We start from the raw sequence: 127965 nt of genomic DNA, 5'->3' as shown, positions 1-127965 counted from the left end.
GGAGAGTCTGTCAGAACTATATCAATTCTGCACCGTCCGATCTCTGCTTCGAGTTTGAGGCCACACGTTGTAAAACAGAGTTACAAAGTAGCGAAGTACAGAACAAAAGAAAATCGGTCGAGTGTATCAATAATATCATCATCACATATATGTTATTTGACGTTGAGATATTGTTACATTATAACCACAAGTTGCAAAATAGGCCTGTCCTCGAAGGTCCAATTACAAGCCCAAGTTATAATTACCTTCAATCATGGAAATAACTACTGCATAATAGCGGCTGGCCCTGTGAAAATATATAAGCATTTCTTATAGGGTGATCATCTTAAAGTATTAAGTTCGAATGCTCTCAAGCTTCATTTTTGAACAATTATCTTTTTTACAAGGTATCAAATTCTTTTGTGCTTCCGGTCCATTTTTTTGGGCTTTCTCAGGACCAGGGCCTGTACTGCATGACGACGATTCAAACAATTAACAAATGGTATGATCCTTTTTGTTTCACAGAATATACATCTTTCTCTCATAGCCAGTATATAAGTATGTGAAATTCCATATCTAGAAGAGATGATAACGTGTTTGAAGCTAGAACAAGAATTTACCGTCCAAAACTTCTGCTGAGCTTTGCCCATGCAAATCGTCTAGTGATGGCATCTGAGTCGCTGACTATATACAAAGTTTATGAAATATTCAAAATAATAAAATAAGGCAAGTGAAGAACTATGAATGACAACCAACACCTGACCCAATCCTTGCATAGAAGATTACCTGTGAGCTGTTGTTGCTATTTACTTGTTGTGCCAAGTAGTTGCTGTTGATGTTGAGGCAACTACATTAATTTTAAACTTGGCTGTTGTTACTGAGGATAGCATCAGATGGAGATGCGCTGAACGTCCCATAATTTGTGTTCCAGAAACCTAAAAACACTCAAAAGACATGAACTTCTGTAGACTAGGATTGTAACAAAACAAAAAGGGACCATACCACTGAGAAATTTTTAATTTTGATGATGTTAGTAGAACATAAAAAAATTTAAAATGGAGACTAAGCAAGGCAAGGAGCTGCTGCTAGAACCAAACTTGCATCAGAGCCGGCCCTGGGCCCTGGGCCCAAGCTAAAGAAGCATGGGCTTCCGGCCGCCAAATAATATCAATATAACCGGCCACAAATTCCCATAAGTGTGTCTTTAGTGTAGTGGTTTAATAGCCACAGTTCATTAACTCCCTACCTACATTATTTTATTTTCGGCCACTTTTTCTTTTTGGGCTTCTAGCCTTAAAAATTCTAGGCCCTGCTCTGCCTTGCATGATTGTTGTTGTTTATGTAAGCAGAAGATGGCCACGTAAAGGTGCTTCAAAGAATCCATTCATATGAGAGTCTCTGTGGTTCATTGGAAAGTTATAAACCGGAGGAGGAGTGTGAATATTAGTAAACGTGTTGATCTTATTCATGACTTTACAAAGGTATTTATACAAAGTGTCGATAGCTGACTTATAGGACGTCAAGCTTATCACAACTGAATCCATATTTATCTCTAACATATATCCTAGATAAATACTATCTTTATCTAATACTCCCCCTCAAGTTGGAAGTGTGAAGATTTCGAACACCCAACTTGAACAATAGATTCTCAAACTGAACTCTCCCAAATGCTTTGGTTAGTACATCCGCTAGCTGCTCATTGGTGCGAACATGAACTGTAGAGATTAGGCCAGCCTTTATCGCATTCCTGATGTTATGACAATCAGATTCAAAGTGTTTGGTTCGCTCATGGAACACCGGATTAGCTGCTATATATATGGCGGATTTGCTGTCACAATACAGCTTAACAGCTCCTTTAGGTTCAAAACCCAAGTCTTTTGCCAACCTTACAAGCCATTTGATCTCTCTCGTTGCCTCAGACATGGATCTATATTCGGATTCGGCTGAAGAATGCGACACCACATCTTGTTTTTCAGTCTTCCAAGAGATAGGAGACCCTCCAACAAGAGTAACAAAAGAACTTACTGATCTGCGGCTAGTAGGACACGAGTTCCAGTCAGCATCGCAATACACCGAGATGCTGAAATCAGAACTAGAACTCAGCAGAATTCCTTGACCAACCGTCCCTTTTAAGTATCGAACCACTCGCAAAGCAGCCTCCCACTGATTCTCTCTCGGCGTCTGCATGAACTGCGACAAGATATGGACAGCATAGGTAAGATCTGGTCTTGTCACAGTCAAGTATATCAAGCGTCCTACCAAACGTCTATACTTCCTTGCATCTTTCAGAAATGCACTTTTGTCAGTCCCCAACTGATGTCTTTGTTTCATTGGTGTAGCTGCTGGTTTGGCACCAAGTAGACCCGTCTCTTCAATAATATCAAGTACATATTTACGCTGTGTAAGCATAAAACCTTCCTCTCCTCTTCCAACTTCAATCCCTAGGAAATACTTGAGCTTCCCTAGATCCTTCATATGAAAGCAACGTCCAAGATACTCTTTAAATTTAGTAACCAACTCCATATCATTGCCACACACAATAAGGTCGTCGACATATATCAGAACCTTCAACTCCAAACCATTCTTCTCATACGTAAACAATGAATAGTCTGAATAAGAATGATGAAACCCATACTTCTTAAGCGCATTTGTCAGCTTTGCAAACCAACATCTAGGTGCTTGTTTCAGACCATAAACAGCCTTATGTAATCTACAAACCTTCCGTGGATCAGGATGATGAAAACCCTGGGGTAACTTTATATAGACTTCTTCATGCAGATCTCCATGAAGAAAAGCATTATGTACATCCATTTGATGCACTATCCAGCCTTTCCCGGCAACAACATGCAACAATCCTCGTATTGTAGTCATCTTGGCTACTGGGGCAAAGGTTTCATCATAGTCTTCACCCTCAACCTGTCGATTACCCAATGCTACCAACCGTGACTTAGGTCTCTCGACAGTTCCGTCTGCATTGTATTTATATTTAAAGATCCACATATTCCCAATGGCAGTCTTCCCAGGCGGCAAATCCACAATGCTGTAGGTCTTATTTATTTCAAATGCTTTGATCTCACTTTTCATTGAATTCCTCCAAATTTCATACTGAACTGCCTCCTTGAAGTTCCTTGGTTCGACTTCTTTTGTCACTGCTGCTAAGAAAGCTTGATGCGCAGGTGAGAAGTTTAAGTCAGATACAAAATTATCAAGTGGATATGGCGTACCTTGGACCGTACTAGACTCGTTGGAAGCCGCGATGAGTGTGTCAAAGGTATTTATACAAAGTGTCGATAGCTGACTTATAGGACGTCAAGCTTATCACAACTGAATCCATATTTATCTCTAACATATATCCTAGATAAATACTATCTTTATCTAATAAGGAGGCAACGTGTGGTGATTACTCCAGACCATTCTGCACATTTGGATTGTATATGGAAATGCTATTGTTACAGAACTGCTGCTGCGAGTTTGTTTGCGGTTTCATAGCTCCGTTGCTAGTGGTTAATTCATCAAATAAGCTTGTTTCGTGTACCACAACATTGAAGGTTTGCCACCAGGAGAGAACATAAGAAGAAGAAGGTTTCTTGACCCAAAATAGTAATCTCTGAGCTATCTTCGTGTACCACAACATTGAAGGTTTGCCACTAGGAGAGAACATAAGAAGAAGAAGATCAATGTCACAAAGAATAGATAACTCATGAGCCTTTTTCAATATCCCGTTTTTCCTTTTTCCAAACGTAGCTTGGCGTCCTTTTGTGTTATCTAACTTCTTTATCTTCAATTTTACCCTTTCAATCCTGTTACCTTAAATATTCATAAACCCTACAGTAGGATCCAATGGTTCTTTTATTCTTCTTTGTAAAAGAAACTAATTTATCACACAACCAGATCATCATGATTCCATTTACATCACTTTGAGTTTCAAAAAAAAAAACGATCTTTATGAAGGATTCTTGTAAACCCTAATCGTTAACTTGTTGGTGAAGGAAAATGAAAGAGAGATGAAATGGGAAACTTTTACTTACCCAAAGAAGCAAATTCAAACGCTAAGCGGATACTAACCATGAGGGAGATCTAATAAAGGATCTCGAGAGAGAGAGAGGAAGAAGAAGAAGAAAGAAAACTTGGTAGCTACAATCAAAACCAGAGGCAGAGAGGAGAATAGGGATATCACCATTGGATAAGAAGAAAGTTAACGCGTTACAACGACGTCGTCGTGTCTGAAGGAGCTGAAACGTTTTCCTCAGTACTTCTCTTTTAACTTGGAAAGGAAGATAAAGGGCAAGGTATAGGCCGTTGCTTAAGGAACACGGGACTCTTTTTGTTTGGGTTCAAATATCTTTTTAACCTAAATCATGCTTTTAGTATTTTTGTTTAAAATAAACCATAATAAATAAATAAGCTACAGATTAATCCATAAATACTAAGCATAATGAAATCAAATTCCATAAAAGTTTATTACAGCATAAATTATATTTAACGAAACCGATCTTCATCAAGAAAAGATCGGCTCAATTCAATACATTAAGAAATTACAAAAACAGATAATTAAAAAGAAGGGAATTCAATCTGGGCTCCACATTTTCCATGAGGGAAAACCGGGCATTCGATTAAACCGGAAGCAGACCGGTCAACACATAGATAGACTTGGTACAATTGGCTATTCCCAGACCCATCTCTGTTACACTCAATCCAAGGAGTGAAGCCCGTTGACGCTTTGATCGAGCCTCTTATGCTCTCTAAACTGTACGAGTTCCCATCCGGATTAATCCCTATACGTAATAAACCAGTATTAATTAGATCATTGGACCGGGAAGAACCGAATCAATCAATAAAGAGGGGGAGTAGATTAAAAGCGTACCGGCTTTAGTAAGAGCTCCAAGAAGATTGGTTTTCTGCTTAAGGCCAAGAGAGGTTTGGAAATACTCATGCTGGTTGATAACCGATTGGGAGCAAGTACCGTGCTTCTCCCATTCGTGTTCCCAGAACGCCTCTCCTGAGCCGCTTGGGCAAGCAAGTGTAGGCCAGTTCCGCTTCATTGAGCTGATTAGATCCGATATCTGTACCAAACATAACCAAAACAACCGGTTATGTTTCTATTTTGAGGTTAATAACCGGTTTTATCTAAATCCGAACCGGGTTACTTAGATCAAGCTAGTCCAAAAATAAAACAACAGAAAAGTTGCATGTAATTACCGTTGATGAATCGAATGGTTTAGTGGCGTCACAGTTAGATGGATAAGTTCCATCTTTGTAGTTAGGCCAAAGACCATGAATACCAAAATCAGCTGCTGGCTTGCCTGAAGTTGGATAACAACAACTCTTCTGTGTGTCGCAGTATGATCCTGGCCACTTTGAATCCATACATAAAAAATAATATATTAGAATAATAATGTGTTAAAACATTATTTGAGGATAATAAATAAACTGGTAATGGTTTAGTTACTTGTTGGACGAAGTAGAAGAAATCAAAATCTTCAGAGGAAGAAGCAGCGAAGACCGAAGGCAAAACAAGAATAAGACTTATCAAACACACTGTTACTTGAAGAAGCTTCATCTTTTGAAGATTGTAGTTGTGGAGATTTGAAGTTATAGGATTGAGATGGTGATTTTGTTTATATATATAGGGAAACAAAATCAGAGAGATGTGAACAGAGACCTCTCTTTCACATTTTGTGTACTAGTTTAATGACAGATACATCAAACGAATCTGGGAGTTTAATGGTATATACCTTTTATATGAAGTGTATCTGTAGATGTATAGTTACGAGTTTTTTTTTTAAACTCAAGACATGAGATTGCGTGTGGACATGGTGTGTGACTGTGTTTTTAAAAGCTTTGAAGTCGTAACGTTCCCACTTGTTGGTTTAGATAGAAGGTTCGGTTTGTATCCTCGTAACTGATCGATGATTTTTTGAAATCCAGTTATTTACATTTTATACTTTATCTAATCTAATAATTTATTAATTTCTAACATGATTTTATGCTTTTGTATAAAAATGAAAGAGGAGTTCCATGCGATGATAATAGAGAGGAAAACAAGGAAGCACGTTTTATGGGTTGAATCACGTTTTCGATGATTGTATTCTTATGATATTAAATATTGTAAACGCATATAATTATTTGCTAGCATTTTTTTTTTTTTGTAAACTAGCATGTTATTTTGTTTCATATAAAGTTCAGTTTATCAGATAAATTGTCATTTTCGTCATACGAACAAACAAACTCTATATTATTATTCAATGTTTTAAACTTTGGTATATCCATCCCCTTATAAAAGCACAAAATTACGTTCATGTCAAAGTTTACGAAGTACTAACCCATCCTAGTAACCCCATTAATCGTGCTCTAATTACAAAACACATTGTTACTTACTTACCTAAAATTCTAAATTTATCTAGCCTATTTTCCAAAATAAAACAACTCAGTTTGAAAAATAATACTCCCTTTGTTTCATAATAGATGAAGTTTTAGTACTTTACACACATATTAAGACATTATTATTTTTAAACAAAAAATGATTAAAATATAATTTAAAACTAATTTATTTAATTATAAACACAATTAGTTAAAATTTGATTGGCTACACAGTTTTTGAGAAAGTTAAAATTACATAGATATGTAAAAACATCATTTATTGTGAAACAAAAACAATCACCTAAAACATCATCTATATTGAAACGGAGGGAGTACAACTTAGCTTCACACACAGTATATTATTGGTCCCGGGTCGTTGCCGACATATTTGAAACTCCCCATGTCACTAGTAATGTATATGATTCCTTGTTGTTATTGATGTGATGTGTTAAGTTGATGACTTGTAGTCACTAAGTCAACGAATTGTTTACTTTCATTACTTCTATAAACAAATGAAAAGGAAAATAATTTAAAGTTGCACTATATAGAGAAAATGATTTAACAAAACTAGCATCTTTTTTTTTTTTTGTTCAAAATACAAAACTAGCATCTATTCACACACACAAGAAGAGGGACATTGAGGCTATAGGTGATGTAAGTAGTGGAAGAGTGATCAATAAAAAGATGATGATGATTGATAACAACCACAAAAATTGCCGAAGTCTTTTGATGCATGTCAAAATTCTCTCAATATAAAAGTTGTAGAAGTTTTTGGTCTAGTGGTTAAAGGTTCAAATATTTTTACACCAATTCCAGAATTTTTTCGCATGAGTATGCTATTTTTTTGTGTGTAGATTATAAGGGATGTAAAAGCTTATAAATTTTTTTACAATGCGCAAAGCCGTTTGTTATGATAGTGTACTAATGAGAGAGAATGTCCAATGAAGTCATATATGTAGAACCGTGACCGTCAATCCAACTGTACCCTTATATTGTTAAAAAAAAGATAGTGTTGAGTATATATATTGTACTATAATACTTCCACATAAATATGATGACTTACTAACTTGCTATTACAAAGCATAAAAGTCCAAAAAGTAACTCGAACACTTCCACCATTCCTTGTACATTAGATTTAAAAATACATGTTACAAACAACAAGAATTGTACATTCTGTTTGTTTCTGCGTATGGGCATCACCAAAAATCACCACAAGAACATTTACCATCTTCAAAATGATGAAACCTCTGAACATCTCTAAGAACAACTCTCCTACCAAACACAACAGAGATTAACTTAGCTGCATTGTGGCAATCTCTACACACCCTCAGATTCTTAACAACCCGAATCGTTGTCCCTGGAGGAGTATTCAACACTCCAAACGCAATCGCAAGCTTTTCGCTGTGATACCTAAGCGTAATCTCCTTCTCATAGTCATCCATATCCGCATGAACCACCACTGATGTATCAGGAACATACCCTGCAAGCTTTAGCTCTTTCACCATCTCATCTAGTGCTCTGTGAAGCTTTGTGTGTGTATTAGACTTCACACCATCCCCTGAGAAAAACTCATGAACCACGTTCTTCACCTCTAAGGAGCTGCACCCTGGGACTTTCACCGCTCTTCGATCTTTCATCACCTTTCTCAAAGATTCCACATCTTCCCATTTCTTGTTTCTCGCGTATAGGTTTGATAAGATCACGTAATCACCACCGTGTGAGTCATCCATCTCAAAGATCCTTTCGCTAACCTTCTCAGCTAGCTTCAAATCGTTATGGCTGCTACAAGACGACAAGAGAATCCTCCATAACAATGGCGTTGGGCTTATCGGAAGTGTATCAATGAATCTATACGCATCATCTAAATGTCCAGCTCTACCGAGAAGATCCACCATAGAACCGTAATGTTTAATACTCGGAACAATCCTGAACTCGTTAACCATCCTTGAGAAGTACTCACGCCCTTCTTCAACTAAACCTCTGTGACTGCAAGCGTTTAACAGACCGAGAAATGTGATCTCGTCAGGCTGAACACTCTCAGATCTCATCCTCTCAAACATCAACATAGACTTCTCCGCTTCCCCGTGATTCGCGTAAGCTACAATCATCGCCGACCAAGCTGGTGTATCCTTATCCCTCATCTTCTCAAACAGAGACACGGCATCATCCAAGCTACCGCATTTAGCAAACATATCGATCAAAGCCGTGTTTACTTTCACATACTCACAGAACCCGTGTTTCTTCGCATACTCATGTATCCACTTCCCTAAACCTAACGACCCCAAAAGCGAGCAAGAAGACAGAACACTCAAAAGGGTGATCTCATTCACCTTCAAGCTCTTACCTTGCATCTCACGGAACAAGGATAACGCCTCGTTCGGTCTGTTCCTCCTCGCGTAGCCAGTTATCATCGCGTTGTAAGAGACAACGCACGGTTCAAGGATCCGATCAAACACGCGTCTAGCAGCGTCCACGTCTTCACACTCGGTGTACATATTGATAAGCGAAGGGCAAACATAGACATCATCATCAATCCCTAGCTTCATCGAAAGACAATGCAACTGTCTACCTTCTTCAACCCCTTTTGCAGCTGCGCAAGCTTTGAGAAGAGACGGGAACGTGTAGTGATCAGGCAACATCCCACCTTCTAAGACGTCAACGAAGAGAGCGAAAGACACAAGAGGATTCAACGAACGAGAATACCCACGAGCAATGGAGTTAAATCTAACGATGTCTGGTTCAGGCATTACGTCGAACAGGTGGCGTGCGTAAGCCATCGAAGACGTCGTGGGAGTTTCAGTGCAGAAATTTATCAGCTTTGTGATAAAGGAATGATCTTTCTGGTTGTAGAGGTGAGATTTGATGGCGTAAGCGTGTATCTGCATCAGCTCTCTTAGGGAAGTGCATTTGGAGATTTGAAGAATCGGGTTTGGTGGATTCGAAGTGTCGGGTTTTAAAGGGTTAGAGATGGTTTCTCTGTGAGGGAATGATGATACCAACGAAGGTGAAGATATCGCCATTAAAGCTCTGAATGTGAGCTTCTCATTGGGATTAAAGGAGACGATAACGATAAGCCTGACTCGTGATGTTGCAAAACTTATACCGAACCGGATTAAACTAAATCACGGGTATTGACTTAACAGAACCGTATTAAACCGGAAGCTGCAGCTTTGGGTACGCATTTTGCATTGGTGGGTCAACGGTCAACCTATAACATTTACACAAGTTCTACATCTACACAACAATAATATGAAGAAGAACTCGTCTGATTCTTCTTGCTTATAAGTATACAAGGTACATGGTTTTGGGTATTCCATCTTTTAAAAAAAAATGAAAAGGCTAAAAGAGAATTTGAAGAATTTACGAAGGTTACTTTAGAATATTTTTCCTTCTCAATGTTATTTGAGATTAATGTTTACATAGAAGAGAGATGTGACATAACAAGTATACCCAAAACCATGTGACATAACAAGTATCACTAATGTCTTAGACCTTTTATCATAAAACATGTCCGTTAGAGTAACATTAACAATTAGAGACCCAAAAAATATCTTATAACAGCTTCTATTGGTATTTAATTATATACTAGATCTCGATCCGCGCAACCACAAAGGTTTTTATTTTCATTTATTGTTATATAAACATTTTGTTTTCAATTTTAAATTGGTATATATTATAATATATATGTGTCTATCAACTTTTAAAATATAATAAGTTTACAGTATATTTTTTAATTGAATAGATTATTTCAAACTTTCACATGTATTTGTATCTTCTTCTATATATATATTTTCGGATTATTATTTTATTATTAAAATCGTAACTATATATATAAAGATTAGTAAAATATTGTTTTATTGTCATATTCAAAGATAATGTAACATTTCACAAATTTAGAAAGTTTTTAAAAAATTAAACTTTTCGCTTCATAGATTTATATTATCTAGCAAATAATTAAACATTTAGTTTTTGTTTAGTTTTTAAAATAAACTATATAGTTTTAAATTTGTTTTCATTGGTTTAAGATAGTAAATATTAATCATTGTTAGATAATATGATTTTTGTTATTTCAAAAAATATTTATAATCTTAAAAGTTAACATCAACAAATATTTAAATGATTAACATATGGAGGTATAATATTACAACATTAAATTATATCTATTTAATTTATACTATCTATAAATCCAATAGATCATCTATTGTTTAAATCCAATTATTGATAGCCCAATAAAAATTTCTGTTAGACCCAAAATTTAAATGATAAGATTAGAGATTAAATGTAACAAGATTTTCTAGGAACAGATCTATTAGGTTCATTTAAAAAAAAAAAATCACACATGAATCAAGGTTGTGACTTGTGTTTTAATATATAAGATTTACTAGGAATAAGTCTATTAGATCCATTTTTTTAAAAAAAATCGCACATGAATCAAAGTTGTGACTTTTGTTTTAATATATAAGATATATAGGTTTTTTGACTAAATTATATATATATATATATATATAGTTTTAAACAATAAAGTAAAATTTAACAAATAGCAAGAAAACAATATTTAAATGAGTATCTTTACTATTAAAACAGAAGTCACGACTTAATTCATGTGTAATTTTTTTATTTTGGACCACGTTTAGAAAATTATTTAAATTACTATTTTCTTATAAACATTTGAATTAATCAAATTATTCTAAGACAAACAAATTAAATAGATATTTCTGTATTTTCTCTAAAATTGTATCTGAATAAAATATTTTCATATCTTTTTATTTAAAATATAAATATATTTTTTATTTTTATTTAAATAAATATTTTAAATATATTTTTCATTATCCAGAGTAATTGTGGGTTGACTTGAGACATTTGTTTGTAGTGGTTGATTGTTTAAACAATTTGTAAACAAATGAGATTAATTCTTTTTCTTGAATAGTATCAAAGATTTTTTTTTTTTTTGTAAATTATTGTGGTGGATGTTACATTCCAAACATTTAAAATATCTAACTCGATTGTGTGACGACTATTACATATTGCTCGTACTTATAGTTAACATATGTGATCAGAATACTAAAACTACATGCGATTTTCGATATCCTTATAGCGATTTCAAAATTTCATTAAGATGAACTTAAACACAATACTAATCCAGACATAAAACAATATTATATCTTCCAGTTAAAAATACTATTTTTTCACACTGAAAATTTTCCCTTTTAACCTTGAAAAAATACATTTGAAATACAAATCTGACAGTACAAAGAGATGGCTCCAATAATATTTCCGGCGAAAATAAAAGTTTTATGAAAGATAAAGTTTTCCCAAAAACAAAAGTTTTAAGTTTTAACAAAGAGAAACACAACACCTAAACATAAACAAGTGGAAGTTAGAACCTAAACTAAGGCCTATAAACGCGATTCGACAGAGAAAAAGGTCATACTGAGCTTCAAAGTAAGCAAACACCATTTTACCAAAAAGAAAAAGTAAACAAACACCTTGTGAACTCATTTGATAGAAAGTCACCAAAAATTTGATGATGACGGACTCTTTCTATAGTGAATAATACAAGCAAAATGCAGAGGTCAGAACTTCAATAACCGGCAAGAAAGACCAAAAAAGCGATGTTGATCTAGAAACGACAATACTTTAAAAAATGATATATAAACTCCTTCTGGATTTAAATATAAAATGTTTAAGGTTTTACACATATATTAAAAATAATAAATACATTATTTTAATTGTTACTTTTTGATTATATCAATAAAGTTTCATCACTTATAATTTTACTTTTTAATTTATATTTAAAATTTTAAAATAAATGCATTAATTATATCTCAAAACATCTTATATTGTATCCGGAGGGAGTAGTATTTTTGTCGGAATGGAGAGAAGTAGCTTGTCTTTGAGGATGAGAATCAAACACGTAAACTGTGGGGCCAAGCTTAACATTTCTACCATTTATAATACAACTCTAGCATATTTTATAAATTAGTACATAACACAGTTTCCATGATTGGCAATTTATTAAAATCTGATATCGTAATGTTCTGAAGAAAATTACACTTTAATACATTTATTTATAGTTATCTGGTATTTAGAATCTTACAAGATATGATCCAAATGAATTTTCTAATATACAATATTACACAAAAATTATTGAGCGTATATTATAATTTAAGAAAACCCAACTCGATGGTCTTTGTCAATATCTCCCCCATGCAACAAAATACACACATCCCTCGTGCTTCTTGTTTTGTATTTTTGTTCCTCTTAAGTGAATTTCAACCACTAGCATAATCTTTTAATTTAATATATTTTAGTTTTCTTAAACGAAAACCTAAAAACTAAATCCAAGTTAATCTAGATTCGCTTTTCAACTCAATCCCCTAACATGTGTGTCCGAAATCTTGTCAGCCTAACATGTATATAGAGTTCGAAAGATGCGTAAAAGTATATCGTGGTTATCAGGCAGGTCCAGTCGTTAATTATGGTTATATATAGTTAAACTGCGTTTGGAGTATAGCCGTCCATTATGTTGTGTCGGCTGGGTCAATATTATACGTCAAAGATGTCTGTCTGCTGAGTTACGATACATGCATCCATTTTAGATAATTACGCAGGAGACTAGTAGTCGACATGGATGGATATATCGTCACTCTTTGTAAAATGTAAAATGTAAAGTGTAATTTTCTAAAAAAAATCTAATGATTTTATTTTTCAGGATAAACGTTAGTAATAATGTTTTTTTGTAAAAATGATCTTATTATAAGTCACTTTTAGTCATTTTCAAATTAATTCCGTAGTTATTATAATAATATATCATTTATTTAGCGGTCACGGTATTACACTATCGTTATAGTATTTAATATAATTGACAGACATTTATCCAAGAACAGTATTTTTCTATTCAGTTCACATACAAACAACTGGCCAGTGTCTCAAAGTGGAACCCAGTCACAGTGATCATTAACACTTAAGCTTCATAGAAACCAGCTTTCAACACTTTGTCATGTTTCCTTATTTATACTCTAATCTAATTCACACACCAGCAAAGAGAAAAGAAGAAGATAATCAAAGCAACCCTATTAAAAAAAATGGTGACCTTAATATCATCATCTGCTTCAACACCAAAGATATCTTTTGATTTCACCAAGGACAACAACTATCCCAGCCTCAATGTCCCTGTCTCTTCTTCTCCTTCTTCTTCTTGCTTGAGAAGCAAGGAAGAAGCTGTTGTCACAACCAAGACGCTCATGGAACCGTGCAAACCCCTAATCATTAACAACAATCCTGAAGATGATCACGAGCTTGGAGATGAGAAGAAGGTGGTTAAGAAAGCTCCTGAAGAACCAGAGATTGGTGTGTTTGGAGCTGAGAAGTACTTCAGTGGAGACATGGACTCAGACCAGAGTTCTAGTGTTCTGTCTCTGACAAAACCCGAAGTTGAGCGGTTTGTCGTTGAAATGAAGCAGACAGAGAAGAAATCTACTGGAACGGCGAGTGTCTGTACTGAATCAAGCTGGAATAGTCAGAGCTTGTTGCTTAAGAACAAACTGGTGAATAGCTGCAACGGTTCCTTGCAAGACAAGAAGACTAATAGTGGTCAGATTCAAAAGGTGAACAACAATAAGAAGAGCTTTCTCTCAAACCTTAGGTGTAAATGCTGTTCTGATGTGGATGATAAGATCTCGGTTAAGAGAAGCTCTGATCAAGATATCTCTGCTTCCACTAGGAGCAAGATCGAGAATCAGTTGAGTTCTTCAGTGAATCTGAGCACAGAACCGATCAAGATTCAGAAGCAAGAAGAGTTGGTACATAGGAAGTCTCCTGAAGTGTTTGGATCTCCTGTAAATATCGAGAAGAAACACACAATTCCTCCATGGGAATCAAGAAGTGAAGGGAGTGATTCTAGCTCGGATCTGTTCGAGATAGACAATCTTACAGGTAAACCAAAGCCTTTTCTTACAAGGCAAGTAAGTGATTATGCTCCGAGCGAAGTAAGCATAGAGTGGAGCGTAGTGACGGAAAGTGCAGCAGGTTTCTCGGTTATGTCAGAATGTGCAACAAGCCCTGTAAGAAGAAACCGCTCTTCTCATATTCCTCGGGTCCCTACCAAAAATGCACCGCAGATTCGGAAAACGAATAGCGGCAGCAGAAGTGGTGGTTTCTTGTTGAGCTGCAAGGGTTATAAGTCTGTTATGGTGTCTGGTGATTCAGAGAGAAGAAGTAGCATGAACAAGAACAAGAACAAGACATCCCCAAGTTATGTTCCAAGATTCCCAATGGAGACTACTAAACCTAAGAGTTTGGAAACACGAAGAAAATTTTCAGTAAAATTGTAAAACTTATGTAATGTCTTGTCGTGTTCTTGATCACAAAAGAAAACTCAAAAAGTGGAATTTGGTTAGAAAGTCAAAAAAACAGCATTTTAATCAAGTTAAAAACACAGATCCGGAATGCAGCAAAAATGATTAGACAATTATAAAACATTGGCTCCACCACGTTTTGTTATATTTTTTAGAGAGAAAAAAGTTTTGTCAATTAGCTTCAAAGGGTTATAAATCAAACGTTTGTCAGAAAGAGCTATTAATGAGGAAACTTAAATAATGAAAGTGTCATTTTACCTAATATATCCAAAGATCATGACCCTAAAGGCCATTGTTTGTCTGTGATAAAGGCAAAGCAGACAAAAACCCATAACTGTTTCTTTGAATATAGGTATGAAGTGATGTGAGTGAAACTTAAGAACCAAAGGGCCTTGCTAAGAGAATAAATGCAAAGAAGATGTATGTCTTTGTAGCCAACTCATTATGGGAAAGACTGAAATTAACCCAAAGTGATCTTATCCACACTCCATTAAACCTTCTCTAGAGGTAAGTGTTGATTCTGAAAATGATTTAAATTTCAGTCCACCAGTAAAAGACCAATATTCCTTTTAAGATTAAGGAAAAAAAAAGCATTTTTAGCTGATTTTCTAAAAAGAAAATAAATATCTGGTTTTGAAGTTGAATAAATATGTGTCTAAAAGATTGTAAATTATTCATTGACATAATCAACTTACAAACTCTAAAATTGGTATTTGCCCCAATCCTGTTTACTTTCTAGATGTTCCTGCTTTCTTCGGTACCTGATTCGGTTTTATTCAAAACAGTAAGATTTCAAGAAACATCATGGATAAAAAAAAAACAAGACATCAAAGCTAATACAGTATGGGTAATTTGATCAAAAAATTTATGCAGATGTTGATGAAGATAAGCATTGTATCCTTCTCAAGGAAAATAATTGAGGCTATAAAATATTAAAGTAAATTTTAGAATCACATTATGACCTAACTACTCAGTCTCCATATGTGGAGAAGAAAAGAACAGCAAAAGCAAGAAGACGTTTTGTACTCATTTTTATTGATTGGTTGGCCATGCTTTAAAGCGCCCACCTACTTTTATAAGGCAAGTGGGTACGGAAAATTGGATCCCACATGACAGAGAATGTCTGAGAGAAGTTCTTATCTTACTTCCTTCAGAGTTTTGTGGTGAAACATTCACTTTCTGGAGGTGAACTGAAAGCTGTTCCCATAGAGACACATGAGAAGCAGAAGACTCTTGCGTATAGACTATAGAGAGAAGAGTCTTGTGTGGTCGCTAACTAGTGTGATTGACAACAATTGTTTTTCCTTACCTAATTGATACTAATCTCTGTAATTACATTAGTAGATTCATCGGTGTATGCATATATATGCTTGTAAGAACTAAAGGATGAACAACGATTTGATTTTCTTTTGTTATTATCAATGCATATCTGAATGTTGCATGCTGTATGTTTTGTATATGGCAACTTTGTACCAATCCATTTAGTTTACAAAATGCTATTATAGTTGTTTCTCCGAGGATTAGCTTTAGTTTTGGGAGTTATATGAGCTTTAGTTTTAAAGTAATTAGCCTAATCCAAGCTTTAAAGTAACGAGCTTGGTCCAACATTAATACAATTTATTTTCACAGATTATAGTTTATGTAAAAATTTGCGTATTACATAAACTAATGATAATAAGATCATAGAATCTAATATAAGAGAAATTGAACATCAAAATCTCTCCATCACAATTATTAGAATCTCTGATATACAAATAATGCTTCAAATATTCACAGTGGGCCCAGCATATATGATATTCTGAAATTGGCATCTCTGATGCCTTATAACAGGGACATCTGATATGCAATCGGTATCTCCAGACATTTAAAACACGTAACGTATGGAACCAAATGTGCAATGTTATCTCTCGGTCTAGATTTTGATTACAGTACTGAGTCTCAAAAGGAAGTTTCATAATTAATTTCTGATTAAACTAATGATTAAAGGAAAAGTTGGACTTTCACAAATTCAAGTGCATAGACGACTCTTAAATTGATTCCAGAGATTAAACTGATTATAATCTTAGCCAAAAGAGGCCCAGTAAGCTAAACATCATTTAGGCCCAACTACACCATTATAAGATAACATACCAGTTAGCCCAACTCGATTAGTTAACCACTTACATGAGAAAAAAGTACAATCCGATTACCGGGTTACAAATTAATTTCTTAAAAGATGAGGGACCCAAAATTAAACTAGAGAATTGGCGGGATGAGCCAGGCCCGTGCAATAGTGCAACGCAGGGGCGACTCGTGAAGACCCAGATAGCAAGCTATCTTAACGGGCTTTCTCCCTAAAAAAATAGAGTTAATATCGTGTGGGCCGATGGCCCACATATCAGATATTAAACTGATAAGAACAGATACTACACTTGATCTTAGCCAAAAGGCCGAGAAAGGTATGATTTGCCTAGTCCATCAAGCTTCTCTTATATACACACGCCTTGAGAATGAACTAGTCATGCTCTACCGATGTGGGACAAATAACAAGACCTCTTCGAAGATATTATTAATCAATTTAATAAGTTAATTAACCTATTTTTCAACAATTGGACATTAACTGTAATAAAAGAACAATTAATACACACTCTCAGCGTCTTCCCATGGCGGTGAGCTAGAGAGATCTTCGATTCAGGTAATAGCTTTTCCTCTTCTCTCTTTCGAATCTGGTCTTTGCTTCTCGAAAAGTTTTTTTGATTTTGTGCGAGAGAGATTCTTACAAATCTGAATCTTGGATCTTGTCTGAAAATTCATGTCGCATTGTGTTCTGTGCGTTTCTTGTTCTTGTCTGAGTAATCAAGAACGGATAAATCACATGTTTTTGGAATGGATTTGGTTTCTTGCATCTCTAGCTCAGACATGTTAAATTCTTGATTGGTATGAATCTTCTTCAGGTGATAATGTTACCGGAGAGAAGAAGCACGGTTGCTTCTTCTTCTTCTTACCAGAACCCTTCTGGTCAGAATGATAATTCATTTCTACTTCTTAGAAGAGGAAAAAAGTTTGGCGGTAGGATAGGGAAGTTGAAGCTCTCACACTTGTTCTTCTTCTTCGTATCGCTTTTCTTCTTCTCTTGCGTCTTCTCTGGCCATAAACTTCTCTTTCATGGTAAAGCTTTAATGTTTAAGAGAACAAGTTTGATAAGAGTATTTCATTAATTAACTAAACACTCTTTTATTGGTATGGATTTGGTGTTTAGGTTCTGAGTTGTTACCTCATTCCGAGCGAAACCGTAAGCAAACTATTTTCTTGTGTTATGGATTTGTGCTAAAAAGCTATTATGTTAAACTGGATTTTGATTCAAATGTAGATCACTTGAAAACGCATCTCTTCACGTCATCGGAGCGTGATATGGGATTAAACTCATCCCACATCCAAAAACCACCAGGAAGCAAGAAGAGAAACAAACGTATATATAGATCTTTTTGAATCTCTACTTAGTTTCAGTTTTGTTTCTTGATGTAAGCTTATATGTTTGCAGATTTGCCTTGTGAAGTTCCACTTGCTGAGTCTGTTAATCACATACTTGAGCCTCAGGAGTATTTAGATTCCAAGCCCTTTTCCTTAGGCTTTGTAGAGACAGAGACATGTGATAAGCCTAGGTTTGGAGGACACCAAACACTCAAGGAAAGAGAGAGGTCTTACTCTGCGATAAACCAGACAATTCACTGTGGTTTTGTCAAAGGAACTAATGGATTACATCAACGTGCTGGATTTGATTTGAGCGAAAAGGATAGAGCTTATATGAAGAACTGTGTAGTGTCTGTGTCTTCTTGCATTTTTGGAAGCTCTGATTTTCTAAGAAGACCTGCAACCAAAAAGGTTTCAACTTTATCCTTTTAGTAACACATAGTAGGGCTGGGATTTTTAACCGAACCTGCCAAAAAATGAACCGAACCAAAATTTATGTTAATTCGGTGACAAGTTTGGTTCGATTCGGCAGGTTTATAAAAAAACTTTGGTTTTCTGTTCGGTTCCAAAATTGGTTAGTTTGTTTTTTCAAAAAAAAAAGAAACAAATTTGTTAACCAATTTTGGACCGAACTAATTGAATTAACCAAAATTTTGAACCAAACTAACCAAAATTATCCGTACTTAACAAACTGTACCTAAATTTTTCACCAAAATATAATCGAAACCAAAATCTTCGGTTAGTTTTGGTAAAAATTTTAAAACTGAATACCCAACCAGACCGAACTTTTTTGGTTCACTTTGGCGAGATTTTAGTCAAGCTCTCATGCCTATCATATAGTATTCATGTAGAGCTCTCATTTGCTTTGTTTGTTCTCTTCAGATCAGTGAGTTCTCAAAGCAAAATGTTTGTTTTGTGATGTTTCTTGATGAGCAAACACTATCAAAACTGGCTAGTGAAGGGCATGTTCCTGACAAGCAAGGCTTTGTTGGTTTGTGGAAAACTGTAGTAGTCAGCAACTTGCCTTACACTGACATGAGAAAGACAGGGAAAGTTCCAAAGTTTCTGTCACACCGCCTTTTTCCTTCTTCTAGGTGAGGTTAGTTTACTAGTACTCAAAGCTACTGAAACGCTTTGAATCAGTGAGCCAATCTTCATTACCTGTGCTTTTCTTTCAGGTATTCGATTTGGATAGACAGTAAGATGAGACTTACTACAGATCCTCTGCTGATAATTGACTTCTTCTTGTGGAGAACAAAGTCAGAGTTCGCTATCTCAAACCATTATGACAGACATTGTGTTTGGGATGAGGTGGTACAGAACAAACGGCTGAACAAGTATAATCACACTGCCATTGATGAACAGTTTATGTTCTACCGATCAGATGGACTCAAGAAGTTTGACCCTTCAGATCCTAACTCTCCTCTTCCAAGTTGTGAGTTAATCAATCATTCATTCATTCATTCACTTCTCTCTTACCAATCACGTTAACCCTTTTTGTGTGTGTTTGTTAGATGTGCCTGAAGGTTCGTTTATAGTAAGGGCTCATACACCAATGTCAAACCTCTTCTCGTGTCTTTGGTTCAATGAAGTTGACCGGTTTACATCACGAGATCAGTTGAGTTTTGCATACACGTACCTTAAACTTCAGAGACTCAATCCAGATAGACCGTTACGCCTAAACATGTTCAAGGTAAAAACATAAATAGAGATTGTATCATCTGTTTCAATTTCATGAGCAAGTAAACGTTGAAGAGATTGTTGAACTTGGTTTTCGTTTCAGGATTGTGAGCGTCGAGCATTGACAAAACTATTCCACCACCGCGTAGACTCATCACCTCATTCACCTCCTGCTTGATTGATTTAAGTAAAGATAGGTTTCTACATATGTTTGTGTCCATAAACTATTCGGAGTACCAATATTTGTTTTTACTTTTAGCCTCTTTTCTACTTCTAGTCTAGCTTTGAAGGAGATGAAACATGGAATTGCAATTGTGAATGAGTCAAGGCAGAATCTTGTTGATTTTACTAACAATTCATTCAGCTATGACTGAACCAGTTGCCACTTATGGTTTAGGACCCATCCTGGGGGGTTTGTGTTATTCTGTGAACTGCCCATAACTAAGGCCTATATCTTTATACATTTGTGATTACTGTTTTCCTTAATGGTAATCACAGCACTTCAACTTTAGGAATAAATTTAAGGGAAAATTGGAAAAATGGGACACTTTGAACTTTTATTTGTCACAATAGGATTTCTGATATTTTGGACAATTCTGGACATATTTTACCCTTTTTTAATAGAAAAAATAGTAAACTGAATTTTAAAAATGTTAAAAAATATCAAAACTATTGGAAACATAAGTATGACAATATATATGTTTAAATTGTTTTTTTTTAAAATGAATCATATTTTATTTCATCTTCTAGCTACAGTTATAATATTCATTCTGGTCATCTACTTAGTCTAGAATTCGGCTACTAATGTTTATACATAGATATATCTTTGGTATACAACGTAACCTATCTTTTCTTATATATTCTAACCAAAGCTAGGTTACGTTACGTTATAATCAAGAAAGATGTCTTTCTTATACCTTTAGCTTGATAACGACATGTAGCCACATGCGTTGATATACCCTATCTATATTTGGAGCCATGATATGGTCTGTCTTTTACCTTATGTGGCGCGTAGGGAAGAATATGTTTCACATCTACTCTACTGTGTTCTGACTTACATAGGTTATACATTCTACATGAAATCCGAAAAATATGGAAACTTCCATAATCGGTTAAAGATGTTTCCTAAATCTAAACTAAATCTTCCCTAAATATCTCCAAGAATATTTTCTCCCACGTTTTTCTCCTTCTCCCACGATCTTTTGTCGTCATTCTTTGTGTTTCTCTCTTCTTCATCGACATAATCATCTCTCTTTTCTCTATCAATACAACATGGTTCTAATCTATGTCAAATCGGGTGAATGGATGTGTAGTCGCGGTGATGACTGGAGTTTCGTGGTAGACAAAGAAAGGCGTGGTCGAATGGTAACATTAGCAACTACTACTACGTTGAAGCAGCTCAAGATAATGGTGTGTGAGGATTATGGGGTGGACCATAATGCCATTAATGCCGAGTTCAGTTATTCGTTGTTGAATCAAAAAGGAAATCCTCCTATTATTATCACCAATGATCGGCAAGCGTCTAATTTTGTGGGCTATGCAAAGAGGGAATCGTCTACTACCTTGTGTGTGATGTTCTCTGTTTCTGGTGTAAATCAAAAGGAACGAGTCAATATCGATTTGAATAAGGAGCCTTGTGATTCAAGTAATGTTGAGGATGAAGAAGTTTCTGAGATAAATCGAGCATAGTTTGTCAAGCCGTCAAAGGAGTCTTTTGTTAAAAGAACGAATCATGTCGCTGCAGATGGTTGCGGTCCTTTAAGGAGTGAAAACATTGAACTTTGTCAAAACAATGGAGACAGTGATAAGGATGGTCGAGCTTGGAGAGGAGACTTCGTGAAGAAGGATCAAATTTTCACAAGTAAAGGGGTTCTGAAGGCAACAATGGAAATTTTGGCGATGAAGAATAATTTCGATTACACTGTTATCAAATCCACGAGAAAATGGTGGTATATTCGATGTAAGAATGCATTGTGCAACTGGACTGTGCGTGCAGAAGGAATAGATGGGTCTACATATTTCATGATCAACCAATGTGATGGAAGACATTCATGTGCTCCTTCAAAGAAAAGAAAATTCGGAAAAACAGCATCAGCAAGAACAATTGGGACTCTGATACAACATCGATTTGATGATGCAAACGATGGCCCAAAACCGAATGACATCATTCAATTTATGAGAATGGAGCATAGTTGTGAGATTACTTATTGGCACGCTTGGGAAGCTCGTGAGTTTGCTATTGCAGCTGCTAGAGGTATACCAGATCGCAGTTACTCTAAAATACCAGCATATTTGCATATGATTAAAGAAGCAAATCCTGGTACGCATACTCACTATGAAACTAATGAGAAGGGAAGATTCATGTATCTATTTATGTCATTTGGGCAATCAGTTAGAGGATTCTACAATGCAATGCGAAGGTTGATTGTCGTTGACGGAACTTTTCTGAAAAATAAATACAAAGGGACACTTCTTGTTTCTATTGCTGTAGATGGTAACTCTAATTTGTATCCGATTGCATTTGGGGTTGTTGATTCAGAGAATGACGATTCATGGGGGTGGTTCTTCAGACAGTTGAAAGTGGTTATTGCTGATTGTCAAGACCTAGCTTTTGTCTCAGATAGAAATGCGTCTATTTCTAAAGCTATTGGGACTGTCTACCCTCGATCAGCACATGGAATTTGCATTCATCACTTATTGACCAATGTGGTCTCATTTTTCAAGACAAAAGGATTGACTGCGTTGGTGGAAAAGGCTTCACGGGCATATAGATACACTGAATTTCAAGAACGTATCACCGAAATTTTTGATATGAGTCCTGAGCTTGGAAGATATCTACGGGAGGCTGATGTGCGCAAATGGGCTCGTTCTCTCTTCCCTGGCTCCAGGTATGACATTAGGACCACGAACCCTGCAGAGTCTATAAATTCAGTTCTTAGAATACCTAGAGAATATCCGGTTATTCCTTTGCTTGATAGTATAAGAGAACTGTTGACTCGATGGTTCTATGAGCGTCGCTTGTTAAGCTCAAAGCATCTAAATCCTTTAACCGCTAAGGTGGAGAGAAAGATTGATAGGAGAATTGTGAAGGCAAAAGGATTCCAGGTTTACAAGGTTGACAACTTCAGATCGGTAAGCCTCTTTTTACCCCGATCACGATCGGGAAGCCTCTTTTTACCCCTCTTTGATCTAGAACCAACGTTTTTTGATCCTTTCGGAGTCTGAAAGTCGTCATCACTCTCGGCTGCTTCAACATTCACGCTTGCTTCATCATTCACAGCTGATTCGTCATCGAGAGATAAAGAAATCACTTCATTTTCTTCAGTTTCCCAAACATGCTCACTAAAATCATGCCCCTTCTTTATCATCTCCATCAGAACCTTGATTCTGTCATCCTCCACATCATCATCTCTGTGAAACGCCTGAGCTTTGACAACATCATAATTTCCTGTCCATGAGATGTATGGGTAGATGTCATCCTACACAAGAAAGGGAAATACATTTAGATACTAACTACTCATTTCAAACCGGAAAGAGTCGTCATAAATAGATAAAATTACCGTGGGTGTAATAATCTCCTCCAAGCGAATGATCTCCTCATATGACACCTTCGCAGCTCCCATCCAGTTTATGCATCTAGGACCGTCCTTGAAACCCTTATCCAGCTTTTTTCCACAAAGCTTCCCGATTTTTGGCACCGCTTCCATTGCCCAAATCTGCAAGGCGTATGAGAAGCCATCCAAGACATATCTAGTGGTCTTTTCCTTCAGTTGGGAACAATTTTTGGCTATGGATTTGCAGAGAAGGTCATAAGCAGCAACTCTCCAAGGATACCTTCGAACTCTGTCAAGATCCATGACCACCGCGATGTACTTTAGGGGGATATTAGCCTTCTCATCTCTCGCCAATACCACACAAAGAATGATCGCCAAGTAGATAAGACGTATGCGATCTGCATTCCTCCATTTCTTTACAGCTTCCTTGTCCTTAGTCCACAGGTTGAAGAGTGTAATTGTTCCATCTTTTCTCCTCAAAACCTTGCTCCAGAAACCACCATCATATTTCCACTCTTCAAACTCCTCAAGCGAGATATGAGTATCGCATTCAAACCCGGTAACGGCGTGGAACTCTTGCAATGAGAATCGAAGCGGTCTCCTCGCAAAGACAAACCATAGCTCGTGCTGTAAGAAAGTCACCAGCTCCCTACACAAGAAGATGTGTATCACCCTCGCAGAGTATCCAAGACCATTCTCATGGAGCTTAAAAATCTGATGAAAAACCGGGTCTTTCTTCACGACATCCAACTCCTTTGGCAGCCACGCTTGGAACTTTCGGATTATGTAGTCGATCCTGCAGTTGTTGTTGATCTGAGTAACTCGGGGCTCCTCGCCCTCCTTAAAAAGCCTCTTCGGTAGCTCCTCAGACATAGCTACAAACCGTGACAAAATTATTAGTTCAACATGTAAAGGTTTCAATATCATCACACAAATAATAATGTATAAGATGTTTAACCAATCCGTGAAACAAAATTAGTTTAAGAAACACGCCAAATCATTTTAAAAAAAATCAAGCTTTAATGGAAGAACACTTCGATTTCGTTTAATATGAGAATCTATAGATGTAATCCAATACCTTCTGTGAATAATTGTGAGATTGAGAGGCGGAATTGATGGAAGAACACTTCGAAAATCGATTTGACCCGACGAAGAGGAAGAACGATTCGCAGCCGTTGTGTCTTCAGTGAGATCGAAAAGGATGGTGACGGAGACGAGAGTAGAGACCACGGGCTGATGAAACACCGACGAAGAACAGAGCTTCTCACCGTTGAACCCTAAATCGCCGTGGGAGAGCGACGAGTCTACGACGGAGAAGACAAGGAGAAAGGGGAATTAGGTTTGCGGCATCCCGCGTCTCCTTTTTTCCCATTTAGTGTTTTTTTTTATTTTTTAATTTTTATAGATTTTAATTTTAACATTAAAATTTATTACGAAAATTATTATAATTTATAATTTAAATTCAACATAATTGGTAAATTAAGGGTACTTTAGTATTTTACAAGATCTAAAATCCTATTTTCCTAAAATATCTTCTAGAAATCTTAATGTGACAAATCCAAGTTCAAAGTGTCTTATTTATCTAATTTTCCCTAAATTTAATCAGCCTAATTGAACTTGTAGTTTTTAAACCGGGGCTTCTACCTCTAGTGGTAAAGGGCTTACAGCTGTGAGTACCGCTACCTGGGTTCGAATCTCGACCACTAGAGAATTAACATTTCGGCTTCGCCAGGAATAGAGGACCGACACGTGGCAACACGTAACTAGTCTGGATCACTTCTGTGAGGCCAGGATACCTCTGTATAATTCAAAAAAAAAAAAACTTGTAGTTTTCTTGAATTGTTTATTTCTTGTATAAAATTAAATCAAATATCGAAAATCTTCTTATCTAATCAAAACTGAAACGTATTCGTTCAATTATGTTGCGAAAAATTCATATAATCAAAAGTTCGCTCAACGTTAACAGAGATGAAAAAGCTCCCCAAGTTTTGCTTAGGTAAGCGTATTTTCTTTAGGAGTTTTTAGTTATTTTTAATAAACAGTTGCAATAACAAAAGTAAATGGGGATGTAGCTCAGATGGTAGAGCGCTCGCTTAGCATGCGAGAGGTACGGGGATCGATACCCCGCATCTCCATTCTTTTTTCACAATTTTATCTATGGTTTGATTGGCTTGTTGGCTGGATTTCAACTCTCGCTTATTTATGTTTTTTTCCAATATTTTTCTTTTCAAATTGACTAATGCTGTTTGAGCAACTATCTTAGATAACTTAGATCGTACATTTTCAGGTGCTAAAAAAAAATGAAACTTAGATCATACATATAAAATAACTATAACTCTTCAGTTCACAACATCAGATTCATATCTGCAAACTAAGGATCTAAAGCGTATTGTCTTTAACGTGACATAATGTGTAGATCCCTGTAAACAATCTCACAACATTGTGACACTTATAGAACCACTGTCATTTGTCATTCACTCCTCCTTAAGTCTCACAAATCTCTGTTCGACCGACGCTTGAAGGTACTGAGACTGCCACTTTCTTCCTTAAAGGGTTGAGTCGACACATCGGACAAAGCAGGGAGCCTAGAAACACTACCTTTGCCTTTTCTAGCATTTGGACCAATCACTTCGATCATATATCTCCACCCATCAATTGGTCTCCTCCTGCTGAATATGTGTTGCTTTATAAAACTAGCTATCTGCACACATCAAAGATACACATATCAATTAACGTCGAATAACATATGTTGCAGTGGTATGATAACATGTTTGATGGATCAAATTAAGGATTTTTTTAGCGGGTGGTACCTGAAATTTGCAGAAGGAAATGCGGCGATCAAATTCTTGGAGAAGAATGTCTTCCTCTCTTTGTGACATTTCCCAGAGATTTCCATCTTGTTCCTTTGTTGTTGATTCCCAACCATCAGGCTTGTTTTTTAATTCAGACCCACTTGAGACTTCCAATTTGTCGAAATCATGGTCTACCGAGTCGAAAATCCTGAGTATTTCAAAGATCAAAACATCACCAAGAAGCACACTGATCTTCAAAAACATTCAAATTCATATAAACATAACAAGCAAGTGAGGATATTAGAAATTCCAAAAACAATCTCTGCAATGTTTTTGAGTTAAACCCAATGCAGTAGATGATCGTGAGCATATCACAATCTTCTTTAAGGATTTAGCTAAACCCTAAACCAACACGACACGATTCCTCCTCAGAGCAATCTATGTATGCTAGACGAACATGATTCACATTGTGCACAAGAAAGTCACAATCTTATCCAGAGCTAAACCTGAATCACCACGACTCGAATCCTCAGAGCAATCTATGCATGTAAAAATCTCAACTAAATCACAGAATGGTTTCGTGAATTAGCTAAATCACAGACCTAATAACTGAAGATGATTCAAGACAAACAAATCATAGTAACGCGTTATCTTCACTGCACTTACTAGGTCTGTGACTTATCTAATTCATGAAACAACACTATGCTTTGTTTGAGATTCAACATACAGGAGCTTTACCTTTAACTAAACCTATAAATACCAGGACTCGATTCCTTGAAGCAATCTACTAAATAAACATGCTTCACAAGATCACAATCTTGTTCAGGGATTTAGCTAAAACTAAATCACCAGGATTCAAATCCTCATTGCAATATCTGTATACTAGATGGACAAGCAAATCACAATCTTGTTCATATCGTTAGATAAACCTAAATCACCAGACTCGAATCCACAATAAACAATCTCTATATAAAGATGCTCTTCACATTGTGCAATCACCAGAAGTCAATCCTCAGAGCAATCTCTGTATCTTGAATCTCAACCACATCACAGACCTAGTAAGTAAACATTAGCGCGCAAAAAGAAGAATCCATACTCAGAGCAGCTATCAAGAAGCCTATCGATATCATCAGCACCACCACCAGCAGATCCAGAATCATCCCCCAACTTAGCTTCCTCCATCTTCTCAATCTCCTTAACCCACAAGGACGCGTGAACTCTCTGCTTCTTCAACCTATAATCCTTCTTCATCGTCTCCACGCTATACAGCGACTCTCCTCCTCCTCCGACCTCTCTCCTCTCTTTCTTCTTCTCCTCCTTCCCGCTCTTCCCTCTCCTCTCGTCCCAGTGCTCGTTCATATCCTCCACGAACGCCTTCGCCTCCACGTCGATCTCCCCCTCCGTGGAAGGGAAGTTCACGTCCGTCTCCCACGGCGCTCGGGTCTTGTCGGTGAGGTCGTCGGGGAGCCAAGCTGATTCCCACGCGTCGTTCCATTTGTCGTCGTCGTCGTTTCGGGGCGTTGTGGACATGAAGTCGGCGAGGATCGAAGGGAGGGTGTGCGGAACCCTGGAGGAGATTGGGTGCGTGATCGTTGCTCTGGTGATCGATCCTACGATACGGTGAAGAGAGTTCATCTTCTCCGGTTTGAAAATTCGAGATGCGAATTAGAAAACGAAAATGGTATCGTTCATCAGATATTTCTTTTGCTGAATAGGAAGAAGAAGAAGAAGAAGAGAGGAGCTTAAACCCTTGCGGGATTTAGAAGATGGGCCTTAACTTTATTGGGCTGATTTAATAAATGGGCTTTTCTTGAGACATGTTAACTGAATGCAGACTACTAGCTTTGTGCTGCTTGTTAAGTTTGGATTTTGGATTTGAAAGATAATTTGAGACACCTTTTGTCTAGCTTTGCCTTCTTGTTATACTAATTTAAGCAACTTGAAAAGTTGGTTAACTTTTTTGCTAACTTCAGTAATAATTTTAAAAATCCAATTGAACAAAACATGAAATCAACTTCTAAGGGTATTTTCATCACCACTCCATTTTTTTCCTCTAAAATAGAGTAAAATTGAATATAGAGTAAGGAATGTTCCAACCCAACTCTATATCTCACTCTATAATGAAATTTATTTCATAAATAGAGTAATCTATTTTTTGTTTATTCATCACTCAATTATGGAGTGAGAAATATAGTAGGATTAAAGCAATTTTATTCCATTTTGGAAGAAAAAATGAAGTTTTACATTGAAGATGCTCTAAAAATTTAAAGGAAAAAACAATGTTAGTTTGTATAAAATAATATTCTTCTGTACTTTTAGAGGAATACTACATTGGAGTGAAATCTATTTTTCGCTTCTTGAAAAAGAATTATAGAGGTGTGAGTTGAGAAAGAGTATTCACTAAATCTTATCCAAAAGAGTAAGAGAAATGCAAATTGTAACTACTTTAAAGTTTCAATATCCGTATATGATTGTTAGTATTTCTATTTGGTTATAAGATTTTGCGTGTCTAAAATTTGAATAGGAACTATATTTTTAATACGTTGTATCGTTGTATCATAATCTCGGTTCAAGTCTGATAATGTGTGTGTGAGAGTTGTAACCGATAAAACAAAAAATTAAAAATCGTCGCATTGTCTTCTACAGCAAAACACGACAATTTTAAACAGCCTAAAAGCTACATGACCTAAACGAAGAGTCCAAAAACATTCTTAACAAAACTGCAACTTGCAAGCAACACGTTGAAATATCTTAAAGGACACGTCCATCAAGCCTTCCTTTCCTTACCCCAGCAAAAACAAAACAAAAGTGACACTTATCTTTTGTCCTCATAAACATGACAAACACTTCGGGTGTGACTGGTAACCAAAGGAATGAAGAGGAACACTATGTTCCTTAATATTCCTTAAACATTTTACCATTCATGAGGAATAAGTTTTCCTTTTTATTCCTCTCCATTCCTTAATTTGTAGAGAATTATAGAACAAATCAATTCCTTATCAAAATGATAAGGAACAATCATTCCTTATCATTCCTAAAAATTTATTCCTATTCATTCCTTTCCTATCCGTTCCTATTGTTCATAAGATGGTTACCAGTCACACCCTTCAAACAAATGCTGTAAAGTGAATCCAACGATTGTACTTGCAGAAACAAAAAAACTAAAAACTCAAAAAGCAAAAACTATATGAACAAAGACCAAAAGATGGTGTTACAAAAACATAAGAAGATTCAAAAGTAGATTATTATAAAACAAATAGATTAAAACACATACAACAATGTTAACCACATCTGGCAACCTCTAAAAAAGCTTCAACCTTTTAACCAACTTATTATAACCTGTTTCAGTTTCTTTCCTCTTTTGAGACTTGTCTCTAACAATACAGAGATGGTTGTATTCAAATCGAATTTTTTTTGTAAGAAAAACAAAATATGGAACAAGAATAAGAAGTAGCATAAAGGTTGGAGCTTGGAACCTTCAATGGAGTCTTTTCAAATGGAGAGAGTAATATTATCAAATGTGTGTTGTTTCAGCAACCCATCACTGCGCAATTGTACACAAAGTTAGGAGAATGTTTCCTATCAAGCAACGTCCACTGCGGTGGACCACCACCGTCACTCGGTATCCAAGAGTTCAGCTCTATAAACCCACCTCCCGAGTTCCTCGGCCCACCTATAACGATCAACCTCTCCCCGCACGCTCTAAAAGCAAGCCCCCATCCGTTAACTGAGCCAGCTCTCTCGGGCAATCTCCCAACAGTCAACCACCTCTTCTTCTCCTTATCATACTTCCTCACTTCCATATCCGCGTGATCAGCAGCGTACAGCTGGTTATTCACAACAGCAACAAGAGGAGGCGCGTCGTTGGCTGATGACACATCAGCGCGGCTCCTCGGAGGAGACAAGTCAGGGATATGAGTCCATTTCTTGGTGTCCAAGTCATACTCTTCGCCGCAAGTCAAGAGTTTGGAATCGGCACCCCCGATGCCGCCGATCACATAGAACTTCCCGTCCATGAAGACGCCTGAACACATCTTCCTAGGCTTGTTCATCCTAGGAAGAGTCGTCCAGGTTTGAAGCTCGGAGTTATACATCTCAGCGGAGTCAAGAATCTTCCTCTGAGAATCAATCCCACCTGCAAATATAGCAATCTCACCGAGGCTGGCGGAACCAAACAAGCATCTAGGAGAGTTCATCTCCATACCGGAAGACCAAGAGTTGGTTAGAAGGCTGTATCTATATATAACATACGAGGAGAAACCAGCTTGCCCTAAGACGAGCAGATCCGTCCCCACAGCTAGAGACTCTTTATCTGCACCCATGAAGGTGACACTAGAAGGCATTGTAGGCAGCTGCATCCACCTCCTCTCGACGGGGTCGAACGCGACCCATTCCAAGGGCTGGCAAGAGAAGTAAACCCAATGCTCCACGAACCCGTTCTGTCTCCTTAGTCTATAGATCTCTCCACTCTTCACCAAAGAACGAAAATTTCGACTTAAGGAAGCAATGGAGCCGTAGTCAGACCGTGAGCAGCGGATCAGACAGTCTATGGAGTTGTCACGACCAATCTCGTTGAACAGAGAATGAGAATCTGTGGAATCACCACCGTTGTTGTTAGAATCAGACTCTTGACTGGTCCCTGAATAGTCAGAAGAATCGCTATCGTACTGAATCGAGAACCCCATTAGTTTGAGTGACTTGGTGGGTCTGATCTCGCTAGCAACCTCCAAAGCTCGTTTGCCATTGCTGAGCTTATCATCATGATCTGGAAACATGAAAGAGTTGGACCAGGATGATTCAGAGATGCGAGAGGTTGAGAAGAGCCTTGAACTCAAACACGAATCTGGTGATCGTTCTTCCAACATGTCTTTCGAAAAAGCTTTGGAATCGGATTAAAGTCTTCGACTTTGGGAATCTAAACCAAAAACCCAGATGAGAAATGGATTCAGATTGCAGATTAGACCAATACACTAATCAGATTAGTCATCAAGAACACGAAAAGTTGCCAGCTTTTCAAGATCTAGATCTCCAATTTCAAAGAAGAGGGGAGAAAGAATCGAACCCGGAAACTCAAAACAGCGAAATCTTCGATCTCGATTTGTTCATAGTTCCATCTGCTCAAGAAAGAGATTAAAAATGGTTCTTTTAAGACGAAACAAAAGGGTGTTTGGTTGGTAATTAACTGATTATTATAATGATAATCACTAAAAGAATCGGTAATGGAGGAAAGAACTTACGAGATTGGATTAAGGAGAGAAGATAAATAAAATTTACAAGCCCTCGGAGCTGTGTTCTGTTCTTCGGGTTTTATCTATGTAGTCTCTTGGATTCGCTTTGCGAATCAGAGTGAAGCTTTGGTTTCTCAGAGGCTCAAGTTTAAAAAATAAAAAAATTTGGAGGAACAATTCTATTTCTCTCTCTCTCTCTTGTTTATTCCTTTTTTTTGTTAACTTTTTGAAAATTATAATATGCAAAATTTAGTGCGGTCAAATAAAAATTAAAACGGCTTAAGATTTTTTTACTGAAAAAAATCGTTTATTTATTGAGACCAACACAAAACTATCTCAACTGACCCAAAATATTATAATTTTTCCACTTTTAAAATTTTGAATAAGTAATTAGCCACCTTTAAATTCTTAAAAAGTACATAATTTGTTATCTCAGCTAAAAATATACTATACGGAGAATGTTCAGAAAAAATGATTTTTCATAGTTTGTGATAAAAACCAGGAAGAAAAAGAAATATACTTTTCAGCGTTGAATGCAGATGTTCAGAGTACTTCAGCTGTTCATTTTTAGTTGTCAAAAGGAATTTAATTACTTGCAGATCAAAAAGGTGTTTCATCGAAACTCAATATTCTTTTTTTCTTTTAATTCTCAGCATCCTCTATATTATGTTTTTTTTTTCTGTCAAATATATATATTATGCTTTGGTAACATCATATCCTATGCATTATGAAAGTACACTGTAATGAGATTTATAGATATATGGATCATAAATGATATTATGTTTGTGTTTCAAAAAATGATATTATGTACAAAATGTCAGACTATAGTCACACCATTTTTTTGAAGAATTAAGCCAAAATTTGTACATCTCGTTATAACTAAGTGTATTATTTTTATTTTTAAGTAATTAATTATATTGAGTTGTGTTATCTCCTACTCCTTCTACCTCTCTGTCCATGACTTTCTCTTTTGTGTTTTTTTTTTCATTGGACGGTCTAGGCTTGTTTCTCTGGGTGTGGGGTCTTTAAAGATTGGTGTTTGGCCCTCGTCTTTGGATTCGAAGTCATCTTAAGAGGTTTTATGTTGGAACTTCTTCAGTTTTGCTTTTCTTCTTGTTGTGGTTCGTGTGAAAGGTGAGCTTTGACACTTGCTTTTTCTTTTGTACCCGACTCTTTAGCTTCTTGGTTTAAGGCTCTGAAATGTATCTTTTGCAATTCAGCAAAGAATAATTATCATTTGTATCCTTTTCTTTGTATCTTGATAACGACGAGCTTAATAAGAATTGTTTTGTGTGTGTTGTATCTCTCTTAATGCAAAAGTTGGTAAAAAAACAAGATATGTGAAAAAAATTGACTATAAAAAATTCTAGAAGCAATGCGATGTATTTGTTGGGGTAAAACAAAATGTTTGTTTTTTGTTGCTTTTAAAATCTTTCACTTTTAAAATGATTTAATGAAGTGAGTGGATAGAAGAGTTTGTAAGAAAAGCAGTCTCCACGTGACGTGATTCTTTTTAATTTCTTCACGTTCTTCCCACATTTCTACATCTATCTTACGTTCACATTCTTTATTAACATCATAAGATAATTCAAACTGTGATTTTATTTTATCAACTTAATAGACATATTTTTTTAGATTCCATACATGCCCAATACAAAAATACCAATCAAATCATACGATAGAGCAATATACTCTGGCGTCAGCTTTTGACGCGTTCGCTCTTATGGAGATGACGTGCCAAATTACGGTACACATGGTTTCTCTCTCTATATGGGCGTCAAATGCCGCGTTCAACACGTGCGTAAAATAGTTATATAATTAGGAGAACTTGTTAGTTAACTATTTTGAGAACTTGTTAATTAGTTATATGATTAAGTTAATTAGTTATATAATTTATCAACTTAATTGCCAGTTGAAACAACTATCCACATATATTAGGAACATAAGTTTATCTGCACTGTATGCGAATATCGCGTGATCGGCACTCGGTAGTATCCGAATTATTACTGCTCTGAGTTTTCTGTAAATCTTTTTGTGGAAAACACTGAGTTTTCTGTAAATCTTTTTATGGAAAACATGTGTTTTATATACAAACCTGAATAATTCAAGTTTGTGAAATTACAAACTGAGATTGACTACGTAATGCAAGAATATTGTGAGAGTTTGAATTAAAAACGTTTAATAAGATCGTTAATGAACTGGAAAAATATGCAGTGTTAAAAATTTATAGTTCGAGTGGTCGCTGAAACAAGTTTTAATATTACATGATATAATTTCACATATAGAGTACAGGGGAGTATAGGGGAGAGAGATTACGACTCCGGCTCGTAAACCTCCTGATATTAAAAAAAGTGTTAAGAGAAAATTGATTTAAATGAGTTTTGATTATGTGGACGCTGGAGACGATCAACCGGTCAAACATAGAAAAGTTTTTGAATGGAATAATAGCAAAAATCTGAAATCTAGTACCATTATGCAAAGATGCAACTAGGTGAACCTGATCTTGTTTTCGATTCGATATAATCGTGTATAAGTTTTTACTATTTAGACAGAGAAATAATACTTTAGTTAGTTGTTAGTTTTTGAAAATAATTCCAAAGAGGAAATTAAATCGAGCTATCAACTTGAAACTCGAAAAGTATTTTCAATGTATCTAGTCGAGCAAATGGGGTCTTAGAAATGACAAGAACAAACGAATGTGAATATTGAAAAGCATGTATGGTAAAGTTTGACCCAGCACGCTTGAGAAGACCTCAAAGAAAAAACCAGACACGCCTAAGATACAATTATAAGATGTTTGCTAAAAGCCTAAAACGAAAAAGAAATGCAATAAGTCTCTAATGGCGTTGAACATTACTATCGGATATTGGAAACGGAACCGTAAGAAGAAGAAAAAAACTACATAGAGATTGCAGAGTGAAAATAATAAGTTTTTTTTTTCATTACTTCCAAAATATTTAAACAAGTTATTAATTTAAATTTTAACCTAACATTTCCCATAAATTTTTCTGTCCGTCTCCGTTTGTATTCATCATAGCTTTAACACAAGAAACTAATAGTATATATATATATCCAAATATGAATGGAACGTACAATAACATTTATTTATGGTCATTTTATATTTATGAAAATGGAACACCTCAACAGCTAAACAGACCTCAAACTTATAGGGTTAATGACAGTGAAAAGGATTGGTTGTGAACTTCTGATAGAACATAGAAGTGCATTTGACATAAAGAAAATAAATTGGGCAAAAGAGGTCATGCACACCTGGAGAAGAGAGCGACAAGGAGAGGTGGAGAAAGAAAGACGTAAGTATTGTGTCTATAGCTTTCATTTTCACAATAATATTCGTTGCATTTTTTTTCCAATACATCATACATTTGTTAGGCACACGTCTCTGTCTTTTTCCCTTGTGTAGTTTTCTTTCATTCGTACGTATTCTATCCATCACGTTCACACACATATTCATGATATGCATACTATATTATGTTATACAAACATGTTTACCGTTTTAATCCCCAAAAACATGTTTACAGTAGTTGAAAATAAAATATTTTAAATAGTGACATTTGGTAAAATAAAATACACTTTAAAATAGCCTAAATAGCGTAAATATAGTATTTGTAATATTGTCATCATCGGTAACCAAATGGTGGTAGCCTAATTACTATCTCTGGAGGCTTAGTATATATTCATATCAGTCATGAGTTCCATTTCTCCTAAAAACTAAATTATCATTATTTGACCCAAATGGTTTACATGGTTGATTATAACGGATGATCGGTTCACTTTATGGCATTAGTCAAAAGATATTCTAAATTTGGATCAGACAGTATGGTAGACAATCCATTCTGTAACACTAAGTGCATTCTTCTCGAGGTCCGGATGGATCATCCGATAGGATTTATCAAAAAAAAAATATTATTATCTATTTTTGTTCATCTATCCCAAAAATACATTTTCTTGCTTGCCAGCAAGCTGTAAACTATCATCGGCTTTAATGGGCTTAATAGTTGAATTTGGTCTACCTACCTACCTACACAGTTAGATATTTTAAAATAAACAGCGGCTGAGCTTACGGGAATTACAGGGCCCAAGGCCCATTAACTAAACGACAGCGTTTCCTTTCTAAAACTGGACTTATATTCTGTGTCGGTGACGGCGAGTTTCGTCCGCTTTTTCTTCAACAGAAGCAAACGCTTTAGAACCGTACAAATCAAATCAACGGTGGCGATTACGCTAATCCCAAAACGAGGAAGTTTGACTACGACCGGTTGATACTAAACGACGAATAGATAAAATCTCCGCCGTCCATTTACAGATCAACGGTCTCTATGAAACGAATCTTCTTTTGCAACTCCGCGTAATCAGAAAAACCGATCAAATCGATTCCACAAAAGATTCACCCGCTCGAAATAGACCGTTGCGCGTTGCTTAGATCTCGAGTCGTCGTCTCAGATTCTTTCTCCCCTACGAGCTAGATCTTCGTGATTTGGCTTTATCTTTTGCGGTGAATGTGAGATCTATCTCTGTAGTTTCGGTACGGCGAAGCTATGGCGGGGAAGAGTGGTGAATCGGTGTCGATCTCGGTGCCGTATAGGAATCTGAGGAAGGATGTTGAGGTTGAGATGGTGTCGGCGAAGCATCAAAACGAAAGCGCGTCTTCTTCTCCTTTGAATCGTTCTGATGGTGCAGCCGTGGCTAAGGATTGTAGCTTGGTGACGTTGGTGCTTAGCTGTACGGTTGCGGCTGGTGTTCAATTTGGTTGGGCGTTGCAGCTTTCTCTTCTCACGCCTTACATTCAGGTGATGAGAATGACTCTTATATGGTTTCTGTAGCGAAGTCTAATTTGGCTTCTTTTATTGACTCTTATATGAATTGGATTGAATTGAAATAGTGGTTACGTGTTAATGGAACTATATGGTATCAACGGCGTATATAAACAGCTTTATTTGACATCCGACTTTGGCTACATTGTCGTATATTCACAATGTTTATGACTAGCTGAATTGTATTCGATTGGTCATTTATGCATCAGGTGGGGTAGGTATGGTTTTAGGTAGACATGGAACTTGTTGTTACTGATGAACCCTTTTTGAGTTTTTTCTTTACCTAACAGTGTTGCATAGTTGGTGCAGACCCTTGGAATATCGCACGCTTTTTCTTCTTTTATTTGGCTCTGCGGCCCTATTACAGGCCTTGTGGTAAGTTTGCAATCTTTTTTTTTATTTTCTTTTAAAATTTTAGCAAGTGTGTTCAGTGATGATCTGCACTTTTGGCCCTCTCTGGATTTGAAAATGTGAATAATATATGATCAGAAACAAGTTTTCTTATCTAGGCATACATTTTTTTTTCTGTTTCATGTTGGTAATTATTTGTTTGTTGGTTTATAGGTCCAGCCTTGTGTTGGTATTTGGAGTGATAAATGTACTTCAAAGTATGGAAGAAGACGACCGTTTATTCTCGTGGGATCACTCATGATCTCAATAGCAGTAAGGGGCAATATAAGATATGAGTTTGGGTTTTTGTTTTTATTTTAGATAATGCTACGTTGTGTTCCACAGAAGCTAAACAAACAATTGCAATTTAGGTGATAATAATCGGCTTTTCTGCAGACATTGGGTATCTTTTAGGAGATACAAAGGAACATTGCAGGTTGCTCTCCTACTCCCTTGCCCTATGGCATGTTTTGTAAGGAATTGCTTAAAACTAAAGTGATTGATGATTTGTTTTGTATCTGGACATGCAGTACTTTCAAAGGCACACGGACCAGGGCGGCTTTTGTCTTTATCATTGGGTTTTGGCTGCTGGACCTAGCAAACAACACAGTGCAGGTTCAGATCTAATCTACTAGGTTGAATGGTGTACTGTTAGTCATTACCTAAAATATCCAGGAATGATGTTTTCTGCTTTTGTTTCAGGGACCTGCTCGTGCTCTCTTAGCTGACCTATCAGGTATTGATAAAATTCCTCCATACACTTAGCATATCATAATTTGTATTGAAAATTATAGAACTAGATTGAATTTGATGTGCTTCTAGTTCTGTAGATAAACACTTATGCCATGTCTCTCGCTTTCCTTAGGTCCTGATCAGCGGAATACTGCAAATGCTGTGTTCTGCTTGTGGATGGCTATTGGGAATATCCTTGGGTTTTCTGCTGGTGCTAGCGGACGATGGCAAGAGTAATCCTCGAGATCTTCATTCTAAAAAACTTGTATACTTTTCCGCATTTGCAATTTCGCATTTTTCATCAGCTGTTAAATGATCCTAGCAATTTTACTGAGCAGATGGTTCCCATTCCTAACCAGTACAGCATGTTGCGCTGCATGTGGAAATCTCAAAGCAGCTTTTCTTCTTGCAGTTGTAAGCATTGTTTATTTTTCTAACACATCTAAGCTTTCTACAAATGCAATGGGATCGTCTGGTCTTTATCAAACCCTGTCATTTTTTTTTTACTTTTGGGGATCATTAGTTACAATAGAATGTCTGCATGATTTTTGAGGTGATTTTGAAATTAAAATTTAATCCATTTTAATCCCACCCAGTGGCTTCTGTTATTTTTTTTTTGCAATCTGAACATCTTGTTGTATATTTTTTTATAAGATCTATCATTTTTCTTTCCAGGTCTTTCTCACTATATGCACTCTTGTCACAATCTATTTCGCTGAAGAGATTCCGTTGGCAAGCACCCGCACATCAGGGCTTGAGCACTCAAAATCTAATGGTACTGCCAATGGGATCAAGTACGAAAGAGTGGAACGTGATACCGATGTACAGCTTGGAAAGTCAAACAATGAGCATCAAGACGAGACCTATATAGATAGCCCTGGATCTGTTTTAGTAAATTTGCTAACCAGTTTAAGGCAGTTGCCTCCTGATATGCACTCAGTTCTTATAGTCATGGCTCTGACATGGGTGAGTACCAAAGAACGCATTACGACTATTTATCACCTTTGCGATACTGTCTCCCGTTCTTAGATCCTTTTATATTTTGATTGTTGCTCTCTTCCTTGCAGTTATCGTGGTTCCCCTTCTTTCTGTTTGATACAGATTGGATGGGAAGAGAAGTTTACCATGGGAATCCTACGGGAGATAGTTTGCTCGTGAAACTTTACGGTCAAGGTGTCCGGGAAGGTGCATTTGGCTTGCTACTAAACTCCGTAAGAATTGATATACTAATACATGTTTATTAACAGATTCTAAACTGCTCTGCGCACTTCAGTCACTTGCTCGCTATTGAATATTATTTTTTCTGGGTTCCGTAGGTTGTTCTTGGGTTCAGCTCATTCTTGATTGAGCCAATGTGTCAGCGGATGGGTGCACGAGCTGTATGGGCTCTGAGCAACTTTACTGTATTTGCCTGCATGGCAGGAACAGCTGTAATTAGCTTGATGTCTCTCAGGGATAACTCTGAAGGAAACGAACACATATTACCTAACGAAACAACGAGAACCGCAGCCGTAATCGTCTTTGCACTCCTTGGTTTCCCTCTTGCTGTAAGTTTTGTCTAAACCAAACCCTCTTCTTTTTTTTTTCTTGCTGCAACATTTCTATGTGATGATAAAACCATATTTTTTTATGTTGTGCAGATCACATACAGTGTCCCTTTCTCTGTCACTGCAGAAGTCACTGCTGATTCTGGTGGCGGTCAAGGTCTGTGAAAAAATTTCAATAATTCTTATCTTTGTGCTTAAATGTTAGATTGCAGAATCCCAAATGGTTTCATCACTTTAATTTTTGTTCTCAATGTAGGTTTGGCTATAGGAGTGTTGAATCTTGCAATTGTTATTCCCCAGGCAAGTTCTCAAATCTAAACTACACTCAAATCCATTATCTCTGCATAATGCTGCTCAAGTCCTGTAATAAGTGACTGAGTAATGGTTTTGGTATGTAAACAGATGATAGTATCGATTGGAGCGGGTCCATGGGATGCATTGTTTGGAGGAGGAAACTTACCGGCATTTGTTTTGGCGTCTGTTGCTGCTTTTGCTGCTGGAGTTATTGCTTTGCGTAGCCTTCCTACACTATCTAGTTCGTTCAAGTCTACAGGTTTCCATATCGGGTAATATCTAAACCGAGTCACAGTCTTTTTCAGGCGATATAGTCTTAAAATTCAGGTTTAGTTCCATTCGATTCTTTTTTTTGGCCATGTTATCCTCCCTCGGCGTATAGACGTTTTGTACATATATATGGTTGTGTTATAGTGTAAAGACAACAATGTGACTCTAAATCTACAAACACCTTTCTCCTATCACTTGAAAGGTTCAAATATATTACTACGTTGTCTTGAATTACTTCAAAAGAGAGTTTCCCTTCCTCTAATATTAAAATAAAAATTTAAACGCAACATATTCCAATCTCCAGAGTCCAGCCTCTAAATCAATATATGTTGTACTGTATACGTTGTTTACCAAACATCAACTAGTTGATCTTTTTTTTGTTATTTTTTTCATATACAAAGATTATAAAACAAGCAATATATACTACTAGTATAGCCACTCTAATGTCTCCGTGTTGACATTGTACACAAGTTCGTAGTTTAGTTTGATATAATATAAAACAAAACATTTTAAAAAGAAATAACCCAAAAAATCAAAACTAGTTTCACCTACATGTATGTACTATAGTCATAACCAAAAAAAACATCTCCGATAGTGAAACAAAAATAAACCAAACAAAAGATACTTTGGTTTTTGGTCTATACACTATAATCAATTTACGTAGACAATGTGTCCAGAAAATAATAAATGACCATATAGCGTGGGTTGTTGTGACACCCACTTCAATAAAACAAACAAAACATTGAATGCCTTAGTTTCATCTTCTTTAAAACCCCTTGCCCATCTTCGCTTCAATTCACCCTCATTCATCATCTACAATCTTTTTCTCTCTCTTTCTCTAAAGATGGCCAAGGGAAGAGGCAGTGCATCATGGTCCGCTCAAGCCATAGTCGCTTTGATGTTGGTCTCAGTGTTGGTTCTTCAAGCTGACTACGTTCAAGCTGCGACTTACACAGTCGGCGAATCCAACGGCTGGGCCTTCAACGCTGTGGGTTGGCCTTCAGGCAAACATTTTAAAGCTGGTGACGTTTTAGGTATACATACTTCACATCTTATACTTAAACTTCCACAAGATTCTATCATATTGTTACAAATATAGGTCACAAGCACCTAAAGTTTTTATAATCTTTATATCCACCACTGCTGCCAGATCTAGATATGTGTAAGTGTGTTTTTGTGCAAGATATGCGACAAATAATTTTCACCAATTTTTTCCGTTTATTTATATATCATAGTTTGCTTGACTATGTCGTGCATACCTTTTCAAGTTTAACCCAGTAGCTATTAACTACTGGAAATGTTGGATGCAATGGAAATGTTTTACAAAAGTAACTAGGATTTTGGTTTAACCTTGAGTGGATGAGTTGAAAATGTTTTCACCTGAAGAAATATTTCAATCAACTTGCAGATTTACATATATACCATTAGTTAAAAGTTAATCTGTTTATTATTATCAGTGCTTAACGTACAGTTAAGAGTTGTACGTAATCTTTATATATTTAAATTCACATATCAAACCCATTTACACAAGTAAATTCTTAGGAATTAGGTCAATACTATCCCCACGCACAAACGAAATCGTGTTTTGGCGTAATTTTTTTTTTCTTTATTGAAGTTTTAATGGTAATTAATTTTGTAATAAAAAATCCTAATAGCTTTTGGACACTAAAGTTCCGATATATGGAAGAGCCATAGAGTAAGCAATAAATTTAAATAATAAACTCACTATTTCAAAATTTTGTTGCAGTGTTTAACTATAATCCGAGAATCCACAACGTAGTGGCGGTAGATAGTGGAGGGTACAACAATTGCAAAACGCCGGCACGTGCGAGAACATACACTTCAGGGAAAGATCGTATAACTTTGTCTAAAGGACAAAACTTCTTCATCTGCAACTTTCCGGGCCACTGTGAAGCCGCTATGAAAATAGCAGTCACGGCCGTTTGATCGATCATGCAATCAAAATAGTACTATGATCTTCACTTTGTTATGTTCTAAAAAATTGTTTAAGTATCCAAGAAAGTTTACATCTTAATTGTTGTTGTGTTCCCGTTTGTTTCTTTGGTGTTGTTGTGTGTTTCGTTTTCTATGTTGTTTTTCTGTTACTAGATTTTCTTTATAAATTAAGTCAACACCAAAATAGGGTAATAAATATTAATATATTAACCAAAAAAAAGTTTGCATATTAAAATAATTAACCTGCAATACATATGATGTTTTCTTGTATCTGCAAGGAACCATAGTTGGCTTGATAGTTTGGAGGATGTAAATTCAAATAGACTTCTTTCATATATGTGAAACATGGAAATAAACAAGAGAACAATGATAAACTGAATGATTCTTTTCTTAGTTTTTTTTTTTGTCAACCGATTCTTTTCTTAGTTATTTCTACATGAATACAAGAAGTCCTTAAATAAAAAGAGAAAAAAAAGATCTAGATCCTAATTGGATAAGAACAAAGAAAGAATGATCAAGAAGATTCTGGATCATTTACACGTGCAAATATCAAATGACTTCGTGCTAATAACTTCTAATGATATGAGCTAGAGAAGCTGGATATATTCTTTTTTAGCTGGATATGTTTCATATCGAATATATTCCGATATTTATATATTTTCAGAAAATATACATCTAAAGGTGCTACATAAACCAAAGAAAATTAAATATGAAAAAACTGCAAACAAACAAAAGGTGTTTTGCAAACCATCTCTGTTTTTTCGATAAGCTATCAATCAATGTTTCACTTCCTCGAAGGCTTTTCCAAAACGACCTTATCGAAATGAAGTGTTCTTGAACTGAAGGAAGTTAGGATTATTCCATAAAAAAAAAATAGATTGTCCATGGATGGAGGAACCAGTCAGGATGGATTTTTGTTTTGATAACCTGATCAAATGGTATCATTTTTCAAACTAAGAAGCTTTGAACATTCGAAACTGCCCACTTTTGTCTTGCACTGTCACATTGTAAGAGGATATGGTTCTACTGTCACCTCTTAATTATCACATATCATACATCGATCGTAAATCTTCATTCCTTGTCTTTTGGTACGGTTTTGAGTTTCCAAATGTTTACAAAAAATCGGCTGCAGCGACGTTAAAGGTTCAACTTCTCGGATTATATACTAATCACAAAAAAAGTATGAAATTATACTAGGTGTCTTCCTGCACCATGTGCAGTAAACAAGTTTAAAATATTTTTTTAAGAGATAAATGTAAATTATATTTTAAAATAAAATTTTATTAATATTGAAAATTTTCTTTTTTTGCATCAATATTTTAATATAAATTTGATTTAATTAAACATAAAAAATTATATTTAAGAATATGCATGTATATATTGAAATTATTATCTTAGATAGATTTTTCTATCTATTTATTTTAATTAAATATATTAAATAAATTTGTAAAAGTTGCATGATTACCAAAAATTAAAATTAAACAATATTTATAAAATTTGTAGATATATAAGAAAATAATAATTTTACGATTAAATTTTTATAATTTTCTAAAAAAATTGTATACATTTTTGAAAATTTTAGTAATAAAATTTTATAATTTAAAATATATAATTAAATTATATTTCAAAATTTATAATGTTTGAATATATTTATTTTAATGATGATTTATGAGTTATTCTCATATTCTAAAAAAAATTCCAAAAATATAAATTGATATTAAATGTAATATATGAGTTATTATCATAGTTTAAAAAGTTTAGCAAAAATATAAATTAACATTAAATGCAATTGTCCATGTCGTATGCTATAAAACATGTCATTAGTTTTAGTAGCTATGCCATAGTTTTGTGAAATTAATTGTAGAAATAATATGCGACAAAATCACTTCGTAAATATAGTCTAATATAGTCTAACGGATAGTCTATTAGCAACTAACTTTTCTACGCCCAATAATCATAAAATCGAAACTTGTTTTTGATGGCATAAGCCCACAGTTAGGAATAGTTTACTGGCCCATTAACTTAGCTAATGTATTATATTATTTTGAGGTTTTTTTTTGCTAAATATTATTTTGAGGTTTTTGTTTTATTAAAAAGTTAAGATGTCTCATTTTTGTTAGATCGTTTTTACATTAATTGCATTGTGAAATAAAAACTCTTGCTGTAAATCAGTAAATATAGAGTGAATTATTTTTATATGAAACATGCCTGCGAGAGTCTGCAGCTAATGATCTTGTCGTATATGATTATAACCAGACAATAATGTGACAGCCAAAATTTAAAGATAGTATAATTTTCAGAAAAAAATCTATTACTATAATTTATGTTGCTGTTTGGTCCTACTCCAACAGGACCAACACACCCTTCAAGCTTTGGGGTCATGCCCTCTGCATATTAAATGAGTGCCACCTCACATTATATATTAATTTATTCGTTTCAAAATAGATGATATTTTAAAGAATTTCGATATTTCAAAATAGAGGATGTTTTCATATTTCAATATATTTTTTTAACTTTATCAAAAATTATGTAACTAATCATATTTTATAATCTGTTTTGTAATTGGTTAAGTATTTTTTAATTTATATTTTAACGATATTTTTATAAATAAAAGACAAGTTTCTTAATAATTATATTTCATCCTAAAATTTTATATATTTTGAAATAGAATGAGTAAAATATTATCTATATTCCACAATCTCTTAGCTAGGTCATATAAGAACAGATTAAAATGGTTAAACTAACCGGATGAAACATTATCTATATGAAACCACAATCCAAACTTCTTTCTATATTGACTTAAGCAATCATAATCGAAACTAAAAAATCGTCGTTCGAAATCGAAGCTAGTCTACGCGTTATGTCTTGCATGTTTACCATGTCTTTTAAGTTTTTTTTTTTGGAAAGCTTAATGAGACTTTAACTATGTCTACATCTAGTGTCTTTTAAGTTTTACTCCCTTCGTTTTTTTATATATATTATTTTGGAGAAATTTTTATGTAAAATTTATTAACACTTAATGATATATGACCAATGATAATTTACATTTTATTTTATTATTGATTGATTTGTTGTTAGGTAAATAATTAATGATATTTTTATTTAGAAAATATAAAAGATTAACAATTTCTTAATCTATGTGCACAATTCTAAAACGATTTATATTAAAAAACGAGGGAGTACCATATAAAGATGAAATAAAACGTCCATTGAATTCCAAATTTAATCTGGATCTATGGATAGAGTTGTTAAATGAGAATAGAAGTAATTAAGTAGATAGGTCTATATAAACTAGAGTTTGTTTGTGAGCCTTTTCTTTGATGCCTGGCACATTCTCACCAAATCTGAGGCAGTCTTCTCCATTTCCATTGACCATTCTTCTTTTCTTTACAATATTATTTGATTATAATACATATGTGTCATTTGTCTTTGCGTAATGAACTCTATTTCATTTTGTGCATACATATACTTACGTTTATAGAAACACATAAATTTCATTATTTTCATTTTTTATACTATCTGACTTCACTGAACCACATTAACTAGTAATGAAAGTGATTACAAGTGGTGAGACTTGCAATACAAAGAGCTTCAAGAAGCTAATTTGGTTGTACAAGCTGCAAAAAAAGTTAAAAAAGCTTGTAGAACTTAATAGGACTAATCTAGTGAACTAGATTAATGCTAAAACTAAAGATGTGTTACTTTGCACTAGACACTTGAAGAGAAAATGACTGAGCCCACCTTAAGCTGGAACCTGCAAAAGGAATCAATAGGCATCAAACTAATCATCTCTAATACAAAAACTTAACACATACACACACACACATACACGCGCGCGCGCGCGAACACACATATATATATGCCTGATTGATGAAGTCTTATATATCAGTTTACCATTAATTCATTCGCGTAATGAGATAAAGGGAGAGAAAATAAAGGGTCATCTCAACTTTCGATAAAGACAGAAATATTTGCAGATTTATCAAGGTTTAAAGCTTCAAGTCACATGCATATATGGCCACATTGCGTACGTATTACAATTACTTAATTTATTACATATACCCTTTTTATACATAAATATCTACATATGTCCATGCCGCCATGTACACATTCGTACATCTTGGGCAATGTGGATAAAGTTGACGTCAATTTTGATATATTTTTCTATGCAGAAAAAAAGAATCTGAACAATATTTTTTTTAATAATATTTATTCATAGCAAAAGATAAATTTGATAATGGATATTGGATACCATAGTGTTTACCTTTGATTCGACATTTAACTAGCGGCGCAACTCTTTGGCCAAACGGTCTAAACCGACAAGTGACAACTAACCTTAAACTATGCACTTATGTCGTATAAATAATCCTACTTTTTTGTCTTTTTAATCCATTAAGATGTTTACATTTGAAATTATAAAAATAATAGTATGAAAGAAACTTTGAACTCAATGTTAATTTTTCCTTATGATTTTCAAATTATGTTATACTCAGTATATGTTATTGAAAACATTAAATTAATTGATGGTATTTTAGTGAATTTATCATATATTAATTTTCGCTAGACATGCTTTTATTGATCACTGATAATTTAAATTACACGACAGCTAGTGTTCTACATGTAGTCTGATTTTGGTCCAAAACCTATATCATTTTTATATTATCCCCTATATATTATTTGAGAAACATTGCAACATTTTTTTGTAGCCACGTGTCATCACTAGAATGATTCTTAAAATCCTTAGAAAATAAGTTGGTCCATCTAAATATATAATAAGCTTTTTATTAAACCCCAATAAATACATTATTAATGTGCTTCATTATTTCCTTAAATAAGATTACGGAATTGCCTAATGTGGCTAAAGTATATATGACAAATAATGATTTTGAATAATAAAGATTTGATAAAAATGAGTGTGTATTATAATTATATTTATTTAATTTTAAGCTATTAAAATAAATTAAACAATCATAGTAACCATATAATAAAAATTAAAAAAATTATTTATATATTATATTTTGAATTTTTAAAAGCGAGTATAAATTACTAAAACTGTTAAAAATTTCACATTCAAATTTTGTGATCTATAATTTAAAACTTTTGTTATGACATGATACAAATAATTAAAAAATAATGTAAGTTGAAAGTCTCATTTAATAAGTATCAAAAATAAAAGATATATAAATATATGTATCATTTTAAATTAAACTATATGCCATACAAAAATACATAAATATCTTAATTTTGAAATTTACTTTGAATATTTTTTTGATAAAAATTTGAAAAAATATTGACAACTGAATTTCTTAAAATATTATAAATTACTTAAACCATTAATTCCACAGTGAAAATTTTGTTATCACTAATTTAGACTTTTGGTATAACAGATACAAATGATAAAAAACAAATATGAGCAAAAAGCATCATCTAATAAATATTAATATTAAAATATATCATATATATGTTACTATCATTTAAATTTAATTATATATCATATCAAATAGAAAAAATATTTTTTCGATTTATAAGATTTATTTATATGTTAACACCAATTTAATTATATAAGTAGTAGATAATGACTTTTTAATTATTCAATATATATTTATTATTTCATAATATGTTATAAACATATAATATATAAAATAATTTATATATAATGTTCATCCCGCGCAAAGCGCGGATCTTAACCTAGTATATATATATATATTAAAACATATAGAAGACACTCACTTAGTTATTTGGATCATAGCTAAACATATAGTTGGATCTATAATTATGATTATTAAGGCCCAAGTAACAGAAATTTAATCAAGCAATGCTAAGATTAAGATAGGCATCGGATACCTATAAGCTTGTGGACATAGGGAGAGCGTGCACGAAAGAGTACAATAAAAAAAGCCATATAGGTAAAAAAAGATTAGAAAACAAATGAAAGAAAGAAACAAAAAAAGTTAGGGTTTTACAAAAGTCGGGTTCAAGTTTCTAAAGTGAGGTGCCCACACGGTTGTAGGAATCCCAAGCAATTCAACAACATCTCCAAATCATTTTCACATCTCTAATTCAGATTTTAGAATGATCAAGTTCTTTTCTTTGCACACGTGGGACAGATCATTTATGAATTTTCGATTTATCTTCTTATCTTTTCATGGTACAATATTGTTAGCATGTTATAAAAGTTCATTTAATTTTTCTTGTGAATAGTTATTATATAATTATAATTAAATAAAAGGATTACTTTCCTAATATCTAGATCATAGTTACAGGATTTTCTTTTCAATTTCGTCTTTTTTTTTTGGGTTAACTTTGTATGATGAAGGGGTTTTGGAAAATAAAAGACAAACTCATGATGATGAGGGAGCGGCCTAATACCCAAAATCAATAGCATAACATTCTGCAGTAGACAAAAGTGTATACAAAATTCTTTTTGATATTTTTGGTCAAAAGATATCAAATTTTATTAGAAAATACGATCAAAAACATTATTTTGGTTAGTTTCTTCTAGAAAACCATTTTGCTTTAACATTTATCCATAAGCATCGTCTTGTCTACATATCTATATGTGTATTCCACTCCAACTCCGAGGTAATTGTTTTGTTAATAGAAGTTTTTGGTTTAACAAAATTTTCTAAAATCGTGATTCATAATATTTATTCATTTGTCTTAACTCAATATTACATTGCTGGAAGAAAAAAAACTAACTTACGACAATTGAATTTAACGGACAATATAATACAAATTGAACACATTACTATATGTTTTGGTTTTATCCAATAACAATGTCAAAATTATGTATATCAAACACAGAGATCCTAGTATATATAGTAATTAATGGGATATGATTATAATATTTAGCCACCTTCTTATTGTATCATAGGAAAGTTTCTGAACTTCTTATAAAGTTTCACGTTTCTCACGATATAGGTGATCATTTGGGCTACATAATATGATAATCGTAATTACAAGTGGAAACTCATAATCATCCAATACCACATGCTTTCAATATATGATTCGCCGTATTGTGATTGGTTTCCATTAAACCATTATGTGACCCCATATTCAAAAGACATATAAAGATAATTTTTACGTCCTGTTTTTTTTTTGCTAAATTTTTTTTACGTCCTGTTATAAAAAGAAAGAAAGATAATTGTCACGTCGTTACATATAAATTAATGGTTTGTGTGTGTTATTAAAGGTTTAATTAGCATCTCAATTCCTATATGATAAATGTATATTTTAAACAAAAAAGAATTGGTTGCACACAAAAAAAAAATGAATTGTACGTAAAGATTTTAATATTAGAAACCTCAGATCATAAGAAAAATAAGATTTGAACAAAAAAAAAGATATGTATTGATTAATCAACTTTTGCAAATTTATGTTAAACTGCAATATTTTATTGTTTATATTTTTAACTTAATACTTGTGCAAGGTCGCGAGAGTTCGAGTGGGAATACATTAGAGCAAGTCGAATAAAGTATTATTTACATATACATACATATATGTATTTTAAAAGTTTCAAGAGAGGAACTTCTCATTGGGAATGTCCTTATAACACGACGAAAAGTGGTTGGAATTGATTGGAGGCAGAGGCCGCTCTACTTGGCATGATGAAATTATGTAAAGAGGAGGAAAGTAGGACAAGATACACACCTCTCACTCTATTCATATAACAAATGAATAAACTATAAATCTCTTTGGGAAATTGGGCCATTCATCCAACAACAAAACCCATTAATTGCCACTTAACAATAGCTCTGTTACATAACTAATCATTTCCATCTCTGGATTAGACTTTTTAACAGTTTTAAAATAAGAGTTTTTTACACCTAGAGACACTTTCTCACTTTACAATTACACATCAAGACACATATCACTTGAGACACACTTTTTCTTGTATAAAAGACTCTTATGACCTTAAACTAAAAAGAATAGATTGTCATACGCTTTTTTCTCATCACAAGAATCTCTACTCTTCTTATTTTACTTTATTGTTTTTCTTATTCCACCAATGTTTTCAATTACTTTTATCTCAAATTCTAAAATATATTAAATAAAAATAATTATCATAATAAGTTATTTATAAAATTCTCTATCTTTTAAGATCCATATTCATATATATATATATTATATATATATCATCATATAAACAAAATTAAATGTGGACGTGGATACCAAAGCGTGGATATTAAAATTACAGATTACTTGTGGACATGGACATCTTGGTTGATACCTTTAATTTTTTTTTCTTTGGCATAGTCTCTCATAAGGAAAAACCCACAAAACCACATTTCCACCGTTATTCCATCGTCACCGGGCACCGCTGCCGTCACCACCACTCCAATCCGTTGTGGTTCTTCTTTTTCTTCATTGTGGCGAACTTGAGATTTCAAGCTTCGTCGTTGTTTATTCAAACTTATCAAGACTTCGTGATTTCACATCGTTTATACATAAAATTATTAAATTTTAAATTGAAGAACATTAATGATTAACAGATGAAACATCATCCACAAAATTTTGTTCACGTTATGGAAAAATAGTGTCCACGTGAACTTGTATTCATATGTATACCATCCACGTTTTTGTATCCCCGTTTTCATTTAACCCACATTTTTTATTTTTCATTTTGTTATTCATCCACATATTTTGTATACATGTTAAAAAAAAATTGTGAAAAGTGAGATTCTTTAAGCATAAGTGGACACTAAAGAAGAAGAAGCTTTTATAACTAGAGTATTTAAACATGAAACTGAAAAATGGCTTTACATACTTGTAGACTTTGAGTACTACTTATACGTGTGTTCATTTTCACACCTACTAACTTTCTTGGGTCAATGTCTGTCCCTCCTTGTTTACATATAGCCGTCCACAAATGTTCATCCATACATCATACGTCCACGTATATTCCGTCCATAAATCATCCATCCACACATCACCCATCCACACATCACCCATCTACAATTATCATTTCTATTAAGGGTAAAATTGTCCAAAATCCGTAGCTGGCCCATAACAAAGTGTGTCACATGTAAGAAGTGTCTCTATGTGTAAGAAAAAGTCAAAAAGTGTCCCTGAATGTAATCAACTCTTAAAATAATCGGTTTTACACGATTCATTTCGTCACCATCGCCACTTCCTCTTTCAAACCAATAGAATAGTAGAAAGTGGTTATTCGAAGATATTTCAATATCTGAGAGCTAACGTTCTAATGAAATAATAAACAATGGTTATCTCCAACAAAACACCAAAATATTAAATTTAGCGTGATTTAATCTCCAACAAGACATCAAATTTGACACCATCCTACCAAATTTGGTGTAATATAAATAGTGTTACACCAAATTTGGTGTAACACAATTCATCACACCAAATCTTTAAATACATATTTTAATATGTTTCATTTAAAAATATAAATATATTGTATTATTTTTGTTTTAAATTTATTTTCACATTTGGTGTGATAATATTCATCACACAAAATTTCTAAAATACATTTTAATATGTTTTATTTAATAATATAGATCAATTACTATCAAATTTGTAATTAAACATAAATAATAGTATATTATTTGTATTTTTAAGTTATTTTCATATAATTAAAATTATTATTTTTATTTTATTATTATATTCAAAATAAATTAATAAATAACTATTATTATTTATCACTTATAAATAATTAAAATATAAATATAATCCAGATAAGGATGAAGGTGTCCGGGGTTTAAGGACATCACTAATTTCAACACAACGATGCTTGGTAAACAGTTATGGCGTCTAATAGAGAAACCAAACACATTATTCTCTCGAGTTTTCAAATGTCGGTATTACAAGAATGCTTCACCTCTGAAACCGATTCGTTCATATTCTCTGTCATATGGCTGGCGGAGTATCGTCTATGCTAGATCTCTGGTAAGCAAAGGACTAATCAAAAGGGTGGGATCAGGTTCTTCCATATCTGTATGAAATGATCCATGGCTCCCAACCATCGCCTAAGACCAGCAAATAAAAATCAATACAATTTATACCCGGATCTTACAGTGGAGTCTCTCATTGACTCTACCTCACGTACTTGGAACTTACAGACAATTCGGTTATTGGTGGATCCACAGGATGCGAAACTTATAGAAAGTTTACCACTGAGCAGGATTCAGAGGGTAGACAGAGATGGGTGGCACTTCACAAAAAATGGGAAATACACGGTCAAATCGGGTTATCAGGTAGAACAGATTTATCTAGATAGGGAGAGACCACCATTGATGATTGGCCCCACAGTGAATGTTCTGAAGGCGTTCTGTTGGAAGATAAGGTGTCCACCAAAGTTAAAACATTTTCTATGGCAATTGGTGACATGATGTATAGCAGTAAGGAAGAATTTACAAGCAAGGGGGATTCAAGGGGATCTTTGTTGTGCAATATGTGGAGCCCATGAGGAATGAATAAACCATGTGTTTTTTGAATGTCCTCCGGCACTCCAGGTCTGGGCTCTCTCGAAGATACCATCAAATCCAGATATTTTCCCAACAAGTTCTCTCTTCACAAACATGAATCATCTATTTTTGGAGAGTTTTTCCGCAGCTGAAAGATCATCAGTTTGCATGGATACTATGGTACATCTGGAAAGCTAGGAATAATAAAGTCTTCAGTAATTTGGATATGGATCCCATGGATACATTTAAATTAGCGGAAACAGAATCAACACTGTGGGCTGAAGCACAAATATTGAATGAACAGAAGATAATACCACAACAAGTGGATACGACATTGCCGTCAATTCCAGGAAGATGGTGTTTCACAGATGGTTCATAGAAAGAGGGGGATATTTTTAGAGGACAAGGTTGGCTCAGCACCTTAGAAGGATTTGAGGGATTGTTGGGAGCAAGGAATGTGAGGGCTAGTATCTCTCCTCTTCATGCGGAGATGGAAGCGCTTCTTTGGGCAATGGAATGTATGAGGAATTTACGTCAGTTTTAGGCTACGTTTGCAACGGATTGTTCTCAATTGGTGAAGATGGTTTCGGAACCAGATGAATGGCCAGCTTTTGCAAATTACTTGGAGGATGTCAAGACCCTAAAAGAGAGCTTCACCAGATCAGAGATCATCTATATACCAAGGACGCAAAATACAATGGCGGATAGACTAGCACGCATTGCCAGAAAGCAACCGTCTTTTGTCGTTCACATGGATGCAGATCACCCGGTTTGGTTTACAGAGTCAGTATGAATCTGTAATAGTTGACGACAAAAAAAAAATATAATCTAGATATAACAAAATTATTATTTATCAATTACAAATAATAGAAATATAAAAGTTTTAAAACTGAAAACATCAAATAATATATAATGTTGTTTTTGGTGTAAGATTTGATGTTATTGTTGGAGATGACAAAAACAAATTGACACAAAAACATCAAATTTTGTGTAATTTCAACACCAAATTTGGTGTCATTGTTGGAGATACCCCAAAACAATATATCTTATAAACTTTATGTGTGTATATACCACTGCAAATAATTATTTCCATACTCTTTAAAAGAAATATAAACCACGGGTTACAATGTATTTATAATCTAATGATTTTAGTGAGAAATTTTGCATATAATTAAAGAAAATATATATATATATATATATATATATATATATATATATATGATGTGTAAATTTTATAATGATTTTCTAAGTATCAAAATTATGACGTTTATTCTTGTCGCAAATAATAAAAAAGGTTATGTGCTCTATTTTTCATTTTCAAAATATTATGATTATATATATATATATACATATATATAAAGATTATATAAATATCAATAAAATGTGGACTCAACGTTCATTCTTTTCCTTCCTTTTACTTTGATAAGCATGCTAAGTAGTAGACCATACATAAACAGTGTTGCTTTTTTAATGGGGATGAGAATGGAACTCTTTAGAAATCAGCTATAGATGTCCGACCCTAATTAGTATTTGTAGAGATATGTAATGTGTGGGGATGAATAAAGGCAATAGTGTCAAGGTTTAGTTAGTCAAAACTTATTTGCTGCAAAGTCCATAAGAGTTGGCCATCACCTTGGAAAAAAAAAACAATCGATCTCTTTCCATATTTATCTTCGCATCTTCTGTCATCAGTTGAAATCCATTGCAATCATAATATGTGATAGATATATTTATATTGAGGATGATACGTTTCATTGCCAATTTATTTTTGTAAGATTCTTAGCTTGTATTCCAATTTTTTTTACCATGCTGCTAAACTACATGCATTTATATATATATACATATATATATATATATATATATATTAATTTAGTATATGAGTCAATATCATGTAGTTGTTGTAAAGTCGTATTCTGGTGGAACATGTGGTAAAAAATTTATAAGTTAGACGACGAGTTTTATGGCATGCAAACAATATTAATGTAGTTAATGTAATTCTTAACAGGGATGTATTTATTTAAGTCAAGAAAAAAAATCCCCAATTACTTGATATGAAAATATAACAAAAGAAAAGGAGACTGTTTATGTATGTGGTGTTGAAGTTGCATTATAGGTTTAGGAAGTAGCCAGATAGGAAGCTGCAAATTATTGATCTCGTGAGAATATTATGTACAAGTGATGGGAGATAAATGTTCACTCTCTTTCAAAGTAGAGCCCAAAAGTCACAATATGACAAAACTTTTGTGGCATAAAGAATTGAGAACGACCCATGTTATGGAGGGAATCTTTTTTTTTTTTTCTGCCAAGTTTTTTTTTTTATTAATACAGGAAAACTGAGCCTAACAACAAAAAACAGGCCAAAGCCCAAAAGACTATTACACTTAAAGCCCATCACGTGAGGGCATACCCAGACCAACTAAACGGACCTACAGCCCAAACCGAAACTACCCCACTACGCGGACCGGACGCATCCTTGCTGACCCACGCGTCAAGGAGGCTGGACATGCGTTAAGATCTCATCATCCGCGCGACACGCGTCACCTATGCTTCGACTTGACCATCGCCGCATCGGAGCACCGCCGGAGCACCACCACCATACACCTCAATTCGTCGGAGCTCAAGTACCGAGAGCCTCCACCAAAACCAAACTTTCCTTCAACGCTTAACCATTCTGCGGAGAGCTTCATCGAACTCTTCGAGATCTCATCCGCCAGAAGGAAACCCCGAACCACTGAAACCGCACCAACAAGATCCACAACTCAACTTCACACACCACAAACTAGTAGCCACAACCCACAAGACAACGGGTCTCATAACCAACAGGGCATAGCTTTGAAAGCTTCCACCCTCCGGAGCCAAGAGCCGGCGAAGACGGAGCTGAGTAAGTCTCCTTTTCTCGGGAACTGAAGCCGGCATCGGTGGATCTGAGAAAACCTCCACCTCCCGGAGAAAAGCCGGCGACGACGGAACTAGAGTAGCTTCCATCTCCCGGAATCAACACCACGAAACTACGAACCAAATTACTCACACCAGCACCTAACCCGACCGCATCTTTCCTCCAAACGCTAAGCCACCGTTGAAAGGTGGAATCAGATCCAGAGCTCAGACAAGACGATCATTGAGGGGCGGTGAAGAAAAAAGAAAATAAAGGAGCTTGATGGAAGAAGACGGGCTCCGGCGACGGCACGGACGCTCACGCGCCGTCCGAACACCGAACCTTCAAACAAGATCTACTTTCTCTCTTTCTCTCTCTCGCGCCGTGTTTCTGATTTGGAGAGAATCATTTTTCTCTCCATCTTTTTTTTCTACTATTTAATATATGTTAAATAATAAACATATAATTGAAATTGACAAATTGATTGGTTTTATAAGTTAGGTTTTACAAAAAAAATCTTATTTTTGTTATGCATTTTCTATATTCAAATATCAAAAACAGAAAATCCAAATAATTTGTTTACAAGAAAAAAAAGAAAAAGAAGAATTAAACTAACTAATCTTTGATTAGCATACAATATATATAGGCTAAATATATATCACACTCATCTGCTAAATTTGAACACATAGTAGAGTAGAAGTGATCCACATTTCTACCTGTCAAATTGATGTTTTGTAGATTGATTATGGATTGGTAGGTGGACATGGATAAATCATATGAGAGGATCGAAGATTTTGGACTAGTGGAGCTAAAGTGTGTAAACAAAGCTTGTCAACGTGTCATGCAGAAATAGATGAACTCTTTTGGACTGTATATATATCATTTCTACGCGATTTAATATTACACTAGATTTATTTTGAGATATAAGATGATTGAAAATCCTCTCGATTAGTCTTCATTTAGCTAAGAATTAGAAGAATAACAACTTTCTATTTGTACGCTTATCCATTTAATCATTTGTACTAAGAGCATCTCCAACCCCACTCTATTTTTCACTCTAAAATAGAGTTTAGAGTAAAAAATGTTCCAATAGTACTCTATTTCTCACTTTATAATAAAGTGAAAAATAGGTTTACTCCAAAAATAGAGTAATTTGTTTTTTTTTGTTCATCATTTTATTTTCTACTCTAAAATAGAGTACCATTGGAACAAACTCAAACTGCCATTTGAGATGGTCTAATACAATAGCAAAACCAATATCCGATTTTTAATCACGTGAAACTATATTCTTTTATATAAAAGTTTTAAGTATAAAAGAAACTATTTTAAAAGGGAGCGAATATTATAAAGACTACAACTTTTTTGGCAGATAGAAAATAAAGAAAAAACGAAAACTTTAGTGTATAAAATTGTGACAAAACGAGAGGAGAAAGTTTTACAAAAAAAAAAACGAGAGGAGAAAGGAGTGTACTTTTGCATTGGGTTCCATTATTTATCATAGAGTCGGCCTTCTTCTGGCTGCTTGTGGCCTTGTGGGCCTTTCTAATTGCACCGACCTTTTTACTTCCATTGCATCTATCTGTTTTTTCGATTTAACATTTTAATCATATGTTAAAAATGTTGCATTAGAACTTAAACTATTGTCACAATAGTGATCAGTGGTATATTATTTATTTATGTTTAAAAAAAATACGATTCTCATTTTCTACACACTAATACTTTAAGAAATTACTAGAAATACTATAAATTAGCTATCACTTTTCAAAAATACATGCAATCAAAAATACTTTTAACATTTGGGTTTAAAGTTTAGTGATTATTATTTAGGATTTAGCATTTAAAGGGTGAGATTAAATTTATAAATTTCTATTGATGTTTTATAATTAAACATTTATAAATGTTAATTAGTTTAGTCTTTTTCATCACAAAGATATTTATGAAAATAGTTATTTTGAAGGTAAATTTGGAAAATGATATCAATTTTGTGGTAAAATTGAAATTATTATTTTTATTTTATTTTCAACTAGTAGGATGTTATAAATTAATCTATTCTTATAGTTTAATCAACCGGTCAAAAAATATATTAACCATACTACTGTTTCTTAATTTTTATCCCTATTCAGGAGTTCTACTGACCTGAGAACTATGTGATCACAAAGAAAAAGATCCCATAGTCGAGTAATACTGAAAACGAAGAAAAGTTTTAAACCTACTTTTATTCCTGATTTAAAGAGATTATTACGAAGAACTAAATTATTTGATTACACATCTATTTTCATTTCATCTATTTAACAAACGTAGTACGTTGTCTTTCCAGACATAACATATTTCGTATATTTCTATCAAAATTTTGACATATGAAAATTAATAAATCATTTTATTTTAAAATAATATAAATGAACTAAACAATTATAATCACTAAACCATAAACTCAAGTGTTAAGGTATTTGAAAAGTGGTAACTAACTTATGGTATTTCTAGCAATTTCACAAATAAAAATAAGAAAATGTAAATAGAATATTTATCTTATAAATGCATATAAATACATATCAAATGGTTAAAAATGAATTAAAAAATGATGAATTTGTGAAAATGCAATAAATATAAGAAAGTAAAAGTTCTATATATAACGAGTTATAAACTAATGCTTCTATATAAAAATAATAATAATCAGAAAACAGATATATGAAGTATTAGTCTCAAATAATCTGAACAAATAATAATATCTACCTATACACATAAGTTTGAAGAAGAAACTTAATATTGTTTTTTCTTGTCAAAGATTGTCTTTAACTTTGGTTACTAGATTTTGATCCGCGCTTAGAAAGCGCGGATTTTGTTTGTTTCTCATTTATTAATCGAAAACTGATTTTACAAAATACTATTATTTTTGTTTCGAACCATAACAATTGAGTTTTTAGGTTTTTTCTCTTTAAAATATGGTATTTGTTCGAAATATGGTAGTTGTTCTATAATAATGTTTGAGTTTTAAGATTTGTTTTCATATCCGACTTAGATTCATGGTTGAACCTATAGACCCGATACATTGTATGTAATCCGGTTCAGATTTAATAAAAATTAGATAATTAAAAATCCAATATAACCAGGTAAAAAACCCAAAAACTCACTATTAGTCTGCGATCTGATACCATTGATCCGATAAAACACAAAGTATCTGATAGTATTTAAAAAAAAATTGATTAAATTACTCATATTTTTTAATATTACATAAATTAGTGATTCCTTAGAATTTGATGAAATTTTATTATGTTATCCAAATAAAAAATGATAATATAAAAAATCTTATTGATATGACAATATTAGTTTATTTTCGTTATTAATAACCTATTATATGTTTGTGTCTTTATTATAGATTTAAAATTTGATTTTAAGATAGTTTTTAAAATATTGTTGAACACTCGTAATTGTCATATCAATATTATGTATACAATAACATTATACATGGAAAAATGATATTCAAATATGTATATGATATATGGTATATGATATATGATTTTGGTTTGTATTGAAAATCTGTATAATATTCAAATGATCTATTTTGAATATTGATATTTATATTTAAGAAAATAAATATAATATTTTCATGTTCGTTAATTTATTTATAGTTTATAATATATTTATACTTATATTAAATTTAAAGTTAGTATATCTTTTATATATATATATATATACTCATTATTTATAGATCCATTTAGGTGTATATGTAGGCCCAAAACCAAAAGACTTAAATGCCGTTAATGAATTTTATTAATTTCTTGTAAAAGTAAGGGTGTTTTTGAGAAAAATACAATTTTCATTAAGGATATAATTTGAGAATGATCATGTTTTAATGGTATTAATATGAGTCTAGAGTCTTTTTGTAATTTTTGTAGTTCTTTTTAAGTGTAACCTGTTGTTTAGGTTTAAGTCACCCCTTGTTTGGGTTCATGTCTCCTTGTTATGGGTTCTAGGATCTCACCCTTGTATGTTCTACAAGTTTTATTAATCAAAATCAGATGGAAAAGAAAAGTTTGAAGAAGAAACAAACACATATGTACGCGTGCTTCATATACATATAGCCTATATGATATAGGACGACAAGTTTGTTCAATATGTCCCACGTTACATGCATCATCATCCCACCACCATTTAAATGAATTTATATCTACCATTTTCTAGTAGAATACAAAAATAGAATGGAATATAAGATAATTAAACTATAAAATATGATTGATTATAAAGTGTCTCTCATATGGTACATGAGATCAGTTTTTTTCCCTTTTTTCTATGTCAAATAGATTAGAAAGGCTTTATAACCCTGTCCTAAAATTCATATAACATATAATGTTATAATCCTAATTTGTACGTCAAATTGTAGTTTCTTTACAGACAAAATCTTAAAACACAACCTAAATTTGTACTGTCAACCTACAAACACACTTCCGACAAGAAGTGTATAGACAATATATAGTATATTAGTATAGGCAGAATTATAGTATAGGCAGAATTATAGTAATTCAGATATAATTTTATTTTTTTTGATCAAGTAATTAAGATATAATTTAAAAGCATTAATCATATTTACTTTGCAAAACTAAAGTAAGTGATTTGTCAGAGACTCAGAGTGCTTCGCTGTTTATAAATAAGCCGTTGGTTTCCAAACATGACGCGCTAAGGTCTCACGCGTACCTGAACCCTTATGGTCAAAGTTTGAACTAACTGATCCCAACTAATTATTTAGTTTTAACTTTTACGTCTTAGCTAAAAGTGAGATTAGTTTATCTTATGACATGTGATTACCCATAGGAAAGTATATATAAGTCCGATTCAAGAAAATATATTTACATTTCATTCTTTTGAACTGTTTTACGTAACAACGGTTAGTTGTCAAAAAAAAAAGTAACACCGGTTTGAAGTGACGTATAAAAGCAACTAGGTGTTTTTCTACACCATATGCAGTAATTTTTTTTTAAATCTAACTTATATTTACTCAAAAATTTTATTAAATATTATAGATTTTACTATTTTCTTACTAATATTTAATAGAGATTTGATATATATTAAATCATTTTGTATAAAACTAATAAAAATGATATAAAATTATATAATTATCAAAAATTTAGCCTAAACGATATTTATAAAATTTGTAGATATATAAGAAACTAATAATCTTACGATTAGATATTTAAATTTTTAAAAACTATAGAAATTTTTGAAAACTTTAGTAATACAAATTGTATAATTATACAAAAATAATAATATTTCGAAATTTAAAATGTTATATATGAATATATTTATTTTATAGATGATGTATGAGTTATTACTATATTTTAAAAAAGTTTGCCAAAAAGAAAAATCAATATTGAATGTAATATATGAATTATTACCATATTCTAATAAGTTTGCCAAAAATATAAATCAACATTAAATGAAATTATTCATCTTATATTTTTCTGTAAGCCATGTCATCAATTTCAGTAGCCATGTCATATTTGTTTTGTGAAATTGATTGTAGAGAGGACATGTGGCAAAATCACTTCGCAAATATAGTCTAGGAGATTCTAACCCTTTTGGATTTTTTTTTTCCAAACATCATTTTAGAGTAAAATTTTTTCCAACTTAATTCTATTTTCAACTCTAAAATATAATAATGGTTAGGATTACTCCATCTCTATTTATGAGTATTTTTTAAATTTTAAATATTTTTATTTCATACTTTTTTCTCATTCTATTTAATATTTAATATTTAAAATAATACAATACATGAAAATATGATTTAAGAAAATATTTAATAATTTTAAATAAAAATACATAAACTAATAAAAATACCAAAAATAAACATAAAAATATAAAATAAATAAAATAAATGATTTAATAATCTAGTAAATCATTTTTGGAACCATCAAAATCAGCGAAATATTGTCCAAGCGATAAAAATGACAGATTCAAAAAGATATTTTGCTCAATTTTGGAATTCAAAGATAAAAAAAACTCATTATTCATTATAAAATGTATTAGTTGACATGTTCATTATTGAACCAAAATATGCTATCTTATATATATTTATGATTATTGTACTTTTTAATAATAAATGTTTAATTTAAATAAATTATATTTTATGGAAGTTTTGTAAACATAAATTAGTTGGGGTTGATTGATAATTTTTTATAAGTATAAGATATTACTAACAATTATTAATTAAACAAAAATATAATTATTTTGAAATATTTTTTACAGTAAAAATGAAGTAATACATTAGAGTAAACCCCAATTCTATTTTAGTGTTACACCATTTTAAAGTAAAAAAAATGAAGTAATACATTGGAGATGCTCCAAGTCCAAGTAATAATTACCAAAAAGGAGGGTTTAAGTTCGGTTAATTGAATTGAAGCAGCTCTTTTGCATGATCTTTTTTTTTTAAGTTACAGCTAGAGGAAACAAATTTAATTAAGTCTTACAAAGAATTTGAAAGCCAAAACCAACGGTTGCTAGTTGTGTCACGTAAAATTGTCCTCTACTCACTGCTTTTTCTTCTTCTTTTTTTTGGTTCACCGTTCTATACTCTTTTAACAAAACAACAAGAACAACATGGTCAATCTCCTTGCAATAATTGTTCAATTTTTTTTGTTAAAAAATAATTGTTCAATATTGCCTCACAAATCTTAGGACATTCGGCTAGAAGTAATTTCGTATTTTTTAAATCTTCTTTTAGAAAACAAAAACAAAACCCAAACCAAATCACCATCTAAGAGAATCATGAAATAAACACAAGTTTAATCTTCTTTAAAAAATATATATTTCATTAATATTAATCAACTCTAATAAAGAGGATCATAAGTTCATAACAGTTTTTACATAGTAGTCCATATGGTCCAATGGACTGTAGAAGCCAAAGCTTCACCTCCAACGAACACTAGCAGCGACCAAATCAAATGTTTCCGTGACTTCTCTAAGTCGCGATGTCATGACCAGCCCTTCGATTTGTGCACGGTAAACTATTAGTGATAACTGATAAGCCACATCCCCACAGAGTAGTCTCGCGTTCTCAAACACTGACACCAACAAAGAACCAACTCTCAAAAATCTAGCTCTGTATACTACAAGCATTTCGCTGTCGATCAAATCCTGAAGCCCACACACATCTCCATTTCAATCCAGTCAAGAGGAGCTACAATTCAGAGAGGGAGAGTAGAATTGGTAACCGTCTCCCCAAAGAGTTATATCGTCGTCGAAACCACCTCACAACATTCAGTCCAAGCACCTAACCTTGATGACTGACTTGCGGAGTCTCTGGAAACCTCACCACCGTCCTCAAGCAGCGACGACACTCTCCTATAGATCCATGGCGTTAGAAAATTTATCTGAAGTTCAAAAAGAAAAAGACACACTGCCGCTAAATCCTACAAACCACAACTATTTATGTTCGATATCAAAAAAAGAAGAGACAAATGAGGAGGGAAAGATGAAGCCTTATCATGGTCCGACAAGACACCAGAGACCAGAAAAAGCATCTTTCCAAACGATTATTCGATAGAAAGAAACGAGAGAGAAAAAAACATTGAGCCTGAAGAATACACCTCTCTCGAACATAATTTTAAACTTAACATTTAAATATTAAAAGTTTAAATTCAACTCATACTAGAATTGTATCAAATCAAGCCAAAATTTTTCTTGCACTATGTCAAACAAGTGTTATCATCAGTTTATATTTCAAACTAAATACTTGTATCACCAAAAGATTAAACACAATTAAGTAGAAAATAAGAGTAAAAAAAAATGAAAACAGTATTCTAGACACTAATTTATCGCTTGAAGATCACGAATCAAACCATGTGCACTATTCAAATGCAAACACTTTGAAATATTCTTTTTGTAATTAAAAAAATTAGAGAACCATAAAAGTAATCATATTCCCCCACACACTACTATAGACAATGAAATCACCACGTTCCGTTGTGTGTAACTTAAGGCAAGTTTTGAATGTATCAGACTCTCTTGTATTTTTATGGATGTGGTAATTACAAAGAAAAAAAATCGAAATAAAAGAAAAATAAAGTTTATTTTTATTTTTTATTTTATTAAAAAAAAGTCTTTACATTTTTACCAAAAAAAAGAAAAAAGAAAAATAAAGTCGTTAAAAATAAATAAAAACATGAATGGGTGGAGGAGACACATGGATTTCAGCGTTATTTTTCAAACTTCCTTTCATACCCGCGCACTAGCCCCCCCCCCATCCATAGACGTTGCCCCTTTATTTTATTTTTAATAATTTTATTTATTTTCATTAAATTCCCAAAATCATTGAAAATATAATCTACAGAGAGAGAGAAAGAGAGAGATGAGAGTTCAAAAAGAAGAGTCATGTGACGGAGAGAAAGAGATCAAATTTTCATTTGTTTCCAAATAACAGTGAAGGTTACTAAAGGAAACCAATGCTCATGATTCATAGAACCAAAAGGTGATTCTTTTATATTTCAATTTTAGGAAAAAAATCTCAACTTTTGTTATTTTCTCTCTTTCTAAAAAAACAACCCTTTTCGTTTTTTTTTGTTTGAAACTCAACCGTTGTGAAAAGAAAAAAAACTTACGAATCAAGACGATTCTGTGAGGGTTTTAAAAGCACGAGTGATGAATATATAAGTAGTCCCTTTCTAAAGTGATTTTTTTGATTATTATTAGTATTTGTTTTTTGTTTTTCCTGGAAAAAAAGTTTGGATTTTTATTTTTCCAGATAAGAAAAAAAGTTGGGAGGGGTCGTCTCGTCGCTGTGGGTTTTATAATAAAGGGAGAAGGAGCGTCCAAGAATAGACAAAGAATATTAACAGAGGGAGAGCGTCAGAGAGAGAAAAATATATTACAATGGAAGAGACAACGAAGAAGAAGAATAAGATCGTTATTAACGAAGAAGATGATTCCAAAAAGAAGGAGCGTCATTTTGTTACCTGGTCTCAACAGGTCTCTTCCCCTTTCTCTCTCTCTCTCTATTCTCTATTCTCTATATAAATAATAATGAATCTCTGTTTCATTGCTCTGTCTAGTCTCTGAGATGGGTTTTGCTTTGAGTTTTGCAGGAGGATGATATTCTCAGACAGCAAATCACTTTAAATGGAACTCAAAAGTTAGTCTCTTTTCTTTCTTACAGTTTCTCGGACAAAGTTTTCTGTTTTATTGATTCTGATGTTGTTGTTGTGTTGATTGGTTTCTCAGTTGGGCGATCATTGCATCTAAGTTTACTGATAAGAGCACAAGGCAGTGTAGAAGAAGGTCTGGTTTAAAACTCTGATCAAGATGATTGTTTCTGGTGTTTTTTTTTTTTTTTAAATCGGATCATGGGGTTTTGGTTTTGCAGATGGTATACATACTTAAACTCTGATTTCAAGAGAGGTGGTTGGACTCCTGAAGAAGATACTCTTTTGTGTGAGGTTAGACAAGACATCTTTCTTTTAATCCCATAAGAGTTTGTGTCTGATCTTTCTGTGTTTTGGTTTTTTAGGCACAGAGACTGTTTGGGAACAGATGGACTGAGATTGCAAAAGTGGTCTCAGGCAGGTATATATCTATTAGAGAACATAAAGAAAAGCTTTTTATGAATCAAGTTATGAAAATGAAAGTATAGATGGTAAAATGTTCTTCTCTTGTTTGTTGTGTAGAACTGATAATGCAGTGAAGAACAGGTTCACAACACTGTGCAAGAAGAGAGCTAAGTATGAAGCCATGGCTAAAGAGAATAGTATTGCTTGTTCTGTGAACTCAAACAACAAGAGAGTCCTGTTCCCAGATGGTGTTACTGCACCCTGCAAAGTCGAAAGTGAATCTCCTATTGCTAAGAAACCAAGGTGAGAAACTTGTTTTGGGTTTTCTCTTTTGGATTCATAGAAGAAAGCAAGCTTTGAATTGTGGATTGACTATGCTCTATATTTCAGGAGAAGTCACATTCCAGACCTTAAAGAGATCACTAGCTATGGGGATAGATCACATATAAAGGTTCATTCAAGTGTGAATCAGCAAGTAAGACCTCCATTTTCGGTACTACCCCACAATGCCACAAGTGTTGGTAGCACGGAGGAGCAGAATCAAACAGACAATGTGAAAGAAAATGACGGTAAACAACTCTGCCCAAATCTCTTCTTTATGTTGTTGTTGCTTATCCTGTAATGAGAGCATTAGTAAAGATGCAGCATAGTAAGTTAATTGTGTGTTTCTGGGTATATAGGTAACCAAGAAGTGTTTCTTAAGAAGGATGATCCAAAGGTAACAAACTTGATGCAACAAGCTGAGCTTCTCAGTTCATTGGCGCATAAAGTAAACTCAGACAACACTGAACAAAGCATGGAGAATGCATGGAAGGTAACTAACTATGCGGTTTTGCAATGATTAGGAAACACTTTTCAAGAGGCTGTTTAACAAAAATGTTGTTGTTGGTGCTACTAATGTGCAGGTCCTGCAGGATTTCTTGAATAAAAGCAAAGAGAATGATATATTCCGTTATGGACTTCCGGAGATGGATTTCCAGCTTGAGGAGGAGTTCAAGGATCTTGTTGAAGATTTGAGGAGTAGTAATGAAGCTAGTCAAGTATCTTATAGGCAACCTGATCTCCATGATTCACCAGCAAGCTCTGAGAATAGCTCAGGATCAACTGTAATGCCGCACCCTTCTGGTGATAAGACCCAACAGCAACCAATGTCTTCTGATACTCAGACAATATCTCAGAAGCAAAGTGTCGTGGAGGTACTACAGGATCAAGGGATTGTGTCTGATGCAACTGTGGAACAAGTGGGTTTACTCTCAACTTGTCATGATGATATCCTAAAGAACTGTAATGAGATTGTGCCCATGTCTGGTGAAGAAGAGTTTAACTCGCCTGTTCAAGTCACTCCACTGTTCAGATCTCTAGCAGCAGGCATCCCAAGCCCTCAATTCTCTGAAAGTGTAAGTAAGCTTGCACCGAATCATTTGAATTGGTATAGTTTTATAGGAATGGAACTGACTGATCTGTGTCACTGCAGGAGAGGAGCTTTCTTCTAAAAACACTGGGTGTGGAGTCCCCATATCCATGTCCGAGTGCTAATCCTTCACAACCACCTCCTTGCAAAAGAGTCCTTCTTGATAGTTTGTAAACCAAACCAACCCAACCAGAAAAAAAAAACGAACCTAAAACCGCAGTTGTGTCCTCATGGAGTTGGACATAACATGCATTTCTTCTCTTTTTGCTTAGAAATTTCTTCATAGGTTTTGCAGCCATATCGGCCTGAAAAAGTTTTAGTGAAGCGGGCGTGCCATGATCTGCATTTTTCCCCCTCAGTGGTCTAGACTCCATTGAATGTTAAAGGTAACATTTCTAAGTCTAGACCAATCTCAGAAACTGAGTTTCTCTCTCAGATACTCAGCATTCAACTCATTCAGAGAGTTTCTTCTCATACTTAAAAAAGGCTTCAAGTATGAGTGTTTCTTCAGTTTATAGTTCGTGTGTCTAAGAAAAAAGAAAGATTCTTTGGTTTCATCTCCCCCTCTTTTAGGGTCAAACCCAGATACATAATCTGGGTCTTTGCCTCCCCCATGAATTCTTAATTTGTTGTGTTCTTGATTCTCTGTACAGAAGAAACCTATATAGTAACAACTTCAGAGAGGCATGTCGCCTTTCTATATACAGTAATGATTAGAAAAAAAACAGACAGAAGAAGAATAAGAAAAGATAAGCCAAGACTAGCATAAGGTTTTGGAGAAGAAGAAAAAAAAAACTTTGCTTTCAATTCATTTTCTTTCTGTAGTGTAACTTCTCATAGGTGTGAGAAGTTCTCATAGATGTGAGAAGAAGAAAAACAGAAAAATATATTTTTTGTTTCCCCTTTGTTTCCTTCTCAGAAGATTCATATGATTTGTAAAGAGATGATTATATGGGTGGAAATGATTTGATTTTGGTGTGACATATACTATCTTTTATTATTGTTTTTATAAACTTACCTGCTATGCTTTCATGTTCTTCTCCTCCTTCCGTGGCTGCATGTAGTTGCAGAAACAAAGCTTCAAAATGAAGAGGGTTCTTAGTTGAATCTGGATCTGCTTCTCTTTAAAATGGCAAGAGTTAAGTATGTTAGTTAGTGGAAGACAAAACGTAATCATCACTTTCTACCTTTTTTAGTTTGAAAACTTTCAACCGCTCTTATTTATTAGTCCTCTTCTAAACCGGTTTTCAGTTTGTAATCAATGTTTTCAAGACATAACCATACTAGTCGAACCGACCAAGAATTTAAGTCATATATTTGGATCGCAAAAGTTAAGTCATATTTGAATCATCATTACTATTACCTCTCTGCTAATCACTAGTTTTACAGTTGACTAATCTGGTTTGAGACTGTTTCGGTTGGTTAAACATAAACAGCTAAAAGGAAAAAAAAAATCTAAAAACTCAGTTTAGAGATATGAGAAAAGGTAACAGAGCCATACACATTGTGTGTTTTCGCTCTTTTGTTCAACTCTTTTGCTTCTTCTTCTCCACTCTTTTCGACTTGCTCCATTTAAGGAAAATCTGATAAGACAAACCACCAAACACCATCGAAACACATCCCCATTGCTTCAGCGACAATGGATTCCCGCTCATCACCGACGACACAACGATGCTAACGAACTTCCTTGTCGTCGTTATGGTCGTGTTAGCTAGTGACCCGAAGTTACTTATCGTCATGAATATGAAGTTTTGTCCCACGGCACCGCATAGACAGTATTTCAGAATATCCCATGCCGCTTCCGGGTGCTGCTTACAGAACTGATATGCTTCGAATCCCATCCCTTGTGGTAATCCAAACATGTAGACCAAGTTGTATATTGTGCCCCATAGATTCATCCCCAGCATTATGTCCCAAGCTTCTGTTTTCGGGTACCTTGAGGCAATGGAGTCTTGGGTGGCGTTTGTGAATCCGTCAAAGGCGAGGTTTAAGAAGCAAAGTGCGTAGCCTAAGGGTGCATTTGGATGAGCTAGCTTGCTGATTGTCTTAGAGCTTGTCTGAAAAGAAACAAAATATATCATAAGCTTACAAATATGCTGTGATCAAAGCTTTTGGATGAGATGATTTGCATACCTTAAGAAGAGCAAACACAGCTACTCCTCCCGCGACAAGAAAGGTGCAAATGTATTCAGGGAAAGTGTATCTTATTCCGTAAACCAAAGTTCCCATCAGCATAACTGCATCATGGTAAGAGTGTTTCATATAATCTTTTCGAGATAATATTGGATCAACATTCAAAACTATGGATAGAGATGAGATGCCTTACCTGGAATCATTTTTGAAGATTTTGCCAGGACCTGCACGAAACAAAAATCAGAACTCAACCCATCGCTTACCCTAAGAAGTAATCAAAATCCATGATCTGAGTATGACTGATCAGGTAAAAAAGATACCTGAGCTGGATAACTGATGTATTTCAAGGCTTCAATCCCCATGGCAGGACCAATGGTATTAGTAATGCCGGCACTCCAATACGTCCACCATGGTGCACCACCGTTACCGGTGTTTGACCAAAGCTTAATCACTGGACCAAAAATCAGATTTAAATTTCAGTTCTATTTGTCTGTATTCCATGATAGAGGAGACAGAGATGGGATTGGACAAAATGCTCACTAATAAAAGACCAGACCAAGCAGACTACACTTTGCGCCAAGTTCAAGAATGCAAGGTGCTCGAACCTCTTCTCATCTGGACCAAATCTCTTCGTGGACCTAATCAGAAATAGTATTAGTGTTAGCCCATGGACAAAGAACAAGTTTACTGCAGCTATGTTTCAGATAATTATTATTATTATTGAATGACTAGGAGGTTCTAGGTTCGTAGGCGCGTACATCTCTTATGGTGAACTCAGACAATGTTAAATTAACTCTCATCTGATTAAAAAAACAATCCCTCCCAACGAGAAGACCTGAACATGTGACCTCTTTAGACTCTTATAAGTTAATTCAGGAGTTTTAGCGATTAAGCTAACTCCTCCTTTTAATTAAATCTTTAACCACGCGTCTGTGATCGGGTGGTCAAAGCGTTCTGTGAATCCCCAGGAGACCGAGTTCGAATCCGCACCACACCAGATTTCCACACGCGTGGCCACCGGAGCTTTCACATTCTCCACGGAAAACTAGACGTTTCTGCAGCTAATAATACGTCTCTAGAAACTCCAAACAAAGATTTCGAATACAATTGCATTTGCATACAGATTAAGAACAACCTACTGCATGAGCTATATCTATACGAGAATCGTTGCACTAGGCTACATCACGCTCGTAGCACCGATCAAATGACGATTGGAAACAATGAAGCTGACGAGAATCGGATCCGATGTGAAGAGTGATTCCACTTACAGAGTTTCCTGAAGAACGCCTTGGTAGATGTAGGCGGACCAGATTCCGGAGATGCACAGCGCCAGCAGCAGAATTCGCCGGAATCCAGATCCATTCGCCTCCATCACCCTCAGGGAAACGCCTCCGCACCGCCGATTATTCCTCCGGCGACCGAGATGTTTGTTTTGGACGAATTTTTTATTATTTGTTACAAAAGGCGCGAAAATACACGTCGATGTTCCACGTGGAGGTTAAACACTGGACTGATGATCTCGCTTTACGCTTCTGATTGGGTAAGATGACGCGTATACACTTTTGGGGTTCAGCTTGTGAAATGGTCTCCGTGTCTGAGGTTGAAAGGGAAACTACACACCGTTTGTTTGCTATTATAACCACACGTTGCCTCGAAAGTTTACAACATGTTAGGAAGTTTCGGTGGCTGGCTGCTTTGTTGACCAGAGTGGGTTACAATCATTGGGGGCCATTTGATATTTTGATTTTTCATATATCGAATTTTCTACGAGTTGTAACAGAAATTTTCATGGGAAAAATGAGACAATGGTTGATGATATTGATACATAAATATTTTATGAATGTTTATAAAATATTGAATAATGTTTATCAAAACAAAGGTGATAAGATATGCTTTTACGTAAAGGAAGAGATGATATATGGTTGACAAATAAAGTATGGTTGAAAGCTTAAAATATGATAACAACACATCAATAATGTGGCTGAATATATATATTTTATTATATAAAGTTTGGTTCTTCAAAGTTGTTAATTAACATGATCGCGACACATAACAATTATATATTTAAGATTGTGACATGTGGTAATCAATCTCATAATTAAAAATATATATACTAAGATATTAACAAAACCGAATTTCATTAAATTTTTTATTATATATATTATTTAACTAGGTATTTTCCCCGTGATGCAGGCTTAAACATTTTCATAAATTTTTGAAAAGTTCTTTGTACACTATATCCATTACTAAAACAAATCTTAAAATAACTCAATATTATATTTTCAATTATATAATTAAAAACTTTTATTTGATTAATATTTAGTTATATAATTTATGATTTTAACGTTTTACTAATATATTTTTTCAGATAATAATACAGTATATATGTATAAATTATCTTCATTTTTTTAATTATATTTTTAGATTTCGGATAATTCAATATTCTATTTTTAGTTATATAATCAATAATTTTATTTAATTAATATTTAGTTGTATGATTTATGTTTTTAACTTTTTACTAAAAGATTTTTCTTCAAATAATAATACAATATATACATAAATTATCTCTTTTTTAAATTATATTTTCAGATTTGGATAATTCTTACTATTATTAATATTAATCAATTATCTAATCAAATCAATTAAAATTTTGTTTTTGTTTTTATTTTTTTATTTTTTTAATTTATTTATACATTTTATTCATTAAAGGTATAAACGATATTAACCACTCTAACTTTGAACGTGAAAGCTTGATTCCAAAAATTTATTTTATTTGATTAATATTTAATTATATAATTTATTTTTTAAACGTTTTACTAAAATACTTTTTCAGATAACAATACAATATATATATAGAGAAATTATCTTTTTTTAATTATATTTTAGATTTTGGATGATTCAATATTTTATTTTATATAATTAAGAATTTTATTTGATTAATATTTTGTTATATAATTTATGTTTTTAATTTTTTACTAAAAGACTTTTTCAGATAACAATACAATATATACATAAATTATCACTTTCTTAAATTATATTTTCATATTTTGGATAATTCTTACTATTATTAATATTAATCAATATGTAATCAAATCAATTAAAATTTCGTTTTTATTTTTTAATTTAGTTATATATTTTATTCATTAAGGGTATAAACGATATTAACCACTCTAACTTTTAACGTGAGAGCTCGAATCCAAAAATTTACTTCGCAAATAATAGAATAGATAGTAATTTTCCTTTTTTTAATCCTAATAAAAAGATTATTTCAAAAGATTATTTGATAATAATTTGTTTCTAATATTGTGACATGTGTTTAAATATATAATGATTAAAATATATATATAATAAGATAATAAAAACGAATTTTGAAAAATCTACTTTTAAAATTATTTAATAGTAAAAACGATTTATGAAAAATATTTAGTAGTAATGTTTTTAGAAATTTTTATTTTTCAAAATCCTAAAATAGATATGAAAAATTTATTTAATATAATTTTTATTTTCTAAATTTTTTTAAAAAATATAATTGTAAAATATTATATTGAGTTTGGTTCTTTAAAGTTGCTAATTAACATGATTGTGACACATGGTGGTTATATATATAGAAATGTGATATGTGTTAAACTATATATACTAAAATAATAAAAACGATTTTTCTTAAAGTTTAATTATAAATATTATTTAATAGTCTTATTATTATTATTACTATTATTATTATTATTGTTATTATTATTTTTTGTTATAATGTTTGTTTTACAAGATAATAAAGATAGAGAATTATAAAAGATAAACATTAAATTTTAAGAAAAAAATGTTAAACAAAAATGAATTGTAAAACCCTATAAGTACAATAAATTATTTAATAAAAACATGAAGAAAAACTAAATTTAAAATAAATAATATTACTTTTAAAAGCATAATTAATTTTTTTTTGTAAAAGTACTCTTATTATTTTCTTATAAGTAAATATCTTTCCTTTTTAATAGATAATTGTATGTTATAAAATTATAACAAAAAATAGCTATAAATATTTTACATCTATATTTTTAAACAAAAAATAGCTTACACATATTTTTACAAAACACAATATTATTTACATGAAAAGTATTTTCTAAGTATTTTCTTTTAATTTCTTGATACAACTCAACTTTTTATTATCCTTATTACATCTTATTATGCTAGCATAACTTTTTATTTTGATGTTATTGTCGTACATGAGTATGTGTGAATATGATAAATATGTGTTTGTATGTATAGGACAAAATATATAAATAATTAAACATAATTTTTCTACTAAAAATAAAATAGTTGTATAAAAATCTAAAAAAATAAAATAATTAATTTCCTTTTTAAAAGTCTAAATAAAATAAAAACGTAAAAGTAATCTTATTTTTCTTATAATTAACTAACTTTAATTTTTAATAATTTTGTGTTAAAAATATAAACTAAAATTAACTTCAAATATTTCACTTGATATGATTGTGATATGTATCAATTAAAAATAGATTGATAATGTATCAATAAAAACTTCTATTATGTGAAAATAACTTCTCCTTTTCCATTAAGAATTTTTCCTTTTTTAAAAAAAATCGTGACCAGAGAGAATTGTAAAATTTTATTTAATAGTAATTTTTACTTCAAAATTTTTCCTTTTTACTTTTTTTTTTGGATTATATTCAGTTTGAATATTTATGTATAGTATTTTCTCTAATCCTTAATATAAAGTTTATAACAATTCATATGTGCACCATGATTATAAAATACAAATATTAAGTTGAACTTATGTGTGAAAATGAGTTTTAGTTATAAAAACAATCATAATACTATAATAAATGATTTTTTATTTTATGGTTTTTATTAAATTATAACATCAATTGCAACGGAGGAGATTGGAATAGTCAAAAGATAACTATTCACATACATTTTGTCGTGTTACTAATGACATGATTCGTATTTACATGATTCGTATTTTTTCTTCAACAATCACACATTTTATTGTCTAATAGCTTTGTTAGAACTATTCAGAGGACAATATAAGAAACTTATATTACATATTGATATGTAATTATGTAAACATCAAGTTATATATGAATAATTGTAAAGTAGTACTAACAGATGTTATAAAATCAAAGGTGATAAGATGCTTTTGTTTCAAGGCAAAGAAGATAATATTGTTGACAAATGAAAGAAAGGTTGGACTCATAAAATATGACAATAAATAAATACTATATATTATGATATGGTTGACAAATAAATAGTATTGAAGAGTTTCAAATAGTCAAAAGTTTACTATTCACATACTTTCTGTCGTGTTCCCATTCACATGCTTCGTAGTTAAAACCTCTTGTGATTGATATAATTCATACCAATCACTTGGTGATATCATATATCAAGTTGCTTTTAATGTTATACAATTGCCGACAAAAAAAGGACTACAATATCGTTCGACCTTACTCGTAATATGTTGCCAACCACGTACACCTGTCTAACAAACGAAAAAAGAAACTAATTTGAGAATTTATGAGAACGAAACTATTCTGAATAACTAACCATTTAGTCTCTTGTTTTGTACAACAAGAAGCAAAACTATTATTGAATTACGATTTGTGTTATTTTATACATTCAGAATTCTAGGATATTTTAAAATGTTCCACAATTATTCACACGTGTCAAGGTGTAATACGGACAAAAAAGCTCTTGTATGTGTCGGTCCAAAACGCAATGTGAATAGAGAGGAATGTGTTGGGTCAATGCATGGAATAAAGTTTAGATAACACTTGAAATTAAAATATCACAAAAGCGTGTTAACCACCTCTTTTTTCATTAAAACCTTTCGTGCCCTATTTGAATATATATACTAAATTAAGCCCAAGGTTTTATCTGAAAACTCATTCGAATCTTTTACCAAAATTAATCAGTCAGTGATGGAAAATCATTTTTAGATTTGATGCACATCTTTAGGAGTTTTGCTTTAGCTTAAAGGTAAAATGTAATAAAGCAAAGACTTTACAATCTGACGTGGACTTGCTGACGCAAGCAAATACGCAGCCAGCTTTAGACCAAACTGTCCCTTCTCGACGTTTAAAATCCACGGCATAAACCATATAGATTCGCAGAATCTAAGGGTGTAGTAGTCATTTAACGATAAAAGCCAAGGACCACGGCGACCAAAGCATAAGGGTAGAATCGTAATTACATAAAAACCCCCCCCCACCACCATGACTTTTGTATGAATGGTGTGCTGTGCTTCTCTGTGTTCTTTCAGAATCTCACGTTCCTTCTTCTTCTTCTCTCACTAACGATCTCAATTACTCTTTTGAATCTGTTCATTGTCTAGAGAACGAACCAACAAAGAGTTAAGGCTTTGTCTTGAAAAAATGGGTAATTGTTTGGATTCATCAGCTAAAGTGGAAAGTAGCAGCCACAGTCCTCATGCTAATTCTGGTAACTTTCTTTATCTTCTCCATAGCTCATAAAGTTTCTTCCTTTCCTTCTGGGTTTTAGTACCAAAGTTGTTGTTCTTGTTTGGAATGTCCAAAGATGGAACCTTTCATAAATGATCCATCTCTAATTTAAGGTTCATCAGGGTCAAGAGTTTCTAGCAAGACAAGCCGTTCCACTGTCCCTTCAAGCTTAAGCATAAACTCCTACAGTAGTTTGGAGTCTTTACCCACACCGAGAACAGAAGGAGAGATCTTGTCGTCCCCAAATCTCAAAGCTTTCACCTTTAGCGAACTCAAGAGCGCTACTAGGAACTTTCGACCTGATAGTCTTCTTGGTGAAGGAGGTTTTGGTTACGTCTTCAAAGGATGGATCGATGGAACAACTTTAACCGCTTCCAAACCCGGTTCTGGTATCGTTGTAGCCGTTAAGAAGCTTAAAACTGAAGGGTTTCAAGGTCACAAGGAGTGGCTGGTGAGCAACTTTTGCCTCTCCTCTCTTAATCTTTGTTTTGATCATGAGATTGTGTTGTGACATTGTTTTGTTTCAGACTGAAGTGAACTATCTTGGTCAGCTCAGTCACCCAAACCTTGTCAAACTAGTTGGGTACTGTGTGGAGGGTGAAGACAGGTTACTTGTGTACGAGTTCATGCCAAAAGGAAGCTTGGAGAATCATCTCTTTAGACGTAATGTCAACAACATCTTTGGTTCTTTTATACCGTGTTTTGTTATCTCCCCGTTAAATGATTTTTCCTTTGGGTATTGCAGGTGGTGCGCAGCCACTAACATGGGCTATAAGGATGAAAGTTGCTATAGGAGCAGCTAAAGGACTTACTTTTCTTCACGACGCTAAATCGCAAGTGATTTACAGAGACTTTAAAGCTGCTAACATTCTACTAGACGCGGTAATAACACTGATTATCAAGCTCTCTATTCAACACCTTATCACTTCATTTCTGATCAAAACCTCTAATATTATTGATCTTTTAATCACAGGAATTCAACTCTAAACTTTCAGACTTTGGTCTAGCCAAAGCAGGTCCTACTGGTGACAGGACACATGTGTCCACACAAGTCATGGGTACTCACGGATATGCAGCACCTGAATATGTAGCCACAGGTGAGAAAAACTTTGGCCTTAGCTTATAAACTTTTAGCATGTGCTTCAATAGCTTTAGCCTTTGTAAGGTTCTGGCCTCTGGGCAAAGCCGGATGAAACATTCGCCTAGAGCCTCCTTAATTCTTTTGAAGAAAATAACATCGACATAGGCTCCCAAATTTGTAAAACAAAAAGCCCCCAAATTTATAAAAATAATTTTTTTTTATTGAAATCTTTACTAAGTCGCCTACTGCCCCTAAAATCTCAGGGCCGGTCATGTCCTTTGTGGCTTATACCTTGACTTTCATGTGCAGGTCGATTAACAGCTAAGAGTGACGTATACAGTTTCGGTGTGGTACTACTGGAACTACTCTCAGGACGAAGAGCAGTGGACAAATCTAAAGTAGGAGTGGAGCAGAGTCTAGTGGACTGGGCAACGCCGTATCTTGGCGACAAGAGAAAGCTTTTTCGAATAATGGACACGAGATTAGGAGGTCAATATCCTCAGAAAGGAGCATACACAGCTGCTAGTCTTGCATTGCAGTGCTTAAACCCTGATGCAAAACTCAGACCGAAAATGTCTGAAGTTTTGGCCAAACTTGATCAGCTTGAATCAACAACCACTACCAAGCCTGGAGGTAATAGGCAAGCTCAGATTGATTCTCCAAGAGGTAGTAGTACTGGGGTTGGAGCCAGACAAGGCCAGATTATTTCTCCTGGAGGTAGTGGAACCAGACTAGGGCAGATTGATTCTCCAAGAGGTAGTAATGGTGCTGGAACCAGACAAGGCCAGATTGATTCTCCAAGAGGTAGTAATGGTGCTGGAACCAGACAAGGCCAGATTGATTCTCCAAGAGGTAGTAATGGTGCTGGAACCAGACAGGGCCAGATTGATTCTCCTAGAGGTAGTAACGGATCTGTTGTGCAGAAATCTCCAAGGAGGTATAGTTATGATCGGCCTCTCTTGCACTTAACTCCAATTGCTTCTCCTTTGCCTTCTCACAATCAATCTCCTCGTGTAAGATAGTATCACTGTAATAACTTTTCTGTTGTAATTTATTTTCTCTTTTTTTTTTTCCTGTTGTAATTTGTACTTGTTTTGTTTGTAATATAATTCATTTTGTTCACACTACTTGGATTCGGTGTTGTTTAGGCATAAGCATTTTGAAAATTTTTGTCTAGTTTTTGGTGTTCAAATTTGTTAATTGTTTGACCAAAAAAAAAATATTTGCTAATTTATCTATTCTTATTAGAGCTGAAACTTTGATCAACATATTAACAACAAAAATTAAAGAAATAATTTTGTTGTTACAATATAGTTATCCTTGGCTCAGCCACATAAGATTTGAACTAGAAAACTTTGGTGCAGTTTTACTTCAGACAAATTTCAGTTTGGCTTATAAAAAGTTCAGTTTAGCTAATGATTATACAGTCTACCTTTTCTTGTTTTACAATTAAAAAGGCGAAATTCATGAACAAACTGTAAATGATTAAGAGAAGCATTATAAAGAACTATTTACTAAAACCCTTTTTTTTTGTTTGTGAAGACAAAGCATCTGAGAGAAATCTAAAGGGACCATGTCAAAGACTCACCACACCAAACCGAAGTAAACACACGCAAAAAACATAGAAACAAAACAGTTAAAACAGATAAAAAAAGGTTTCAGAGCTTTCTTTTTTTCAACAGTGTAAGATGATCAGGATGACTCTTTGCATTGCTTTCTCTATTTGCCTCAAAAGAAATTCACCGTTTCCACTCAGCTTTCGCCGATTTATCTGAAATAAACATTGAGCAAAATGGGTTTAAGAGGTTTGAAACTTTCAAGAGGCTTGTGTATAAAAAAAACTTTAAACTTCTTACCACCACCAATATCCCTGGAGGACGAAAAAGATCTGTCACTGTTCATCGATCCTTTAGCTGAAGCTATGAGAAGTCTGTGAGCTCTTGGGGACATTGTGTTCAGCTTACCATTGGCTGCAGCAGGAGGAAGAGAGTGGCGTCTAGTTATTCCATTTTTCTCTAGCTTCTCTTGACCACCAATCCTTGGAGACCCTTGTCCTCCTCTTACTCTTGCCTTTGCAGATGCAGTTGGAGCCATGTAGCTTGGGATCTTTCTCCCGCTATGTGTAAGCCCTTCTTCTTGATGATGATTCTCAATCTTTGCAGGCAGAGATGCTCTTCTATCGCTTGCCTTTGTGTCATTTCCATTCTCAGAGCTTATCTGCACGTCTGGCTCTTGAATCTCTTCTTCAGCTTTGTCATTTCTCTCTTCGGTTTTGAGTTCATCTTGCTCCAGAACCGATGGGTTCTCATCTTTATCGAGATCAGCTTCTTTACAAACTGTTTCAGTGCTGTCTTTCATCTTTTCTTCTTCAGGAGTATCAACAGCAGGAGGTGAAACCTCGTAATCAGGCGATTCTTTCTGCACTGAATCTGCAATCTCTTTCTTCTTCTCAGCAGATTTGCGAGTAGGTTTCTCTAGCCCATTGGAAAGTGAAGACTTTCTGAGACTAACTCTAGGCTTCTCCTCCTTAATCTCCAATGAAGAAGACACTTCCTTTACAGCGCTTGTACTTTTTCTCGAGTTCTGCTTAGACTTATTATCATTCTCGGTTCTTGAAACCTCTTTACCAAGCGTGGAAGCCTTCCTCACATTTCTCTTAGGCTTTTCTTTTTCAGCTGTAGAACGGCTACTAGAGCTACTTGCAGTACTTAAACCACCGGGTGGTTTCTTGATACCTTTCTTCAGTTTCCCCTTGTCTGCTTCAACTGCTTGAAAACTTCGCTTCTTTGTCTGAGATTTCGCAACAAGGCTCTTAACCACCAGTGGACCAGGAGCCCAAACCTGCAACAGCGTCCAGCGCTCAAGCCACACCTTGGCTGAGTTAGGATCTTCAGGACCATACTGAATCTTCAGAGGCAATGCCTTTGGAGACGAAACTAGAAGCTGAAAAAAGTCAAGAAAGCAAATAAGTAAGAGAGTGTTACATAATTGCATAGCAAATTGTTGTTGTTAGTTACCTTATCAATCATGGAGAGCTTTGTGGGATTCTCAAGCCATCTGTAAGTGCTTCCTTGCAAAGTTTCAGGATTCTCAGGTTCCTATCAAAGAAAAGAGAATACAACTTTGAAATCGAGTAAAGGTTATTAGAGTAGAACTTACAAAGTAACAGACATTTAAATTACCGAGTTTGTTTTCTGAAGTTGATCATCGGTCTCTGAAGATCTAGCTTCCTTCCCACGAACAAGAGCTTGTAACTTCACAATTCCCCAAATGCAAGAGTATGTAGCAACAGCTTGTCTTCTAACCAAGTGACCACGGATCACTGCTTGCAGCTTTACGATACCTTTAAGCTTTTGTAATTCTTCACGAGCCTTCACGCATTTGAAAAACAACAGAATAAGAACCGAAAACTCATTACTGAAATGTAGAAAAAGAAGTAACCTGATGAGATCTGACAGCAGCTTGAACCTTTGTAGCAGCTTCTTCGAACTTGAGTTCTTCTGTGTCATTCCCTGACTCAAGATTCACATTCGACTCTTCGCTTGGCTGCTTCTCGGGGACTACAACATCTGGGACTGTTACAGCTTGTGTAGCTGCAACTTCCTGTGATGAAACTAGTACCGGAGGATTGGTAGCTAAGTCTGAGACATTTTTATCCTTCACCTTCACCACAATCTCTTCTTTCTTTGCAGATCTCTATCACATATGAACAATGTTTACAGTTACATATCATTTTGACATAAAAGACAAAAACAACAATGTCTTGTTCTTACCAATTTCTCGTTTCCTTTCTCCAAACTTGACTTTGATGACTTCTTCCCAAGAAGAGACTTGATCCATTTACCAGGACTTGGAGTCTTTCCCATCTTTTAACACCTACAAATAGAAAGTTGCCACAGAAATAGAAACCTCCATAAGTCTGTAAATTGCAAGTAATACTCTACAGTCTCGAATGCAATCAACAATTTCAACCGAAGCTGAACACACATTCCACCTATAGATTAACAAATCTGTTAATAGAAACCCTAGAAACAAACACAAGACATGAACCAGATAGAGACAGACTAACCCTAACAGATGGAACACAAACGGTGCAGTAACATAAAGCGAAAGAAGCATGAATCAGAAGGTAACGAGAGACAAAGGAACACATAGAGACTCATTAATTAAGATAAACTGAAAAAGCAGAGATTTTGATGATAACAGAAGAAAACCCATGTCGGTTTCACAAAGAAGATAAGGAAGTAGCCAGATCTCGAGTTAGAAATCAAAAGCAGGAAACTTTCTAAAATGGGTCGAAAAAGAAAATTTAGGAAAATGTCAGACCTCAAATAGAATCCCCAGTGTAAGCTGAATAGAGACGAAGAGACAACCGAACCGTCTCTTTCTTTTAAATTGTTGTCTTCTTTGGCTCCTCGTCGGAGCAGTGACCTAAATAACAATAAAAGTAGTGCACAGTGAGAAATACACTCTCACCGTTTGTAATGTGAGAGAGAGAGAAGGTAAAAGAGGAGCGACAAAAGGAGAGAGAAAAGAGACGGTTCGTAAACGACAGCGTTTAAGATATGTTTTGCTTGTTTTTTTTCAGCATGGGCCTTATTAATGGGCTATAGATGGCATAAGCCTAAATGAGGGGTTTACTCAAATAACCTTTCTTTTGTCTGACATTATTATTTTATAACTAGAGCCGGTGTCCGCGCTCCGCGCGGATTACATATTTAATTAAAGTATATTAATATTTGTGTTAATAGATTTCTACGCGTTTTCCTGAGATTAAAACAATGGTGAAGAGGTGCCGCATGTTTGTATAGAAAACGATCATTATCTAAGAATCTTCATCACAAAAATGTTTTTTTTTTTTGCCAAAGTATTTAATTATTCCTATATGTGTCTTCTAGGGGTGAATGACAAATCTGTTGATACAGTTGGGAGCATGATTTTTTTATTAAGAACTAATTGTGGTTTCTTTCATAATTTGTATTTTTAAATAAAAAACATATTTTACTAATAATGTTTATATTTGTTTTATTAGAGTTTTGTAACTATAAAATGAATAAAAATATCTTTATTTAGTACTTATATAAAATTATATAGAGATAGATTATTAATTTATGATTATGATGAGACTATATATTAATTTGGAACAAATATTAAGCAACTCAATTAGATTCTTGCAAACCGGGCGAAAAGGAGTGGCCGGTCATGTCGTCTGTATTTTTACCTTTTCTCAAATTTTTAAAACGTTTCGTAGCAATAAACAAAAATCAAAACGTAGCATTTCATTTACATATTTGGAATCTTATCAAATAAGATGTAACTTTTCTTTTTTTTGTGCACTTCAAATTTAATAAGATGTAAATAGTCAAAAAATATATATATATATATATATATATAACATAATTTGTATTTTATATTTGTTTTATTAAAGTTTTGGATTAAAATATTAAATTAATATATCAATACTAATAATGTTTTTGATTCAAAAATGTACTTGTAAATTCAAAATACCTCCCATAAGCGGAGGATCTTTGGCGGTTGGTTTGACCATGGTATTGAAGAACAATCAATCCTTAAACAAAGGAAAGAATATTTAAATGTTAGGCAAAGTGAAATGGTTTGATAATAAAACATAGTGAAAAAGGTCTCAATGGATAAAATTGAACCATGGATTAATTACAAACTAAAATCTTATAAAGCCAAAAAAAAACTAAATATTTTATATGACCGATAGATGTGAACTACAATTGTAGTAGCTTAGCAGGCAGGAACTATTATATTAAATCAAATTTTTTTGGCGGAGACCAATAGCTAAAGACGGAAGATTGTCGGTCTATGTTTAATCTTAACCAACTAAAATCTTATACGTTTGTTCGCACAGATTATCAATATGAATCTATTATTAAAACAATTGAAAATAAACAGTGGAAGGTGAGCCAAACCCCACGTCCCCAACCGCATACGGACTTAACTATCCAACTCTTAAACATATCACTTATGCCAAGAAATTGACAAAATTGTGATTTTCAAATATTGACTTACACAAAATCTTGAACGGTTGGCGGTGGTGTATTTTTCAGAGTGAGAGGGGATGAATATATTGTCTTCAGATTAGAGTTCTTGATCCTAATGGTAGAATATATGTTATTTAATTTTCAATGAATACAGTAGGCATTTTTGGCATGAAATATAACGATTTCCTAAATTAAATTGTTCACCAGCTATAAGAATATTAAGTATGGGGCAAGTTAAAGTTGTAAAAATCGATTTTGTTTTAGGATGGCAAAGATGTGGTAGCTAGAAGACTAATAATCAACAATCAATGCATGCATTGTTTTATTATGATGTAACTGGAGTTGAACCGGGTTAAACCGTGACTCTTTGCATATTTTAATGGTTGGTTTTTTTTTTAAAGTCCAGTCCAGAATGACATGGCATAATGGTTGGTTCTGATTATTTTATTCATGTGGCAAGGCTTAGGAAGCTAGGATTTAGCTCCTTTTATATAGTAGGATAGATGCTTTTTCATATTTGTCACGAAAATTTATATGTTAAACTTACTTTTACAAAATTCTTAACTTTGTCACGAAAACAAAAATCTATACTTTTTCATATTTGTCAACGTTCTCACACTTTCTAAGAATATATTAACTTAGCCACTTACTTTTTTTTTTACAAAACAAAGTATCGGAGTCTTGAAAGTTGAATTCATATTATTGTAAATGTACATAAAAGTTTGTGATTATATACTTAGTGGTTCTTTATATGTGTCCAAGAAAGTGTCAATGGCTTAGTGGTAACTGTCCTATATATATATATCATACCAACCCGGGTTCGATTCTCACCTTCGCATTGTTTTTTTTTATTTTTTACGAAAAATAAATGAGATGACATGGCAATTTCGGGTTCTCTGATTGGTTGATTTTTCTATCCTATGTGGACACCCTCTCCATGGCTTATATCCCCCTTTTAGTATAGGTTAGATTCTTTTCAAGTTGAGAATTAAGGCTGTCATTATCGAAGTAGTTAAAATCTACGTTGCACGGAAGCTTCATCGGACGTCTGCTTCCCGCTTCGGAACCGAAATCGGAATCGGAACCTTGTGGAAGCTTGCGGAATCTCGCTTCCAAAACGTTTCTAAAATATTATCTTTAAAAACCTGTTGGAAGCTTATAATTCCGTTTTGGAATCACGCTTCCATTTAAAAAAAATACAATGTATATCAATAAAATATAAAACCATAATTTTAATCTATATAAAATAAAAAAAATTAATAGAAATGAATATTGAATTATAAATATATAAATATATAAATATCAAAAATAATAATATAAATTATCTTTATGCATTGAGATTTTTTATTAAAGATATAGCACATATTGAAACATATTGTGTCAATTATTTATGAAGTATTAAAAATAATTAATATAATATTTTTTGTAAACATAATTTATGTGTATTTTTACAGTTTTAATTTAAAATCATTTCAAAATTATTATAAATGAATAAATGTTTTATTTCAAATTTAAATCATATAATTTTAGTCCTAATTTTTTAAAAAATTTACATATATATATATATATATGGATATACGCTTCCAACACGTACCCGTTTCCTAATATTTTAAAAAATCTCGCTTCTGCGCTTCCTTACGCTTCCGCTTCCACGTAGCCGCTTCCGTTTCCATGTAACATAGGTTAAAATCTGCTGATTCCTGACGTTAGATGATTATTAATTACGTGTCCTGTTCCTATACTTTAAAAAGTCTTTTCATTTATTGAACGAAAAAAAGAAAAGAAAAAAAGAGTCTTTTCATTTATATTACTTTTTTGGGTGTAATTTATTACTTGTTAACTAGTTGATGTTTCACATCTTGTGTGAATTAATATATCTATATATCTAATAATTTTTAATTTTAATATTTATTTTTATAAAACAATAATAACTAAACTAAATACAAAATTTAAATTATTATAAATTATAAAGCTTTAATATTCATATTGGTAATCATTGTACTAAATTATGTTTTATTAGATCAATTTTTTTTCTATAATAATAATTAAATTAGGAAACTTGTATTTGAAATAAAATATATGTAGTATTTGGACTGAAAAGAAACCATGTGGTACTGGAAAAGATTATAAAAAATCACAACTATAAAACATTAATAAAATAACAATAATTTAGGAGCAAACCGAAATAGGGTAAACGGTCTTGCTTTGGTAGTATCGAGTAAACTGAATAGATGTTATTTTAAGAAACCGCAGTATATGGATATCGTTGATTATATTAAGTGATCAAATCGAATAAACCAAAGAAACCAGTTAATTCAGATATATTAAAATACTTATATATAAAAATGTATTTCATCAGTATTTCCTATAAAAATCAAAGAAATAGCTATAATATTAGTCATTAAAATCATAAATTAATAGAAGATAAAAGTAATGATTATATTATGAGTAGATACTAGATTTTGATCCGCGTTTTGAAAGCGCGGTTTATTTTTTTTTTCAATTGACAAATATTTAGTAAATGTCATATTTTCATATATTTGTGTTTTATTTTATAAAAGACTTAAACTTTTTATCTTTATTTATTGTATTTCATTTAAATGACTATTTATGTTTAAAAAATCAAACTTTATTTCTTTAATGAATTAAGTTGGTATAACTCTGATAATATTTTATACTTTTCAATGAAAAAAATTAATTTTTATATGAATGCTTAAATTATATTAAGAAAAGAAAAAAAAATAATTAAGAATCGTTGAAAATAATTATTTGAACTTGGATTCAATGGTCCAAAAGAAAAAAAATATGAGAATTAGATATGATTTTTTAATCGGCCCAAATGGCCCAAGAGAGATCTGATGTAGGTTGGATCCGAAAAAAATGACCCAATATAGATGTGTTATTAATATTACTTGTTTGTCCTTAATGAAACATGCAATGTTAGTAAAGAAAAAAGCATGCTAAGGTAAAAATGACAATAGGATCCTACTTTAATAGTATAGATTGTTATCTATTTATTAATTAAATGTCATAAATATCATGATAATTATATATTAAATATATATATATATATTTAAAATAATAGTATATATGTATATCAGTAGAATAGTTTAATGTTTATTAATTATCTTTAATTTCATGATAAATATATATATTTTAAAATAAAATTTTAAATAATAATATTAATTAAGCTAATAATTTATTCTAAAATTATCGAAAAATGACAAGTAAGCAAATTAACTAAAATCCCTGTTCGAAACTACGTTAGGCGCTAGTCGGGCGGTTGTCCTGGGCCTAGCGAGTTACTGAAAAATCGAGGATTAAGCGGGATTTACGCGGGGCCTAGTTATTATATAGTTTAGCATATAAACTAAATTGTTTGTTTGGTGCAGTGGTTTCCGGCATCTTAAATGTCCCAGCAACCTGGGTTCGAAGGCAAGTTAGCGAATTTTTGTCATATTTTTTTTGTTTTTCTTTAATGAATGGTATAATTGTAATTCTCGCTTCATCTTCCTCATTTAGGGCTGCGATTCTGCAACTCAAAAACACAGCCGCATTCTTTAGTTTTCTTAGCTACATCACTTTTCTCTGTTTCTTTAACCTAATACTTACAGATCTTGTATATATTGATTGATTTTTAACTTTAAATGGGCAAAAAACGAAGTTTATCAAAGTCTCCGAGTTTTTGTCCGATTAACGCCAAATCGAAACGCTGCTTGAACGCCAAGCGTTTATTCGCCGCGTTTTCGGACTCGGCGGCCGCGTTTTCGAACATGGACTAAAATCATGGAAAAAATGATAATTAAGCAAAATTTTAAATAATAATATTAATTAAATTAATGTTTTATTTTAACATCATGGAAAAAATGACAAGTAAGCAAATTAACTAAAATCATGGAAAATATGACAAATAAACAAATTCAATTCTCAAATAATAGTATAGATACCACCAAATCTTATCGCTTAATTTCAGTTTAAGTTTTTTAGATAAAACATAAAATAAATATCTCTAAAACAAAGACGTAATCGCTTCGCTTTCTCGAGAAACATAAAACGACATACATTTCTTGATCTCATTCTCAACGACAATTGACCAAACATCTGTAATCTGATCAATTATACAGAGGTTCTAATCAAAAAGTGTAATCATAGATGTTTTGAATAAAATCACGTGTTGCAACTTGCAATAAGAAAAGGGTCGGTCCCTTATTAAAAAAAGATGATGAATCAGTTTGCAAAAATTAACAAAAGAAAAACTATTCAAGTGTCCCATGAGGATCTGGTTTAGCTGTGAAAATTGTATTACATCAACAAAACAACGTTTGATCCATTGTCAATCCTTTTGACGTTTTGCTGAGTCTTCTGACTTCAGAGTTCTATACCGGTGAATCAAAACTACTAGTTATTAGCAAGTTGAGCTAAATAAAAACAAAAAAAATACTATCTAAATCTGAAGACTTTTGATTACACAAATATAGAGAATACATATATATTATGTGATGTTACAAAAAAAAAAAAAAAAAAACATATATATTATGTGAACTAGAAGTTAAAATGGAAAATAAAAATCATAGCTAGTCATGTTCTTCAATGCTTTTTTTTTGGACAAGTTCTTCAATGCATTAAAGTTAAGAAAAGAAAAATAAAAAAACACAGTCATGTTCTTCTAATGCATTAAAACCAGCCTGTCGAGCTGAGGTTGTGTAATGAACAAACAACCAAAAATAAACAAAGTCATAACCAGATTTAAGTAAACAAAGAAACAAAGACTATTACTAGTATTTAGAAATCTTGAATTGAGTTTTTCACTAACAAAATCGTATAACGTGTTCCACAAACAATGAGATCTACAGTGATTGGTTTGCCACCTTACCACGTTTTCTCCTCGGAGAAACTGGAAGACACTACTAACGACTTCGGTGCAGCAAGTTTGTTCTGTGAACAGGTAAAACTCAAACAAACATAACATGAACTATATAATATTAGGCATGGTGGATTGACATATTTGGGTATTCCAACAGTTGTACAAAGGTTGTATCAGGGAAGGCATAGCAGTGAAAATGAGAGGTACCAAAATGAAGCAGAGAAGAGTTTTCCACAGAGCTTAGCTCAGAAGATGGAAGTTTTATCAAATCTAAGACATTTGCATTTGGTTAGTGTTCTTGTACTGTCTTTGTTAAGATCAGAGCAAGCGACCATCGATAGAAGATGTTCCGGATCCTCAAGTGCAACAAGGATGGACAAACACTGGGAACCATGAAGCAAGCATCCATGAACGCAGTATATGAATGAAAAATCCTCAAGAAAAAGTTGATCGTTAAGAAAGTTGTAAAACAACGATGCAAGATATGAGTGTAGAGAATGATCGAACTCAAATACATATGCCATTATGAAGAGGATAATACATGGAAACATTAAAAGGAAACAAATCAAATAGTTTGAAAACAAACAAAAAGACAGGAAAGAAAAAGAGAGGGAAGTATTGGTTGAATCAAACACGAGAGAGAGGAGGTTCAATGTTTCTCAAGACAAATGCTACAAGAAAGATTATTACTACTTAGTCAGCAGTCCAGCTTTGTTCCACAACCTCGCGGACTCTTCTGTTGTACTCGCGTTTGCTTTCGCTGAACATTCGTGCAGCTTCCGAGTTTGCAGGAGAATTCGGATTAGGATCACAGAGCAATGACTGTAGTTTAAAAAGAAAGAGAGAAAGATGTGATCAGATAAACAACACCAACACTTTAAAATGGAGATCAACGATCAAGTGGGACATGAGAAGCATGTCTATATATATATATATTATACCTGGATGGAGGTAAGAATAGCAGCGACATCATAAATTGGACTCCACTGGTTTTGGAGAATATCCAAGCATATACTCCCATCAGCATAAACTACACGTGACAATGACCAAGTTGTTAGGTTCGTGAATTATAAGCACTCAGGATAATAAGACAAAACTGGTGTGTTGTTGTTATCTTTTTAACTTACTGTTAGGATGGAACATCCGTGAAACAAACCGAACAGTAGGTGGTTTGTTTGGATAATCTTCTGAAAACTGCAGTGAAAGTTTGAAAGTACCTGGACAATATCACACAAGGAAAGATATTGAATATTGCTAAAACCTCAAGATAAGTGACTTTACTTAGAATAAACAAAACCTTACCTCCATCCCATGGGGTATCATCAGGCCTGCAAACCCACAAACAAAAAGGCATAGTAAGTACAGTGAACGACATAGAACGTTTCTGTAACCAAAAAGTATAAACATTTACCCGAAAATAACAGCATTCCAGAGCATGATGTTGTTGTCTTGAGGAGCACCGCTGATACCAGCGGGTGGGTCTTGCTGCAACCTCTTGAAGTCCCTCATCAATCTCTTCCTCGCTGGTGTCGACATCCTTCTCCTTTACTCTATATATATCTATAACCAACCAAGCAAGACAAGTTTTTATCAAAACCAACTCAAAATCAGAACTTTCAATCTGCTTCAACAACCCATTTGCCTAAGCATAGTCGAATCAAACTAGTTTTGTTATATAAAACTATAATCATCATCATCATCATCATCTACTTCAAGTCGATAAAGTTAAAGTCTCTTTTCAATACTACAAACAGTTCCCTTTAACCTATGGAAAGATCGGATCTAAAGAGATTTAGATTAAAAAAAATTCATGAGAGAGATCTGATCTTACCTACCGTTGAGCTAAAAAGGGTAAAAGATCGGAACTTTAAGCGACGAGGATAACCACCGGTGAAGTGTGGAGAGTCTCCGATCGGTGATCTTCGAATTTTCACCGTGTGGTTGAGAAATGATGTGGAGCTTCGTATAACGCACGCTGTGGTGATCTTCTAGAAGGCTTTCGATCTAATCAACATATCTTTGTGTACATACAGTCAGCTTCAGATATTTGCTCCAGGCGCTGCAACATGACAGTTAACCGAATTTAACCGTTACTCATTAAATAACCGATTTAAACCAGACATTAACCAACAATAACTTCTTGTGTTTAATCTGATCCGATCTGATCCTTTGGTGCTCGCTTTTGCATCTCTAGCGGTATATATTTGACCTACTACGAGAGCTAGGCGAAGGTAGAAGAACGTTTACTCACGTTCTGTCTACTTGTAGTTACTATGGTAATGTCAAAAAAAGGACTTCAAGTTTTTTAGTTTAATTCAAGAAGGATATGGATTAACCCTAGTTCAGAGCACGTTGGTTGTATGATTGAACTTTTGTATCTCTTTGGGAGATTAAGAGAAGCCAAGGATGTCATAAGTCAATTATCCTCAGTTTACTCTTCTTTTGCTCGGTGCATGTAGGCAACACATAGATCCAGTGCTTGGAGAGGAAGTGGCAATGAAGCTAGTAGAGTTAGAGCCACAGATTCCAGCTCCATTTGTGATCTTGTCCAGCATATATGCTGCATTGGAATGATGGCAAAATGTAGAAAGTATCAGGCATGTAATAGATGTGAAGCAAACTGGTAAAAATTGCAGCTGGTGCTTGCTTATTCTCATGTGGTATGGAAGATGCAGTGTTTAACTTGACTAAGCATGTGGATACCGTTTTAAAAGCTACTTCTGTGGGTGATTCTTCTATCAGTTGTTTCTGCCTCTTGTATCAGGCCTTGGATATGTATGGTCTTTAAGGGATTTCAATTATATACAAATATGGCATTAAATATTAACTAGTTCCAAGAGTAGTTCTCTTCTTTTTTTTTTTATGGTAGTATTAATAAATTTCAGATCTATATATGGAACAGGTGGGTTTAGCTCATGAGGATCTTGCTAATATTGGAGATGGTTTTGAGGCAATGCATATATAGCATGTTTGGTGGTACTGTGTCTTGACATGTTTCAGGGTTTGGAAAAAAAAAGCGATAAGATAGAGCTTATAATGAAGACTGATTCATATGGTACCAAATATATATCATCAAGATTTGATGATATAATAGATGTAGTCTAGGGTACCGAGATTTGGAGTGTGATTATTATGTATTGATGTTTAAACTAATGTCCTTGTGGGGGCAAGAAAAAAAAACGAAGAAGCCTAATGATTAACCGTACTGCATTATGCACAATTTGTTACAAATCACCATCCACAACAAATACAATTCTTTGTTACCAGAACAACACGGAAACACACACGTACGGACCACAAATGAAGTTTTATTATCAGCAGGACTTTCCTGGTCTGCAATCAAGCGTACCAGCATCTTTGGTGAGACTTCTTACCTTTGTTCCTGGCTGAGGACGGATTGTAAACTCTTTAGGGATTGGATTTTTTGGTGCAGCGCTCCATGCATTTGACTTTCCTGATTGCACAAAGTAAGCTCCATTCAAAAAGTAATCTCTCTCTGATTGCCAGTTCCATGACTTCCACTCTGGATACGCTGTGTACTCTCTCTTTGTAACCTGCATTTTTAGAAAGAAAAAAATAATCTCTATCAATTGTCTCAAGTGTTGTGTAGTGATTAGTTTATCAGCGTAATGTTTCTTTAATGTCCAAGTATCTCTTATAGTGTGAAGCCTAAACTATTTTAAATTAACTTTCTTTAGGAAAACACCTTAAGTTTCCGTTGAATAACACAATTTTAAACACTAGGTCAGCTTAAATTCCTACTAGGTAATTTAATGGAAATTGAACACCTTAAATTCCTACTAGGTAATCTAAGAGTTTTAAACACTAGGTCAGCTTCTCGTGTGTTTGTTTACCTGTTTGCAATCTTCTTTAGGAGGAGCAATGAAACGATTGCCTTGACTTATAATGGTAGGGTTCATGTTTCCACCAATTGCATACATTTCCCAGTGAGTGTAGTCATTATTCACTACATGGACCATACCGTATCTCACCCTTGGCATTCTTTGATTCAATCTCTTACCAAAATGGTTAAACGCAACCGTGATCTGCATTTTCTTGTCGAACTCGTCACCGTTTTTAGCCCCAAACAACATCACCTGCGTTTAATGCATACATATATTGTGTTATTCAACAGAAACCACATGCGTAAAACATCTTAAGCATAGTAGATATTATGTTATGAAAACGTTGATTTCCATATTTTGGTTCGGCCGGTTTTGTGCTTAGCCTTACCTCCTTATGGTCGGTGAAATGGGAATTGGAGATAGTAATGGCGGTCGATCCCATGATGGCATCGATCATACCATCAGAACAGTTCCTCATGGAGACATGATCGATCCATATGTTTGTAGCTCCAAAGATATTGATCCCGTCACCATCACTAATTGTTCTAAGCCCAAAATGTTCTTCGGAGTCTCTAATCAACCCACCGAATCCTCTTTTAATAAACTTCATATGAATATTGTGTATGATCACATTCTTCACGAACTGTAACGTGAATCCTGCACCTCCGGTTATATAAACACTCACTCCTCGACCGTCGATGGTTTTATCGTTTGTTATCATCAGCTCTTGTTGTAGTTTTATGACCATGGTTCTAGCAAATATGATCCAAAGTGGTCTGTCGCGAGTCACGGCGTGTCTTAGAGTTCCTGGTTTGGGGCTTAACAGATCGTCGTCCGATGCGTCTGTGACTACGTAGATGGGTCCGTTTTTGCCTCCGGTTGTTTTCAGACCAAACCCTAGGACGCAGTCCGCTAGCTTCTTCCTGTTCTTCGCCCAGTTTTTGTCTCCTCTCCAGCATCTGTCAATCGCGTTAAGGGATTTGAACCTTCCGCCACGTGCTTTCTGACCGGCTTTAACTTGTCCGAGCTCTCTCCTTGTTCCGTTGTCAGCACCAGTCGTCTCCATTGCTCTGAGCAAGAAAAAACAAACAGAAAAGTTGCTGTCAGGTTTGTTTAAAACGTTCGAGTGACCAAATGGTCTACACCAATACAACCAACCGGATGAAACATTCATCTTGTCTCCTAAATTTTCACGTAGGTACTAAAATGTAAAAAAAAAAAAAAAAAATCCTTTTTAACATCCCAAATCTCATATTCGGCGTTACACGGTGTGGTGGCTCATCTAAGGCTTTAACGAGTTCACGCATTTTGTCTTAGATTACACGAAGTTAGGTTAAAAAGGATAAATTAAAGAGGCTTGTTTTTGAGAACGTACAATGCTGCATGGTAGTTAAAGTGGTTCGTGACGTTCAACGGGTTGGGTTCATAAGATTCCATTGTTTGTCTCAACGCGTTGGCTTGACGCTGGGTCCAATAATCATCGAAGACGGCGATGTGAGCTTGAACCGATGGAGCTACGATGGCTATAGACAATGAGACGAAGACGATAACGTAGCTCCCAAGGTTCAAATAAGCAAACGCCATTTGAAATCGACGATGAGATTATTAGATTTTGATTATTCTGGTGAAAAGGATAACCCTTGAAGCTTGGGTCGTCCAAAAAGTTTTCTGGTCGGCCCAGGGTTAGTATTAGATGATTGGATTCATGGTTTGCTTAAATAACAAGGAACTTTGAAGAGAGAGAAGATGAAATGCATTAGTGGAGGATTAACGATTAACAGAGTAATTATTAGGTAACCATTGATTTTTACAACTCTCTGTTTGTTTTCCTGCAAAAACCAATTATAGTTTAGCTGGTTTTTATTGTTTTTTTCTTTGTTTTATCCTTCTTTTGTGGAATACATATTCAGTAATTATCTTTGTCTTTCAAACCTGATATTAATTGTAAATGTGTTCTTTACAATCAACTAGGTAATAACCCGCGCCTTGCGCGGGATGTGATTATTAGTTTCGTTATTTTTAATAAAAAAGACAATAAATCTGTTTAATCTGGATATTGGTTAGGTTTTACGTTTTTTTGTTTTTAATCTTCTAAAATATAACTATTATTTTAAATTAATATTCATTTTAGTTTATTCGGTTAAAACATTTGATTTTTTGGTTTTTTCGGATAAAAATCTAAAATTAATATTATATGTTTATTTTCATATTATGAAGTTTAGATAGTTGTCATGTCGAACCAATAGTTTCATATTATAGTTTTTAAACAGATAATAGTTTAAGAAAAAGAAAAGAAAATTATTAAGACAAATCATTTCACTACAATTTGGTCGGTAGTGAAAGAAACATTAAGAAAAAATATTTCAACTTTCAAAAAAATTAGATACTTCAGCTGTGGTGAATACTTAGTTATAAGATGCTCACATCAAGGTGCACATGTATGTTTATGTAAAAAGTATATAAAAATAGTTGAAAAATATATAAAGATATTGTTAATTAATATTAAATGACATTTTTGTTCAGAATAATACATGAAAGATAAAATTAAAATTTATTTAAAATAAAAAGACCTTGACATTAGTCATTTTTTCATCAAAAGAAAATAAAATTATATTCGTAAATAGGGGTGGACACATATCAAGTATCTGGATATTTGGAAGCATTCTTGTCAATTCGATCTTTAGCCACCTAGATATTCGGTGACTCCGATATCCGAAATGTTTTAGAATTTTAAAGAATATCCGATTTGATTCGTAAATAAAATAAAATTTTAAAAATAATTTAATAATAACATTTTATTACAAAAATAAAACATTATATAACCTTTTAATTCTAGTACCTAATATAATAAATTTATATTGTAAAACTGATATATAGTATAATATATATTATTCTTTTCATATATGTATATATATGCATATAACATATCGAATTAGATATATGTTCCTAAAAATATTGGTATTAGTGATTTGCTTCTTTTTTGGATATTGTATTTTAGTATTTGATTTGTTTCGTAAAGTTTCAAATATCAAGATTTTTTGGTTCAAATCAAAACGGATAACAAATCGAATCAAAATTTATGAATATTTTGCTCAATTTTATCTGTAAACAATAAAAATAATATATATATAGTTTGGCTTTTGATTCGTTATCTATTTTTATTCGAACCGAAAAATCCAGAGTTTTATTGGAACTATGTATGTGAGTTTTATATTAAAAAAATCACAAAGTACATAGTGTGAACACATTTATGACTATAGTGTGAACGCGTTAACATATTTATTATCAAATCATTGTGCAGCTGCCACGTGTCTATTATAATGTGAATGCATTTATTACAATGCTTCTCTTTTAATATATAAGGGATTTTGTCAAATTTATTATAAAATCGGTTCAATAAATAGTATATTTTCATAGAACTTATATGGAATACATGAAAAGATAATTAATATATATATATATATATATATATATATATATATATATATATTTTGGAAATGTCAGAATTATTAAAATACGGTAAGCAAGCTGTTTAGAAATCTATATTATAATAAAAGTGAGACAATTAATTGAAAAAAAACCTCTCTCTAGACCTCTTTTTTCTAACTTCTCACTAGCTTCGAGTAATCAGAATTTGCTTTTGGTGGCTGGTGGCTAAGGTCGCCGGTTACCAACTCCTCCTGTTTTCTTTTTGCTTTGTAAAATATGGTTTTCGATCTATAGATCGAGTTTAGTTTTTCCGGTAGCAGAACTTTTCTTCCCTTGGAGATTTTGGAGTGCTTTTCAATCTTAACTCGAAGCTGTTAGTTTCATTCAAATTTTATTTCTTTGATATTGGGTTGAATAATAAATTATCTCTCCTCTTCTGCAAAAAAAATTAGATTCCATTTGTTTGGGATGATCTCTCTCTATTCAACGATATACACCTAATCTTTCTCAAGAAGAGTCAATCTTTACTTTAATGGAGAAGCGAATAGGCTTTTAGTAAAGTATATTTGCGACAAGGAGGCGGTTGAGTTAGATTGATATCGGCTGATTCAATGGAGGTTTAGAAGAGCCAGCATTTTCCTATACTGAAGACGGTCCAGAAAAAGATCTCTTGTTGATTAACTCGAACTCTCTCAGAATTATAATCGGCGGTAGATAGAGATCCATGAGCACAAGCAAAGGTTGAGGCAGAGGTGGAGTAAAGAAGGTTTTGGTGTTTTACAGCGAGGTTATCACGGAAGCTCCGATGGAGAGAAGCAAAAGACGGAGGTTCGGTTCACAAAGTTCCCGATGGCGAAGAATCGGCCAAGGTTGCTGCATCGCATGGAGGACACGTAGCATCACCTGTGTTCTCAGTTTCTTCTTCAGGCGGCACGTTGAAGGACATCAATCACAAACCGATCTCTATTTTTGGACTTATATATGTAGGACTTCTCTTGTTTATGTTATTTGACCCGTTTGTAATAAGCCAAACCTTGTAAAACAGTCCATTGGGCTAGTTTCACGTCATCATGTAGGTCCCACTGGGAAAATAATTGAAAAATTGGTACTTAATTACTTAGAGCATGAGCATTAGTGAACCCTCCTTTGGGGTTCATCTTCTTAATATTTTATTATTAAATTTTTTATTTTTTTCATTTTGATTTTTTCTTTAAAAAAAAAAAAAAATTGACCAATCGCGGGCCGCCACGTGTCGTGGGGCCCGCGCTACAGTGATGAGAGGGTATCATGCAGAAGAGGTGAGAAGGGGCGAGTTCATCACTTTTGCTTTTTTTAATATTTTTTTTTTCTCGTAAAACGTGTGAACCTCCCTCTTAAACCTCTAATACTCTTGCTCTTATGCCTGATGAATTTGTCGATCCACGTCCTCCGTTTTCTTTGACACAAATCGTCTGTTCACTCTCTCTCTTTCTCTATGTAATGGTTATTGCTTGATTATGACTATTGATTGTTTGTCTTCCTCTTCAGTTATATGCTCACATATCTATTTAATTGGGCTACGAGAGTTCGAAGCAATGAAGCAAGAGAGATGGCGCTGAAGGTTAACAGAGTAAAACAGAGCAAAGGGTTTGTCTCAAGCTTATAACTTTATTGCTTAACGTTCTCTTGTTACAATGTTTGATATTTATATAAAGAGAAGAAGAAGGATCTGGATCCTCTACAGCTGTGACCTAATCACGTGGCGACAGAGAGTAGCGAGTATCGATTCCCCAGCTGTAGAGTATGCTTTTCCGTACGTCCCACACAACATCCTTGTGCTCTGGTTGTCACTGACGGTAACTCTTGCTTGTTACGTTGCTGGCTACTAACGGGCTTTGTGTCGGTCTTCTTATGATTCATATGGGCCGTGCTAATATCCCCTCGCAAACTCGTGGTGGGTGAAGGCACAACACCGAGTTTGGACCGCAAGGAATAGAACGCTGCTTGAGGCAGTGACTTTGTAAAGATGTCAGCCAGCTGAGAGGAAGCTGGAACATGTCGTACGATCAGAGTACCTTTAGCTACTTGTTCTCGAGCGTAGTGGTAATGAGTAGCAAAGTGTTTAGACTTCTTGTGCAGGACGGGATTTGCTGTAAGATGAACCGCAGATAGATTGTCACAGTAGGCTTCCGCAGGCTTTGTCACAGGAAAGCCAAGTTCTTTGAGAGCATCAATTATCCAAGAAAGTTCAGCTGCTGTGTCAGATAAGCATCTGTATTCTGCTTCAGTTGATGAGCGAGATACAGAGTCTTGTTTAGTAGCAGACCAAGAGATGAGATTAGAGCCAAGTATGGTGCAGAAACCTCCAGTTGATCTTCTTGTTTCACTACACCCAGCCCAGTCACTATCGCAGAAGGCTTTGAGACTTGAGTCTGAGTCAGAATGAAAGTGTAGTCCCATCGTCAGTGTTCCTTTTACGTACCGTAGAACACGTTTAAGCATATGAAAATCAGCCAAAGTCGGTTTATGCATCCTTTGACAGACCAAGTTGACTGCAAACTGAAGATCTGGCCTGGTCAATGTCAAATACTGAAGCTTGCCTGCAAGACTTCTGAAGTAAGTGGGGTCAGTAAAGAGCTCGTCTTGGTGCGGAACTCTGTCTATCTGAAGGGGTAAGGGTGTGGGCATGGGAGCACAGTCAAGCATCCCTGCGGTTTGTAAAAGCTCAGAAGCATACTTTTCTTGATTCAGAAACAGACCTGTTGGAGTATACCTCACTTGAATTCCAAGAAAGTAGCTTAAAGGACCCATATCTTTCATTCTGAACTCTGAGCTGAGAGATTGAAGAAGCTTTCTCATAACAGACGTGTCGTTTCCCGTAAGCACCATATCATCAACGTATAATAGTAAGAAGATAGTGGTATCACCGTGATGATATATGAAGAGAGAGGGATCTTTGACACTGCATATAAACCCGAAGTTGAGAAGGAATGCACTGAATTTATCAAACCAAGCACGCGGGGCTTGTTTCAGTCCGTAGATAGCTTTGTGAAGAAGACACACATGGTCAGGATGAGCAGCGTCTTCGAACCCTGGTGGCTGTCTCATGTAGACAGTCTCTGATAGATCCCCGTGAAGAAACGCGTTCTTCACATCTAACTGTTTGATGTCCCATCGATTTACAGTTGCTGTGTGTAAAACCATTCGGATCGTTGCTGTCCTCACAACGGGACTATAGGTTTCAAGATAGTCCACACCTTCCTCCTGTTCATTACCTCTTGCCACTAGTCTGGAGCGAAGCTTCTCTACTGTTCCATCTGCGTTGAGCTTGATCTTGTGAACCCAACCACAGCCAAGAACGTGAGCATGCGAGGGAGGAGGAACAAGACTCCAAGTTTTCGTCTCCTGACATGTATCATATTCATCGACCATAGCTGCAGTCCAACCTGGATGATGCAAGGCTTCTGCTAGATTTTTTGGTTTTGTTACTTCACTTTTCACCGTGTGAAGGACGTAACGGGGGTTTGGCTTTCTCACGCCAGCTTTTGCCCGAGTTACCATAGTGTGAGTGTTGTCTTCTTGAGGTTGGATCAGATTTTGGACTGGAGATGGTGGTGGGAGTGGAGGGAAGTCATCTTCGACAAGTTGAAAGACCTCAGCTGCATTGCCTTGTTCCTGAGGTGGAGTAGCTTGTCTTCTACTGCCAGTGATAACTTGATCATCAACCTTTTCAGATACTGTCTCTTTTTCTTCTTCTTGGCTGGGACTTAGACCTTTTAACCAAGCAGATAGTAGCGGAGTAGTAGCTTGAGGAAGAAATGATTGATAGGTGTCGGCATACGGAAATCTAGTTTCATCGAAGAGAACATGACGACTGAGATATACCCTTCCTGTTGGAGGATGAAGGCAGCGATATCCTTTCTGCTTTTCCGTATAACCCAAGAAAACACACAACAGACTCTTGGGATCAAATTTATTTTGCGAGTATGGGCGCAGATAGGGGTAGCAAGCACATCCAAAAACACGCAAGGCTGAGTAGTGAGGTGTGAATCCATTTAGCTTCTCATAAGGACTACTTGTTTTCCCAAGTGCTGTGTGAGGAAGCAGGTTTGTTAAGAAGTTAGCCGTAAACAGTGCTTCAACCCAGAGCGACTGAGGCATTTTTGCTTCAAACATCATCGACATTCCTAATTCCACAAGATGACGATGCTTTCTTTCCGCTAATCCGTTCTGTTCTGGCGTGTGAGGACATGAGAGATAATGCTTGATTCCACAGTGTGTGAGATGAGAGGCAAATTGGTTGTTGACAAACTCACCTCCTCCATCAGTTTGTAGAATCTGTATCTTTCTTTCAAACTGGTTTTCCACTAAACATTGAAAGGATTTGAAAGTTGCAAACACTTCAGACTTGAGTTTAAGTGGATATAGCCAGCTGAATCTTGAATGATTATCAATAAAAATGATGTAATATCTGAAGCCTTGAACTGAAGTTACAGGAGCAGGACCCCATACATCACAATGTATCCTCTCTAGAGGTTTCAGAGACTCAAAAACAGAACTGGAAAAAGGAAGTTTGCAGACTTTTCCTAACTGACAAGACACACACACAGTCTTAGAGACTTTATTTATAGAAATAGCTTTGCTTGATGATAGATGCTGAAGTATCTGATGGTGAGGATGCCCCAATCTCTTGTGCCAAGTCCCATCACTCGTACTCTGCTGTCTTGATGAGTAGAACGCAAGAAACTGTGGATTCTCAAGCCGATACAGACCTTTACGCTTGCTTCCTTGACTGAGAAGCTGCTGTGTCTGTTTGTCCTTAACAAGTACATTTTGTGAGTCAAATGTGAATTCACATGGATAATCATCAGTCAACTTCGACACAGACAGGAGTGATTTTGTTATCTGAGGGCAAACTAAGACATCGTTAAGAGGTAATGTACCTGAAAGCGATGGAATAGCAATGGAGCCGACGTGCGTGATGGGAAGGAAGTCACCATTGCCAACAATCACTGAATCAGAACCAGAGTACGGCTGAGCAGTCTGAAGATGCTGAGTGGAACTGGTGATGTGATGAGTAGCAGCAGTATCAGGATACCAGTCATTGCCAGCGTAGTCTGACTCTTCCACTGTTCGCATAACTGTGTTTGCTTGAGGATGATGACTCGGTTGAAAGTCTTGATCAAACCTTCTGTAACATTTGTAGGCTGCATGACCAAACTTTCCACAGATTTGACAAGTAGGAGATGTAGTATTCTGTTGTGTGCCACGTCCATTGCTAGGACCAAACTGTTGATAGAAGCCCCTTCCTTGTGTAGAGTATCCACGTCCTCTGTATCCTCCTCGAGACTGACCACGACCACGGCCAGAGTATCCACCGCGGTTAGTGTAGAATGCTTGGTGAGGAGTGACTTCAGTGGCGGCAGCATAGTTCTGAAGCTTATCATCGAAGGAGATAAGCTTGGACATGACGTCATCAAGAGATGGTGCGGGAAATGAGTCCATCGAGTTTTCAATAACAGCAGTAATGGACTCATATTCCTTTCCTAAACCATTAAGCATACCAAAAATCTTCTCGCTTTCTGGAATAGCAGCACCAATCGAGTCAAGTTGGTCACACAATGTCTTGATTTCAGTGAGATAGACGGACATGGTTCGGTTTCCTTTTGATAAAGTTTGAACCTTTCTCTGAAGAGCGAGCTTCCTGGTAGCAGAAACGCGGTTGTACTTCTGACCGAGACAGTGCCAGACCTCCTGAGAAGTGTTGAGACCGTAGACAGTGCGAAGAGCGTTCTCCGATAAGGTTCCGTAGATCCAAGCCATGATGAGCTGATCTTTTTGAACCCATCGGAGAAACTCAGGGTTTGCTGCTTCGGTAGTCTGTTCTCCTTGTGTCCCAGTGACGGTTTGAGGAGGTCGTGGCATGGCTCCGTTGACGTAGCCCAGAAGCGCCTGAGAAGAAAGGAACTGCTCGAACTGCAGTTTCCAGATGAGATAGTTGTCATCCTTGAGCTTGAGCGTAACACACTGAGTGATGGTAAGATTCGTCGCAGAAACTGGATCTGGATTTGGTTCCATGATCTACTTGCTGAGCTCTGATACCATGAAGGTTAACAGAGTAAAACAGAGCAAAGGGTTTGTCTCAAGCTTATAACTTTATTGCTTAACGTTCTCTTGTTACAATGTTTGATATTTATATAAAGAGAAGAAGAAGGATCTGGATCCTCTACAGCTGTGACCTAATCACGTGGCGACAGAGAGTAGCGAGTATCGATTCCCCAGCTGTAGAGTATGCTTTTCCGTACGTCCCACACAACATCCTTGTGCTCTGGTTGTCACTGACGGTAACTCTTGCTTGTTACGTTGCTGGCTACTAACGGGCTTTGTGTCGGTCTTCTTATGATTCATATGGGCCGTGCTAATAGGCGCCGCCAGCGACAGAACAGTTGTGTTGGGCGGTTATTTATTGCGGTGTAGAAGATTTATATAGTCTCCTCGGGTTCATCTCTCGATCCCAATTTATCCCTTCAGATTTAGAATTTTCTTTTATTATCTCTCTTCATCTCTGTGCATTTTGGAATTCGGCGACCCTAAAGATGCCACCCATTGGATGTAAAGAGATCTTATTACAAACTTACATAGAAACAATAAGGATTGTCGACATTGTTTGATTGATATTTTGATTTCAAATAAAATATGACAAATAAAATATGTCAAAAATGTTCATCACAAACTTCATATTGAAGTACTTTTTTAGTCACAAAAATTCAGCATCTCCCGAATTTATAAATTGGTATTTTCATCAGAAGTTGTACCGTCGATGACTTTGTGGGTAGTTCTACTCCTACAGTCTCTCCAAATCTCACTGCAATATCAAGGTATCTAATCATCTTTAAAGACGGTTTTCAAGTGGTTTTAAAATCCATTGGTTAGGTTCTTTAACGTTGATTTATCTATGTGTTCTTTCGAACGTAGGTGCTATAAAACTACAAATGGAGTTTTTCTACAATTTTCCCTCTTTAACCACTTTTATATTCGGTAGTGTTTTAGTCATATTAGCTTATCAGCTTACCGTCGAGTATTTCTCTTGTGACCGATTTAGTCTTTAATTTTTAATATAAACATTTGGTGTTAAAAATATACTTTTTATAGTAATATATTTTTTATTTTGATCAAATTCATAGTTATGTAAATTTTTTCTTTATCTTTGTTCTTATTTTTCGTTCCTCATATTATTGTTCTTTTTGTTCTTAATCGACATCATGATATCAATCGTTTTTATTATCTTAGTCTCGTTTTTCCTTTTTTTTTTTTTTTTTTGTGCTCTATATGAAAAACGGAACACATTATCAAAGTGGCGAATTACTTTCATCTCTATCGATAAACAAAGGCAATACAAATAATTGATCTAACCTTTAGACGACAGAAGAATTACTTTCATGACACATACAAGGAATTGATCTAGTAATTAGATGACTATTTCATCTTTATCTTTCACCTTTTTCTTGTATATAATACAGCATATGCTTGAGTAGTAGTCAAAAATATGGTCATTAATAAAATTTATGACTACCTAGAATAATGGTAACACCTAGAACAAAAACCTACCATTCTAATACCTCATTCTTTTTAGTCAGTAGTCAAAATATGTTGATTAATAAATTTCATGACACCCAGGTCTGGGGTTCAAATCTCAGACTATGCAATTTCTTGCAGATTGCACAGGAAATCCAGGTTTCAATTTCCGGAGCAAGCGATTTATTCAACAATTATGCGATTACGGAAGAAAAGCTTACAAGGATTTCTCAACATGGTGCAAGTAAATCCAGTCAGGCATGATCTTCATAGGACGGCTCAAATGATGCAGTTAGGCGTAGATCCTCATAAGGCAGGTAGTATTGCCGGTTATCGAATCGTCTTTGTAATCTTTCTCTAATTGTAATATCTAAATAAATCCCCGACAAAAAAAAAAATAAATTTCATGACAACCTAGAATAATAATACGGAAAAACCCTACGAAGAAATAGGATGATAATAATACGTATATTAAAATATTATATTATATTAATTGATGATCGATAGGAAAATAGTACAGATAATATGTATCAGTTTTGATTATATTAAATTATGATCAAGTATAATTTGTTAATTACTAATAGATTTATGGTTAATTATATAATAATAAAATTAACTATTCATTATGGGCGATAATGTATTTAGCCACTCTAACTTTTAACGTGAAAGCTCGAATACTAAAAACTAGATGATAATCCGCGCGCATGCGCGGAGTGAGTTTTTATAATAATGTTTGTTTATTAAACGGTTGTAACATTTTACCACACTACAATCTTTATCGATTATAAAATGACGAATACAAATGTTGGTCTCTTAAATATATAATCGTTGTTGAAGAGTTAACATATTACATCTCATTTTAACTATTTTTAAAACTTCATATGCACAAAAGAAAATTAAGTTTTGCGGCTGACACAAATCATCAAAACCAAATAGGCAACATCGATTGTATAATGACGAAAGGGGATTAGGTTTTCTGCTCTCGATTTGTTTACTATTGACTCTCCATAAGTGAATTCATTTTCTACCTCTATAAATTTGTGCTTTCATTCTCGTCTTTGTTTCATTGATATGACTTAAGTTTCTTTTTTTTTAACTTCTTCTATGAACTCAGTGAATTAAATAAGTATCCATTTAAAAAAAATAGACATCTGTAAAAATTAGTTTCACTCCAGATACATATTTAAGAATCAAAATTTTGAAAAAAATCACCGGTAAACTATATTAACAGATTAGTGTTCAAATCTAATATATCAAACTGTTATAAAATATATAAGTGCAGACTCAAAATATAAATGTATATCTAATATATATTCACCAGCTCGGTCTAAAAATCATCTAATTCTAGAACAACAAAACAAATTACTTATTTCACCAGTTTGGATAATATTTGAATCAAAACGGGTAATATCCGAACCCGAATGGATATCCGAAGATAACCAAAAAAGTATACTTAACCCTATATTTCTAGAATACTTCTTCCATTTTATTCAAAATATTTATATTAACGATGCTTATTGCTCAAAATTAGATAATATACATATAATTATGGACAAAATTATTTGATACTCACTTAAAATATATATCAAGCTCTTGTTTCTTGCATTAACAAAAGTTGCATCTAAAATTTCTTAACAACAACTAAATTAGTGTCTTTCTATTTTAAAAGTTTTATCTTCAAACCTATTAATAGTTTAATGCTTTTTTAAATTAGAAAACCAGTTAAAATATATTTTAAATACAAAAAACTTAAACAATGAATCATTTATTTATTTTTTCTTCAAAATTTAAATATCTGAACCTAAACCAAAATATCCGAACCCGAACATAAAATACCCGAGCCCGACTCGAAGTTTGGAAATATCTGAACGGGTTTTATACCTTTATACTAAAATATCCGATACAAACCTGAACGTGTATTAGAACGCCCACCCCTACGATATATGATCATCATTTGTACCTTGCTTGAACAAAAAAAAGTTAAAGCATTGATCACAAAATTTTCAATCTGGGACTTTTACCATTTTTAGTAATTTATAGTCATTTTTAAAAATTCAAAATATAACATATAAGAAAAAAATCTAATTTTTTTCATTATATGTTTAATGTGATTGTTTAATTTTTTTAATAATATAAAATTAAACAAAAAAGAGAGAGGTTAGAAAAATTGTTATCAACTATGTATTATTCATAATCATTAATTATCATATAAATGTTAACCATATTAGGTAATTCCGTAGCTTTTATTTAAGGAATGAAAAAATATTATTTTGTACACTACTAATTAATTTGATAGTTAGTTTAATAAAAAAACATAGTATATGTTTATATGGACCAACTTACTTTTCTAACAATTCTAAAAATTATTCTTGTAATGACACGTGACTACGAAAATATGTTGTAATGCTCCATAATTAATATACAGGCATTAGTATAGATTAGCTATCTTATAATATATACTAAATAAGCCCAATATCGCTGTATGACGACGTTGTTAAGCCCATTATCTAAGGTGATTCCAGCTTGTTTGCATTGATAGCTTGCTTTAGATGAATCATATATTTAATACATGATGTATATATTCGTTCTTCTCCCAAGTAATTAAACCTACTAGTTAATTGTTGAATAAACATTTTTTTAAAATTAAGAAGTTAAGAAAAAGCAGAAAATAAATGGAAGAGATTGTAAATTAAACATTTGATAATCATGTTTTGCTTCTTACATAGCAAAAGTTTCCAAGAAAAAAGGATTTGACTATCCAACATTAACTAATAACAAAATTAAGAAACTACAAATTACTTTTGTCCTTTTTTTTTGTTTGAAAATGTTATTCAAACTTATTAAACCAAAATAACTAGAGTCCACCACGAGGAATAGCCCTCAGAAACCTCACCGTACCGTTGGAGGTGGTGGAGATTCTGGAGTCACAAGCATAAACTGATAGTTTTTCTGGGTCTTGAGAAGTTCAATAACCTCGGTGATGTCAGCATCATCTGCGGCTCCCAAGTGTCCCAAGACTAGTATTCCCACCGATGGTTCTGGATTCTCACCTGACCACGAAACTATGTCCTCCAATATTTTCGTCATCTTCTCACGTTTCTCTCCTGAAATTAACCGTTCAAGTATGTCATGTACATATATTTTTAAGAAAAAAAAGTTAGAGAAAGATTTTTAACCTGCGTGAAAATGATGGAGCTTAACATCCCCCGAGGACTGAAAGTCAAGACCGGTCAAATCACCGTAAATCCGGATCGAAACAGGACCACGTAGACCAAGATCCAACAGTTTCTGTCTAATCCTCGGTACGACGTCAGCTGCAGTGAGCTCCTCAGGGATCTCACATTCGTTCCTGCATTCGTCCATGTCCCAGAAGACTCCTGTCGCAGCCGCTGACAAGAAAACACAGTTACTACACATACGGAGAAACAATAATCAAAATAAATGCAGAAAAGAGAAACCTTCAGATACGTGAATACATTTAATAAGTAACATATGACATTTCAAACTGATGAAAATCATATCAAAAAAGTCTCTAGTTTTGTTTATAGGGGAATCAATCAATCACATAAATTATCATCAGATCAAAATAAACCTCAAAGCAAACTATGTCAAGATCTATAAAAGTTGAACACTTTATCTAACGTAGAGAGAGTATGTGAGTGAGTGAGAGAACTTACTGTCGTAAGGTCCGGTGAACATAGCCATAATAAGATTTTGTGATTGCAAAGGTTGAAAACTTAGGGTTACCCTCGACGTCTCTCATTTATATCTAGCAACTGCATGGACCCTTAATCTTGTGACATTTGTCAAGCATCGGTATGATTCGAGTGATCCGAGTCTGCAGCTCTCGCTAGTAGTATGTTTGTCGTTTTCCATCACATCTTTCCGTACAGTTTGCTTTTTTTGGAAGCTGCTAGACTATTTTCTCTCTTAAAGCTTTCGGCTTTGCCCTTATTAGAGCCGTTACAGATTGGGCTCTTGGGCCGACTTTGGTCCGACTTAACCTAACTAATAATATATACTAAATAAGCCCAAATATAGTTGTATGACGATTGACGACGATGTTAAGCTTATTGGCGGCTTGCTATAATTATGACGACGATATATATTACATGATTATGTACGTATTCTTCTCTCAAGTGTAATTTAACCTGCTAGTTCGTTGTTAAATAAACATTTTTTGTTCAAAGAAAATTAGTACTAATTATATGATGCATAATAAACTTATCAGTGATTCCTAGCTTTATGGAATTCAACGAAAAAGCAGAAAATAAATAGAAGAGATCTCATCTACTTCTTTGCTTCCGAGAATGACAAAAGTTTCCAAAATAGGATTCCGATTATCCCAACATTTACTCAATGCAAACAACTGTTATTTTTCATGAAAACGTTATTCTTCAGCTTCATAAAACCAAAAAACTAGAGTCCACCACGAGGAAGAGGAGCCATCATAATCACCACCGTTGGAGGAGGAGGTGGGAGACTGGGAGTGGTGGAGGAGTCAGAACCATAAACCTGTAATTTTTCTGACTCTTGAGAAGTTCAACAACCTCCACAATGTCATCTCCAGCGTCTCCCACGTCTCCCAAGGCTAGCAAACCCACCGATGGTTCTGGATTCTCACCTGACCACGAAACTATGTCTTCCAAGATTTTCGTCATCTTCTCACGTTTCTCTCCTGAAACCATACGCAATTACGCATGTAAAAAACATTATTTTTTTGAAAAGCGTAATTTAATCAAGCAGTTTATGTTCGTTCGTTCACCTGAGTGAAAATGATTGAGCTTGATGTCGGAGGATTGAAAGTCAAGACCGGTCAAATCACCATAAATCTGGATCGAGACAGGACCACGGTGACCCTTATGCAACAGACTATGTCTCATCCTCTGTAAGACCCCAGCGGCACTGAGTTCATCGGGGATACCGCATTCGTCAAAGTCCCAGAACACTCCTGTCTCATTCGCTGACCAAAAAAAAAAAACACCCACAGACACAGATGCAGTTATTACACGTACGGACACAGCGAAACAACAAACACATATACTCTCAAGACAGAAAGGAGAAACCTTCCGATACGTGAATACTTTAATTATCAGTAACATATGACATTTTTATTTTATTTTTTCAAGTCTCTTGTTTTGTATTTTTTAAACCATCATAGAAATCAAACCAGATCTATAAAGTTGAAGACTTTGTGAGAGAACTTACTGTCGTAAGGTGCGGAGAACAAATCCATGGTTTGTTTTTTTACTACCAAAGGTTGAAACTTTAGGGTTTTTCTTTAGGATGAACGACGACGACGTCCCTCTCTCTTTTATAGCAACTTTAACATGATGAACCCCTTAATCTTGTGACATTTGTCGAGCATCAGTACGTTTCGAGTGAACCGACTCTCCCCAAGTCTGTTTTGTCGTCTTCCATCAAAACTTACATTACTACATTGTTTGCTTTTAGGAAGCTGCTACACTATTTTCTCTCAAGCTTTTCGCTTTGCTCTTATCTTCTTCTTTCTGTGGAAGGGCTTTGATTGTTGAATCTATTTGGGCCTACCTTGGAACTTGGCCGACTTCTCTTTAGATAGCAAAGTAGATCTACTTCAACTTTAATTGTATGCTTAAGAATCATCTCAACCTAATTAATCATATATACTAAGTAAGCCCAAATGTAGTTATATGACGACGATGGACCGTCCATTTTTAGTGGCTGATACATGTATATTGTAAAATGGTTATGAGAGCTATTGAAGTGAATGTAAATTGTACTTCTTGACTAGACAATTGGGGTGATTTTGCAACTCTTAGAAGTGAAACCGCTCTATCGATCTTAAATTTTAAGTAATGATTTGGAATATAAACCGGTTTAAACTAAGAATTTGAAGTAAAGCAAACCGAAACTTAAACCTTTACACAGAACATCTGTAAGAAAACGACATCACATCTCTCCACCGTTGCTTTGCGTCACAGTTGCAGACTAAAGAGTGAATCATCAAATGTGTATCATGTATATACATTACATGATTTATATATTCTCTCAGGTGTAATTTGATCGACTAGTACTACAAATTTTCCCACGAACTACTATTAATTATTTTGATAAGGCAACAACCTCTGTTGGCCAGGCCACGTTATCAAAATTTAGGATTTTGTAAACCAGTACAACCAGTTGCTCAAAAAAAGTAAACCAATACAACCAGAAGAGAAAAAAGTCTTGACCCACATTTGACAATATATGCTACAAAGTACAAATAAAGAACCATTATAATAAGAAAAGAACAAAACTTTTGCTGAATTACTCATCATTATAAAAATATTTGCGGAGAAATGTATATCAAAGAGTACAATAGAATCCCACTAAACTATACCTACGAAATATTTATTATCCCACTAAACTCAATGTGCCGTCACGGTTGAATCATTCTCTCTATCAATCACTCTACATAGAATTGTTTGTCATGATGCATTGACTTCGGAGTTGCATTGTTTCTCTCTATTACAACGTCTTCTCTCCAAAACATGCTAGCGCAGCGACGCAGCGTTTTACGTCACCATAAATCCAATAAAATTACAAATATTCACATGCGAAAGAACACTTCACAGCACAACATCTCCAAATTATTTATATAAAGCAACAATTTCGTCAACGACCCCGCGCTTAGGCTAGGGATACACACCTAGTTATAAGAATAATGCAGTCAGAGTTGTAGTCAGGTGCTAACTCGTGATGACATGTACACATACGCGAGAAACAAAATTCTAAAGCATACAATTAGAACTGTTAGTCAAATTTATATAGATAGCTAGGGCACATTCGGCAACGGAGCATTATGTATATATATAGGCTGAGAGACAGTCGTTGTGGTTCAGAAACGAAACATGCCCATAACTCCCACTACATTTTCAGAGTTTTTGCCATTTGCATCAGGAGTTGTAGTGGATTCGATCTACGGATGCTAAAGTTATTCACAGCCTCGTTATTTAACATGAACGTGGAATATTAGTGATAGTTGTTGGCTCGCTGCACTTCTCATCATATGATTATATATGACGATTTTGCTATTTAGTTTGTTTATTTTCCTGACTGGTTCGCATTTTACAAGGATCGAAAATAGGTTGAATTGACTTCATTTAACAAAAAAAAAGAAGCTATGATTAAGTGTTCTTCCCTCAAAGTAACGGATTTTCCATTAAAGCATAATATGACAGAAAAATGGAGATGCGGGGTATCGATCCCCGTACCTCTCGCATGCTAAGCGAGCGCTCTACCATCTGAGCTACATCCCCAATTGTTCATAAGTTACAGTTTAATCAATATATAAAGTCCTAACACATTTTTTGGCTTCATTATAAACATAAGAATGATGCTTCCATCATAGTAGAAATTTTTTGGTGTGAGTTCCTCCATAGTAGAAATCGAAGATGAAAAACCCCAGCGGCAGCGGGTGAGAGTATTGAAGTTAGGAGATGGACTTTTCTGGATTTGGAAGGTAGAGTGAAAGGAGGTATTATTGAGTGAAATATTTAATGTGGATAACTTTCTAAACTTTGTTAACTTTAGGGTTAATGTTGCAATTAAAAGAAACTTGCCGCGTTTGCGGTACTATTATTATAGAGATCCATCGAGACGGTGCAAAACGGCGTTTTAGGATTTAACTTGGTCGCGACAAAGAAGATCGGAGGAGGAGGGAGATCAGCGTAGAACTAACAAAATCTTGTGAAGAGAGAAAAGATGGAAGGAGAAGAAGAAGTGAGCATCAAAGAGTTGGCTTCGAACCTCACTACCTACAAAGAGCAGCTCCAACAGGTGTGGTGGATGATGATGACTGTGAATGATCATGCTATTGGTTATCGTCTGGATTGAATTTACAGTCTTTTGGTTTCCAGGTGAGGCAGCTTTTGTCTGAAGACCCTAGAAACTCTGAATATGCAGACATGGAAAAGGAGCTTAAAGAGGTGATTCATCCTTACTTTCAGAATCACTGTTTGATCAAATCTTTTGTTGTCCATCTCATTTTGCTTGTCTCCCTTTAGTCATTGATCTCTATGTCTCCACTAAATTAGGTTACGTGAACATATATGTTTTGTATATCATGCCCTTTATGTCTGTCTCCCTTCCCTCCTTCTTTGAAGGATTCAGCATGTTGCTCGAAATAGTAACATCATTTAACAGCTAGCGGATTCAGTGGAGTTATGTTTCAGTTTCTTGGATCTGAAAGGTGAGTATATTTTTTGAGTGCCATGTAACTCCACTAGTGGAGTTTGGTTCAGCCAAAAGCAGTTGAATGTAGGAGAACTAGCGAGGAATTCATCAGTTCTTGGATCTGAAAGGTGAGTATATTTTTTGAGTGCCATGTAACTCCACTAGTGGAGTTTGGTTCAGCCAAAAGCAGTTGAATGTAGGAGAATTAGCGAGGAATTCATCAGTTCTATATTGGTTATTGTGCAGGTGTGCTAGTATGGGTCATCATGATGGCCAAGCCTGCGTCTGTCTATCTCCTCATGTCTGAAGTTATTACTTTTGAAAATTCTGTTTGAAATTGTTGGAATCGTCAATAGTTCTCTGACACACTTTCTTCTTCCACAACTTAGGTGATTGCATTGACAGAGGAACTTCTTGCAACCGCAAAGCAAAATGAGATTTCTCTATCGGATGCTGGAGCAACTTCTGATTCACCCAACAATTTACTAGAGGGTGCTTGGAGACAAATGGTAAGTTTTATTTCTCTCTTCTCCTTGTCAGATCACGTCTTTCTGCTCTGTCCAGGTTAGCTGAAAGCCCACTTCAAACTATTGGTGACTCAACTCAAGCGTTATTAATTCTTTAGGAATCAAGGAATGACCCAATACATGAGGGCAAGTTCCCTATTGGAACAAAAGTTCAAGCTGTCTTCAGCGAAGATGGCGAGTGGTATGTCTAAAATAACTCACGGGTCTCTTGTAATTTCATTCTTTATGTACTGTATTCTTCACGTCTTCTTCCCTTGTTTGATTAGTTAAATGTTCAGGTATGAGGCGACCGTTGAGGCGCATACTCTAAATGGGTATTATGTTTCCTACAATGAGTGGGGTAACAAGGAAGAGGTAATGCTTTTTATTCTTTTCTTTTGTGTTGAAAAATAAACTAATGTTGAGGTTGCCCTTTTCATACACAATGTAGGTTGATCCAGATAATGTGAGGGCAATAGAGAACAATGCTCTCTTGGAAGCTGAAAGACTTGCTGAAGCTACCAAGAATGCACTCAAAAGAAAGATTGAGCAAGCTGCGAGTTCTGATTACCAATCCAAAACTCTACCTGCTAAGCTTAAAATCGATCCTAATGATCCCGAGGATGTGGTAAGTCAAAAAGATGATTGGTTATTCGTTTCTTTTTTTAACACTTTTGTTTTAGTCCTAAAGGTCGTGCTCACTTGTGTCTCAGAAAATTGCAAAGCGGAAGAAGATACATGCGTTCAAGTCAAAGGCGAGGCAGGAGCAATTAGAGGTGGCACAGAACAAGAAACAGAATGCTTGGCAGCAGTTTCAGACAACTAAAGCCAAAACTAAAAAGGTAGGGTTCTATACAGGGAGGAAGAAAGAGAGTATATTCAAATCCCCAGAGGATCCGTTTGGGAAAGTGGGTGTGATTGGAAGTGGTAAAGGTTTGACAGATTTTCAGAAGCGAGAGAAGCATCTTCATCTTAAGTCTGGTAATGCTGAGGGCACTGATGAGTAAGAGAGAATTTTATGTTTTCCAAGGATTTTCAGGTACTTACTTAGTAACAATGTCTCTTTATTTGAAAGTAATGTAATCTTCGATGTTCCATTCCATGGTTAATACGATAAAATTAGTGTTGGTGTTGGACTATTTGCTGTTCTGGCAATTTAGCCATGCTCATTTACATGCTACTTGCAACTCTGCCCATCGCAAGTCATTAGTATTTAAAATTTATGTGATTAACAAACGAGATTTAGTCTATGATAGATAATACTTTCACCATGTCCAAGCTCTGAGAATCTAAGTAGTAAGTTGTACACTCATATTGTAACAAACGAGATTTAGTCTATGAAAACACAATACTTCTGGCAGCCATTGAAAAGCCAAATAAATCAAGGCTATTAAATCTCATATTGTCACAAAATTTAAAATTTTAGAAGAAATGTGAGTAATGTCCAAGGATTTTCAGACTAGTAATAACATGCCAAAGTTGCATCTCTTTATTTGAAAGTAATGTGATCCTCGATGTTTCTTTCCATGTCGCTGACACTTGGAACTAGTCGATAATCGCAATGCGCTACTGATCGCACACTAGTCATATTGGTAAAAAGTTTATTTGAATTAAAGTTTTATTTTTTTGAACAAACTATGTTTTATAGCGGGCTGCATGCTATTAGAGACTTAGCCTATGATCAGTGTTTTTAAAACGGACACGGTGGTTAGACGAGACGGTCACATAGCCGGCTATATTGGATCTAAGTTAAAGAACCAAATGAAAACTATTAAAATTATCAGAAAAATTGAAACCGATGGAAGAAATTAGTTAATATTTCTATTGTTTTATATTTACTATAATTATTTTCAAATTAATACATGTATATATATATATATATATATATAATTTGAGATTCAAACTATATTAAACTGTGATCTAACAATTATCCGATTTAGTTTCCAGTCGAATATTAAAAACATTTTCTATAATTAGAGATGTTGTGATGGGTAAGATAATTTTATCTGACCGAAATAGAGATGAACCCGTTAAAAAAACTAAATAAAAAGACACGAAAAAACCGTGTAAAAATAAAATAATATAAACAAAACTCTATAAGTTTAGGATAATCCACAAGTAGATTTTTTTTGTATATTTTAAATGCATTTTTTAACTAAATTTATTTATAAATTTGCTGAATGTTTAATTTTAAATCAAGTTTCCTTTACATAATTTTTTTTAATTTTAATGTGCTTGGTCCTTTAAATTTGTGGTGCCATTAATTAATTATTATTCAAAAATGCTCATGATGTCTTCTCTAATTTATAGAAACCGAAGATACAACTTATGTTTAATTCAACTTATGCATGATTCAACAACTAATTCAAAAATCAAAATCATCAACCTTAACGACAACAACATATACAATCTAAAAAGACAGTGGAACTGTCTGATAAAAAGTCATAAAGATTCAAATACCACCAGTCAGAAATTTGTATTGTACTACTTAATTTGTTGAGTGTTTGTAATCAATCTAACCACAAAGTTGAGGCCTGACTTCACAAAGTTGAGGCCTGACTTGTTTATGATGAACTTAAAATTTGGAACATCGTTTTTCACTCTTACTCCATCTCTCTTGACCTTCTTCATATTTGACATCGTCATGAGTTTAACACATGATAACAATTTACAGACAAATTATATTCAAATTCTTCAAAACAACAAAATCATAAACTTATATTCTAGAATTACTTGTTGTGGTCGTTGTATCCTTGTTTTCATAAAAATATTCTTCAATGATACCTAAAATATAATATGTAGATATATAAAAGTTCATATATGAAATAAAAAACACAATATCAAAACTAAAAATTTACCTTTAAATTTGGTAAACTTTTTAACCAATTTCGAATACAAAGCACTGACTGGACATTTTTTGGACATTTTTTTGGAAGGAGTACGTAATTTAGATCATCTTCTATGACAATTTAGTAAGAAACTCATGTGAAGTTGATGTTGCTGAAGAGGTAGAAGAAGCACTCTAAAACTTGGCTCCATACTCTTCATAAAATGTTTTCAGATTCTTTTTAACAACTTCAACTTTTTTCCCAACAGTTTCCGGATCCACTTTATCATAAGATGTTCTCGGATCCAGCTATATCATAAAAATTCAACAGCGCTACAAGTTAAGTTGATAAATAATCAGCTAAAAGGCAATCATCCCTCTATATGGTTTCACATTATCTATGCATGACCTATTTAACTTGTAATAATAATGATTGTTAATATTATATAGGTCAAACAAAGACTCAAAGTATCTAAAGAAAGGAAAATAATTTAACATAGTGATATGTGTTTCTACTTAGAAACAAATAAAATCTTAATCAAGTAAATAACTGACGAGTAACAAGTTTGAGACTAGAAACTCGAGATACTACTTCAGACAAGAACAAATAAATTAACTGTAAATGACATTTCTACTTAGCTTTCAAAGAATCAAACTACCAACCAAAAATTGAGAGGACTTTAAATAAACCAAAGTGGCAACAGACGAGACTCACACAGTGTAATGATATTCGGGGCTTCCAGAATCGAGTTCAGGGAGGAAGAGGGTACAGCTCCTGATGGCGAGTTGAACTCGCAGTTTTCAATTCGAGTTTGACGACGCATATTAGAGGGGGATACTTCACATCGTAAGTTTTTTGGTACTCTTAAATTTTCTCAATTTGCATTCATCTATCGTTGCATATCGGAATCTGGTTTTAAAGTAAAGTAATTAGAAGTTTGAATTTTTCTTTTTATAAGAAAATGTTAATTATATTATATTTGCAAGTCAGTAGTTGACTGTATATGTAAATAGAATAGACTCGATGAGGATAACTATGTGAACTTCTATTGCTTTGTTTGAATAAATTTGTAAGTAAAATATACTACACATATTGGTAAATATAGTAGTACATATATTTATCTGCATAGTATATAAATGTTATAGTGCTGGACGGTGATGTTGTATATAAATGAAATAGTACATATGTCTGCCCGCATAGTATATAAAGTGTTATGTTAATAATATGGTATGTGTTATGGAAGTGGTTTTCAGTTTAATGCTAATGTGATTTATGAACCTAATCGGGTTATGAATGCTACATAATTGATAATCATAATCTGATAGATATTGTTCTGCAGCTCTGGTGGTGAGGACTAACCACACTAAGCCGGTGAGTTTGTGTTAGCGTGTCAGAAAAGAAGAGAAGATGTAAACGATGACTCGTCAACTATACTATATCCAGTGAAAAAAATTATAGAATAGTATATGTTCTTCGCCGTGTTTATTAGAATATATTTGTAGTTTGTATCTTATTTATTATCATTGTTTCAAATTTGTAAAAAGTTGTAATTTAAAATGAAATAAAGCTAACCATTAATATTTTAATTGGTCAGGTTATTCGAAAAATGGTTTGATCCCGTTGAACGGTAACGAGTTAATAATTATTTCAACCACTATCGGAAAGAGTTGATAATGACACCGTCTTCTTCTCCACCTTGCTATGCATAGTCTCTTCACCTATTTTAATGGTGCAATGTAATACTGTTTTGTTATATTCTATTTGACTAATGTAGAATAAAATACGATTTTACAGTGAGTAAATATATATCAATGATACAACGTCCAAAACATAATATATACTTATGACACTGTCCTCTTCTTTTTTTTTTCACTGATGTTATTAACAAAAACAAAGTCAACAAACATGTCCAACAAAAACCAAACAAACAAAACAGCTAAGGGCACAACACAAGGCCCAAATAGCATAAGAGCCAAAAAAGCCCAACTATTAGATACAACTTGCGGCCGTAAGCACAGTAAGTAGAAACCGTTGAGGAAAGATGATTAGTCATCCACCACGTGTTCATGATCCACGCGTCAAGATAACCAATCACCGTCTTCCTCCGGAGCCAGCAACGAGGCACGACGGAGCTCCACCAACAGGAGAGACAAGCCGGTGAAAAGCCGCTCAAACAGAGAAACTCTCACCAATATCAAAGTCGCTAAGCCTAGACTGACGGATCAAACGTTTCAGAGAGGAGAAATCAACCGTCTTCAATCGAGCCAATCAACATCGATTTTCCTGAATTAACGATCAGACATCCTTGTTGATACGAACAAGCTTGAGGATGAAACAACCCAGCCGAAGGGAAAGAAAGAGACATCGGACGATTAGCTCAAGAGTCGGATGAGCGAAAGAAACACATGAAACGCCGATCAAACACAAACCCGGAGAAAAGACTCCGGAAGAGAGCCGGCGAAGTAAATACTATAGAAGCTATCACTCCCCGGAGACAAAAACTGGCGAAGCCGGTGATAGCGAGCAACCGCTTCCCAGAGTCAGAGCCCAAAGGTCGGGACTTTGTACCGGACTAAACTCCGGCGAACTAACACAAAGATCACTCTCTCTGAAAAAGAAACTAAAGAAAAAGAAAAGAAAGCATCAAAACCAAAGATATCTCCTTCCTCTGAAAGATTTTTTTGGAGATAAGAGGAAGAGAGAATAGCTACACCGTCCTCTTCTACATTCGTCAAATAGAATATAACAAAACAATATGATACAATTCCAAAACATAATATATACTTATTGTTTTCTAGTCCTTGGTCTAGAAAACCTTTAGGAACAGACCAATAAACAAAAAAAAAAACGTTATGTTATGTCAAAATCAATAACACTTACCTAACTTATATTCTATATATAGCTATTATGCAACTAAACCCCTTTATAATTCCTATCTATGATGTAACATGTGCTTTGTTTCCAATAATTTCATACAGTCCAAGCTTCTGAGTCTTTTACTCGAGGCCACCAAGTTAACGTTTCTACTCATTTTTAAAAGTCAATCAAAAGTATGAAAGCACAATACCACTACCAACAATTGAAAAGCCAAATAAAACAAGGCTATAAAATCCCTCGAATTGTCACAAAAAGAAAATTTCAAAAGCAGAAAAAAAAAAGAACAGACTTGTTGCGGATTGTAAAAAAAAAACAAGGCTATAACATCATCGATAGCTTTTATGGTTCCTCATGTAATAAAAGAACATACACTCTTTTTACTCATTGCGGATTGTCTGATACTTCCCCCACAATGATTCAGACCTCTTCATCTCAGCCATTAAGCTCTTGAACTTGTGGCTGTAATCCACTCCACTGTTCATTTAATTAAAGAAAAAAAGAAGATCAGACTAGTTTGGATTTAAACGAAAAAGAGCGAAAAAATCATAATCTTTAAGAAATGGAAAGAGAACCTGATCCGATCCAACGATGAGATAGCACGAAGAGCACTTCTGATCATGTCTTCATTACGGTCATGCTCTTGCTTCACGGCATCTTGCTTTGGCTTGAAGTTTATTGTTTTTTGAAGTGGTTCCACAAGCGAATCCAGTACTGGAACAAAACCATCATGATAAGCAATTTTTTACCCGATTTTGAAACAATGATTTTGGAAAGCTATTTTAACATACCAGCTAGCACGGCCGAGGGGCATTTATCCGCTAGTAGTGAGAGTATAAGATGACAAATCATCTTCAGATCATAATGATCTGCATAAACAGAGATTTTTGTTATAACGCTACAACGTAACTCTATGTTAATTTAACTTGCAAGATAGAGATTGACACACTCACCTTCTAGTCCGGATTTGAGGAAAGGGATAATGAAAGAAGACGGATTCAGTTGATCAAGACAGCTATCGAGCAGAGTAAATACACACTCAAAAGCTGCTTTCCTCAGTTCAAGCCCGTCATCAACAACGTGCTTGAATGGCCCTAGATCAACCGTCCTTATTAACTCTTTCTGCAAAACAAAACAGAAAGGTCTCAGCCAAATGCATTCCAAAATATTATGACAGGATTGTTGTAACACTAAGAACCTTTTTACAGAAATGACCTTGATAACGGTTTGATCATAAAGAAGCGGTAACAACTCAGAGAGGAGTCCTTTAATGAGGTTTGGTTTGTAGTGAGCAAAGGTACTCAGAGCTGACACAGCTGCACGCCTAACATGCTGCAAAGATCAAGGAACCAGGAAAAGAAAGTTATGATCAGTCGGAACAAGATCAATGATTCTTGAGATCATTGAATAAGGTTAAATTTTATTTGACCCTACCCTGTCACCATCTTTAATTAACATGAGGAATGAAGAAATCTCGGGGAAGATGATTTCATCCAACTTCTCAGGCCGTTCCACGACAGAATATTTCACAGCGGTAACAACAGTCGCACGAGTAAAAGCGGCTGGACTAGTCGTCCTCACCTGTAAAATTTATTATTACTCATCATTCACACTCATGACAGAAAACGAGTAAATGAAGATAGTAAGATTGTTCTGCAGCTACCTTAAGTGCAGGAACTAGTTTCTCAGGTTCTATCAACGCCATTTTTCCCAAGCATTCAGCAACAACATTCCTTACACCCTCTTCCTCGCTTTCACAGTGGTTAAACAGTAACGCAAGTATTTTCTCAACACTGGAATTCTGGAAATCAGCTTTATCAACAGACTGCCTCACGATCACCTGAAAAAACCAAGGAACAAGGTATGAAATCTAACAATACATCTAATTTGATATATAATACGGACACTTGTTCAGGAAAACAAACCTCCTTGAGCGAATGAAGGAGAATATATTGTTTCTTCTGTTGATTATCAATCTGGTTCAAGATAAAAGGCAAATAATTCGACAGATTGCCAACAGCAATGTTTCCAAGAGCATATGAAGCCGCAGACTTTATTTCTTCAAAAGGAGATTGGAAAGACTCAATGACGATCGTCTCAATGCCAGCATGTGCGCTCAGATCTTTCCTTCTCCCAATCTCACCAAGAGACAATAAGGCAAGATGCTGTTTTGCCTGCACGAGAAAAACCATCACCACAGAATAAGCCTTCCAATAGATGTAGATCTACAAAGGAAAATACGCAATTTGTCTAATCCGAAAGCTTACTGAATTTGTGCCGCTGTCATCTTTAAGGATTTCTATAAGCATTTTAACTGTAGACGAGCAATTCTTATCACCTGCCGCGAGACAAAGAACTGCAACACACTGTGCAATTGAATATAATGCTTGCTTTGGGACGCCTCCCGACTGAGGGGAAGGCTTAGCACAAGAAAGTAATGAGTCGAGTAAGGTGTAGAAACTCGTATTTGCATGATACACCAGAGCTTCAAAGAATCCTTGCAGAGCCTGTGACAAAGCATCCACAAGATCAGCTCAGCTGTATCTTTGATCCAGGTAAAGTATAAAACAATTCAAACAACACATAAAATTACCAAAAGTGCTTGACCCTGGAGCAATGGACTTTTAACTAAAGTTAATGCCTGTGGAAGAACTTTGTTGCGAACCGCCAAACTGATATTTTCACTACAACTCTTTCCGGTCATCAGAGTGCAGCAGAGTTCAAGTGCAAGAGCCGTCATATGGAGGTCCGAAACGCTGAAAAGACAGATGAGAGTCATTCATCTAATGAAACCGCCAACATAAAAGGTTTAGAGAGAAAAAAAACATTTGCGGAAGTTCTGGACAAACATACCATATCAGAGATGAAAGCTCCACAACAATAACTTCATAAGCATCTGAGTCGATTTTATCACCGTAGGCTGTTACCAAGGTATTCATGGTAATCAGTGTTGCTTGCCGTAGAACCCGATTAGCCTGTTATACAGAAACATAAATACAAATTGCCTAAGTACAAATTATTGTATTCAGAGATTTTTTCACAGATTATGAGTCAGTAAACATAAAAAGCATATTTGATGCCTATTAGTAAGAAGCCATATACTGATATACCTTCCTTAAGAACCCAGTTAATTCAGCAATCAAATGGTCCAAGACACATGATAAATCAATGTGCAGCGGAGATGTGGCAATGACAGCAAATGCCTGCATGCACCAACACAATCACGAAAATGAGCTAAAAAATTTAAAATAAAAGCGTCAACCAAAGCATGAGAACAACCTTTACTGCTGTGAGGCGAGTGATTTCGTTTCCCATTCGGTCAACAAGCACAGGAAGGCATGAAGGCAACTCTGCTCCAAGTTGATCGCCAAATGTTGAAATCACAAGACCCATGCAGGTAATAGCACACTCCTTGACCTCCTGTTACAGCGAAGAGAGATTAAGAAACATAAATAGTACCATAAAACACATAGCAATTTCCTTATCTTTTCCAATTTCAGTAATTAATCATAAAAACAAATTGAAAGAGTTCACAAATAAAATTCAGATCTAATGCCCCAAAGCCAGGATATTCAAAAAACGATGAAAAAAATAAAAAAAGGGGATTCATTCCAAACCTGGTCCTGATCTTGATTTGTCAAGCGAGACATTATCGCATTGTAGATCGGATGAACAAATGGTTTAAAATCAAAGCCCATACCCTAAACCACATAAGAGAAGATATCAGTGGAAGCAAACATCTGTGGGTTGTCAACGGGTAAAAGTATGGGTCGAATAATAATTAAAAAACGCTGACACTGATTTACCTGAGTACTTGGGCGTACTACTCTGACAAGTTCCCCACAGACCCTTAATGCCTCGGCGGTCACCTTGTAATAGCGTTCGCCAACAGCAGCTAAAACAGGACTAGAAAGAGCCTAGATTGACATAAAGTTAAAGAGTCAGTCAAATCAACCTTCATCAGCTGTTAACGTCATTTAGTTTTGAAAACTAAGTTCCAACCTTAATGTAAGGATGAAAAACAGGAGGTGCATGCGATGCCAATACTAATTTTGTGAAGACAAGAGCTTCGATTTTCAAGTTTGAAGTAGAAGATTTATCCTGGAGGGGAAAAAGGAGGAAACATGAGCAAATTAACAAAGAACGACACCGAGAGAATGTAAATATGTGTACTGAATATCCCCACTTACATTAAGCGCTCTTTCAATTCCAGGAACTAGTGAACCAATATGATCAGCAAGGCAGTCAGGCAGGACGACCACAAGTTCTCTCAAAACAGAGAATGCACCAACCTACAAATAGGTAAGGAGTTTTTAAAATACTGAAAAGGAACCAAGCCGAAAAGAAAAATTCACACTTTCGTACCTTCGTCTTAACAGACTTTTCACGCAGCTGCCTATTTATGGATTTCACAATCTTTGAGACTTCTTGCTTCAGTAGCCATTTCGCACTGCATCGATCAAAGTTATATATTTTGTTAGCAAAATTCATCATTAATGTGACAGACCATCCATAGTTACTGATGGAGTGAAAGGATGCAGAATTTACCTTGATTCATCGGTGTCAGTTTGACCTTTTGTGACATTTCCTGTTTGCCGTAACAGATCAATGAATGTGTTGAAAACATCCATCTGTAACAACAGTACCGCGGGTCAGTGATCGTTTAACAATGCAGGATCAAGCATTTATTTTACATACCTTCACATTTTCCTCTCTTTCCTTAAATCTATCAATCAGTTTTGGGCAGGCCTGCACAAGAAGAGTTATTATTAATTTCCTCAAGAGACTACAGTATATATCGATTTCCCATTTTAATTAAACATATCAAGAGAAGTAATTTATTATATAATCCTCTTGATAGGTGTTAAAATAAGATATACCTCTTGATATACTTTAGAGATCATCTCAGAACGAGAAACTATTAATCCTGCCAAGCATTTCGCCGCAGCTCTCCTAACTTTCCAGCTGGCATCCTCATCATCCGTGTACTCATTCGCACTCTCACTGTGAGGAGAAAGACACGAATCACTAAGACAAATGTGCACAGCAAGAAGCAAGGTTACGGATCCAATGCATATATCATAACTTACTCATCTTCTTCATCTTCAAGAGTCTCATCATCAGTATCTTCCTCCATATTGTCCGTAAAATTTGGGTCATAACTTATGTATTCTAAAGTGAGGTTCAAAATTTCATCACAATATGGTGAGATGTCCCTTGGACACCGTAGCAAGAAACTTTCAAGTGCCTGCAGTAAAATATCAAAAACATTTTTCATACGACTATCACTGAAGCTTAATGAAGATTAAAATCCAAATTTCAGACGACAGAGTAACAGAAAAGAGACTACGAGCACGCCTACGTAATTGGCCGATCAAGAAATTGGATAAGAAAATAAAAAGATGCACGCCTAGTGAGAAAGTAGAAAATAAGGAATCTTGTGTGAGACCTGTAAGCTATACTCGCGGAGCTCCTCATCATTCTCCGAAGCGCTGGTGCAGTATTTGATCAATACTGGAACAGTATTACCAAGATGAGTCCCAAATCGGTATCCGACAGAGCGGCTGAAACAAAAATAAACGTAATAAATATCATCACACCCATGGCAACTCTAATCATAAATTCATAATACATAAGGTAAAACATGCATCCCATTCAATGAATAGTCAGGACACCCACAACTAACAGAAACATATACATGGATAAAGACAAGTACCATAACAAAGAAGGATAAAAAGGAAGTACCTTAAAGCTCCAATCATTTGAATATTGGTGCGTGTAATCTCCGATTTCGCATTCTTGTTACTTAGGTTTTTCACAACTTGAACTGTCGCTTTTGCGAGCAAATCATCAGACAGACTCGAAGCAAGAGATGCTGAAACCCAAAAAATGGAACTTAAATGAGATATCCAACATCGAATTAAGGCTTACTATATAAGACTGGGGTCTGGGGGGAACATATGGAGTTGAATATATCATTTAAACCCGCTTTGGTATCACATGAACTAACACCAACAGCTGAGATCCATATTCATAAATTTATTACTGGGTAGTCACTCAATCCCCATGAAATTAGAAACTGGTTTCACATTAACCAACTACTGAACTAGGCAACAATCTTACTGTCTCAATTTTGCTAACTTACCAATGCATGTAACAGTCTTCTTCCTGACTGTGGCTTGGTTACAGCCCAATTGCAACAGCAATGCGTTCAGTAGCTTATTGTGATCATCTGCCATCAAACTTCCGTACTTTTGAACAACATCACACATGATCTCAAGACACTCACACTTAATCCCTGAGCTCAGTCCCTTAGCAGCAAGACAGCAAACAATTAGTTATTTGCAAAACAAAACAAGTAGATTAGGGTAGAAACATAATTACAAGCCTCTACTGTTCTCTGCTTTACTCAGAGTAATTCAGAAAGAGCTATTAAACTGTAACAGCGCCAACAAAACTATCAGGTAAAATCAATTCAACTATAAGTATCAGTCCATCTAATATGTAGCCTGAGTTTTTCTTTAAATTGTAAATTGGTAATTTTGCTGGCATCCTGAAATTGTCAGGGCCTGTAGAATCGAAAAAAGGAATATGCCTCCTAGCAACTAACCTCGCCACTTATCCCTCCAATCATTTGTGGAGTTAGAGTAACAAGAATAGATGGAGCAAGCGAAGGAGCAACTTGAGCGACAACAGTCCTGAGAGCTATGCTTGCGGTATCACGGTGTTGGTCTTTCCCATGCAGCAGCTTCTCACATAACTTGTTGGTCATCTCCACAATACGCTCTTCTCCAACCTTCTTCACCAATGGAGCAAGACTGGAAGAAAAAATCATAAATCAAAGCTCGAATACAGTCAGCTAATTTACAAAAATCTCAAGACCATTAAAACCGAAGGTGCTGAGAGAAGAAAGCAAACCATTTAACAGCCAATCCAGAAACATCACCAGCCACATCATCAAGCTGTTTAAGTATGATGCTCGACAATCTCATCTCCAAGTCTGTATCGAGTTTAAAGGATTCCTTATTCAACTCATTGAGTAAATCAGACGTTGCCATGTATCTAAAATCTTTATCTTTGCCAGTCATCTAAACATTAACACAGAAAACACACAGATATAAGAAAAGTTTGTATAATCAATAACAAAATCGATCTTAGTTAGATATAGATAATGAAAGACCTTTTCAATAATTCCAGAAACTTGTAAGTTCGCCATCTTTGCTTGACCTTATCAATTCACCTTCTAACTGCATCAAATAAGGATCCATCAGTCACAACAAAGCAATGCAACTCAAAAAAGCTCTCGATATAGTTCAATACGTCACAAAGGAGAAGCCAAACCCCGAAGAAGGACTGATCCTCTCCCGATAACAAAACCTAATCGATTTCCCTAAGAAAACCGATGATCAATCGAAGATCACAAACAAGAGGTTCGTTTCGATCAATCGAAGTAGCTTCGCACCAAAACCCTAAGAGTGCGACTACGACTGGGGATACTAAAAAGAGTTAGTGGTAGACATCGTCAGACTTCTCGATGTCGAACTAAATCGTAAACAAGGAGGCGAATCTAACCTCAGAAGACGAAATCGACGACGGAGAAGGAAGCAGAGCGGCGAGAGGGTTCGATGTAACGGTGGTGAGGTTGCCAAGAGACACTGTAAGTTTTGCCCCGGACTCGTCAAGCTTTGATTCATATACGCCTTCTCCTCTTCTTAATAAGGAAACTACAAGTTTACAAATGGGCCGTGTCGAGTTAAATTGGGCCTAGCTGCTATCTAACATTACCTTTTACGGTTATTTTATATTACAGTATCTTTTTACTTAATCCTTACGAAATTAAATAAGAAATATATATATTCTTTTGACAAATATCATTATTGATATTTCTATTTTGGTTTACTATTATCTGAAATTTTATTTTTAAAATTAATTTTGGAAATATCAAAAATAAAATATGTATAAATTAAATTGTGACAGACATTTGATAATAACAATTACAATTGTTTTTTTTTCATTTTTTCAACAAAATATGTATTTTTATATTTTATTATTTTACAATAAAATTAATTTATTTTAAACTATTTTTTTGAAAGAATATTTGTATTCCCCAGATTTCTGTATATAATATGATTTTATAAATTACTTTTCAATTAATGTGAATCCAGAATATCTGTGAAACTAGATGTTGATACATTTATGCCAATCAATTTGGTAGAATTAATTTGGTTTTATGAAAAAAAGAAAACAAATGACTTAAAAAGTTCAATCATAATAGTATATAAGAAATTATCTCACATCATCTTAAGAAACTACAAATATTTAATAAATAGCTATATTTTAAAACTTGATGTGAAAATATTTAAATTAAGTAAAATCCAAATTAACAAGTATTTTTTTACTAATTTGGCGAATTTACCAATTTCGACTACTTTTTACCTAATTTAAATACGGTTTTCAAAACCACATGTAACAAAATAGAGAAACAAGTTACGGTTCAATTGGTTTAACCGGTCGGCTAATCAAATTTTCAAAACAATGGTTAAATATAATTTAATGATTTTTATAAATATTTTTCTTGTCAAATGATGATTAAAATCTATATTTTAAAAAACAAGGTGTAATAACTAGTAAACCTAAATAATATTATTTAATAATATAAAAGTTTAATTAATATAAATTTAAATGGTATATTTGAAATATCATAATGTGAAATATTATTTTTATCATGCCCAAATTCAATACAATTATTTATCATCATTTACATTTAAAAAAATGTTTTGTCAAAACCGCACTCAATTAGTACCACACCAAATAGTATGCGTAACAACTTTCACCAATTTTCACTCACAAAACAAAATCGCATTTGTATTTTTAATTATCTTTTATGCAAAAATCAATAACGCACTGCACTTGATTAATTTTGTGATTGGTGACAAAACGTCACTCTCAACATGTCCCGCTTTTGTTAAAGCCGCAGTCGCCATTCATTACCACAATGAAGAGTCTAAGTTCGTCATGTCCAAGCATAAAACCTGCAACATGTGTCTTCTCTTTCCAAGTTTCAAGGTTAAACATCTGATGAGAAGGAAACGTGTCAACTTTCAATCGATAAAAAGAAAGTCAAGGATTACTTTAATATTAAATATCTCACACATTAGAAACTATACTAGGGATGTCACTGAGATAATTCTCAATATCTCAGCCTATGAGGTTTATTTCTTTATACACATTAAATACCTCCCACATTGGAAACTACACTGGAGATGTCACTGAGACAATTCTCAGTATCTCAGCGTACGAAGTTTTTTTTATACACATTAAATACCTCACCAAATAGCATGCGTAATAACTTTCACCAATTTTCACTCACAAAACAAAACGGCACTTGTATTTTGAGTTTTCTTTTATGCAAAAATCAATAACGCACTAGACTTGATTAATTTTTGTGATTGGTGACAAAACGTCACTGTCAACAAATACCGTTCCGCTTTTGTTAAAACAGCAGTCCCCATTTATTACCACAATGAAGAGTCCAAGTTCGTCATGTTCAAGCATAGAACCTGCAACATTATTTAATGTTATCTAACATTACCTTTTACGGTTATTTTACATTATCTTTTACCTCTCCTTGTTAATCCTTACGAAATTAAATACAGAAATATATATGTTCTTTTGACAAATATCATTATTGATATTTCTATTTTGGTTTATTCTTATCTAAACTTTATTTTTAAAATTAATTTTGGAAATATCAAAAATAAAATGTGTATAAATTTAATTGTGATATAGACATTTGATAATAATAGTTACAGTTTCTTATTTTTCAAGAAAATATATATTTTTATATTTTCTGTTTTTATACAAAAAAATAATTTATTTTTAAACTAATTTGAAAGCATATCTGTATTTCCTAGATTTCTGTATATATTATGATTTTATAAATAATTTTCATTTAATGTAAAATCCAGAATATCTGTGAAACTAGATGTTGATACATTTATGCCAATCAATATGGTAGAATTAATTTGAGTTTATGAAAAAAGAAAAAAAATGACTTAAAAGTTCAATCACAATCAAGTAGTATATAAAAAATTATCTCACATCATCTTAAGAATCTACAAATATTTAATAAATAGTTATATTTTAAAACTTGATGTGGAAATATTTAAATTAAGTAAAATTTAAATTAACAAGTATTTTTTTATAAAGGGTTATATATTTTTAAATCATATATATCATTCTTATTTGTTGGGATTTAAACAAAATAAAATGCATTAATTAAACAATTAGATATTTGTGTAGTTGATTACATTATAGATTGAATAAAATAAACAAGTTATAAATTATTATTATTATTTAAGAAGTAATTTTTCGTCTCTGAAGGTTAAAAGTTGGAATGGTTTTAGTCGTTGTTACTTAATGAATAACTAAAATTATTTATTAGATTATGTTAAAAGTTAGAAACGACTAAAATTATTGATATCTTTAATAATATATTACCCATGATAAATAATTAAATTTATGTATTATAACTTGTTATTCTATTATTCTTAGCCTAACCAAAGTTTTAGATAAGCTTTTATCAAACATGCTTTTATAAAAGATCTTTAGTGTGTATGTGCTTCCATAAACATCATCATATTAGATTTCTTATATTTATAATACTATTTAAAAACTGTAGTTATCAAATAAAACAAATAATAATTTAGTTTTATATTATTTTTAAACTAACCAAACTTTTAGATATCTATATATAATAGCAAACCCAAATTGATTTCTTAGATTTGTTTGTTTTTATGATCCAAGAGCATGATTATCCCCACCTCTTAGGAGGGTTCTTAAGAGGTGGGATCCATAAAAAATTTAAGAGTTGGTGTCTAAATCTCTTCTCTAAGAGCTTGGTTCTTGCAACTTTCGCGGGTTCCACTAACACGTGGCGATCCACGATTGGTTAGTTTTTATTTATTTTTTTAAATAAAAAAAAATTAAGAATAAGGTTAAAGATGCTCTAAGCGTTATAAAGTTTCCATGCTCCAAGTGGCTTACGTCATCGAAACGATAGTCTCGGGCATCTCTTCGGGGAATCGTCACCTTCTCACACGACACATCTCTTCTCTGAATCATCAATTATTTTCAACAAAAGAAGTCTTCTTTCCTTCAATCGACTGATTCTCTGAACGACGCACCCTTCTACATCCGCCTATTTGCAAAGGATTTCTCATTTGTTTCCTTTCGGATTTAAAGCGTCTCAGCAATTACACCCTTTTGGAGTCGAATCTTTTAATCAATCTATATATGAAAGTTTCAGATTTTATATCCCTTTATATATTCCATCATAGTCATCCAGTTTTTATATGTACGAATTCCCCTCATACCTTTCATCATCATTTTCGTCTCTGCAATTTATTTCTCTCCAATTTCCCCTCTTATTTCATTTATTGTAGGAAAATAAATCAATTCAGTGGTTGTTGTATGATTTCAACAGAAATCTCTTTTTTAAAATGCTTGGGAGTGCGTGGGAGGAGATGGAGTGAATCACTGTCTTTTTTGGCCGACGAACAATATTTATTCTCACGTTACTTATTATGCATTTCGTCTCTAAAACTGTTATTTTTCTCAAGTGGTTTTGTTTCTGCAGTTAATGATTACGTCTTTCTACTCCGATTGCTTTTTTCTATAATAGCTTCTTTACTATTGTTTATCTGGTATTTGATGTTTTTTTGTCCATGATGGTTTTTTCAATGTAAATCATTTTCTTCTGTTCCATTTTCTATGCACCAATTTTCAGGATTTCAGAAAAGTTGATCCAGGTTGTAGGAGAGGTAATTGCAGTATTTTAAGATGGCAAAACAATTTCTAAAGAGTATGGTCCAACACAGCATTAACAACATTTTAAGTGCAGCACTCATATATCTTTGCGTGCATTGAAGTGGGGAAGGTTGGACTTGAAGGTGAGGAGAGACACCAACGGTAAGTTTCTCTGAAAAATGGATCTTTGTGTTGTTTCAAATCAGTGAATTATAGATACTGATAAAAATTCTTCGTAATGTAACGTACGCTATGTTTCAATGTAGTTTAGGATTGTTCTTTATCCCTCAAATAGATACGGCCAGTAATTGATTTCCCCATTAGTTACTCTGAAACTGCAAACCAAAGACGGCAGAAATTGAATGAATAATTCATAAGCGACAGTGTTTTATCATGTGACCAGGAAATAGCAACTTCGTACAAAATGATTACACCAAAACTCTGGAAGGGATTTTCCTTCTGCGACATCATGTGCAAAAAATTATATGAGTGAAGGGAGAGCGATCACTCCATTAACAAAGCAACTCTCTAACACCAAATTCTAAAATCAATTGTTCTAAAAAACATTTTGACATCTAATCCATATAACTTCTGTAAATAAACAAAATATACCTCTTCAGAGTATCATAGAAGAGAATAATCTCATTAAGCCATGTATAATATTTCCAAGTTTGTTGAGAATGTTAAAGTATCAACAACTGCCCT

At 34.2% G+C, this 127965-nt stretch overlaps 17 protein-coding genes, 2 long non-coding RNA genes and 3 other non-coding genes across 47 annotated transcripts; 9 read left to right on the top strand and 13 right to left on the bottom strand.

The window, feature by feature from the left end:
- Positions 1-4391: 4391 nt before the first annotated feature.
- Positions 4392-5748, bottom strand: LOC103853966 (ribonuclease 1). The gene is made up of 4 exons (XM_009130857.3): positions 5429-5748; positions 5179-5334; positions 4844-5042; positions 4392-4754 (listed from the first exon to the last, which is right to left on the bottom strand). The coding sequence occupies exons 1-4, from the start codon at positions 5537-5539 to the stop codon at positions 4531-4533; spliced, it is 690 nt and encodes a 229-aa protein (XP_009129105.1). The 5' UTR covers positions 5540-5748; the 3' UTR covers positions 4392-4530.
- A 1586-nt stretch (positions 5749-7334) lies between these two features.
- LOC103853967 (pentatricopeptide repeat-containing protein At2g02980, chloroplastic) lies at positions 7335-9863 on the bottom strand. Its single transcript, XM_009130858.3, has one exon. It carries the CDS (start codon positions 9357-9359, stop codon positions 7536-7538), a length of 1824 nt encoding a protein of 607 aa, XP_009129106.1. The 5' UTR covers positions 9360-9863; the 3' UTR covers positions 7335-7535.
- A 1086-nt stretch (positions 9864-10949) lies between these two features.
- LOC103853968 (protein PHYTOCHROME KINASE SUBSTRATE 1) lies at positions 10950-14826 on the top strand. Its single transcript, XM_009130859.3, has one exon. The coding sequence runs from the start codon at positions 13425-13427 to the stop codon at positions 14670-14672; it is 1248 nt and encodes a 415-aa protein (XP_009129107.1). The 5' UTR covers positions 10950-13424; the 3' UTR covers positions 14673-14826.
- Positions 14827-16942: 2116 nt separating this feature from the next.
- LOC117132349 lies at positions 16943-17138 on the bottom strand. Its single transcript, XR_004455899.1, has one exon. It is a non-coding gene; the product is annotated as a U2 spliceosomal RNA (small nuclear RNA).
- A 50-nt stretch (positions 17139-17188) lies between these two features.
- Positions 17189-20215, top strand: LOC103853969. Its single transcript, XM_009130861.3, has 9 exons — positions 17189-17370; positions 17630-17843; positions 17935-17967; positions 18046-18144; positions 18217-18557; positions 19029-19240; positions 19325-19581; positions 19661-19839; positions 19930-20215. The coding sequence occupies exons 2-9, from the start codon at positions 17636-17638 to the stop codon at positions 20002-20004; spliced, it is 1404 nt and encodes a 467-aa protein (XP_009129109.1). The 5' UTR covers positions 17189-17370; positions 17630-17635; the 3' UTR covers positions 20005-20215.
- Positions 20216-22933: 2718 nt separating this feature from the next.
- On the bottom strand, positions 22934-24253 carry LOC117132005. The gene is made up of 2 exons (XM_033285290.1): positions 23387-24253; positions 22934-23305 (listed from the first exon to the last, which is right to left on the bottom strand). Exons 1-2 carry the CDS (start codon positions 24251-24253, stop codon positions 22934-22936), a joined length of 1239 nt encoding a protein of 412 aa, XP_033141181.1.
- Positions 24254-25442: 1189 nt separating this feature from the next.
- On the top strand, positions 25443-25515 carry TRNAA-AGC. The gene has a single exon. It is a non-coding gene; the product is annotated as a tRNA-Ala (tRNA).
- Positions 25516-25641: 126 nt separating this feature from the next.
- Positions 25642-28166, bottom strand: LOC103853971. The gene is made up of 3 exons (XM_009130864.3): positions 27269-28166; positions 26191-26380; positions 25642-26081 (listed from the first exon to the last, which is right to left on the bottom strand). The coding sequence occupies exons 1-3, from the start codon at positions 27805-27807 to the stop codon at positions 25872-25874; spliced, it is 939 nt and encodes a 312-aa protein (XP_009129112.1). The 5' UTR covers positions 27808-28166; the 3' UTR covers positions 25642-25871.
- A 1178-nt stretch (positions 28167-29344) lies between these two features.
- On the bottom strand, positions 29345-31641 carry LOC103853972 (F-box/kelch-repeat protein SKIP11). Its single transcript, XM_009130865.3, has 3 exons — positions 31410-31641; positions 31235-31286; positions 29345-31087 (listed from the first exon to the last, which is right to left on the bottom strand). The coding sequence occupies exon 3, from the start codon at positions 31035-31037 to the stop codon at positions 29703-29705; it is 1335 nt and encodes a 444-aa protein (XP_009129113.1). The 5' UTR covers positions 31038-31087; positions 31235-31286; positions 31410-31641; the 3' UTR covers positions 29345-29702.
- Positions 31642-35395: 3754 nt separating this feature from the next.
- Positions 35396-39699, top strand: LOC103853973 (sucrose transport protein SUC3). Of its 2 annotated transcripts, none has more exons than XM_009130866.3 (14): positions 35396-36208; positions 36542-36607; positions 36797-36895; positions 36994-37058; positions 37153-37237; positions 37325-37358; positions 37488-37587; positions 37693-37768; positions 38030-38320; positions 38422-38565; positions 38671-38901; positions 38995-39058; positions 39158-39201; positions 39304-39699. In XM_009130866.3, exons 1-14 carry the CDS (start codon positions 35957-35959, stop codon positions 39469-39471), a joined length of 1719 nt encoding a protein of 572 aa, XP_009129114.1. In that variant the 5' UTR covers positions 35396-35956; the 3' UTR covers positions 39472-39699. The 2 variants fall into 2 exon arrangements, with proteins under 2 accessions (XP_009129114.1, XP_009129115.1); XM_009130867.3 differs by having other exon boundaries at positions 36028-36208; positions 37019-37058.
- A 483-nt stretch (positions 39700-40182) lies between these two features.
- Positions 40183-41617, top strand: LOC103853974 (basic blue protein). The gene is made up of 2 exons (XM_009130868.3): positions 40183-40499; positions 41213-41617. Exons 1-2 carry the CDS (start codon positions 40310-40312, stop codon positions 41410-41412), a joined length of 390 nt encoding a protein of 129 aa, XP_009129116.1. The 5' UTR covers positions 40183-40309; the 3' UTR covers positions 41413-41617.
- Positions 41618-61479: 19862 nt separating this feature from the next.
- LOC117131715 lies at positions 61480-62725 on the bottom strand. Its single transcript, XR_004454891.1, has 2 exons — positions 61987-62725; positions 61480-61888 (listed from the first exon to the last, which is right to left on the bottom strand). It is a non-coding gene; the product is annotated as an uncharacterized LOC117131715 (long non-coding RNA).
- Positions 62726-63333: 608 nt separating this feature from the next.
- Positions 63334-66647, top strand: LOC103853976 (transcription factor MYB88). Its single transcript, XM_033283952.1, has 10 exons — positions 63334-63675; positions 63792-63838; positions 63928-63984; positions 64070-64142; positions 64214-64269; positions 64371-64556; positions 64644-64822; positions 64934-65067; positions 65159-65650; positions 65728-66647. Exons 1-10 carry the CDS (start codon positions 63580-63582, stop codon positions 65836-65838), a joined length of 1431 nt encoding a protein of 476 aa, XP_033139843.1. The 5' UTR covers positions 63334-63579; the 3' UTR covers positions 65839-66647.
- A 333-nt stretch (positions 66648-66980) lies between these two features.
- On the bottom strand, positions 66981-69766 carry LOC103853977 (UDP-galactose/UDP-glucose transporter 1). Its single transcript, XM_009130870.3, has 6 exons — positions 69066-69766; positions 68338-68435; positions 68118-68248; positions 67991-68021; positions 67798-67901; positions 66981-67721 (listed from the first exon to the last, which is right to left on the bottom strand). The coding sequence occupies exons 1-6, from the start codon at positions 69167-69169 to the stop codon at positions 67191-67193; spliced, it is 999 nt and encodes a 332-aa protein (XP_009129118.1). The 5' UTR covers positions 69170-69766; the 3' UTR covers positions 66981-67190.
- A 3904-nt stretch (positions 69767-73670) lies between these two features.
- Positions 73671-76521, top strand: LOC103853978 (probable serine/threonine-protein kinase PBL3). Of its 8 annotated transcripts, XM_033283951.1 has the most exons (8): positions 73671-74244; positions 74378-74715; positions 74792-74927; positions 75010-75146; positions 75238-75361; positions 75655-76101; positions 76150-76197; positions 76246-76521. In XM_033283951.1, exons 1-8 carry the CDS (start codon positions 74178-74180, stop codon positions 76365-76367), a joined length of 1419 nt encoding a protein of 472 aa, XP_033139842.1. In that variant the 5' UTR covers positions 73671-74177; the 3' UTR covers positions 76368-76521. The 8 variants fall into 8 exon arrangements, with proteins under 8 accessions (XP_033139842.1, XP_033139840.1, XP_033139839.1 ...); XM_033283949.1 differs by having other exon boundaries at positions 73673-74244; positions 76150-76521; XM_033283948.1 differs by having other exon boundaries at positions 73673-74244; positions 75655-76110; positions 76159-76521.
- A 287-nt stretch (positions 76522-76808) lies between these two features.
- On the bottom strand, positions 76809-79870 carry LOC103853979 (protein IQ-DOMAIN 31). Of its 3 annotated transcripts, XM_033283944.1 has the most exons (8): positions 79672-79835; positions 79285-79355; positions 79119-79238; positions 78787-79041; positions 78528-78716; positions 78363-78443; positions 77202-78288; positions 76809-77116 (listed from the first exon to the last, which is right to left on the bottom strand). In XM_033283944.1, the coding sequence occupies exons 3-8, from the start codon at positions 79209-79211 to the stop codon at positions 77085-77087; spliced, it is 1737 nt and encodes a 578-aa protein (XP_033139835.1). In that variant the 5' UTR covers positions 79212-79238; positions 79285-79355; positions 79672-79835; the 3' UTR covers positions 76809-77084. The 3 variants fall into 3 exon arrangements, with proteins under 3 accessions (XP_033139835.1, XP_009129125.1, XP_033139836.1); XM_009130877.3 differs by lacking the exon at positions 79285-79355 and having other exon boundaries at positions 79119-79221; positions 79672-79870; XM_033283945.1 differs by lacking the exon at positions 79285-79355 and having other exon boundaries at positions 79672-79836.
- Positions 79871-82325: 2455 nt separating this feature from the next.
- LOC108870721 lies at positions 82326-86481 on the top strand. The gene is made up of 3 exons (XR_004454894.1): positions 82326-82367; positions 83039-86301; positions 86378-86481. It is a non-coding gene; the product is annotated as an uncharacterized LOC108870721 (long non-coding RNA).
- A 228-nt stretch (positions 86482-86709) lies between these two features.
- LOC103853981 (ubiquitin-conjugating enzyme E2 2) lies at positions 86710-88315 on the bottom strand. 4 transcript variants are annotated; one of them, XM_009130878.3, is made up of 6 exons: positions 88056-88315; positions 87632-87780; positions 87523-87548; positions 87348-87437; positions 87162-87250; positions 86710-87042 (listed from the first exon to the last, which is right to left on the bottom strand). In XM_009130878.3, exons 2-6 carry the CDS (start codon positions 87754-87756, stop codon positions 86914-86916), a joined length of 459 nt encoding a protein of 152 aa, XP_009129126.1. In that variant the 5' UTR covers positions 87757-87780; positions 88056-88315; the 3' UTR covers positions 86710-86913. The 4 variants fall into 4 exon arrangements, with proteins under 4 accessions (XP_009129126.1, XP_009129127.1, XP_018511779.1 ...); XM_009130879.3 differs by having other exon boundaries at positions 88052-88285; XM_018656263.2 differs by having other exon boundaries at positions 87632-87770; positions 88056-88264.
- Positions 88316-89397: 1082 nt separating this feature from the next.
- Positions 89398-91815, bottom strand: LOC103853982 (probable pectate lyase 6). Its single transcript, XM_009130880.3, has 4 exons — positions 91441-91815; positions 90454-91135; positions 90075-90317; positions 89398-89774 (listed from the first exon to the last, which is right to left on the bottom strand). Exons 1-4 carry the CDS (start codon positions 91647-91649, stop codon positions 89535-89537), a joined length of 1374 nt encoding a protein of 457 aa, XP_009129128.1. The 5' UTR covers positions 91650-91815; the 3' UTR covers positions 89398-89534.
- Positions 91816-106160: 14345 nt separating this feature from the next.
- On the top strand, positions 106161-115755 carry LOC103853985 (survival of motor neuron-related-splicing factor 30). Of its 11 annotated transcripts, none has more exons than XM_033283976.1 (8): positions 106165-108848; positions 108929-108997; positions 109634-109753; positions 109870-109952; positions 110050-110125; positions 110202-110378; positions 110464-110777; positions 110837-115755. In XM_033283976.1, exons 1-7 carry the CDS (start codon positions 108774-108776, stop codon positions 110755-110757), a joined length of 894 nt encoding a protein of 297 aa, XP_033139867.1. In that variant the 5' UTR covers positions 106165-108773; the 3' UTR covers positions 110758-110777; positions 110837-115755. The 11 variants fall into 11 exon arrangements, with proteins under 11 accessions (XP_033139868.1, XP_033139867.1, XP_009129130.1 ...); XM_009130882.3 differs by having other exon boundaries at positions 106165-108546; positions 108657-108848; positions 110464-115736; XM_033283978.1 differs by adding an exon at positions 109491-109545 and having other exon boundaries at positions 106166-108848; positions 110464-115736.
- On the bottom strand, positions 108256-108328 carry TRNAA-AGC. Its single transcript has one exon. It is a non-coding gene; the product is annotated as a tRNA-Ala (tRNA).
- On the bottom strand, positions 115593-123163 carry LOC103853986 (cullin-associated NEDD8-dissociated protein 1). Of its 3 annotated transcripts, none has more exons than XM_009130886.2 (29): positions 123025-123162; positions 122633-122699; positions 122371-122540; positions 122063-122270; positions 121598-121763; positions 121198-121327; positions 120902-121016; positions 120543-120700; positions 120333-120456; positions 120151-120201; positions 120001-120083; positions 119818-119902; positions 119643-119744; positions 119455-119553; positions 119259-119369; positions 119070-119153; positions 118732-118872; positions 118563-118655; positions 118306-118427; positions 118046-118208; positions 117720-117959; positions 117378-117626; positions 117116-117292; positions 116887-117033; positions 116668-116784; positions 116406-116574; positions 116244-116321; positions 116028-116166; positions 115593-115929 (listed from the first exon to the last, which is right to left on the bottom strand). In XM_009130886.2, exons 2-29 carry the CDS (start codon positions 122666-122668, stop codon positions 115833-115835), a joined length of 3654 nt encoding a protein of 1217 aa, XP_009129134.1. In that variant the 5' UTR covers positions 122669-122699; positions 123025-123162; the 3' UTR covers positions 115593-115832. The 3 variants fall into 3 exon arrangements, 2 of the variants coding, with proteins under 2 accessions (XP_009129134.1, XP_009129135.1); XM_009130887.2 differs by having other exon boundaries at positions 122633-122695; positions 123025-123130; XR_004454880.1 differs by lacking the exons at positions 115593-115929; positions 116028-116166 and having other exon boundaries at positions 116651-116784; positions 123025-123163.
- Between the last annotated feature and the right edge of the window lie 4802 nt (positions 123164-127965).

Source organism: Brassica rapa, chromosome A02, assembly GCF_000309985.2.
Source record: "Brassica rapa cultivar Chiifu-401-42 chromosome A02, CAAS_Brap_v3.01, whole genome shotgun sequence".
Classification (NCBI taxonomy): Eukaryota; Viridiplantae; Streptophyta; class Magnoliopsida; order Brassicales; family Brassicaceae; genus Brassica; species Brassica rapa.
Note: the sequence above shows the minus strand (reverse complement) of the source record. Positions and strands in the feature narration are given on the sequence as shown.

Coding starts and splice junctions, on each gene's coding strand:
- LOC103853966 (XM_009130857.3), bottom strand. CDS start 5,539: ATGAAGCTTCTTCAAGTAACAGTGTGTTTGATAAGTCTTATTCTTGTT. Junction 5,335..5,428: donor TCTTCTACTTCGTCCAACAA/GTAACTAAACCA, acceptor ATGGATTCAAAG/TGGCCAGGATCATACTGCGA. Junction 4,755..4,843: donor TGGAGCTCTTACTAAAGCCG/GTACGCTTTTAA, acceptor TATTACGTATAG/GGATTAATCCGGATGGGAAC.
- LOC103853967 (XM_009130858.3), bottom strand. CDS start 9,359: ATGGCGATATCTTCACCTTCGTTGGTATCATCATTCCCTCACAGAGAA.
- LOC103853968 (XM_009130859.3), top strand. CDS start 13,425: ATGGTGACCTTAATATCATCATCTGCTTCAACACCAAAGATATCTTTT.
- LOC103853969 (XM_009130861.3), top strand. CDS start 17,636: ATGTTACCGGAGAGAAGAAGCACGGTTGCTTCTTCTTCTTCTTACCAG. Junction 18,145..18,216: donor AAGCAAGAAGAGAAACAAAC/GTATATATAGAT, acceptor ATATGTTTGCAG/ATTTGCCTTGTGAAGTTCCA. Junction 19,840..19,929: donor TACGCCTAAACATGTTCAAG/GTAAAAACATAA, acceptor TTTTCGTTTCAG/GATTGTGAGCGTCGAGCATT.
- LOC117132005 (XM_033285290.1), bottom strand. CDS start 24,253: ATGTCTGAGGAGCTACCGAAGAGGCTTTTTAAGGAGGGCGAGGAGCCC. Junction 23,306..23,386: donor AGGAGATTATTACACCCACG/GTAATTTTATCT, acceptor TTTCTTGTGTAG/GATGACATCTACCCATACAT.
- LOC103853971 (XM_009130864.3), bottom strand. CDS start 27,807: ATGAACTCTCTTCACCGTATCGTAGGATCGATCACCAGAGCAACGATC. Junction 26,381..27,268: donor CTTCTTGATAGCTGCTCTGA/GTATGGATTCTT, acceptor TGAAATACTCAG/GATTTTCGACTCGGTAGACC. Junction 26,082..26,190: donor TTTCCTTCTGCAAATTTCAG/GTACCACCCGCT, acceptor TGATGTGTGCAG/ATAGCTAGTTTTATAAAGCA.
- LOC103853972 (XM_009130865.3), bottom strand. CDS start 31,037: ATGTTGGAAGAACGATCACCAGATTCGTGTTTGAGTTCAAGGCTCTTC.
- LOC103853973 (XM_009130866.3), top strand. CDS start 35,957: ATGGCGGGGAAGAGTGGTGAATCGGTGTCGATCTCGGTGCCGTATAGG. Junction 37,238..37,324: donor TAGCAAACAACACAGTGCAG/GTTCAGATCTAA, acceptor CTTTTGTTTCAG/GGACCTGCTCGTGCTCTCTT. Junction 37,769..38,029: donor CAGCTTTTCTTCTTGCAGTT/GTAAGCATTGTT, acceptor TTTTCTTTCCAG/GTCTTTCTCACTATATGCAC.
- LOC103853974 (XM_009130868.3), top strand. CDS start 40,310: ATGGCCAAGGGAAGAGGCAGTGCATCATGGTCCGCTCAAGCCATAGTC. Junction 40,500..41,212: donor TAAAGCTGGTGACGTTTTAG/GTATACATACTT, acceptor ATTTTGTTGCAG/TGTTTAACTATAATCCGAGA.
- LOC103853976 (XM_033283952.1), top strand. CDS start 63,580: ATGGAAGAGACAACGAAGAAGAAGAATAAGATCGTTATTAACGAAGAA. Junction 64,143..64,213: donor AAGATACTCTTTTGTGTGAG/GTTAGACAAGAC, acceptor TTGGTTTTTTAG/GCACAGAGACTGTTTGGGAA. Junction 64,557..64,643: donor CCTATTGCTAAGAAACCAAG/GTGAGAAACTTG, acceptor TCTATATTTCAG/GAGAAGTCACATTCCAGACC.
- LOC103853977 (XM_009130870.3), bottom strand. CDS start 69,169: ATGGAGGCGAATGGATCTGGATTCCGGCGAATTCTGCTGCTGGCGCTG. Junction 68,249..68,337: donor CTTGGTCTGGTCTTTTATTA/GTGAGCATTTTG, acceptor TTTTTGGTCCAG/TGATTAAGCTTTGGTCAAAC. Junction 67,902..67,990: donor ATCTTCAAAAATGATTCCAG/GTAAGGCATCTC, acceptor ACCATGATGCAG/TTATGCTGATGGGAACTTTG.
- LOC103853978 (XM_009130873.2), top strand. CDS start 74,178: ATGGGTAATTGTTTGGATTCATCAGCTAAAGTGGAAAGTAGCAGCCAC. Junction 74,245..74,377: donor CAGTCCTCATGCTAATTCTG/GTAACTTTCTTT, acceptor CTCTAATTTAAG/GTTCATCAGGGTCAAGAGTT. Junction 75,147..75,237: donor CTAACATTCTACTAGACGCG/GTAATAACACTG, acceptor TTTTAATCACAG/GAATTCAACTCTAAACTTTC.
- LOC103853979 (XM_009130877.3), bottom strand. CDS start 79,211: ATGGGAAAGACTCCAAGTCCTGGTAAATGGATCAAGTCTCTTCTTGGG. Junction 78,717..78,786: donor CTGCTGTCAGATCTCATCAG/GTTACTTCTTTT, acceptor AAATGCGTGAAG/GCTCGTGAAGAATTACAAAA. Junction 78,289..78,362: donor AGCTCTCCATGATTGATAAG/GTAACTAACAAC, acceptor GACTTTTTTCAG/CTTCTAGTTTCGTCTCCAAA.
- LOC103853981 (XM_009130878.3), bottom strand. CDS start 87,756: ATGTCGACACCAGCGAGGAAGAGATTGATGAGGGACTTCAAGAGGTTG. Junction 87,549..87,631: donor TGGAATGCTGTTATTTTCGG/GTAAATGTTTAT, acceptor GTGGGTTTGCAG/GCCTGATGATACCCCATGGG. Junction 87,251..87,347: donor ACGGATGTTCCATCCTAACA/GTAAGTTAAAAA, acceptor TGTCACGTGTAG/TTTATGCTGATGGGAGTATA.
- LOC103853982 (XM_009130880.3), bottom strand. CDS start 91,649: ATGGCGTTTGCTTATTTGAACCTTGGGAGCTACGTTATCGTCTTCGTC. Junction 91,136..91,440: donor TTTAACTACCATGCAGCATT/GTACGTTCTCAA, acceptor TTTCTTGCTCAG/AGCAATGGAGACGACTGGTG. Junction 89,775..90,074: donor CTAAAGAAGATTGCAAACAG/GTAAACAAACAC, acceptor CTAAAAATGCAG/GTTACAAAGAGAGAGTACAC.
- LOC103853985 (XM_033283976.1), top strand. CDS start 108,774: ATGGAAGGAGAAGAAGAAGTGAGCATCAAAGAGTTGGCTTCGAACCTC. Junction 108,849..108,928: donor ACAAAGAGCAGCTCCAACAG/GTGTGGTGGATG, acceptor TTTGGTTTCCAG/GTGAGGCAGCTTTTGTCTGA. Junction 110,126..110,201: donor AGTGGGGTAACAAGGAAGAG/GTAATGCTTTTT, acceptor TACACAATGTAG/GTTGATCCAGATAATGTGAG.
- LOC103853986 (XM_009130886.2), bottom strand. CDS start 122,668: ATGGCGAACTTACAAGTTTCTGGAATTATTGAAAAG. Junction 120,084..120,150: donor AAAGAGAGGAAAATGTGAAG/GTATGTAAAATA, acceptor CTGTTGTTACAG/ATGGATGTTTTCAACACATT. Junction 116,785..116,886: donor TAATTAAAGATGGTGACAGG/GTAGGGTCAAAT, acceptor TGATCTTTGCAG/CATGTTAGGCGTGCAGCTGT.